The sequence below is a fragment of the Micromys minutus genome, assembly GCF_963924665.1.
Source record: "Micromys minutus genome assembly, chromosome: 6".
Taxonomy (NCBI): Eukaryota; Metazoa; Chordata; class Mammalia; order Rodentia; family Muridae; genus Micromys; species Micromys minutus.
Genome location: NC_137975.1, coordinates 34,186,694 through 34,311,400, shown reverse-complemented (window position 1 = coordinate 34,311,400; position 124,707 = coordinate 34,186,694). Strand labels below are relative to the sequence as shown.

The window sequence follows — 124,707 nt, the reverse complement described above, 5'->3', positions numbered from 1 at the left end:
CTGTCCTCTGGCACACTTACCTTCTTCTTGAAGGTGACAGACTATGGTGGAGATATTCCTCGTAATGATGTCATTGTATTGTGTACACCCCTAACCTGAAGGAGGTAATTGTAGCTAGGCTTGACCCAATCAACCAAACATACAAGAAAGGGTTAAGTTTTCCTTTTGCTCAGCAATGCTTTCCGGCTGGTCTTCTAGAAACAAATCAGTACAAGCCTACAGATACAGACAATAAATCCTGCTATCAACTCCATGATTCTAATCAATGTAATGGTGTAAAACCTAAGTAGATTTAGCTACACGATGCTTGAACCACTGACCCTTGCCAGCTAAACTGTAACACATAGGTTTATTTTAGGCCAGTAAGTCTATGAAGATTTGCTTCCACCACCCAGAAAATAAATACAGAGGTAGAAAAGCAAAGGAGTGACTGTTGGACAAACACTAATCATAACTGAAGATTACAGAAAGAGGCTGAGTAAAGGGGAGGTAGGACATGAAGAAGGTGGGGTACTGTGGGTGAATGGGTCAATATTTATCATTATTTAAAATGTGCTAGACTCCATGTGAGAGGTGGCTTCAAGGAAAACAGTATGTTCTCTGCTTTGTAGAGGAAGAATTGCCTTACCACAAAGTTGTGGTGACATGATCACCTCAGTGTGCTTTGGACGCCCAGAGAGGGAAGCAAGTGTCAGGCTACAGCACCATACAGAATGTCTTCAGGTGTGCTGTCCAGGCTGAAGGGCCCATCTCAATTCATAAATTCTTGAAAATGTTGAGCTATTCATTTGATGCTGGGTACCTTCCAACCACTTCATGTACGCATGGCAAAGACCTTGAAGCAGAGAGCATGTTTTCATGAAAACCTGCTTGGATGCAGACACCAGTGGAATGAGAGGAATTGTATGATGGTAGAAGAAGAACCAGGAGCTTACTGTGGACACTAAATTCAGAGAATCTCAGTTCAGACAGCCATGAGGACATAGCTCCAACACAGAGTAAGACACTGTAAAACTCACGTTCCAGAAGCCTTCATCAAAAGGCCAGGCTTCAAAGTCACTTTAGAATGACACCAATTCCTCAGAAATCCTCTCATTTTGAAATGAATTACCAGCACCATTGTGCATTTGTTTTTTCTTTTAGCTCAGCTATTCATTCCTTTGTCTAGTCTTACAATACTACATCTAGAACCAGGAACCTTCAGAATTGTGAGAAAGTTCAAAACAAAATGATATTTAATTCAAATAGTCAAACTCAGACATCACAGCCCTTTGCCACATGAGGTGCCACAGATGACCAAAAAGGACATCAAAGAGACAGATGCTGTTGTAACACCGAAAAGGTTAGAAATCACTTGCTCAAATCGTTAGTGAATAAATACATAATGGGGTTTCCGACCTTACGCAGCCCAGCCTTTTGTGTGCCAGCTTAGGAATTTATCATCAGCTCATTATAACGGAAGAGCTGACAGGCTCCTTCAGTAAACAGCATTTTCCTAAATGCATCAAAGCACCATTGTTCGTGAAGGCCTGGCTTTTGTCTTTCCAAAGCTGTTTTGTGCACTGGAGAATAGTCTACTTAGTACTTTTCCTGTTCTTTAGTTGGCCTCCACTGTCTACAGACTCATGACTATAAGGGAACATCCAGATACAAGAAATTCTAGAAGTAAGGCAAAGGTAACTAACTGGACTTTTGTGACTCTGGTCTGTATGAAAATATTGTTTCTAAACTATCAAAATTTAAATTAATTTGTCAATAATATGAAGTGCAACAGTAGCCATTGGGTTTCTGATGAGCCTCGACCTTTGGGTCAGCCTAGTGACTATAATCATCCACATATTGAAAGAGGTGTGTGATGAATGTGATCTCAACCTAATTCTCCAAACATGCATTGTCTTCAGATTTCGACCTCTGAGGTTTCCTTCCTTCTGCACCTTCCTGGCTTCTCCTTCTCAGCCTGACTCCCTACTATGCAAGGGTATATACTTGGTATGTGCATCATGCATGGGTAAGCTTCTAACACCCTGTGGCTTCAGTGCCAACATCATCTAAAAACTGCCTCATATCCAACCTCAACAATAATCCCAAATCCAAATTGTCAAGTGTGCATGCGTGAGTGAGTGTGTGCATGTGTGCATGTGTGTGATTGAATGAAAATGGCTCCCATAGACTCATAGAGAGTGGCACTATTAGGAGGTATGGCTTTGTTAGTGTAGGTATGGCTTTGTTGGAGGAAGTGTGCCAGTTGGGGGTAGGCTTTCAGGTTTCAGAAGATCAAGCAAGGCCTAGAAGCTCGCTCCTATGGATTCATAAGTAGAGCTCTCAGTTCCTTCTCTAGCACTATGTCTGCCTGCAAGCCACCACACTTCCCACCATGATGATAATGGACTAAACCTCTGAACTGTAAGCCACCCTCAATTAAATATTTTCCTTTATAAGAGTTGCTGTGGTCATGGTGTCTCTTCCCAGCAATAATAGCCTAAGACAGTATATATGTATTTTGATATATGTCTATATTGTAAAATGATGACCACAGTCAAGCTAACTAATGAATCTAGAGCTTCACATGACTATTGTTGTATATTGGTGAAACACTGAAGATCCACCTTCTTAGCATATTTCAAGGGTGCAGGTATGTAGTGATACTGTGGTTAGAATTATTCCTTAAATAACGATCTAGTTGAGTTGTTTCTCCGCTTGTCATTTTTAAAGCCTCCTGCTATATTTTATTTTTGTTTTGTTTTTTAATTGGATATTCTCTGTATTTACATTTCAGGTATTACTTTTCCCCTACTTTCATCTCCCTTCCTTCTCCCCTTGCCTCCATGAAGGTGCACCCTCTCCCAATCACCCTCTCTGCCTTGGCATTCCTCTACACTGGGGAAATGAGCCTTCACTGGACCAAAGGCTTCTTCCCCTGCTGATGCCAGATAATGCTATCCTCTGCTACATATGCAACTGGAGACATTGGTCTCTCCGTGTGTGCTCATTGGTTGGTATTTTAGTCCCTGGGAACTCTGGGAGTATTGGTTGGTTAAATGAAATCCAAATGCCTCAAACAGATGTTTTGGAAATCAGCTCCCTCATCTGCTGTACTCCAGGCACATTGGTACTTCTTGGCCATGTCCTGTCCTCCACATGATGTGTCCTCTCTGTGTGGAAGGAGCGTCCAGCTTATCTTCTGCCAGCTGCCTCTTCCTACATATATCTTCTCAAACCCTGCAGCTGGGTACCCTCCTCCTCTGTTGTGTATCTGTTCCTCATGCTCTCTGGTTACTGCATCTCCTTTACTTTGTGGCAAAATTCTATACTATTAAAAAATAGCCTTTTTTACTTTTTTTGTTTTCTCATATGCATTTCATAATAGCAAGGATATTTTTAAGTACTATAACTGCCTTCCAAAATTATTATCTGATACCATAGATATTCACTTTATACTATTATAGTATTTTAGACATTAGAATCTAAAGCTTCTGGTGTAATGGTTTCAGTTGGTGTTATTAGTAATAGCCATAAGCATAGCAGCTTAAAACATTTATTAGTAGAGATATGTTTCTGCTGGATTGTACCTGGAAAAAGGCATCCCTTTGACTGTTTCGGCTTCTTGAGATAACTGCATTTCTTGGCTTCTGGACCTTCCTTCATTCAAAGTGCACCACTCCACACCCTGGGTCCAGCATCCCATCTCCTGATTTGTATTTTTTCTGTCTTCTAAGGACCTTAGTCATGACATTGACCTGCCTGGCTGAATGACCCCAGGGTCTATCATCTCAGGGTCCTTAAGTTAGTCAACTTCACAATGCAAGGCTTCTTCTGTCACATAAGGCAGCATATTCACACATTCTGGGTTAAGACATGGGTGTCATGGCATAAGGGGAAGGGCCATTATACCACCTGTGATGGGAAATGTCATCAGCTAGTTCAACATAAATTAGTGAGTAAGTAGCAAGGATTGGCTTTAATGGTAGCCATTTCTTTGAGCTGTCGTACAAATGCTACTACTGATGACATCCTTTAGACGTAAGGTGTGCCACCACCCACCAAACTCGAGCAAGGCTAAAGGTACCACTGGGGACTGGAGCAGTGGCAGCTGTGGTTCTGCTTTATGAGCCCTTCTTCTCTGTGAGGTAATTTAACAGCCTATCACAGACAATCCTCCTTAGTCCAGAGGGGAGGTTAATGTACAGACTTGTTCTCTGTATGCAAATAATGTACTAATGAACACGTCCCTGGCTTTGCCGAAGGCAGTTGCTTATAGGACTATGAACTATGTGAAAGGAATGTTATGGGAGCTTCTGACATCTTCTAAATATTTGTTTTCCAAATTACTCCCATGTTTATCATCTCTGTCATTTTTTATAAAGATATTGGTGTAATGTATGTAGAGTGAATTATCTGTAAGTCCAAGTGAAGAAAAGGCCAAGACTGATCCAGGAACCTCTAAAGACCACACCCTTTCCTGTATTCTCAAATTCCTGCCAGAGCATAAGAGCAATTCCCTGCTGAATCTTTGTTCATTCATATATATATATATATATATAATGATGATGATGATGAGATGGGGTAGTGGGGAGAAAGCAGGAAACACTAGTGAATTGCTTTCTGGATTTTTCCATTGGGTATTTCAAAATCAAGACAGTGGTGTGGGCTGGTTTTGTAAATTAAGATCCTTGTGAGGGTTAGCTTAGTACCTAGAATGCTGTGAATAATAAATGCAATTAGAAACAAATCTGCAACCTTTTTCAGGGTATTACACATTGTTCATTTCTTCTATGAGATTACATGTTATTAAGTTGGGGGCAGAGAAGATAAGCCCAGGACAATACTAATAGCAGGATTCTGAAGGAGGCCGGGGAAGGGATACTGGTCATCAGAGTTCCACGCCCTGGTAGAAATGATGGCTTTTGATGAAGTAGTTACTGGGTGGAAATCTTTACTACAGTCATCTGCCAGGAACAGTTTAGAAGGCCTTTTACACCAATTTAATCTCTGATCTCACCACTCCACTCCCTTATCACCACCAATATACAAAATTTCTATTTACACTTAATATATATTGAATCTGTACAATCAAATAAACTGTTGAATTCTGAAAGTTTGATATTATTTTTTAAAAAACTAGTTTTTGGCCTAAAAAAAAATATAATTATGACAAAATATGTAAAAGTACTCAAGAAGGTTCTTTGCATATTTTTATCATTGTAACAGGACCATTATAATGGTCTTCAGGGCAGTAGAGATGAAGTCAGGAAAAGACTTGAGAGAAAGTGTGCCTTTAGGGAACATTTAGATTCTTTAAACATTGGCCTGTGGGAAGGTAGGAGGTGGGGAGAGACGCTTGGATGTTCCCAGATCTATCTTTGTTACTATCATGAAAAAAGGCACATGAAAAAAAAAAAAAAAAAGCCTGCACTGTTTCTCTTGAGTCACCTCCCTCACACCCTTCCCCATTCCATCACTCCCATGGACCCTTCTAAGGAGCCACTATGTGCCTAGCCGTCTTTTCTCATGTAAGCCAATCAGACCTAATCGAGGCGGTAGTGGAAAAATAAGCCGAGATCCCATCTATCGTTAAGTTAAAACAAAACAGTGTCTAATTCCATGTGGCTTTCCTATGTTCATAAACTGTAGGAATCAAAACGTGAGGTAAAAAATATTGATAAGTAAAATATGAATGCTCATACTTTCATTTCCCCCTCCTTTTAGATTAATTTATTTATCCATCAATTAATCTACAGTAAGAAAAAGTCCATAACTGGGGAATCCCTGAAAGATCACATCAACAGATGATTAAAAGTTAGACCTCTAAGACTGTTTTATCTGCAGTGCAAGCTTATCCAGGGATAAGTATCATGGAAATACAGTATTTCCAAGTCTAAATGTCAACGTGAGTACAAAAATAGCTCACTGGAGTGTTTCCCTCAAGCAAAACAAATCTTTCTCCAAGGTCAAAATATCAGGGACATTCAATGTTTTAAACAGGGACAGAAAACTCTGCAGTAAATCCCAATATTGGCAGACCTATGAAAGATTTAAGACTGGCCACCTAGCATGAGATTTTATCTTCAGTACATTCCTCCAAACAGCTGGAGTCTACATTAGCCATGAGCTCTCCTGGATAATCATCAAAAAGCAAATATCATGAGTAAAGTTTCCAACAATAGAAATATAGTTAAGACACTAACCTTTTTCTTTACGTTCTGGGTACTTGAATCCCACTTTCCACACTTACGATTTTCTCTCTCCAATTCAATTTTCAACCTTTACATGCTCCTAGAAGGCCAGTTTTCCTTCCGTTTAGACCTCTTTACTGTACCTTAGAATCTGAGGGACATTTGTGGTCATTTAATCTAAACCTTTAGTCTCACACAAGGCCAACTGCGTGGAGCACCTGAAGCAAACCAAGATGCCAGGGGCTTAGGAAGGGATAACCATGAAAATCATGGCCAAATTATTTTATTTCTGCCTCGGAGAAGTCTTAAACATTTCCTTGGAGACTGTTGATAATACATAGAGAATAAAGCCAAGAGAGACAAATGCAAAATTCGCTGTCCAGAGCAACTGCTTTAATGTGTAGATTGCAGGAAATCATTCTGACTCCTAAACTGTAGGAAGGCTATTTCAGATCATGGGATTTTAAACAGATTGAGAGAATGTATGCATTTCCACTGCAAAAAAAAAAAAAAATGTACAAAATAAAATTATGTTTGGTAGATAGTATTTGGGGTAGTGTTAGTAAAAACTTATAATGAGTAGTGAATATAAGGGTCCCTTGAAACTTGGTTTGGGAGAATGAAAAGGAAGAAGATCACTGGAGTTTCCTGACAGAGGGGCTAGCGGTACAAATATTCTGACTTTTAAAGGTGTTGAAACCTAAACTCAACAAAGAAGGCCATTTTAGTGTTCAGCAAACTCTCTAGGGAAATTTGGCTTCTCATTTTCCTGTGTTCTGCCATTCTTAACACTTTGGGTTAAATGTCTTCAAGGTCACAAAGTAACCTCAGTCTCCCCATCACATTGGGTGTTTCAGAATCCTGTGTATAATGCGGTGTTACACTGTTTCATTCCTGGGTGTCCTGTTGTCCAATTCTAAAAAGGCAAAAAGGTTTATCAAAGCTCACCAGGCTTTCAGTCTTGAGTCACAGCAGAAGTGAACATCCAAAGTTGGGGCTCACTGACTTTTGACTATGCCACTCAGTGCTAAGTACTGTAACAATTTCCTAAACCTTGCTGTGGGAGAAGGTAAAATAAAGACCCATTCTTCTGCTCCGAACAGTGGCTTAGCCACAAAGCCTGAAACAACCAGTAGTTGTCAGTTTCTCTAGACCAATGCAGGTCTACTATGATAGACAGAGACTTGGGAGAGGGGCCATAACTGCTCCATATTCTCCTGAGATCAGTTGGCTGTCAAGTGTATAAGGAGAAAGGCTGTGGGGTGGGTGGAGGTCTAGGTGGTCTCGGGAGAAGTTTGGAGGTAGCCTGCTCTGCTTTTCCTCTGGTGTTGGCAGGTGTGGCTCATAACCGCAGTAACCAGTCTAGAGCACTCTTAAGGCTTAAAGCTACCCCAGATGCAATTCTCTTGGCAGCCACTGAATGCTTCACCTCTGTGTTTAAAGAGTTTCCCAAAGCAATTTATTATTTTCTCAGTTACTTTGTTTCATAGCATGACGTCAGAATCTGAAAACCCCAGTGAAGGTAGTGTTTGTGTTGAGGTAACTGCTGTGTCCTGCGTCACAAGTCACAAGCATGCAATCTGGGTACCCTAAGCTGCTTTCATAATTATATGTTGTTACGGTGTCTCTTTAGTTAGGAAATGCTGATGATGCTTTGTAAAACCACATCTTCTTGTCTTTTTTATCCAGTCACTGTTTTTTACTTTATGATAAGAAAGAATCAAAGACAAAAACAAAATGAGTCACCCCATTGCTACTGCTCCCCTTTTGGGTCCCTTCCTGTTTTGCCCTTGGAAGTCGAAGGCTGAGGCCGCTAGATTCATTAGAGTCTCAAATCAGCCTTAGGTCAAAGCACTGAAGAGATAATTCACCCTCTCTTTCACAAATACTTATTACAGACACTGCACAGGGAAGAAAAACACAAATCAGATAGAGCTGTCCGGCCTTTCTAGGCAGCTATTAAGAATGATGAAATGAAGGCATGTTTATTGGCAGGAGAGATTCTCCTTAAAGGAAAATACATGTGTCTAATAACTATTTACTTTTCCGTGTGTGGAAATGTGGGGGATATGCAAGTATTGCTTTCTTTATTATTCATATAGATAGGTACATAGACAATGGGGATAGGATATATATATATATTTTTTTAATAAAAAAAAAAAAAAAAAAGACTAAGTGACCATGTTCTCTTCTAGGGGCTGGTGTGGAGAGAGCAGAGATTAGACAAGAAGGGGACTGGAACTAACAAAGAAATTCACATCAGTGGGTGGGTGGGGGGGAGATTGTGCATTGCGCCCTTTTGACAAACACTAAGAAGACTAACACTGGTGTTAGCCTTATTAGAAAAATGGCAATTTTGAAACTTAGGTGACCTTATTCCATTGATACACTTCATCTGCAGCAGTGTACATTTTTACACAGAGGCACATAATGTTCTTCTAGCAGAGAATATATAAATGAAATATTAATGTGCAGCATCATAGGGGGTGCTTGGAAGACACTTCTATACATATTCATGAGAGCACACAGAAACACGGTCCTTACCTGGAAGGCTCTCCAAGGGGCCTCTCCCCTGGGATTTGGTTTGGGGATTGGGTTTATAGGCAACAACACTGACAGGAAATCCTGTATGTCAAAGCACAAAGAAGCCCAACAACACAGGGGCCATCAAGAGAAGGTCCCCACACAGACTAGAGGGGAAATGGCTATTGTGGGTGGGGTCTGAAACAATAAAATAAACCAGACCTCATCCTAAATACAACCTCAATTTCTTTTAAATGTTTGCAGTTATAGAACAAAGGGTATAGAAAACTGTTTACATTGAAGCTAGATTGATTATTTCAGAGGTATATGAAAGTGACTCTCCAGGCTGGGATCCACCAGAAATAAAGTTTTCACCATCCTGGGAAGAAACACGAGAAATAATACAATGGACTGAATTTTGTATTTAATTATAGTCAGAGTTTTTATCTTTTCTGTCTGTAGTCAAGAAAACAAAAAGAAGTCGGTTATCTTATGTTGGCATGCTCTGGTTTATCTTCCTCTCTCAGCCAGGAAATCTTAAACCCAGGAGTCCACTGGACGGTAATTGTCTCCTTTCACCAGTTACTCAAAATAGCCAGAGAAAGGAAACTGCACAAAGGGAAAAGACAGGAAAAGTGGAGTCAAAGTCAGAGGAAATTCCAGTGGTCTGGAAGGTACAGACACACAAAAAAAGGCACTAACCTAATAACAAATAAAGCATTATTTCCCGTGAGGTTACAATAAATCTCTTTTATTTTATTTTTATTTTAAGAAGACCTGAGTACGTCTTTGCTTTTAATTTCCAGGGCTAATGTCTCCGTTGTGCCTTTGTGGCTTTAGTGAGACCTTAGAGACTCGAAGTGCCATGTGTGTGTACAAATCCCCTTTAGGAGCTACATGACTATAACTGAGCTAAAAGGGAGAGCTTTACTAGTAGATGTTGTTCAAAGTATGTTGAAAGTAATTGTAATTTTGAAAATTCTAAGAATTCCTGGGAATATTGAATTATAGTTCCCAAGTCTCAAAAAAATTAAGAGCAGGAATTTGAAAACACTGAGAAACCTGCCCCTTGCCCCATTGTGCATTATAATCCTAAAATGTATCATTGTTGCTAAATAAACAAGCTTTTTAATTTAAAAAAACACAAAAATGTTGATAGAAATAATTCATTTCCCCATTTTTAATGCTAAAAAACATCCCAGAGGAGCGCCCACTGAGAGCCTCAGTGGAAAGGGAGTGAAGTTCATGTGGAATATGAAGACCCTGCAGGGCATTGCTGGAATGCTAACATTGAAGTTCTCTATTCATTTACTTCATCCCTTTCCTTGCTCTCCCCTAGTTCCACCGGCACTTGCTCCCTGGTTGTTTTGAGTGATTAATTCAGTCCTGGGATTATGGACGCTATAAGGGTGGTTATGTAGACTTCTTGTGGTCTCCCTGCAGAGTAGGTGTCACAAGCTTGTGGAGTTCTTGAGGGCAGTTATCTAGCTTTCTCTTAGAATTCCATATGCCACCATGCCCTCCCCCACATGCTTCTCCTTCCTTCACAGAGCAATAAAGAAAATGAACTTTGCACCATAACCCTCCACCTCAATTTATAGAACAGGGCATCACATTAGTAGTTTTAATATTTATTGTGTCAATAGACTGTTTTGGCAGGATATCTCATATTAAACATCATAAATTAGATTTCATGCCAATTTATTGTTATCTACATAGAAATATCCTTTTCACATTCCACTTTCTGTTTGTATTATTCCACAATAAAAATTAGCCCCATCTGCTTCTAACATATGGTAAGACATATTTAGTTAGACACAAAAATAAAAACGTACATTAGGGGGAGTGACACACATGGATAATCCCCACTCAGAAGACTAAGGAAGCAGGATCACTTAATAATAATGAACTCTAAGCCAGAAAAGTACACAGTAAGGCCCTGTATTAAATTCAGACAAAACTAGAAGTCAGAATTTGGGGATGGGCAGACCTACACTTTTCTTTTTGCTCCTCCAGTTCCAATCTCCCCAGTCTCTGTAGCGGAAACCCTATTGTGGTCCCTTTTCCTCTCTGACCCCACTGGTAATAGATCACCAAGACCTTAACCTCCAACTTTCCTTCCCCCCAACACATACCAGTATCCCAGCCTCCAACATTAGCAGGTACCTCCTTTGAACACACCAGATGAGTATGCCAGGAACACAGGGAACACACAGCCAGCACAATCTCTGAAAAACCCAGAGAGGGAACAAAAACCAAGGAACAAAACGCATACCCAACAAAGACAAATCTGAAAATCAGTACCTAGACCTATAACTAAGCCAAACTTAGGTGCCTGGAAGACAACCTAAAAACATAATCAATAACAAACAGAGAAATATGTCTCCGCTAGAGCCCACGTGTCCTACCACGGCAGGCCCTGAGTGCTCCCACGTGGCTGAAGCACACAAAAGACCTTAAAACCAACTATATTAAGATGATAGAGGTCCTTAAAGAGGAAATAAATAAATTTTTTGAAGCAATCTAAGAAAACAAACAAACAATGAAAGAAAATAAATAAAACTTTTCAAGATATGAAAATAGAAATAGAACCAATAAAGAAAACACAAATTGAAGGAATTCCAGAAATAAAAATTTGGGAATTAAAACAGGAACTACAAAGGCAAGCGTCACAAACAGTGTACAAGAGGTAGAGGAAAGAATCTCAGGCACTGAAGATATGATAGAAGAAACAGATGCATAGGTCAAAGAAAATATTAAATCTAAAACATGGAGGGCACTCTAAGAAGACTAAATATAAAAATATTAAGAATAGAGTAAGAAGAAGAAACCCAGGTAAAACACATAGAACATGTTTTATTTTTAACAAAATCAAAAGAAAGAAATTAAAGACTTTCTAGAAATGATTGAAAATAAATACACAGCACATTCAAACTTAAAGGACACAATGAAAGTGGTTCTAAGAGTCAAGTTCATAGCACTGTGTACCTACACTTAAACAAACAAACAAACAAAAAAAAAAGCTTGAGTGACCTCATACTACAACTTAACAGCACATCTGAAAGGTCTAAAGCACAAAGTAATAACCATACCCAAACAAGTAAAAGGCAAGATATAACCAATATGAAAGCTGAAATCCATAACATAGAAACAAAAACAATAGTCCAAAAATACCAATAAAACAGTGACTTGGTTCTCTGAGGAAATCAATAAGCTAGAAAACAAACATATCCAAACCAACTAAACGGGTGAGAGAGAATATCCAAATGAACAAAGTCAGAAATGAAAAGGAGGACACAACAGCAACACCAAGTAAACGCAGAGAATCAGAAGGACCTGCTTTAAAAGTCTGCACTCCACAAAACTGAAAAATATAAAAGAAATGAATAATTTTCTTAATAGGTATCACTTATCTAAGCCAAATCAAAATCAAATAAACAATTTGAACAGACCTCTAACCCAGAAATGAAGTAGAAGCAGCCATTAAAAGTTTCCCACCCAGCTGTCTATGCCCCTCCCCAGCGGGAACACTCAGGAGAGCAGACTCAGCACCTTGCCTGGGTGGTAGAGTAAAGCTGACCCCAGTGATAAAGGCATGGGTGAGCGAGCCACAAGTACCTGAGAATAAGAGAGCTGAACACTGCCCCTTGCCAGCTGAAGCACTGGGTGAGCTAGCCAGGGCAGGACTGCAGAGTTCAGCCTATGGTACAGGTTGAGATAAGCTGGTGGACTAACCAACCCTATCTCCCAAACCTAAGCAACAGAAACCAAGGCCACATGGAATCATCAGAACCCAGTTTCCCTCATTAAATAAAGTTCTGGATACCCCAACACAACGGAAAAGCAAGATATTAAAATCACATATTCATGATGATATTAGAGGACTTTAAGAGGCTCATAAATAACTCTTAAAGAAATGCTGGACAACACAGGTAAACAGGTAGAAGCCCTTAAAGGGGAAACAACCAAAGTGGTGAAGAATTGAACAAAACCATCCAGGATCTAAAAATGGAAATAGAAACAATAAGAAGATTACAAAGGGAGACAAACTTGGAGATAGAGAACCTAGGAAAGAAATCAGGAGTCATAGATGCAAGTATCACCAACAGAATGCAAGAGATAAGAGAGAATCTCAGGGGCAGAAAATACCATAGAAAACATTGAAACAACAGTCAAAGAAAATGCAAAATGCAAAAACCTCCTCACCTAAAATATACAGGAAATCCAGGACACAATGAAAAGATCAAACCTGAGGATAATAGGTATAGAAGAGAACAAAGATTCCCAACTTAATGGTCCAGTAGATATCTTCAACTAAATTATAGAAGAAAACTTCCCTAACCTAAAGAAAGAGATGTCCATCAACATACAAGAAGCCTACAGAACTCCAAATAGACTGGACCAGAAGTAATTCCTCCAGATACATAATAGTCAAAACATTAAATGCACAAAATAAAGAAAGAATTAAAAGCAGTAAGGGGGAAAGGTCAAGTAACATATAAAGGCAGACCTATCAGAATCACACCAGACTTCTCAACAGAGACTATGAAAGCTAGAAGATCCTGGGCAGATGTCATACATATCCTAAGAGAACACAAATGCCAGCCCAGGCTACTATATCCAGCAAAACTGTCAATTAACATAGATGGAGAAACCAAGACATTCAATGACAAAACCAAATTTACACAACATCTTTCCACAAATTCAGCCCTACAAAGATGAAAAACGTTAACACAAGGAAGGAAACTACACTCAAGGAAAGCAAGAAAGTAATCTTTCAACTAACCAAAAAGAAGATAGCTGCACAAATATAACTCCACCTCTAGCAACAAAAATAACAGGAGACAACAATCATTGGTTGCTGATATCTCTCAACATCAATAGACTCAATTCCCCAATAAAAAGACATAAACTTACAGATGGGAAGCATAAAGATAACCCAGCATTTTGCTGCATACAAAAAATATACCCCAGTGACAAAGACAGACACTACCTTAAAGTAAAAGGTTGGAAAACAATTTTCCAAGCAAATGGTCCCAAAAAACAAGCTGGAGTAGACATTATAATATCTAATAAAAATTGACCTTCAACAGAAAGATATCAAAAAAGATAAGGAAGACACTTCATACACCTCAAAGGAAACATCCACCAAGATGAAATCACAATCCTGAATGTCTATGCTCCAAATGCAAGGACACCTACAGTCATAAAAGAAATCTTACAAAAGCTCAAAGCACACATGGCACTTCACACAATAATAGTTGGAGACTTCAACATTGTACTTTCATGGATAGATCACGGAAACAGAAACTAAACAGAGACAGTAAAAGTAACAGAAGTTATGAAGCAAACGGATTTAATAGATATCTATAGAACACTTCATCCTTAAACAAAAGAATATACCTTCTTCTCAGCACCTCACTGTAACGTCTCCAAAACTGACCATATAATTAGTCACAAAAAAAGCCACAACAGATACAGGAAATCTGAAATAATCCCATGCATCCCCATGGACTAAGACTAGTCTTCAATAACAAAAACAACAGAAAGCCCACATACACATGGAAGCTGAACAATTTTCTGCTCAATGACAACTTGGTCAAGGAGGAAACAAAGAAATTAAAGACTTTTTAGAATTTAATGAAAATGAAGGCACAACATACCCAACCTTGTGGGACAAAGTGAAAGCAATACTAAGAGGAAAACTCATATCTCTGAGTGCCTCCAAAAAGAAGCTAAAGAGAGCATACACTAGTAGGTTGACAGCACACCTAAAAGTGCTAAAAATATCTCCTATGCTCATGAATTGACCAATTACTATAGTAAAAAATGGCCATCTTGCCAAATGAAATGCAATCCTCATCAAAATTCCAACTCAATTCTTCAGAGTTAGAAAGTACAATTTGAAAATTCATTTGGAATAACAAAACAACAACAACAACCAAAAAAAAAAAAAAAACCATGATAGCAAAAACTATTCTCAAAAAAAAAAAAAAAAACTGCTGGGGGAATCATGATCCCCAACCTCAACCTGTATTACAGAGCCATCATGATTTAAAAAAAAAAAACAAAACAAACAAAAAACCTGTATGGTATGGGTACAGAGACAGGCAGGTAGATCAATAGAATAGAATAGAAGACCCAGAAATGAACCCACATATCTATGGTCTCTTGTTCTTTGACAAAAACGTTAAAACCATCTAGTAGAAAAAAGATAGAATTTTCAACAAATGGTGCTTGTTCTACTGGCAGTCAGCAAGTAGAGAATGCAAATTGATCCATTCTTATCACCCGGTCCAAAGCTCAAGTCCACATGGATCAAGGACCACCTCAGAAAACCAAATACTCTAAAAGTAGCAGGAGAGAAAGTAGGGAAGAGACTTGAACACATGAGCACTGGAGAAATTTTCCTGGACAGAACAACAATGGCTTCTGCTCTAAGATCAAGAATTGACAAATGGGACATCATAAAATTACAAAGCTCCAGAAAGGCAAAGGATGCTGTCATTAGGACAAGTGGCAGGCAAAAGATTGGAAAAAGATCTTTGCCAATCCTACATCCGATAAAGGACTAGTATCCAGTTTATACTAAGAACTCAAGAAGTTAGATTCCAGAGAATCAAATAACCCTAATAAAAATGGGGACAGATCTAAACAAAGAATTCACAATTGAGGAATATCGAATGGCTGAGAAGCATCTAAAGAAATGGTCAACATCCCTAATCATCAGGGAAATGCAAATCAAAACAACCTTCAGTTTCCACCTCACACCAGGCAGAATGGCTAAGATCAAAAACTCAGGTAACAGCAGATGCTGGTGAGGATGTGGAGAAAGTGGAACATCCTTCCACTGTTGGTGGGGCTGTAAGCTGGTACAACCACTCTGGAAATCAGTCTGGCAGCTCCTTAGAAAATTAGACATAATACTACCTGAGGACCCAGCTATACTACTCCTGGGCATATACCCAAAAGATATCCCAAAATTTAACAAGGACACATGCTCCACTATGTTCAATGCAGTCATATTTATAATAGCCAGAAGCTGGGAAGAACCCAGATAATCCTCAACAGAGGAATGGATACAGAAAATGTGGTACATTTACACAATGGAGTATTACTCAGCTATTAAAAACAATCACTTTCTGAAATTCTTAGGCAAATGGACAGAACTAGAAAATATCATCTTGTGTGAGGTAACCCAATCACAAAAAAAAAAAAAAAAAAAAAAAAAAAAAAAAAAAAAAAAAAAGACACATGGTATGTACTCACTGATAAGTGGATATTGGCCCAAAAGCTCAGATTACCCAAGATACAATTCACAGACCACATGAAGTTTAAGAAGAAGACCAAAGTGCAGATGCTTCAGTCTTTCTTAGAAGGGGGAACAAAAATATTCACAGGAAGGAATATGGAGACAAAGTTTGAAGCAGAGATTGAAGCAAAGGCCATCCAGAGACTGCCTCACCTGGAGATCCAGCCCATATACAGTCACTAAACCCAGACAATATTGCTGATGCCAAGAAGTGCATGCTGACAAGAGTCTGATATAACTGTCTCCTGAGAGTATCTGCCAGATCATGACAAATACAGAGGCTGATGCTCACAGTCAACCACTGGACTGGGAACAGGGTCCCCAATGGAAGAGTTAGAGAAAGGATTAAAGGAGCTGAAGGACTTTGCAACCCCATAAGAACAACAATATCAACTAACCAGAGCTCCCAGTGACTTAACCACTATCCAAAGAGTACACATGTATGGACCCATTGCTCCAGTTGCATATGTATCAAAGGATGACCTTGTTGGGCATCAGTGAGAGGAGAGGCCCTTGGCCCTGTCATGGCTTGATGCCCCAGTGTAGGGGAATGTCAGGGAAAGAAGGGAGGAGGGGGTGAGTAGTTGGGTGCGATAGAGTTTATGAAGAGAAAACCTGAAAAAATAACTTTTGAAATGTAAATAAAATATATCCAATTTTTTTAAATTAAGTAAAACTTTTAACTGGAGTGGACTAACAGTTTCAAAGATTTAGTCCCTTATTTTCATGGCCAGAAACATGGCAGAGTACATGGAAGCATAGTTCTGGAGAAGAAGCTGAACATTCTATATCTCAATCCAAAGGCAGCATAAGGAGATGGTGAGCACACTGGGCATATCTTGACAAATGGAGACATCAAAGACTGCCCCAATAGTGACGCACTTCTTCCAATATGGTTGCACCTACTCGAACAAGGCCATATCCCTAATACTACCACTCCCTGTAATCCAAGCATTAGAACACATGAGTGTATGGGGCCATAACTTTTCAAACTTCCATAACTAATAACTTCACTTTATGTTTTTCTCAAATTATTTCACAAAATAGAAACAAAAACTACATTACCAAATTCATTTCATGAAGTCACAGTCACCTTGGTACCTAAACTACACAAAGACTCAAAAAGAAAGAGAATTACAGATCAATTTCTTTTATGAACAGATGCAAAAAAAAAAATACTGATTAAAATACTTGCAAACCAATTCAGTGAACACATAAAATGGATTATCCACCATAATCAAGCAGGTTTCATCATTGAGATGCAGTGATGACTCAATACGCAAAAATAAATGAATGTAATCTACCATATAAATAAGCTAGATGAACAACAACAAAAACAAAAAAAAAAAAAACCCTTACGATCATCTCATTAGATGTAGCAAAGGCCTTTAACAAAATCCAACACCCCTTCATGATAAGAGTTTTTACAAAGATCAGGAATATAATGTACATACATAACAAAGGCAGGCTAAATCTATAGACAACATCAATTTAAATGGAGAAAAACCCAAACCAATTCCACTAAAATCAGAAACAAGACAATGTTGTCCACTCTTTATATATCTATCAATATAATACTTGAAGCCTTAGTTAGAGCAATAAGAGACAACTGGAGACCAAGGAGGTACAAATTGAAAAGGAAGAAGTCAAAGCATTGTTATTTACAGATGATGTGATAATATACTTAAGTGACCCTAAAAATTCCACTGGGGATCCCCTATAGCTGATAAACATCTTCAGTAAAGTAGCTGGATATAAAATTAACTCATAAAAATCAGTAGCCTTCCTATGTTTAAAAGACAGACTGAGAAAAAGTCAGAAAAACAACACCCTTCTCATTAGCCTCAAATAATGTAAAACATCAAGGGTAACTTTAACCAAACAAGTGAAAAACTTGTATGAATAAAACTTCATGTCTTTGAAGAAAGAAAGTGAAGAAGATATCAAAAGATGGCAAAATCTCCCATGCTCATGGATCAGTAGGCATAACACAGTAAAGGCATTTGACCAAAAGTAATCTACAGAATCAGTGCAATCTCCATCAGAATTCCAACACACGTCTTGACAGACCTTGAAAGGACAATGCTCAACTTTATACATAAAAACAAAAACCCCAAGATAAGAGAACTGTTGGTGATCAACATTCCTGATTTCAAGCTGTCCTACACACTACACAGCTATGGTAACAAAACCCACATGATATTGGCATAAACACAAACACATGATGAATGGAGTTGAATTAACAACACAAACATAAGTCCATACACATATGAACAGCTGATTTACTTTCTTTAAAAAGCCAAAAATGCACATTGGAAAAAAAGTGGGAAAAAAAGACACCACGTTCAACAAATGGTGCTGGTTAAATCAGATGTCTGCATATAGAAAAATGTAAATAAATACATACTCATCACCCTGCATAAAACTCTACTCCAAGTAGATCAAAGACCTCAACAACAACAAAAATAGAATAAAATAAAATGAAAGTGAAAGAAAGAAAGAGAGGGGGAGGGAGGGAGAGAGAGTGCGAGAGATACACTGAACCTGGTAGGGTAGAAAGTGGAGAATCGCTTTGAACTCACTGGCACTGGAGACAACTTTCTAAACAGAGAATACTGATAGCACAGGCACTAAGATCAACAATTAATAAATGGGAAACTGAAATGCTACAGTAAGACAAAGAACACTGTCAAAGTGACAGCCTACCAAATGGGTAAAGGTTTTTACCATATCCAAAATATATAAAGAACTCAAAAAAACTAGATATCAAGAAAAAAATTAATTCATTTAAAAGTGGGGTACAAATCTAAACAAAATTCTTTTATTGGATATTCTCTGTATTTACATATCAAATGTTAACCCTTCTCCCCCCACTCCCATTCTCCCTCCCCTTGCTTTCATAAATGTGCACCTTATCCTAACCACACTCTCCACCTCACTGCCTTGGCATTTCCCTACTGGGAAAATGTGTCTTCACTGAACCAAAGGCCTCTCCTCCCACTGATGCCAGACAATGCTATCATCTGCTACATATGCAACAGGAGCCATGGGCCTCTCCATGTGTACGGATTGGTTGGTGTTTTAGTCCCTGGGAGTTCTGGAGGGTCTGGTTGGTTAATAATGTTGTTCTTCCCATGAGGTTGCAAAACCTTTCAGCTCCTTCGGTCCTCTCTCTAGCTCCTTCATTAGGACCCCTGTGTTCAGTCCTATGGTTAGCTGCAAGCATCCTCATCTGTATTAGTATGGTTCTGGCAGAGCGTTTGAGGAGGCATCCGTATCAGGCTTCTCCCAATCAGCAATAGCGCATGGGTTTAGTGTTTGCATATGGGATGGATCCGCAGGTGAAGCAGTCTCTGAGTGCTCTTTTCTTCAATTTCTGCTCCACTATTTGTCCCTGTAATTCCTCACATGAGTGTTTTGTTCTAGACAGAAATTCATAATAGAGGAAATACAAAATGGCTGAGAAATACTTAAATAAGTATTCAACATTCTTATCCATCAGAGAAACACAATGTCAAAAAGGCTAGGATCAATAACACAAGAGGCAGCTCACACTGGTAAAGATGTTGAATATGGGGAGCACTCATCCATTGCTGATGGGTGTGCAAATTTTCACAGCCACTATAGAAACCAGTGTGGTATTTTATGAGAAGAATGGGAATTGATTTACCTCAAAATCCAGTTATATGACTTATGGTGGTTTGAATAAAAACAACCCTCAGAAGTCCACAGAAAGTAGCAGTAGGAGATATGGTTTTATTGGCGTCAGTGTGTTTTTGTTAGAAGAAGTGCATCACTAGGGAGTGGGCTTTGAGATGTGAGAAACTGAACCAAGGCTCAGAGGCTCTGTTACTTGCTGCTGCCTACAGATCACGATCTAGAACTCTCAGTTCCTTCTCCAGCACTATATCTTTCTACATGCCACCATGCTTCCTGCCATGAAAATAATGGACTAAACCTTTGAACCATGAGTCAGGCCCAATTAAATATTTTCCTTTATAAGAGTTGACATCATCATGGTATTTTTTCTCCAAACGATAGAAATGCTAACTAAAACATCACTTTTGAGCATATCCCCAGAGGATGCTCCATGTTCTACCACAAGAATATTTGTTCAGTCATGTTCATTATGGCTTTTATTAATAATAGCCAGAAACTGCAAACAACCTAGATATCCCTCAACAAAACTGTGGTATGTTTACACAATGGAGTATTAGTCAGCTGTGTGTGTGTGTGTGTGTGTTTTTTAATGGCATCATGAAATTTGCAGGCAGATGGGTGCAAATAGAAAAGAATCATTCTGAGTGAGGTAATTCAGACCCAGTAAGATAAATATGGTGTGTATTTGCTTATATGTGACTATTAGTCATTAAGTGCATAATGTAGCATAATCAAGCTACAATCCATAGATCCAGAGAGGTTAGGTATAGTAGACGGGCCTAAGGTGGACATAATGAAAAGACAAATAGAATAGATTTTATGTGTGGACTAGGGGCAGGTAAGGACAAAAATGGGGGAATCAGATGGGGAGGAAAGCAGACAGAAAGGGGGAGAGAGAGAGAGAGAGAGAGAGAGAGAGTGTTTGGGGAGACACAACTGGAACTGAGAGTTATTTGAGAGGAGATATGGGAACCTATGCAGGGGAATCTTCCTGGAATCACTGAAGGTAATTCTAGTGAGATCTCTTAATAATGGAGGATATGGAGTCTCAGTTGGCCATCTCTTGTCAGCAAATGAGGCTTCCAGTAGTAAGACTGGATTTCATTCAATTGAGTTGTTGTTGGCCAAGGAAGGTCACATGAAAATCCTTCAGCAATCCAGGCTAGACAATGGGTTGCTCTCTGAAAATTGACAGCTGAGTCCTATTGCTTAAGATAAAAACCTGTGAATCGATCCTCAACAACAAGAAAACATCTGCGGGAATCACCATCCCTGACCTCAACCTATATTACAAGGCAATTGTGTTAAAAACTGCAAGGTACTGATACGGTGATAGGCAAGTGGATCAATGGAATAGAATAGGAGATCCAGAAATGAGGCCTCACATATATGGTCACTTGATTTTTGACAAAGGAGCTGTAAACATTCAATGGAAAAAGGACAGCCTCTTCAACAAATGGTGTTGGTCCAACTGACACTCAACATGCAGAAGAATGAAAATAGACCCTTTCTTATCTCCTTGTACAAAGCTCAAGTGTAAGTGGATCAAAGATCTCCACATTAAACCAGATACACTGAAACTATTAGAAGATGTGGAAAACCGTGATAGCATTCCCATCACAAGATGGCGCTGACTTCTGTTGCGGCAGCCTGGCCCCTCCCTGTGAACAAACTGTGTGCGCATGTGCAAGAGTGTGTTCTCACCAAGTCTTTGCCCACCCCGGGGCGTGCCAGTGAGATCATGAGAAAGCAACCAATTAGACGTGGACGCGGAGCCTTGGGAACTATATAGGGGACAGCTTGCAGGGCCTCGTGGTCTTCCTCTTCAAGATGCAATAAACGCTTTGCTGCAGAAGGATCCTGGTGTCCGCGTGCATTCTTGCTGGCAAGACGATAGCGTGGGACAAGAAGAGAAAGTAGGAAAAACCTTAGAACACATAGGCACAGGAGAAATTTTCCTGAACAGAACACCAATGGCTCGTGCTCTAAGGACAAATATTGACAAATGGGACTTAATGAGACTGCAAAGTTTCTGTAAGGCCAAGGACACTGTCAAGAAAACAAAATGGCAGCCAACAGATTGGGGAAAGATCTTTACCAACCCCACATCTGATAGAGGCCTAATATCCAAGGTATACAAAGAACTCAAGAAGTTAGACACCAGAGAATCAAACAACCCTATTAAAAAATGGGGTACAGAGATAAACAAAAAGTTCTCAATTGAGAAATATCAAATGGCTGAGAAGCATCTAAGGAAGTGCTCGACATCGTTAACCATCAGGGAAATGCTAATCAAAACAACCCTGAGATTCCACCTCACACCAGTCAGAATGGCTAAGATCAAAAATTCAGATGACAGCAGATGCTGGTGAGGTTACAGAGAAAGAGGAACACTTCTCCACTGTTGGTGGGGTTGCAAGCTAATTCAACCACTCTGGAAATCAGTCTGGTGGTTCCTCAGAAAATTGGACATAATACTACCTGAAGACCCAGTTATTCCACTTCTAGACATATACCCCAGAGACTCTCCAACATACAACAAAGACACATGCACCACAATGTTCATAGCAGCCCTATTTATAATAGTCAGAAGCTGGAAAAAAACCCAGATGTCCTCCAGTAGATGAATGGATACAAAAATTGTGGTATATTTACACAATGGAGATACTATTCAGCTATCAGAAACAATGACTTTATGAAATTCTTAAGAAAATGGATGCATCTAGAGAGTATCATCCTGAGTGAGATAACCCAGTCACAAAAGAACAGACATAATATGCAGTCACTGATAATTGGATACTAACCCCAGAAAGCTCTGAATACCCCAAAAACAACTCACAGGCCATATGAAGTTCAAGGAAAACAAAGGCCAAAAAAAAAAAAAAAAAAAGAAGAAGAAGAAAAATCATTATGCTTAATCTTTACACACCAAGAAAGCTTTGACTATTTCCAGGTTACATCTTGTTATACATGCACTTTAGGCTCATTGTAACTAGTAAGATTTTAAGGCACACTATCAAACCTTTAAAAAAATCAAGTACTAACAAAAATGTATTCATATACTTTTATAAAAATGCTTAAAATCTGTACATTTATCTTTGTTTTTTTAAAGTAAAGTTGTTCAGTTAAAAAAAAAAAAGATAAAACTGGTGCAATTCCTTGAACATGGAGAAGTCGAGCCAGTGCATACATGGAGCTTTTCGTCTGCACGCAGACTCTTTGGTTCCAGAAAGTATTCCACAGAGAAAAATTTATATATCAACCTAACCACAAAGTTTTTGACCTACAATCTGCCCTGTCTGCAAGATGTGCCAGGACAGTGGTGGCACAGAACCTGTGGGAGTACCTAACCAATGTCTGATTTGACTTCAAGCCTACTCCTTGACAAAGAGCCTATACTTAACACTGGTCGGGTAACTAAAAATCAGACACTAGATAGCCCCGAGACATGGGGTAAAACCACACACTACTAGTCTTAAGAAATTATAAAGTGTCTCTTAATAATATTCTACTATATTCATAGGTTAGTGCTTTATTTACTCATCATTGAAGAAGCTTCCTCCAGAAGAAAATGGGAACAGATACAGAGACCTACAACCAGAAATTATGCTACTTGGAGAGTGAGTCTAAAAGGAATCTATCCATCAAATCCTTCCCCTCAGAACTCAGGAAATGCCACAGAAGAGAAGGCAGAAAAATGGAAGAACCATAAATGATGATGAGCCAGGAGAATAAGGCCCCCTGAATCTAAACAAGGCACATATGTACTCACAGAGACTCAAGCAGCAAGCACAGGGCCCACAGGGGTCTACACCAGGTCCTCTATTTACACACACACACACACACACAGAGAGAGAGAGAGAGAGAGAGAGAGAGAGAGAGAGAGAGAGAGAATATATATATAATAGATTGTAGTTTAGTATTTTTATGGAACTTCTGGGTGTGAGAATGAGTGAGTCTATGATTGTTGTGCCTGCTCTTATAACTCTTTTTCTTCTCTTAGGTTGCCTCGTCTAACTTAAATATAATGGGTTTTTGCTTCATCTTACTATATTTTATTTTGTCATATTTGATTGTTAGCTTCTAGAAGCCTGTTCTTTTCTGATGAGAAACAGAAGGAGAATTGATCCAGAGGGGAGGGAAAGTGGGAAGGAACTGGAAGAAGAAGAGGGGATAATATAATCAGGATATAATTATGAGAAAATAATCTATTTTCAATCAAAATAAAAAGCTGGAAAAGGGTTTATTTAAAAATGTAAAGCATATGCCAAATATACTTATAAGCTTTATATACTATCCCAATCTTGTATTTATTTAAGCAAACATCAAAAAATAATATAAAAATAGAAATCAGAAGGGTAATTTTGAAGGCAAATTTTAAAATTGCAAGCAAGCATATTCAAAATGTCTCTTAAAATCTAATGTATACTTTGAAAACCCTACTAGATTATTTGTTTCCTTACAAATAAGAAGAGAATAGAATGTAAACTGCATATCATACATTGTAGAAATTTAAAGTTTCATCAACTGAAAAAGTGTTTTGGATGAATGCCTGACTCTATTTTATTTTTTCCCCATAATCTTTTTAAAGTGCTTTACAGTACAAAGTCTATCTTCATCACCTGATTCCTTAGCTTTGAGTTTCCCATAGCGTCTGACCAGCACATAAAGGATCAGGTCCATGTTCCTCTCCTGTCTTCCACAGACCATAATACCCAGGTTTCTTTTCTTCATTAGCCTCTTATTGCTATTTCTCATGAACTCCTCTTTTTCTGATTATCCCTAACTATGAATATTTCTCAAGATTCTCCCTAGATTTCTTCTGTTCTCATTCTACTTCGCTTTTACAAATCATTTCTTTTAATTACATGCCTGCATTGATAGATGACTCAAAACCCATACCTCCAGTCCAAAGCCCTCTCTTTTACTCAGAAATCCTACAACCAATTACTTTCTAGGGACTTTTTAATTCTAACATGAACTAACTACTTTGAAATCAAAACCTTCCCTTATTTTCTAAATATTGTTTTATTTATGTATTTGTTTTCATGGTTGGGAATTGAACTAAAGGCCTTCCTTGTGCATGCTAACCCTTCAACACATCAGTATATCCCTAACCCTGATTCCCACCCTCTTGTCTAAGCCAAATGTTTATGCATTCTCTGGGGTCATAGCTCTCCACTTATATATATTATACAATCCCAACTTTTTAAAATATATATATTTTATTCTGTGTAAAATGACTTCACTTGATTAATTTCCATCCAACCCTACTACTTTAGCTACACAACAAACCTAATTTGTCTCTGTGCTTTGAGTGTTGTTTTCTAAGAGTCCTGCCTTGTGTCCACCCCCAAACCAGGTCCCTCCTTTCACATTCTTGTTCAGCACTATACTCCCGCATAGCACTCACTGTGCTTTACTAGAGATAAGTACAGAAACAAGAAGAATACACTTAGTAATAAAGAAAACAATTCAATAAAGCTCCAAGGCTGATTTTAAATAATCACTGTGTGTTACATAAATTATCTGGCCTGCTTCTTTGTTAAAAAAAAAAAAAGGCAGTAAAATAATCTGCTATGGTTGTATAACAGGATTACCTGCCTGAGAAGACTATTCATAGGGTCTGTTCGGCTTAAGCATCTGTTTATACCATCATGTGAAGATTTTGAGGGAAACAGAAGAATTTGTTGAAAAGAACTAAACAAACTTTAATAAACTCAAAATATAGAAAAATTTTACAGCTCGTCTAGAAATTGTAAGTGGTTATGTTCTTTCTCTAATTTCCTTAAAGGAACTCTAGAACAAATAATACAGTTCCTTTTTTAAAAGTAATTTCAAATTGTATTTTGTCATTAAGTAGATGCAGAAATTCCAGCTAAGGGAAATAACCAAGATTTCCTGTATTTTAGCTTCTTTCAAAGAGACCTGGATCTTCACAGTTCAAAACAGAAAGGCAAAACAATAGTATCTGGGATACTCTGAGAACATTGTTAGTTATACCCTTGTAAAAGAATCTGAATTATGGGACAATAAGGGAACATTTTCATTATTTCTTAAAAGTTTGTATGTCCTTAAAATGAGGTTTTTCTTGTTTTTTATGGGGGTTGAAGGGAGATATTAAATACTTACTTGTTAAGCAATTAAAAGAATAAAGAGAAGTCCATGGCTCACATTAAGTGGGAAGCCTTAAATGAAACTGATTTTTAGTTTCTGGTCTGGCTGCCAAGGCCCTGACCTTTTAGGAACTTAGGGTATTAACATCTTACAAAGATTCTTCTGCCTTCATCATATGAAATGATATTCTAAAAAGGTTAATGTATCAGAAGCTAGGGAGATTGCTCAGTAAGAGCACTTGCTATAAACGGAAGAGGACCCAAGCTTAAATCCCCAGCATCCATAGAAAAGCATATCTCACTTCCCCAGCTTTTCTAGGTGGAGATGGGTAGATTCTGGGGGACTCAATAACCAGTCTGCCTAGCAACATAGTGAGCCTCTGTTTAAATGAGAGACCCCTTTCCCAGTCATATTAATAATAATAACAGCAAAAATGTATAGATCCATGGAAGAACACATTGGACATCTTCCTCTGAACACTGTATGTCCCAATATGAGCACTGCCATCTGCCCATATGTGCAAATACACTGTCACACACACACACACACACACACACACACACACACACTGAGAGAGAGACAGAGACAGACAGACAGACAGACAGACAGAGACAGAGAGAGAGGAAAAGAGCGGAAACTTTTGAGAAGAGATAAGTGAATCTCAGAGGGAAAACTAGCACCCATGAGTAGATATTACAGAGAAAATAAGTACTTGAGGAACCATGGGAAATCATAGAAACAAGGCTATCATTAAGTAGCCCAGATCTGAAACAAGTGGAAAAAGCTAGTAACTGACCGCTGGCATGCTTCCGGTCTTATATGATTTTCCTATAAATTATGCATAAAAAGTCATCCTTAGGAGTAGTTTTCTTCTCCTTTGATATTGGAATTTCCACAAGTCACCACACCCAATCAGTTGTTAATGTATTAATATGTATAGAGTGTATAATATTTAATAGTTAATACTAACTTCAGCCTTTTGTGCAGAAATATAGAGGACAAAGCTGGGCAATGGTGCATCCCACCTGTTCCAGTTTGGGGTGGCCATAGAAACAGGGCTGTTATCTTGCAAGGGATCAGAGTTAGGACTTAGCAAAGAGCACATTTGGTTGGCAGTGGAGGGGATGATGGAAAGAGAACAGGGAATGGTGAGACAGAGGCCAGATGTTAGACAGAGAAACTAAGGGCAGCTATTGACAATCTTTTTTTAACCCTAACATACTAGCATAAAAAGATTTGCAGGGAGAAACAAAATACAGCATTTTGAGTAATAACAGTTACTTTAAATAAAGCATATGACATTCATCCCATTTTCTGCTCACTAAGGGTCTGTTGATGCCAATTAATTTGAAAAAGGGATGAACTCTGGGTATAGTGAGTTCTGTCTGTCCCCAACAGTTCTGTCAGATTTTCCCTGAGCTGAGATACCAAACTCTTTCTTCAAAATTCTGCACGATGACTTTTTGCTGGTTGACCCTGAGAGTGACAGTCAGTCTCTGTGTTCTTCCTCACAGGAATTATCTTAATCAGTCTGTGTTGTCTTGCATAGCTGCCTCCTCTCACCAAGATTAATATTCTCGGTCCAACCACTTCGTTCTCTTCTTTGTTCTTACAATAAAAACACTTTAGAGGTTCCCTGGCCAAAGAAACTGTCGCTGCCTACAAACCATAATGAAAGTTTTTGACAATTGTGCAGAGCCTTAAAGCTCTTTCAAGCGGTACATCTAGTGATTGCCACCGTGTGCCAACTGGATCACAGCAGTTCTGAGACCCTCATTCTCCTCACCACCCTGCCCACTTGCGGCAATCCTGTCTACCAAGGAGGTATAGCTGAGTCCCTCCTCAGGAGTTACCTGCAGCATATTTATATCCTTCTCCCCATGCCAACCAGCCTGCCTCTGTTTTGGATGACTCTACGATCCACTCTGTCTGTGAAGCTTATGAAGGATGGGCTGAGATCTCAGCTGCAATAACACAGTAGGCCAGTCTTTTCTCCTGATCTTCTACCTTCCCCCTTTCTAGTGGATCTGTACTTTGTCCATATCAGAGTCTCACAGAGAGGGTAATCATATCTATGAGTTCTTTTACTTCTACTCACATGTGGAAAGAGGAAGCAATAATTGAGAATGGATTATGTCCCTTATGAGAAAATTATCTAACTCAGGATTATCTAAGTTTTGATTTTAATTATCAGTCATGTTACATTTATGACTTTGCATTTAATAATGAGTTTACAGGGGAGATGTAAAGTCAATGCAAGGTTTTATCCAAGTTTATCCAAAGTGCAGGTTTTAGCCTGATTTGAGTTTTACCCAGTCTTGATTGGTTCACGTTTTCTAATTTTAGAGTAACAATTTTGAGTATTTTGATTTTAAAAATGTGTTGATAATCCACCTTTGTTTTTAGCCCCCTAATGAGATTTAATATGAAGACACTTCGTACATTTTCACAAAAAGATTAAACTAGACCTATGTTTTTGTCTGTCCAGACCTCCCTACTTTAGAAAACTCAGTGGCCCTGTAGCCACATGACCTGATGGCTGGTCAGTCATTAATGTTCTGACTCTAGTCAGAAACGGAGATTCAGGCTGGCCAATTAGGGCATACCATCTCCTTGGCATGGTGATTGGCCAGAGGGGAGCTAGTGACCTAAATAGCACCATTCCGACACCCCAACCCCCACCCCGGGATTTCTGCACATTTGCCAGGGAGGAAAGTGGTCGAACAACAGAGATACTTCTACTCTAGCAGGAGTTTCTAAACAGACTGAAGCCAACATCGAGAGAGACCCGGATGACACAGGAGAGATCACCAGGGTGCTTGGAGACAGCCTACTGCCTGTCAAAGGCCCAGCCTGCCTTTTGGATACCCTAAATTTGAACAGCAGTAAATTCTATCTTATTTAACCTGTGTCAGTTGAGTTCCAAGAGCATACAAAGAGGCCTAGGCCAGAAGTTTCCATCACCACCTAGGAGCTCATGACATTTCACTGAGAAAGCAGGTTCCAGCACCTTTTTTTAAAAGTAAAGGCAAAGACCACTCTATCCCATGCTCCAGTGAACTTTCTCCTACCATCTTCCTTTTCTATGTGGTCCATCAACTACTGCAATTTTCTCCTCAGCCAGTGCTTAAACTTGTTCACAAAGCACCACTGCCAATGTCCTTGCAAATGCCACCTCCTGCTTTCTGTCCTCAGCCACTCTTCCGTCCTGAGATTTGAGTCCTGCTGTGTTACATTGTCACTGACTTATCATTCGCCTGTGGGAAGCTGAATTTCCAACTTGAAACTTCAACCAAAGGAGATGCTTTTCCTTGATGGCTATTTTTCCAAACTGCTGACACAATGCTTGGGGGTGTGGGGGGAGGAATAGCCTGTATACTGCTAAATTTGCAGACCTAAATCTGTTAAGGCAGCAAATATCACACGCCTCACCAGAATAGTAAAGGAAAATCAGTACTGGGACAGTTAATTGTGGAATCCTGCCACTCAAGGGCAGGACAAATAAGCTTCACAAAGTCTTCAGCATGGTATCTGTGTGCCGTTTTAAATGAGTCCTAGGAGGGCTGCCTCAACGAGATCAACCTATCAACAAATGACTTATGCAGCTCTAGAGCAAAATTATTCTGCAATTGACAAGCTCATGGCTCTGATTCTAAAGCTAACTTAAGTTGATGTTCAAGCCATCAGTCATCACCTGCTGACATGTGTCAAGGTGCTCCTGGGGAATGAACCAAAGATCACACACAGTCATAGCTCTTTGGTAGTCTCTGGGGAAGCTTTGCAACTTATATAAGGCTTGATTTGTATCTGATCCGCATAGGCAGTTCTTGGTTACAGAATCAGGCAGAGAGCACGCACAGGATCTCTAGTGTAATTACTCTGAAATGGAGTGCAGGGAAATGCAGTGATTCACTCCAGACTCCTCAGGTAGTGAGTGTCAGAGCCACGTGCAGGCTCTGCTCTCTTCCTGCACGTGTTCTCCTCCACCTCAAAGATTTGTTATTTTTAATCATATGCACATGTGTGGGTATAGGCATGAGTCCTGACACCTGCAGAGGACTCAGTTTCCCTAGAGGTGGAGTTACAGGTGACAGCAACCTGATATGGGTACTGAGATTCAGACTTGGGTCCCCTGTAAGAACAGCCCTTATCCACTGAGCAACCTCTCCAGCCTCTCTCATTGCTTCTCTTATAAATGCCGCTTCACCATAAGCCTTAGGTTTGTCCAACATCTTACTATGATGAAATGGAAAGAACACTAAGTCTAAGGTCAGAGCACTTAGTTGTGGGCTGTAGATTGGATGCTCTCTCCATTTACATTCAAAGCATGTGAATGTTTCATTGTACTTTTGAGACAGAGTTCTGTAGCCAAGGCCAGCCTCAAATTCACTACAAAGGTGAAGCTGGCCTTCAATTCTTGATCATCCTGCCTACAACTTCAAAGTGCTGGGATTATGTGTGTGTGTCTACATTCTTCACTTAAAGATCCCTTTTCTTGCAGGAAGGGAGAATGAGACAAGGTCTCAGTATATAGCTCAAGTTGGCCCAGAAATTAGAGTCCTGTTGCTTCCATTTGCAAAGTACTAAGGTGGTAGGTATGCCACCATGATGCTCAGCCCACACCATGAAACCTTTTTGGCCCTGACTCATAGGATGCTAACAGATGCAAATGGAAAACTGTTTATTAATATATGCTCAGATTCTACCCAGCTTGTCAATTCTAAACCAGCAGGGAGTAACTCAAAATTAAATCCCTTTGAGTTTTATCAGAATTTTGTTTCCACTATTGTACTTGGCAGTTTTATGTCAACTTGACACATGCTAAAAGAATCTGAAAGAAGGGAATTCAAATAAGAAAATGCCTCCATAAGATCAGCCTATAGGCAAGCCTGTAGGTGGTTTCTTAATTACAAATTGATAGGGGAGGGCCCAGTCCATTGTGAGTGGTGCTATACCTGGGCTGGTGGTCCTGTGTTCTATAAGAAAGCAGGCTTAGCAATCCATGAGGAGCAAGTCAGTAAGCAGGAATCCATAGCCTCTGAGTCAGCTCCTGCTACTGGGTTTCACCCTGTTTGAGGTCTTGCTTTGATGATGAACAGTAATGTGAACGTGTAAGCTAAGGAGAATCTTTTTCCCTCCAACTTGCTTTCTGTCATGGTGTTTCATCACAGCCATATAGTAACCCTGATGAAGACAACTATACCGTGGGGTTGTGGTACCCATTCAAAAGGAAGGAAGAAAGGAAAGAAGGAAGAAAAGAAGAAAGGATACGTAATTATAAATTTAACAGAACTTTTATGAGACAGGGTCTCATCATGTATCTCTGGCTATCTTAGAAATCAGGGAGATCTCCCTGTCTCTGCTTCTCCACTGTTGAAATTCTCAAGTATGCACTACCATGCCTGGAAGAAAAATAATTTTTAATAATCTAGGAAAACAGTAAAAATCTATAAAATTGAGGACAACAGTGATCCTAGATAGAAAAACATGGCATCAGATAAATGTTGGAATGAGATAGAAAATGTGGTTGAAAACAGTAAAAACATCAAACTCAAAAAGTCAGAGAGGATGCTTGGTAAGAAAGACCAATTTCAGAATAAAGGAATTTAGGTTCAACGCAGTTTTACAGAAACTGTAAATAAACATACATATAAACATACATACATATATACATACATACATACATACATATATGAGATGCAGACTTGAGCCTTAGGCTGCCAACATGTGATTATCCATAGAGAGATGAAGGGAAAGAAATTGACTGTATCTGATTCCTAATATCCATTTGCAGAAATCCAAAGTTTAAGCACTAAAGTATTTCTATTCAATTCTAACAAAGAAAACAAATTTTCTACACATTCAAAGCCTATCCTGTTTAGCTTCGTTTTATTTTTGAAATTATTTTATTTAGGTCTATTATCCTCCCAAACTTTCATGTTTTCAAGACTAATTCTCAGCAGGAAGAAAGAACTCTAGTGGGACGGTTCCTTAAAATGCCCAGAAGATTCTATCATGTTTTTTATTTCTAACATGCATTTATCCTAGCCAATGTGTCAAAGACGGCTGTTTTTCATCTTGCTGTTAAGCATTCTGAATTGGGTATATCATCTAGAGTCAAACAAAGAGGCCTGGGTGATTTTCTGTGGTTAGTCATGGGGGATTTTATTTTAGAGCTAAGATGTTAACCATCATATGCTAACCTCAATATCAGCCTCATTTTATTATTTCTTTTCACCCGACTCCCACCTCCAGGAAGAAGTGAACAGTGGAAACAGTTCACATCACTGTTCCCACAAAGAAAACTAAAGTCACTTTCTCTATGTTGTCAAGTTAGAAAGCTGATTGTATAGCAGTTGAAATAATTAAACATACACAGATGCACCAAGACAGAACAAAAGTACCCGGATCTACTTTGAGCCAGGTACAGCTCTCAACCATTTTTGTTGGTGTGAATAGTGGGAGTGCATGAGGTCTCCACTCACTATAAGCAGAAGCAGTAGCTCTGGTTTATTTCTGTGGTTTCAAATCACTGCAGATGGCATCGTGCTGTGGCTCACCATAACACCTCCTGCTAGGATTCTGGTTGCAACACCCACCTCCATTCCTTAAGAGATGCTACCCCCAAATCTGCCCTTCTGAGTTTCTGAGCGCTGTCTTTGTTATTTATGTAACCACTGCTTTGAGAAGACAGCCCCAGTTACTGCTTGACATGCCTATATCACTGCCTAACAAAAATGTTGGCATTGGATTGACAAAATATCTCACTACCATGTAAGAAAAATGTAAATTTTCACTTTCAAGAATCAAGCATTAGGCTGATTCTTGACTCAGTACCACAGGTGTTTAGTGAGTTCACAGTGAGCCAGTTCCAATCTTTTATTAATATGATATTTTGCTACATAACCATTCACTTTATTCAGATAAATATTCAATGGAATATCCTATATGTTAAACTTGTACTGAAGGAGCCAGAACAAGGATTAGATAAGTTGATTCTGAATGTACACAGAAAAAAAAAAAAAAAAAAAAAAAAAAAAAAAGCTTCTGTATTCTGAACCTAGTCTTAATTCCACAATAGACTTGTAACAGGCATTACATGGCCTAGGAAATACATTGACCCCCTTGGTTCTTGAGACTTTACACTTGCCCTGAATAAGATCACTACCTTTCCTGAATCAACAGCCCACAGATGACATAACATGGGAGATGTCTAAGCCTCTTAACAATTGACTTTTGGAGGCCAAAAGAAGGAGGAAAAAGCAGTTGTTCTTGAAGAAAACCCTTGGATTCTTAGCATCCATGCTGCCTCCCAACCATCCAGTTCCAGGGGCTCAAACATCCTCTTCTAACCTCCTTAGGCACTGACACACACGTTAATGCACATATATACATACAGGCAAAACACGCATATGTACAATATGAGATAAGTTTAAAATATAACTTAAACAAACAAAACTGGATCTTATCCTTTAGCACTATGTGCAAAACCCAGGAAGGAACAACCTCAGTTTCAGAGCATGTGGAAGCTAAGTGTGAGTTAATACTTCAGGACACAGGACAGAATGTTTCCAGAGGAGGCCAAGACTAACACTCACAAGTTTAGCAGTAAATGAAGGGAGACAAGAAACTATCGATATGGCGGTTAGAAAGCCAATTAACCTAATACAAATAATTTTAGTTTCTGTCAAAACCTTAACACAGAAACCAACGTACTTCCAGGTACTAATGACAGGCTCCCGTGTCATGAAAGTCACAGGTCTTCTAGTGTCATATGGCCATTTACTGTGAATATGAAGAACTGATAACAGGAATTCACGGGTTGAAAACCCTAACTTTAACTGGGGCTACGAGTAAGGAGAATGTCATTAATCTAGGAGTTTAATCACACACGGTGAGGTTCCCTTCTTTCTTAATAAGAACATTGTGATTCTTTAATGATTTCCATGGTACTCGGACTTGTTCTTCATTGTGCTTTTCCTGGTTGTTGACTGCAGATGGCAACAGGCCACAGCCCATTGCTAGCATGGTTCCTGGGGTTATATCATAAAACAAACTCCTACTTCCTTGTGCTGGAAGCCTATGAGCTAGCACCCTCAACAATATTATATTTATGTTCGATGTGTACTAGTTCCTAGGAAGCATCTTTAAAGGCAAAAGACTTTTCCTAACCCTCACCCTTTTCTTGGAATGTGGTTGTTAGCAGTAGAGCTAGAACCTCAGGAAGTACTCCCATCAAGGTGACTTTAGGAGTTAACCAAACCGTGTCAGAACTGGACGGAACTTCAGATATTGGTTCTGTAAAACTGTTATATCTGCCACAGGCTACGCACCTCTAGATTTGTTTTTCCTGTTTATAAAGCGTTGTTATTTCAATGGATTCTTTATTATTGTGGTGGTGCAACTGTTCGGGAAGGATTAGGAGCTGTCAATTGGAGGAGGTATGTCACTGGGAGTGGGCTTTCAAAGAGCACACACCATTCCCAGCTCATTCCCCCTTCTGCCTAGTGTTTATGGATCATGTATCAGCTATCAACTACTGCCCCTCCCCTCTGTTTGCCAGACTGTTGCCATGCTCCCTGTGATGACAGTCATGGGCCCTAACCTTCAGCCTTCTGGTGAAATGCTTTGTTATATAAGCCGCTTTGGTCTTAGGGTTTTGTTGGGGCAATAGAAAAGTAATTAAGAAAGTTATTATAGACATTTACAAGGTTCAGTGCAGCATGTAAATATATGTATAAATTTGAAATGATCAGGTCACAGCAACTGGCATATATATATATATATATTATCTCAGACATTTTTCATTCCTGTGTGTTGGGAACACTCAAAATCCTGTGTCCTAGTTATTTGGGGATAGCCAGTTATTTGTTGGAAAGCAGTTAGGCTACCGTGCTCTACAATGTACAGAAGCTCTTCCTGGCAAACCTCATCCTCTTCCAGTTAACCACCTTTTCCCTTCTCCTTCTTTCCGGTGTCTTTCAGGCTTTAGTACTTACTATTTAATTCACCATTTCTGTAAGATCACCTCCTTAGCTTCCACGTGTAAGTTAGAATATGGGTCATTTGTCTGTCTGTCCATGACTTAATGTTAATGTTCTCTCATCTCATTCTTTGTTGCTGGAAATTACAGATTATTATTGGTGTGCCTAAATAATAATAGTCGCATGTGTGTGTGAATTTTATTTTCCTTTTTAAATGTTCTTATTTTATTTATGATTATTCTTCGGTAATAGTAGGGCACATGGCATAGCATGTGTGTGGTGGAGGTCAGAGGACAATGTTATGGAACTAGTTCTCTCTTTTAAAATTTGTTATTATTGTTATAATTGAAAATAGATTCTTCACTCATATGTTACATCCTGACCAGTTTTCTCTCCCTTCACTCCTCCCAGTCTCCCCCACCCCCCCCCCCCCCGTGGGCTACCTGCCCCTCTTCCCAGTATTTACTATTCCTTCAGCTCCCTTCAGAAAAGAGCAGGCCTCCAAGAGGCAACAACCAAATACAGCAAAACAAAATACAATAATACAAGGCAAAAGCCCTCACACTGGGGCTGGACAAGAAAGCCCAACAGGAGAAAAGAGTCCCAAGAACATGCAAAAGAATCAGAAATATGCCATTAAAATAAAAAAAAAACCCAAACAAACAAAGAAACCCCACTAGACTAACAGGTACAGTATACACTCAGAGGACCTGGTGCAGAGCTATGCAGGCCCCTGCTTGCCCCTTCAGCCACTGTGAGCTTGTGTGCGTTATGTTCTCCTGGGTCCCCCATCCTCTCTGACTCCCACAGTCTTTCTATTTCTTCTGTGTAAGCTCGGAGGAGAGGGCCCCGACCTCCAGCAGAGATGGTTCTCTTATCCCACTGTAACATAGGTTTTGGGGATCAAACTCACTTGGCTCCCGGTTTTTGGCAAGCACCTTTACTGGTGAACCGTCTGGCTGGGCTTCTGTTTCTCCTTTTTAAGCAACTATTCTCCATGTCTTGCTCCACTTAGCCTAGCCTTAGCTTTGTCAACAGCTATAGTGGTAGCTTATTCCTCTGACTGGAAATACAAATGAAATGACCTAATATTGCTTCCCATGGTTGACTTAATAAAAATAATCAATGTTATTAAATCTACCTGGTTAAAAAAAAAAAAAAAAAAGAAAAAAGAAAAAAAAACAATACCTGGGAACAAATGCTTGTTTAAGGCATGTATGTATCACTTAAAGAAATACTATTAGCTTCACAGTATCCATGAAAGATAGTTGACAATCATCACTATACTAAAGAACTTGACACTCAGGGTAAAAGCACAAGTGGTTTTGATAACATAACACCCAGTACTTATACGGCAGAATTGGACATTTGAATTTGATGACAGTCCTCATCAATACTGTCCTTTCTGTTCCTGTTACAGTTTCGATGTTAAGTGTTTCCTTGGCCTCCTGTGTTAAAGGCATGGTCCCAAGCGTGGTAGTAACAACGTTACCTTTAGAAGGCAGGACCTAAAGGGAGCTTTGTAGGTCTTTAAAACACCACCACAGGAGGACTGTAAGAAATCTGTCTCTCTCTATTTTCCTATCTATCCACTCCCTGCCCCCTGTTTGTGATATGAATTTCACTTAGAAATGCTCTCCTGGAGTCATATGACTTCATCCACCACCCTCACCAAAGGCCAACTCAGTGAGTTCCTACCTGGTCTTGAACTTTGAACCTTCAAATGTATGAGCTGAATAAACCTGTTGCTACTTCCTAAGTAGCCTAGGTAGGTGTTTTATTATAGTGATGGAAAGATGACTATTAGAAGCCTCTACCTTATTTTACCTCTGCAATGAAAAGAAGAAAAAAAAACACAAATCAACAGGAACACATTGCTTTTTCACAAATGCAAATAATTGGTATAATCAAAATATTTTCTTTTGGTGGGGGTCCAGCTTACATGGCAGAGCACTTACCTGTTGTGTATGAGGTCCTAGACACAATCTCTGGCAGCAGAAAAAACTTTTGATTTTATTCTAGAGTCATAGAACTAGTTTATGTTGTTTATATTTTTAACCCATACTTTTTAAAAAAGGGTTATTTTGTAACAAGTTAGGAGAGAATTTTGTAGTCTTCAAAGAATTTTTTAGAACAGGTTTTCTCCCCTGAATCAAGGTGAAGAAGACACAGCACACACACACACACACACACACACACACACACACACACACACACACACACACACACACACACACTGTTCCTTGCTTTCATCCAGGCACAACAGTGCCTTTCCGGGTCATGACAGTGAAAGTCTGGAGCAACTACCCGGGCGACTGTCACTGTTTCTGCTATGCCACGTCCCACCTGGGAGTTCGCATGTTTTTAATACTATGGAGGACCACAACTGTAATTCCCATTTAGGAAAGAACTAGAAGCAAACTCGGAAGTGTTATCTCTAAATTCCACATCTTCTCTGAATATTGAAACAGATTGAAAAATTATTTAATGGCCATAAAGTACATCCTAATTATAATTGTACATCCTACAAACTAGCACATGATTATTGTTTGTAATAAAAAGTCAGGGCCATAAATGAAGACTTGGGCATTAAAGACATCTAATAAACTGTCTTTTCCAATGGCAGTTAATCCCGTCATCCTTTAATCTTCCATCCATTCAGCATGTTTTATTGAGAATCTACCATAAGCCATAGGATAGCTTTTGGTCAAGAGCACAGAGTATATTCAAGTCATGGCTACTTTCTGTTGCTCATTTCAACTTGCGTAGGTCACTCAGCCTTTACAATCCTCCATTTTCTTATGGGTAAAAACAGGACAATTATCAAAGGGCTATTACAAATGCTCAATGCTTGATATAGAAATTAAATAGATGCACAATAGGTAGGTAGAATGTGTTTATAAAATGTCATGCCCACGTTCCTTGGTAAGTAGAGAATTCCAGAAATGCTTTGAAAAGCATCGCTATCACACTGGCTTATACAAATACATTTTTATCTCCATGTAACTCATGTCTTGCTTAGAAGAAGAAAATGACACTCATTAACCTCATAGATACTATTGATTCTGTTGATACTCTCAATAGATACTATTAATAGATACATTCTCTAGTCTTTTCTATATATTTGAACTTTTTGTTTTATTTTTTGTTTGTTTTTCAACACAGGGTTGTCTGTGGAGCCTTGGCTCTCCTGGGACTCACTCTGTAGACCAGGCTTGAACTCAAAGATCCACCTGCCTCTGCCTTCCAAGTGCACGATTAAAGGCATAAACCACCACTCCTCGGACTATATTTGAAAATTTCAAATACACAATTGTTTCTTTTTAAAATTGCTATGTACCAGCTCTTGAACTTAGTTTATATCACACAGACAAAGAGAAACAGTCTTGGTTCTCCTGTGGCTTGGCAGTATTTCTTGGTATGTTTATCAGAACATTAGGTTCAGGAATGCTAGCAGATGGTAATAATAGGTTTATGGTTAAATAAAATTGGGAACCCTCAGGAGCTAACATCTAGATTTATTCAAATTAAGAAACTGTGGTTGTTTGAAACTTCTTGGCGCTTTAGTAACTGGTTAATTTTGTAAAGTCTAAGAGGAAGATGAATGTCCAGTGTTTCCCATATTTTTCAAGTTTATCAAGTTTATTTCCTGAACATTTTTTCTCTCTGTTTTTTTTTTTTTTTTTTTTTCTTTTTGAGTCTACTCTCTTCCTCAGAACAATTTGGGCATGAATTAATGCCCTAGCTTCTGGCCTTCTGTCAGAGACTCATGCAAGAACTAGTCCATGTGTGATCGAAATCAAATTGAGATATCAAACAAGCATCATCTATAGACTAAATATGAACCTGTTACACAAAGCCATTTTCAACTGAATTGTTCTGCACTGAACTAGAAAACACAAAGCTTAGTGGGACAGGACAGCTTTGACAGCACACACGACATAAACCCTAGCTATGAGGATATCCACTATCATAATAATGGCTATGAATTTTTAAAGTCTATTGCTATTGAAAGGTAGTGGACAGTGTCTGAGGCAGAAACTGGGTGCTTGGTAAGACACAGGTTCTCAGCCTCCATGGCTGACCTACTGAATCAGAATGCAACCATATAAAGCAACCATAATGACAGCTCCCGTTCATTAAGCACACTCACTGTTTCCAGCCCTCTGCTAATTGCTTTACATGACATACTTCATTTCATCCATACAACAGCAACCCGGTGAGTCAGCTACTCTTATTATGATGTTTAAATAAGGACACTGACTCAAAGTTAAGACATTCTAAGGTTGCATACATAGTGTATAATAAATCCTTGTTTTTATTCATATACCTTTGCTTTTATCAAATTAGTAGCAGTAAAATCTTTACACTAATAAAAGACCATATGTAGACCTAGAAACTGCTTCCCAGTCCTTGAGAAAAGAAACCCAACAATGGTAAGTGAGAAAAAATTCAGCTGTGAGATGAACTGGAAAACAAATTGCAACCTTACTTGCCAATATTTGTTGCAAAAAAAAAAAAAAACTCAATAGTATGTATTCTACTGGCAAAAGGAAGTTATGCCACTGTGTGTGGTGAGAGAGGCCACTCATTAACAGAGAGCAAACAGAGAGCTATGCCTATCCTTGCACTGGTGTTACCAAAACCCTCTGTCCTACGCTAGGAGAGCACTTCTAAGATAAGTTGGGATGAAGAAAGACACTGACCAAAGAATCAAGAAATGTGGAAGGTCTCAGGAATCATCTGTTCAGATTCTACTCCACCTTCCTGTCCAGAAAATTCTTGAACAGGAAGAACTATAGCACCAAGAGCAAGGAAGCCATGTTTCCTGTAGCAACAAAACACACCCTTTCCATTTCTTGAAAGCTTAGCTCCAGTATATATTAATCCTCTTGTTTGGTCAAACTCACCCAGATCACTCAAGGAAAATAATTCTTTCCTTACATAAGACAAAGGAAACTAGATTAGACTTTCCTTAGTGTTACCTTTTTGTATAAATTGGCTTCCTTAAGAATTCTATAGATGTTAATTGAAGTAATGCAAAGCAAACTATTACAAGAGTAATTAGCTTGCATGTGAAGACCACAATTGTAACAAAGCACTTGAGCTTCCTAAGCAGAGAAAGTGAATCAAACAGTCCTTCTCTCAGGCAAAATAAATCCTACTTTTGTCATTCATATGACAAGAGATAGCACTGTTATCTCTGAAGTTTTCCTTAAGTTTTTGAATTTTTGAAATAATAAAAATGATATAATGGTCTTTAGAAGCTGGGAAAATACTTTTAATTGCTCCCCAATTTTAAATGTTTCTAAAATTGACAAATGTTGGTTTTTAACATAAGGAAATCTATCGTTAGGTAGACTGACAGTAGTGTTTTCATTACTAGAAAATTTTAGCCTATTCAATGGTGAGATTTCTATAACAGGTCCACAGACCTTAGTAGGCCCCATCAATATTCCAAACCAATTCTTCATACAGTTGGAAAGAGCAATGTGCAATTTCATCTGGAATAACAAAAGACCTAGAATATCGAAAACCATCCTCAACAACAAAACATCTGCGGGAATCACCATCCCTGACCTCAACCTATACAAGGTAATTGTGTTAAAAAATGCATGGTACTGATATAGAGATAGGCATGTGGATCAATGGAATAGAATAGAAGATCCAGAAATGAGCCCTCTCATATATGGTCACCTGATTTTTGACAAAGGAGCTGTAAACATTCAATGGAAAAAGGACAGCCTCTTCAACAAATGGTGTTGGTCCAACTGGCACTCAGCATGCAGAAGAATGAAATTAGACCCTTTCTTATCTCCTTGTACAAAGCTCAAGTGCACGTGGATCAAAGATCTCCACATTAAATCAGGTACACTGAGACTATTAGTAGAGAAAATAGGGAAAACCTTAGAACACATAGGCACAGGGGAAATTTTCCTGAACAGAACACCATTGGCTCGTGCTCTAAGGACAAATATTGACAAAAGGGACTTAATGAGACTGCAAAATTTCTGTAAGGCTAAGGACATTGTCAAGAAAACAAAATGGCAGCCAACAGATTGGGAAAAGATCTTTACCAACCCCACATCTGATAGAGGCCTAATATCCAAGGTATACAAAGAACTCAAGAAGCTAGACACCAGATAATCAAACAACCTTATTAAAAAATGGGGTACAAGGTTAAACAAAATATTCTCAATTGAGGAATATGGAATGGCTAAGAAGCATCTAAGGAAGTGCTCGACACCCTTAGCCATCAGGGAAATGCAAATCAAAACAACCCTGAGATTCCACCTCACACCAGTCAGAATGGCTAAGATCAAAATTTCAGATGACAGCAGATGCTGGCGAGGATGTGGAGAAAGAGGAACACTTCTCCACTGTTGGTGGGGTCGTAAACTGGTACAACCACTCTGGAAATCAGTCTGGCAGTTCCTCAGAAAATTGGACATAGTACTACCTAAAGACCCAGTTATTCCACTTCTGGGCATATACCCCAGAAACTCTCCAACATACAACAGAGACACCTGCACCACAATGTTCATAGCAGCCCTATTTATAATAGTCAGATGCTGGAAAGAACCCAGATGTCCTTCAGTAGATGAATGGATACAAAAATTATGGTATATTTACACAATGGAGTACTACTCAGCTATCAGAAACAATGACTTTATGAAATTCTTACGAAAATGGATGCATCTAGAGAATATCATTCTGAGTGAGGTAACCCAGTCACAAAAGAACAGACATACTATGCAGTCACTGATAATTGGATACTAACCCCAGAAAGCTCTGAACACCCCAGAAACATCTCACAGACTATATGAAGTTCAAGAAAAACAAAGGCCAAAAAAAGAAAAAAGAAAAAAAGAAAAATCGCTATGCTTAATCTTTACACACCAAGAAAACTTTGACTATTTCCAGGTTATATCTTGTTTTACATGTACTTTATGCTCATTGTAAGTAGTAAGATTTTAATGCATACTATCAAATCTTTCAACAAATCAAGTACTTGCAAAAATGTATTCATATACTTTCATGCAAAAATGTTTTTAAAATATGTACATTTATCTCAGTTTCTTAAAATAAAGTTGTTCAATTAAAATAAAAAAACAAAGAAACTTCAACCTCACTGGAAAATAAATAAATAAATAAATAAGTTGCTTTGGTACCACTGGAATAAAGTATTTTGTGAAGTTAAAAAAAGAAAAAGAAAGAAAAAAAAATTTACCCTATTGAATGGTGACATCTCTGTAACAGGTCCACAGACCTTAGTAGGCCCCAAAACAACTGAGTCCATGACAGAAGTACCTCAGGCTGTAAAGCTCAGTAGACAGCACCACCTGCCAATACTAAAGCAAAGGCTGAATCCACCAAAGTCCACAGTTAGGCAAAGTCGCTAAATATGCTAACCTTGCTTGTTGGCTTTGGCAGTTCTGCTTCGGGCTAACTGTTCAAGTTGACTGAAGTGTGCCAAGCCAGGACATGGTTTTTGTGCTTAAAAGCTCATTCTGAGAAAGGCTCAGGACTACACTGGAATCCTGAACACTCAATATAGACACCAACCAGCCAATAAACTTCCTATTGGCTTAAACCCATTTCTGAGTAGTCTTTTCAGGAGAATATCCCACAACAATTTTGACATCACTGATTATTTTACAAAGAAAAGATTCCAAAAATATTTACACAAGTACTAAAACTGCAGTTAGTGCTAGACTAGGTAAAATTTTTATTTTCTCACTTGGTAGCTGCGTGACTCAGCTAAATCCACTTAACCAAGTTTAATTTTATTTCTTTCTGTGTAGATTAAGAATTGTAATGCTAAATAACCTCATATACTTTCCTAAGTAAAAAAAAAAAAAGTAAACAAATAATCTACACTGTATATCTAAAATGTATTTCTCTTCTAATAAATCTCTGCATTCCTCTTCCTAACACACAGAAAGCGCTAGCTCAAGCTGTACCTTAAAGATGCCAAACTCAGGTGAAAAGTAGCAAGCTCTCACAACTGTTCAAGGTGTGTGTGTGTGTGTGTGTGTGTGTGTGTGATCCCCAGAGTATAAGCATAGTCTATTCTGAGGACTCAAATTTTATGCCCTACAGTAGCAGTTGCAAGTTATTCGCCCTCTTGAGAACCATAAAATCCAAAGCAGCTTTTTATGATTGCAGGATGTGTCTGTTGCATCAACACTCACCTGCATAAGATTTGGGAAACTGACACAAATTTGTCTTTCTTTGACTTCTTTATTCAAAAAGCTTATTCAATAAATGAATTAGTCCTCCTCAAAATTGGAGACTTAAAATATTTTAAATGGTAAAAATCATGTAACCATGAAGCAAAAGACTATTATGAAAAAACCCAAAAAACAAAAAACAAACAAAAAAAAAACCATAGTACAATGTTGTTAATTACCAGGAGATGTTGTTTGAAAGTAACTGGTTTGCTACTGACACACCACTATTCTCAAAAAAAAAAAAAAAAAAAAAAACACAGCTATTTCTTTTTTTCTCTTCAGCACAGATGGAAATAGATTTCAAGAAGACAGACTACATAGGAAAAGGCTGGAGACTGACTCTGTATAAACAGCAAGGCCTCTGAGGAATGCATTGTGTAGATTTGACCACAGAAGAGTAAAATGAATTAGGAGTCTGGCCTGTGCCTTTGAAAACAGTCATATGTGAATCTTGATAAGATACCAAATATGCCAACTGCCATAAAGAAGCTGAAGAACTGTAAGACCTGAGGAAACGATAGTTCCTCCAGTTGTCTTTGTTTGCTTGTTTATGAGGTGACAGGAAGCAGATAAGAAAGAAAATATTTGAAATGGCTCCTGAGGTATAATACAGGTTTGCAGAAAGATTTGAGGGAATGTGGAAAGAAGAATTGGGGGATGGTTCTTCTCCTCAGAGGACTGCAGCATAGAACAAGCTTAGAAGGAAAATAATGAGTTCCTCTGGGAGCTAACCCAATACACAAGACAAAGAGGGGCAGCAAATAGCTCGAAGGGGGAGCTGTATCTAAGTGGTAGAGATGCTGTTGCCATGTACACTGCATGAGGCTTATTTGGTGTGTTCAAGAGCATCCCAAATGTCAAATGGACATGAAGAGAAGTTCTGTGACTAGGGAAGCCAGTCAAATAGAATAAAATAAGCCACAGGGAACAAGTGCAAGAAGAGAGAGAATTAAAAACTTTTAGTTGGACTAAGAGTAAACCATTTCCACTTATTCCACTTCCTTAAGAAACAGTAAATCAGAAACATAAAGAACATTGTTTTAAATCACTTTCAGCAAATGCATTCGGTACAGATTTGGCTTGATGAATGCCTGTGGGAGATGGCAACCTTACAGTGTTACTATGGCTCTACCAGTTTAGGGTGGTGGCCGTGGAAATGCAAAGAAGGTGGCCGATGAGTCATTACATAGGGGAACTCACTCCACAGGGCAGCCACAGAGTGGAGGAGGAGAACGTAAAGGACTACTCAAAGATGACTACATTTCATCTGAGGTGACTACTTGCCAGGAACGGAACACGTATGTCAGTAGGAAAGATGTGCAAGCGTATTTTGGGCCATGACACACTTGAGATTACAGAAGAATATCTAGATGAAGTTCAGTAGGTAGTCAGACAGGAACTTAGGAGAGAAACTAGACCTTGGGAATCATCTAACTAGATGAGTGAGTTAAACCTCTGAGAACAGAGAAGATTAACGAACACAACAGAGCATCAGTTGAGAAGAAGCAATAGTATTTTCTTTTAAAGATGCAGAATTTCCTCTATCTTACCCTAACAGAAGTACACATCTTGCTCTGCTAGTGCTGTGTGTGGGAGAGAGCTGCATGTAGGTGATCATTTAGTATGGATGTGTGGATGGAGCTTGGGAAAACAGATGACAAGTGAAACAAAGCATTTCATTCATCATTTGCTCCCTGGCTTGCACAGGAACTGTATTCTTCCTGGGCACAGTTTGGAGCAGTGTATTTACTGATAGGAAGTTGTGCTTCCATGCTCAATGGGAAATAGGCTACTATGACTCTCAAAATGTCTCACCCTATGTGTGGGCAGATTGTGAGAGGATAACAGAATGGTCCTAAGGACACTGTGGGAAGGACAGGTAAAGCTGAGATGCATGAGTCACAGAACAATTCAGTCATCTTTCAACTATTTGGAAGAACGTCACCAAGCTGAAACAGATGAAGACATCAATGGACCAGTCACCAAGGTGGGGAGAAGAAAATGGGCAAAGGAGATGGGAACATATACGTAGTTATGTTACACATTTTTCAATCTTGCTCTATGACTTTATGCAAAAACATGTTTGTAAATAGCTTTGAGGATCCACAAGAGAGGCTATTAGCCTCTTGACCAAGGTGTCTTGTGGTCCTCTGTAAATATATCACATATTTGGAGGATTTGATTCTTATCATACATAAGTCTAAACAGAAACCAGCCTTAACTCTTTTTTTTTTCAGCCTTAACTCTTGATAACCCTGATCATTCACTTAAACAGAGATGACCTAAAATTAAAAAACAACAAAAACCAAGACAAACAAAACCAAGACAAACAAGAGAAATGCTCATTTTCCCCCAACTGTATTATTCTTGATACCTAGGTTCAGCATCCCCAAAAATAGCCAAAGTCCTAATCTACCACTTTGGGATGGATCTGGAGCCCATGAGGTCAACCACTAATTTCAGTATTTGCTTTCCCCTACTTCCTTCCCAACACACTAGCCAGCTGTTTCTTCATTACTCCATCTTTTTGTAACCAAGCAACCCATAAATTAATTTGACAGAGTAGTGGAAAATCATTATTTACAGGCAGAGTATGTTTGAAAAGGTGAAGCCCTACAAACTGATGTCATTGCTAAGGTGAATGCACTACCCTGGTGTAGAATGCCTTGAAAAGTGTAGGCTTTCTATCTCAGAAAACTAAGTAAGCAGACAAAGTACTGAAATGAGAGTTGGATACAAATGAACGTGGGGGTAGAATCCTGGTAGAACCTGGTTCCTGACTGCTAAGGTTCTCCATTTCTCTACTTTAGACACAACTGTAGGCAAAATCTAGGAATGTAAGCAATCCATTCCTTTAGCAGAATGAGAGAAAGAAATTAACACAAAATGGCTATTTCAGCCAAAGAATTATTTTAATCACAGGGATGAAGAACTATCTCAAAGTTCCAAGCACATACTTCCCTACAGAGGACCTTAATTTGGTTCCCAGCATTCACATAGTAACTCACAACCAACAATCCAGCTCCAGAGAAACCATCATCTCTAACCTACAGACGCACTGGCACTCACATGCATGCAACCACACACACACATATACACAATTTAAAAATAAAAAACCTAAACAAATTTTGGTTATAAAAGGACTGCTAGGATTAAAATAGATGTTCCTCCAAAGATCTATGTGTTCTAGGCTTATTGCCCAGAGTGAGGTTATTGATAGATAGAAATGAAAGGGAGATTTTTAGATAATTGGGGTCATACTCTCCAAGGGGATAAAGGGATTCCAAACGCTTCCTATTTCTGTTTGTCTGATCATGCACTGAGTTTTTTAACCTGACAGTCCACAATGATATGCTGCCTCACCATGGTCCCTAAGGGCACAAAGAGTCATAGACTTAAATGTCTAAAATTCTAGCGTAAAACAAACGGTTTCTTCTTTGCAAGTTGATTATTTCAAGAATTTGTTACAGCTGGGCTTGATGGCATATGCCTCTGATCCCAGCAGTTGAGAGGTAGGGAAAGGCAGATCTCTATGAGTTCAAGGCCAGCCTCATCTACAGAGAGTTCCATGCTAGCCAGAGGTATATAATGAGGCCCTGTCTCAAGAAAAAAAAAATTGTTATAGTTATAGACCTTAGACAGTCATAGGGTCTTTTAATTGGCAGCATATAAACAACTGCAGCAAAAGCAGATCAGGGTGTATTGTCCCTGAAGCTGTTTGTATTTTAATGTTAATTCCACCTCCCCAAGAAGGGCTGCCCAGTCACTACTCCAGAGGTGACTTCATCTCAACCTTCCCATTTTCATTAGTAAAATAAAGGAAAGCCAGTGACTGGGTGGGCTGGGGGAGGAGGACAGGGGAGAGGTCTGAGGAGGTCAGAGGACAAAGGGTGAAGGTCACAACAAGGAGGTTCCCAAGGACCAGCTGGACGCAGGTGGGATTGATTGGTGTTAAAAAGCTATGAACATTAAGGATTTTATAGGTCTAATACGTCATATAGAAGGGCAGTTTGTATCTTTTTCTATTAGATGCAATCTTGTTCTGTAGAGACGGTTTTTGCATTGAGAGTTGAATATATAAACCTGTATAAAAAAAAAGCTATTGAGCTGTAGAGTTGTATTTATGTTGGATTTTGGGGTAGAGAAACACCCCAGGATGGAGACAGAACAGGTGGTAGAAAACCACCAAGGAAGGAAGTTGTATGAACGGAGTGAGATCCAGGTGGCAGCCCGGACTCGGTGACAGAGGTGTGCACAGCTCCGAACTAAAACCAGGCCTGAGGAGTGAGACCTTGGGACTGATAAAGAGATAAACCATTTTATATTTTTTAATATTTACTACAACATTAGGGTTTTTCAGAGGTAGACCATTCCAGGGTTGAGAGAGCAACTAGTTCTTTCTAACTTCTAGCCCTGCATTCTTAGCCTTCAGATCAACAACCAACCCACAATGCCATAACAACATTCCAGGAACATGGAGGGAATTCTGAACAAACACAAAACACAAATTGGATAAAGATCAAGTTCAATTTTTTTTCTTATAATGATCTAAGGAAAATAAATAAATATGAAATACAGATGCCTAATTAAATTAAATTAAAAGGGAATTATTAAATAGCTTTTAATCAGAAAATTAATCAATACATATAAAAAATCAAAAAGCATATTACATACAAAAATATATAAGATGGAGCTAAGATCATACTTAATATGAAATCCTAAATCTTAAATATATTAGTAATTATATTACTAATAAATACTAAATTTTTAAAAATTGAAATAGTTAATATTTTAAATGATAAAATCAATAAATTAGAAAATGTAAAATTATAACTGATAAAAATCACATTAAAATGTGGAATAAGCAAATAATTAAATAACTAAGAGGTGAGTAAAAATTATAAAGAAGAAAAATAATTATAGCAATGTGTCTATTCCTCTATTTAAAGATATAAAATATTAATAAAATGGCAGAATTTTTAAAACTATGTTTTATCAAATATGACCTAAAATAAAAAAAACTAAACAGATCCATATGTAAAAGAAATGAAAAAAACTGTCAAATTATTCCTTAGAAAAAAATATTGTATTATTATATACAAGCCTATTTATGCCAATGTTGATCAAAACAAACTGACAAGAACTTGTTATTGTTCTACTTAAACTGTTTTAAAAGTCTTAAAACATAATTTCTCAAGTGATTTTACAGAGAAATGAGTATTTCTGAGGCTGGTGCAGACAGAGATATTCTGTTCACTCATAGCTTTGTCTAGAAAATGTCTCTCCCTGTAAACCTGTGGCTATGTCTACACAACACCTGTATTTTTCAGACCTCAGCTCAGATTCTCCCTTAGGTAGATCATGTCCCCTCTTCCAGGGTTTCCTTGAATTCTTCAATAGACTCAATGCCTTCTTACTAAGCCCTCTGTGCTCATGTGAACGTGTGTGGTGCAAGCACTGCACTTCTTGTTCTGCCATATGATGCTTCAGCTTTTGAGACAGGGTCTTTCATTGAACCTGCAGCCCACTGATGGGTTAGACTGGCTGTGCAGTGAGCTCTGGGGATCCACTTGTCTCTGACACATACGAGCCTTTTATACTCATGCTGGAGATCCAAACTGAGGTCCTACAGCCTGCCCAGCAAGCACTTAACTCACTGAGCCATCTCCCTAGGGACAGTTCGTCATTTATGTATTTGAGTATCTTCTGGTTTACTAGACAGCAAAAGGCATGACCATAAAGATGGTATCTATTATTTGTACCACTGTATAGGCAGAAACTAAGTCCCTGGTAATTACAATACATTAGTCAGGAACTGATCCAGGGAACAGCAGCCCAGAGCTACAACCAGGTAGCTCCCATTAGGCTCATACTGACCATGTAAGAGTTCAGAAGCACGCTAATAAACATAAGCTCACGATAGACACTTACCTAATGAAGAACACAAACATCCTTTAAATATACAAGAAACCAGGTGTGGTGCCACTAGCCTAAAAAGCCTATATAATCCCAGCATTTGTGAAGCCGAGTCAGGAAGGTCACCACTTTGAGGCCTATTGGAGTTGCATAGTAAGTCTCTCTCAAAATAACTTCTAGATGTTTAAAACTGTCCACATATATGAATATATTTGATTAGGTTAAGCCAGTGTTGCTCAGTGGAGACTAAGCAAATTAATTCTACACATGGACACATAATTTAGTTGGGACTCTAATTTTTAAGAAGAAATTTAAGCTTATATTTACAAACTTGGAAACCTGAATAGAGCTTGGGTTTTGTCCTCTCTTGGCCATCAGCCATAGAAGAGAAATGACTGACCTCCTTAAATGGGTGTCACATTGCTGTTAGTCTGGGTAAGTGATCCTTACTAGATCAGGGGTGAATTAGGAGGAATATATATACTTGAAGAAAACTCAGTTTGAGTCCATATGGATGCCACACTAAGCAGTCCTCCTTTCCACAGAAGTTTTCCATTCTGGGTTATGGTCCTGTCCAAACTGCCTACGAGTCATACAATTCTCTATACTCCTTTCTATATTTATACTCTGTCTTCATATGTTGACTTTTCTTTAGTCTCATCCCCCTTCCCCCTCCCATTGCCTTCATGAAGGTGCTCCCTCTCCCAGCCACCCTCTCCCACCTCAGCACCTTGGTGTTCCCCTACACTGGGAAAGGCCTGGACCAAAGGCCTCCCCCACATTGATGCCAGAGAATGCCATCCTTGATGCATGTGCACCTGGAGCCGTGGGTCTCTTCATGTGAACTCATTGGTTGGTGTTTTAGTCCCTGGGAGCTGTGGTGGGTTTGGTTAGTTGATAATTTTGTTTTTCCCATGGGGTTGCAGGCCCTTTCAGCTCCTTCAGTACTTTCTCTGGCTCCCTCATTGGGGTTCCTTTATTCAGTCTGATGGTTAGCTTGCAAGCATCCTCCTCTGTATCAGGATGGCCCCTGGCAGAGCCGCTGAGGAGGCATCCATATCAGATTCCTGCCAATAAGCACTAGGTGGCATCTGCAATAGTGCTTGGGTTTAGTGGCTGCATATGGGGTGGATCCCCAGGTGAGACAGTCTCTGGATGATCTTTTCTCCAATCCCTGCTCCTCTATTTGTCCCATTATTTCCTCCCATGGATGTTTTGTTCTCCCTTCTAAAAAGGACCGAAGCACCCACCTTCTGTCCTTCCCTCTCTTTGAGCTTCATAATTTCTGTGAATTGTTTCTTGGGTATTCCGAGCTTTTGGGGCTAGTACCTGCTTACCAGTGAGTACATAAACATATGTTGACTTTTCATTTCACCTTTCACAATGCAATCTTATTTAATTTTCAAGTTGATGAGACACCCATCACTAGCTTTGAATGTTAATAAAACTTAGAAGACATGATTTTACTTAATGCCTATCTTGAGTCCAAACTGAAATGTAGAAAATGTCCCTGTCACTTCTCTCTTCCCTCCTTTATCAGATAAGCCGTTTATACACACTCAAAAAAGAAAGAAAGAAAAAAAACCTTCATAGTAATGTTTACAGTGTGGTCACAAAATATCGCTATAAATGGTGCTTTGAGTAGAACTGATTCTCATAAACATTTGTTCAAACTACAGGAACATTATCTGTGCTTACTAGGGAAAGCGCCTCTTGTGTGCTGGTCTGTCCCAGGCATAGGAAAGCTATTTATACTGGACGCTGTCCCTCTAGAAGTCACACTGTATTGAGTATTGCAATGCCACAGGTTCCACATATAGGCTCCAAAGGGAGTTTAGGAACACAGTCTTCACGCTGGGTAGCTAAGACAACCGACGGGATGAAAGAAATGAAGGAGAAATTGCTGCACCGCAGCTTCATGTCTTTTTCTGCTGTGAGGATAGCCTTGTGACTTCCTCTACCTTAACATCTATTGAGTCTCACATGCTATGTTAATTCAAAAAACTAGTGTTAACTCTAACGACAGCCCTTAGAATTGTCTACACGTATTTAACGACATATCCAGAAAGGATTTGATTTCCTTTTTTTAGTGAGAAAATTTTGAAAGAAGCTTTTAAGGTTATATGTAAAAGCTTGGCATGGTGACTCATGACTATAGTGATCCCAGCAACTGGGACTCTGAGGCAGGAGAATTGCTGGGAGGTCAAAGCCAGCCTGGGCTATACAGTGAGCCCAGGTCTGTATGAGCTACAAAGAGTAAGACTCTGTCTCAAAAAAAAAAAAAAAGGTCCGGCTGTCTCCTGGTGTGGGCAGGCTGCCATGCGACCTACCGACAGTGGGTGGGCACCTCTACTATAAGCAAGGTTGTGATACAGAGACAAGAAAGAGAAGATGAAGGGTTTGTGCACTGTGAAAAGAGGCAGAACTGGAGAGATGAGGGTGACAAGGAACAGCCTGATAATGAGTGACCTGAGATGTCACCTGAAGCCATGGTGATATCCCAGCCTGTACTGCCACTGAAAGCCATGTCTGTTCTGTAGCCATGCAGCACCAGGGGCCTGTGTTTTCACCAAAGCCATGTAGAAGTCCCTGCTGCCAGAGGACATGTTAATGTCCTAGGGCTGTACAGAGCTGGCCCATCTTTCTTTGGCTGCAGCACTTGAGAGCGCTCCCCCTGGTGGTGCAGGTGCAGAACTGATACGCTGCATAACTTGGGGCTTTGCATTGATTCACTCACCCCAACACCTATCCCATCCACCGACTGCTGGAGCACAGGAAGGGTGTGGTGCTATAGATGGCAGCTGCAGGATCCCCATGACACAAGCAGTAACAGGCTATGTGAGGATCCAGTACTGAGAGTGTAGTACAAGCCCTGAGCACACCGTGATTCATCACCATGAGTATTTGTAAGTGAAGTTGTTTAGGCGAACAGGTACAGCTTGTGACACACAGTGACATACCACAGCTCCCAGGGAACATGATTGGGGTGTTTCGTTTGTTTTCTTTGGGGTAGAAGGCTGCAAGATCGAAGGGACAGGAAGATGAGTGAGATTAGGGTGCATGATGTGAAATTCAAAAAGAACCAATAAAAAGTGAAGAAAACAGAAAAGGAAAAGAGAGACAAAAGTAGATGAATGGTTCTGTATAGAAATTACTATATACCATTTGGGACATGTTTGTTCCAATGATGCTTTTGTGCATCTGTGATGGTGCTAGGGGCACATGCATGCCAGACAAGCTCTCTAACTCTGAGCTATGTCCCCAACCTCTTTATATCACTCTGAAAGTTAAAAACCATAAAGAAAACCAACTTCTTCAAGACAACTGTTACATTTATAAGCATATGTTGTTATTAACAGAGAGAAAATAGAAATTCTCAAATACAGAGATAATCTCTTGCAAAAGGTGATGCCCTACATTCATATCTGTTGCTGTGATAAAACACCCTGGCAAAAAGTAACTGAGTGGAGGAAGAGCTTATTTGGCATACAATTCTAGGTCACCATGAATCATTTGGGGAAAATTAAGGCAAGAGACTGAGACAGCTGATCATACCACATCAACAGCCAAGAATAGAGAGATTAAGAAAAAAAAAAAAAAACTAATACTGCCTGCTTGCTCACTAGCTTTCTTCACTCTTACACAGATCAAGGTCTAGCCTAAGAAATGGTGCCACCCACAGTGGGCTGGATCTTCTCATACAAATTAACAATCAAGACAATTTCCCAAAGATATATTCATAAGCCAACCTGATTAAAGTAATTCCTTGTTTGAGGATCTCTTCCTAGGTGATTTTAGGTTGTATTAAGTTGACAATTAAAATTAACCAGGAACTAGTTTTTTCCACGTTTTATTAAGTCTCCACTCTTATATTTAGACGCAATTATAAGGAAACAAGGCACAGAAACACAGAACACCTTTAAATACATTGCCTTGATTGGAATAGCCTGTTAATATGTTTGACCTCTAGTTGATGGTGAAAGACCCAGCCCACTGTGGGAGGTTAGAGCACAGAAGGAATTGGGAGGGGGCAGAGTGTGACAGAAATATTGTAAATATAGTACTCATTGATGATATCTCAAAAAATTTCAAATAAATGTAAGAAATATTTCTAAGGCCCCCACCTAAAGATTACATAAAACAAATTGCTGCTAAGGTAATATAGACTAGCAGAGATGACTGCAAGTTGTTCAGGGAGCTCCAAGAACAGAGTTTTCATAAGTTCGTGAGAGGGGTGAAGCTTTCAGTGTCGTGGCTACCTGATCACTAATTCTCCTGTAACCTCCCACATCAAAATAAACCTTGCAGGCTAGCTAAGCTGGGCTAGAGTAGAGTCATTTCACCGTCTGTTACTGATCCCCTATTTGGGGCAACCTGACACTTGTTCACATCTGTCCAGGAAAGCCAGGAAGTAAACTCAATTTATACCTGAAGAGGCTAATTTCTTACACTTAAAAGTTACACTGGGTACAGGTTAGTACTCCGAACTAGAGTTAATTTTAAAAGAAAAAAAGAAAGAAAAACTAGCTCAAGGCCTCTCCTGATGACACAAAATACCAGATGAAAGTAGTTTTAAACACTGTGTATTTTTTTAAACTACATCATTTGAGAAAATATCAGTCATGAAAGTAGAAATTATGAAAATTTAAAAAACAGTCACCTCCCTGGGCTGGAGCGATGGCTCAGCGGTTAAGAGCACTGACTGCTCTGAGTTCAATTCCTAGAGACCACATGGTGGCTCACAACTATTTGCAACGGAGATCCAAGGCCCTCTTCTGGTGTGTCTGAAGACAGCGACAGTGTACTCACATACACTAAATAAATAAATAAATAAATAAATAAATAAATAGAACAGTCACCTCCTTTTTGGATGTGCACTTGAAGGACACCAAGACATTTCAATAAAGGCATGTATAGGAGAGCAGGAGTGGGAGGCATTGGTTAGTGTCCATTATGAGACAACATGGAATGAGGTATCTATCACAGGCAGCCTCTGTTAAAGCCAAATCATTTCCATTGGGGAAGTGTAGACTCACCCAACCTTCTGCTCTTAGTCTGGTTTCACTGGTAAGTTTATCTCCCAGGGAAAGAATACTGATAAGCTGACAGGAATGTTTGGCTGGCTGGCAGTTGCAATTGTAAACTAAATCAAAAGCTGAAAGGTCAGTTCTCAGTCCTTGGTAACCTTACTAGGAGACACTACCTAGGAAGCCCATCCTGGAGAGCTTATTACCTGCTAATCATTACAATCATCAGTCTTCAAGGAGCTACTGGATCCCAGAGCTCACATGGTTACCACCTCTATTCCATAAGCCGTAGTTAACTCAGTCAAGGTCATCCAGCGTTCTCTCAGGAGTACTTCACTATACGATATGTCTCTAAAGCATCTTCAGTTAGGCGCAGATTGGGCTACAGAGCAACAAACCCTTCTAAGACAGGAGTGACTGGGGTATGTGCAGGAGGGAGGCACACACGAGTGTCAAGAGATCAAGCGTGAAACTGCAGGAGGAACAGGGAATAGGAGGAGAGAACGCAGGCAGGAAATGCATTTCTTTAAATGCTTCTATTTTCTCTGTGACTGTGCATGTTAACAACCACTTGAATTGCCCTGCAAATTGTTTGCTCTTATCTTTTGCCAATTAAAAAAAAATTTCCCTATTTGCTGTGTGTTTTCTATACATTTCACATCAATATTTTCCACATTATGTATTAAACATGTGGCAAAATTCAATTGACTTGATTCTTAGGTTATTTGGCATATGCTAATGTAAACAATTACTTTTATATTTTTAAGTATTTCTGTTTTGAGAAGCTCCAACATACAACAAAGATACATGCACCACAATGTTCATAGCAGCCCTATTTATAATAGCCAGAACCTGGAAAGAACACAGATGTCCTTCAGTAGATGAATGGATACAAAAATTGTGGTATGTTTACACAATGGAGTACTACTCAGCTATCAAAAACAATGACTTTATGAAATTCTTAAGAAAATGAATGCATCTAGAGAATATCATCCTGAGTGAAGTAACCCAGTCACAAAAGAACAGAAATAATATGTAGTCACTGATAATGAGATACTAACCCCAGAAAACCCAAGAAACAACTCACAGACTGAGTGAAGTTCAAGAAAGGGAAAAAAAAAAAAAAGAAAGAAAATGAAAAATCATTATGCTTAATCTTTACACACCAAGAAAACTTTGACTAATTCCAGGTTACATCTTGTACATATACTTTATGCTCATTTTAACTAGTAAGATCTTAATGCACACCATCAAACCTTTAAAAAAAACCAAGCACTGACAAAAATGTATCCATATACTTTTATGCAAAAATGCTTAAAATCTGTACATTTATCTTTGTTTTTTAAAATAAAGTTGTTCAATAAAAAAAAGTATTTCTGTTTTATTTCTTGGGAAGTCTTCGTCTCTATTCTCAAGTAATTCTATCAGATTTTTTCTAGTAATTGCATTTTTTTCAGTGTTCTATTTCTGCCTCTAATAATGACAAGTTCAAATTATTTGTAAAAACCACACCTGTATCAGATTTTCTTCTATGACTACTACTACTGAGACAGGCATTGTGAGGTGTGTCCCTAATCCCACATTTGGGAGGTAGAAGCAGAAAGACCAAATTCAAAGCTAGCCTTGGCTACAAAGTCAGTTCAAGGCCAGCCTGGGATCCACAGGACTGTCTCACAAATGAGAAGGAATAGCTTGAGAAATCTATTATAAAAGGCACAGTGCCTAGAGATGCATCTTTTCCTGCTTATTTAACTGATTTTGATACTAACAACTCAGATCTACCTTCATATACCTTTTAACTATCAAACATCATTATATATTAGAAATCTGAATCATAACAAACTAGCTGTGTATAGGAGGTACACAGGCTATGCCTATATACAATTCATTTCCACAGTGCTGTTTAAGTAGAAAGAGAAGAAAATCTCATTTATGTCTCCGCTTAAATGACCACTTCTTCGAGGGCCTCTCACACTCACAGTGGTCTGCACTGCTGTCTCAAATGCATTTCTTTCAATTATTTGACACATATATGCCATCTCAGTTATTTATCCTGAAACAATGGCAACTTTTCCTTGTTTACTTCCATGTATCTCCAACATTTATGAATATATGCATGATTTCTAACAGGCTGAATAAATTACAATTGAGAATATATCAGGAAAGAACAAAAGTACTAGGCAAAAATGAAACAGAAACTGCCCCATTACCTAGCTGTTCTTGGGTGGTGTCACTTTTTCTTGCTTAAGATTCCAGTTGTGTATCAGCAGATTCCTTGTTCTTAGAATACAAGAGCATGTTCTGACTTCACTATCTCCAATGATACTATCATTGATGCTGAAGGAAAACATCCTGTGAGGCCACTGCGCTTTGCTGAGAGTCAATTCTGGAGACAGAGTTGAGTTTACTCCTCCGAGCCTCTCAATAGTTGTATAAGGAAAGAATGGGAGCTTCCAAACTCTCATTCATATTCGTCACTCCCTCTATAACAGCTAGCATGGCCTGAGTCCTACAAGTTATTAAAAATATAAAATGAGAAATTGTATACTATCAATTTCAAAAGTAATATGTATTATAACTCTATAATGCAGAGAGAGCATACAACAAATAGCTCTTAACTATATCCCTTAATGACAAAATTTTACTTAGTAAACTCTAATTTTATCTTGTTATGGTTATTGCTTTTTCGGTGACTTAAGAAACCTGTGACAATTTCCAACTCACAAAGATATTCACATATGAGTTTGCAAAAACAAAAAATCATTTGTGCTTTTTAGTTATTATGTGGGCCTATGACTAAGCTCAATTTCATTTCTGGGAGCTATAGTAGGGTCACAGATCATTTTCTTTAATATGAAAGTTCAGTTACTCTGTCCATCCCCTGAAAATCCTTCCGTTTGCTTTGCCACTTTTGTCAAAAACCAAGGGATAAGTATGAATCTATTTTATCATCTCTTGTATTCTATTCATTTACTTGATTAGTGGCTACTCCTTTCCATAGTAAGCAATGTACAACTTTATAAAAGCTAGGCACAGTACAGTACTCAGCCATAAATGGGACATTGCATTGTAGTTTCTCCCACAATGCTCAGAGAATGCAAAGGATGATGGTACAGCAACAGTGAAGAGCCAAAGGTCAGAGAAGGCAGCTGTGTAAGTGTCTTCTGGACAGAATGGTTGTACTCACCTGGTAAGATCAAGCCTGGCAAAACTCCAGAACGGGGTGGGAGGGGCACAAGAGGCCCACTCCCAGCTGAGGAATTACTGGCAGTCCGTGGTTGCTGGGAGAAAGGGTAGTCAATTTTCTCCAAGGGCTCTTGGTGTGCTCACAGGTTCAGTGGGTTATTAAAAAGAACGGAGGGGCAGGGAATGGAGAGATGGATAGAGAGAAAGACAATTTAGGAGGGAACTGGAGTGTGGAGGGGTAGGTATGATGAAAAATACTTTGCAATCATGTGTAAAATTTCCAAAGGATAAAAATATATTTAAAAAATTAGCTCAAACAAGTTAAACCAACATGAACCTAATACAACACACAGAAAACTATTTTAAATAATATCACAGCTTTGAAACACTCCATAATTGTAAGGGTGAAGCCCACTTCCTCACAAAACAAACAAAACAAAAAAACAAACAAAAAAAAACTGAAAGGCTATGTGATACTATCTTTGAAAATAATATATCAATTTTGCACCAAAACTTTGTTAGCTCTTAATCATTGAATACCACTATCTGATGATTTAAAATAATTCTTAAAAATTAATTTGTAAATGAATCAATGTTTTAAAAAAATGAAAATGACTAACAGGTATTTTTAGAAGTACTCAACATCTTTAGCCACCAGGAAACTGCAAATGCAAACTACTTTGAGATTCCATCTCACTCCAATGCAAATGTCCCCACAGAGAGAACAGAGGCAGGCAGTGCTACTGGTCTGCATGTGGACTGCTGCTGCTCTCTGCTGACGCCTAGAAGTACTTACTGGCAGGAATCACATATGAATGAATGTCTCCTCAGAGGCTCTCCCAGAGTCACACAGATACAGAGGAGGATGCTGCAGCTAAACATTAGACTGAACACGGGGACCCCAATGAAAGAGCTAGAGAAGAGACTGAAATAGCTGAAAGGGTTTGCAACCTTATGGGAAGAACATCATCAACCAGCCAAGGCACTGAAGTGGAGAGGGTGATTGGGAGAGGGAGCACCTTCATGGAAGCAAGTTGAGGGGGAGGAAGGAGGGCTGGGGGGGGGGTAGGGGTATAATATCTGAAATGTAAATACACAGAATATTCAATAAAATTGAAAAAAAAAGAGTAAATCATGAAATTAGAAAGAGACCACAAAACAGAACTGGTTTTGAGGAAGTTCGGTGATCAAATATGTTTTATGAGAAATATGAGAAAGTACAAGAATGAACAGAAAGGAAGAGGGTCAAAAACAAATTATGTATGAAAATACCAAAAATATAAACTACCACTTTGTACGTTAATTTAAATGAATTAAATCTGGGTCAAACTGAAGCTAGAAAATAGTATGCAAGTTACCTTATAAAAGAAATTACATTGTTTCACATAAAATGTTAAAAAAAAAAAACAGCCATGTATCAATTTTTAAAAATGTGCTTGGATGACATGTTTTTTAATAATAAGTTTCAAATTTTTTCCTTTCAAGTTTAATTTGGAAGAAGTTAGAAACAACTTTTGAAAGACAAAGATCCTGGAAACTGTGGATCTGGGATATATGTTCAAATGGACATGGGATAAACATCTATCTCCACTGCTTTTTTTAAGGTAACAAACTGTTAAGCCCTTAATTTCCAATGAATACACAGAGCAGTATTTTGGAAACCAGAAAAACTCTCAAGATTTATGTATTTAACTTCCAATTTTGTTTTGAAGCAAAAATTTCCAGACCTTTCTAGAATAATTCTACAATATATAAACAAATAATCCCAACTGAAGAAAGTTTGCTAAAATATAATCAGGCTGTTGTCTTACAGATAGCAATGTAAACCATCAGAAATTGTATCAGTCTTTCTAAATGACTGGCCTTTAAAAATCATATCAGTGTAAGATAAAATTCAGTTTTAAGATCTACAAAACACACAATGACAAAAATACTAACTACTTCACCACAGTTAGAAACAGACGACCCAGCTTAAGATCTGCCATCTACAAAATGAATATATCAAGTTAACAGATAAAAGTATTACTCAGACCAGCTACAGACGAAGCATATTATTTGTGTACCTTCCAGGTTCATTACTATAGCTGCATTTCTAAAGTACCAAGAACTCTCAGATTCAGACCGAATAACAGCATTTGGCCAGCACATTTTATGTCACTTTTATTTAATATGTATGACATACACAGGATGCAGGAAGGGAGAGAGTTTAACTCCATGCATAAAGGACAAGACAGACTGGTACTATGCCAAACGTGCACTGAGTCAATTAGGATGTTGTTCAAAATTCCTTTTATTTAATGGTGTCCATGAAATTAAGTGCAGCACAGTGTACACAGGTCCAAATATCCTCTTCACTTAGTTTCCTGAGCTTTCTTTGCATTCTGTTTTTCTTTTGCCTAAAATTAAAGATAGCATATTACTCCTCAAAGATTGTTTTACATCATACTAAAATAAAATGGACCCAATGGCATTCGCAAGGGTAAGGCTTGTGCATCATTCACACTAGAGCCTGTGTGGGACTGTAGTCCTAGTGACTGGGCATGGTGACGTAAGAGAGCGGCCCGCCTGGCAACATAGAAAGGAAAGGGATTAATGAATAAGCAAATGAACAAGTACTGAGACACCCAAGTGTGTGGAGATACTGAGGGCATGGCAGTCTACAACTTGAGACTTGCAACTTTTGTTGAATCCTAAAGTTGTTAACCCTCAATAGAGGTGGTCATTTTTGGTATACAGAAGATCAAATGTACTGATTATAATAATTAAAATATACTTATTCTATAAAGCCAAACAACTATAAGAATTCTAAAAGTATACATTATTTGTCCATTTCTTACTCAAACTATTTCTAAGAAATTCTTTATATTGTCATTGAAAATATATTATAATTCTTTATATTATATTGAAGTAAATGAATTTAGCATAGTTTTGATGAGCTTAATATCACTAAATTTATTAGACCTAAATGTTCTTCCACATGATGTCATCTGATCTCATAATTATAGTATTAAGTGCAGTAATTCTATTTGTTAGTAAAGTAAGCGAAGTAAAGATGTAAAAGCTCACAGACATCATCAAAGTTGACCAAAGCCACCCCATTAACATATAGTGACGGATCAGTAGCTGTAAGACACTTGTTCTCAAGCAGTACTTTTCAATGCATATGCCAACTGGGGTCCCTAATTAAATGTAAGATGATGGTTCAGTGAAAAAACAAATTCTCAGGTGACACCAATTCTGCTGGTCTTTAAAAACGAGCCATAAATAAGAATTCTATATTATACAATCAAAATATAGAATAATTAGAACTATTATAAGGTTCTATAAGTTTTTATGGTGCATTAGGTACTATTATGCAGCAGTATGATAGAACCGAGAAATGTGCATTAAGCCTAATGGGTGTGGTGAACCAGGCCTATAATCTAGTTACTTGGGAGTCTGAGATAGAATGGCTAGCTCAAGGCCAGCTGGATAAAAAGGCTAAAAATAGCTGGATACAGCTCAGTGGTAGCCTGAGAAAAACCCTTGAGGTGGGGGGGGGGGGGGGGGAGACAAACCACAGAAAATCAAGAGCAAATTATCATAAAAACATGTATACATAAAATACAGACATTATCTAAAGTCTAATTACTGCACAAGGGTAGCAAAATGAGTTGCCTATATAAACATTTGAAGCCTGTAGAGTAATTTGGAACTTAGCTTGTGTGCCCTATCCTATTCAGTTTCCTTTCTTTTTCCTTCTCTGTTTTTGAGACAGTTTTATCTTCTTCTACTCTCACAGCCCTCCTACCTAGGCTTCCTAAATGCCAAGATTACAGACGTGCAATACCACCTCTAGCAAAGTTTCTTATATAACAGAATTTCAGGTATAAAGTAAAAAAAAAGAGAGAGAGAGAAAAGTATTTAGTATTTTGCTATTGGTCTCTGAATATAGTTTACAAAATGCTTACTAAAATTAACAAAAAAAAAAAAAAAAAAAAAAAAAGAGTGATCCTTTCCTACTTCTTTAAGAGACAGAATTTTAAGGACTAGCTACTTACTATCAACTGAGTCAAAATTCAATTAATTTGGATCCCTTTATCAACTATTCATAATTCTACATAATAGGTACCAGAAGTTTAAAGAGGTGAAATAGACTATGATTTAGAATTATGCATACACATGTATATGTGCATATGCTGAAACAGAATTTCTTACAGTATCCTAAGTATAGAAGACTCACAAATAGAACCTTAATCTAGCTAATTTTATGCTTCAGCAAAGAGATTTGGTATATGGTACAATAAGTTTTACAACTGTTTTTAGGTTACCTCCTGAGTAATTTATATGCAATGTGTATAACTCTCATATAACAAAACCATGAAATTTTACTGTGTCATTCCAGTCACAAGACCAAGAGAAAATTAGTTCTCTTTTGCTTTTTATTCAAAAATAATTTTTTTTGTCCCAACTACTATACAGACAGCTGTCTCTGCCAAAGTCCAACCTTAGACAGACTTGGCATCTAACAGCACTAAGTGGCACATCGTCTCTGTACTGTTCCATGTGTCCCCTTTCACACCGTAATAGCCAGTGTCCTTACAGGGAGGCTCGGGGAGCCACCAACAAACTAGATTCCAAATATTCCAAATCCGGACCCATGTCTACATTTTATACATAATTTTTCTTGAAAGTATTATGATTAATGAACACTGTGATAGATTTTTATTATTTATAATTTTAAAATGTAATCTATTTTACCTGCTTTGCTTATTAGCAGCTTTAAAGTAGTATAATAACTTCAGTTTTTTTTTCCCACAAAAGGATGACAAAAATACATTTGCTCTAAGAAAATTAAGTTACTGTGTTTGTCCAAAAATTTTCACAAGGCTTTGTACTGACACTAATGTCCAGATACTACGCAGCAGGCTCTAACTGTTCCATTCTTTCCCAAACCATGCCACAATGTGGTTGAGTAAACTTATGGATCGTAACAAAATGTCCAGAATACTATAGCAGTTAGACAAATGAGATGAGCAATTTAAAACAGTTCAATCAAATGTTGTATCCAAATATGCTCAAAACCTACAAGTTAGCACTGTACAGGTAGAAAGAATAAATATACACATTGCTTGTATAGTAGTATAGATTAAAAATCTTTAAGAAACAGGTAGACTAGATAGTCAATAACTTCCTTAAAAATTTGCAAACAGCACAACAGAGCCAGTGTTACACTAACATTACATGTTCATATACTGCCACCTTGTGTTCAAAACAGTCTTTACTCTAAGCTCTTAAAACCATCATCATCGGGGATACACTGTCATGGACAATTTTTTTTTTAATCACACAAATTTCTTTTTCTAATCTTAAACAAAAGTACTGTATTTTAAAAAAAAACTTTAAAGAACAGTTTGCATTAAAAAAAGTGATAATTTGTCCATAGGTTTCCAATCAGATTTTGCTCAGGATGACTCTGAATTCTGAATCCATTTGCCTCGACTTCCAAGTACTAGGATTATAGGTATGCACCACCACAGCCATCACTGCTTCATAGTTTTAGAACAGAAATAGTTCATGGTGTTTCAAAGATTATTGTCTCTAGATATCCTGATAGCAAAAATTTGAGGACACTGAAACTAAGTTTCCCATCCTGGATACCCCGATGACATGAACCGAAGAGTCACCAGTCTTCTACAGTAAGCTTAAATTTAATACTAAAAAGTGAGTCCTATGTTTCAGGTAATAAGGTAAACACAAATGTATTATAAATTCAAACCTCAATATTATTTTATATTTATAGTAGGAAATATCTGGGACAAAATGTATGTTTGCTTTGTACACTTTAAAATCAATAAGAAAAATATACCTACCATGTATTCTTGTCTTTAAATTAATGGTCCAAATTTTTATTTGCCTAGTAGGGTCTTCTCAAAGTGTTTCTCAAAATGTGGTGCACAGATCAGTTGCATTAGAAGCACTTGGGAAACTTATTAAAGATTCCTTCCCCTATATGAGAATATCTGGGGAGGGGCCAGGTAACATGTAATTTAAAGAGCATCCAGAGATGGTCATTTTCAGAAAAGCTGATTCACAATATAAACGTATAAACAATTCAACTGTAATTCATTTATTCCTTGAATATTTGATTAAGTGATCAACACCGAAGACTAAATCTTAGAAATCAGAAATCCCCACTTATTTGTTAGTTATCCCTCAGTGGGAAGGGTTCTAGATTAGGAATAAGAAACCTATTTGCTCGCCAAACTATCCTCTTATCCCCATCAATGTCCATTCTAGCTCGAAACCCTGTTATCAATGCAAAACTTGACAAAATTAGCTAAGGAAAAAAACTATTATTTCAGTTAACACCAAAACTTTGTTTTTGTTTAAAGAAAGGAATAGAGTTTTAATACAAAACCACCTGTGTTCTAAACATTAATAGTTGCAGGCTGACAAAGTAGACGGGCAATACCTATTTTTGTTTTAAAGTACTAGGCTAGGTTACTTCTCTTAGAATGCAAAACACAGGCAAAAGAAAACTACAAAAGCCCCAGGAACGTTACCTCCATTCATGCTCAAAACAACGGACTGGGGGAGAACCTAATCTAGCTTGAGAAGTCAGCAGTGAAATACTTACCTTCTCCACAAGTGGAATTAACTGCTGGTGTTCTGCTAAGGTCTTTAACAACTCCATAATGAAAGGTAGGTAGTTATGCTTCCTTCTGATATTTTCAATCTGAAAATGAAACACATTTTCTGACTGTATTATCTTTTTGCATCCAACGTAAAATCTTTCGTTCTCATAAATATTAGAAATAAGATTGATCCCTCCTGATAATAAAGATGTAAAACAAAACAAGTAACAAGTATTTCCTAGATACAAACTCTTTCCCCTAAGCTTAGCAAATAGTTATTTTAAAGTCCATTCTGAATAATCTACTTCTGTGGGGGGGGAGCCAATTTCAAGGACATTCATAAAAACAGAAGCTGTGAAAACAAAGTTGCCGAGGTCAGCAAGATAAACACCCTGCTACTGTAAGCACACCACTAGTAAAGACAAGACTAAGAGAACAGCTCCAATTTTTGAAGTTTAATAAGTTTTCTTGACCAGTCTCCCAAAGGGCATGCTTCTAACCTTTCACGATCACTGGGTGATTCCACGTCCCATCTAGGAGATCGCCATGACTGCTCCTTTCCCAGTTAAAGATTCTATCATGTAGAGTCACTTCAACATTTCCTCAAATGAATCTGAATTTATAATTTCTTTTAAACGAGGTGTGATCTGTTACATGTTCTGACAATTAAGTCATGGGTCGTTTGTGTATTATGACAAGAAAAATAATAGCTGAAGCCTTCATCTCATACTTCCCTGTTGCCAAAATCTTGGCCCTTTCTTTTTCTGCTTTTAAATTACTCTAACGAGCATGAGCACATCTTACCTGATAAAAATCCTACTATAGATTCAATTATGGTCCATTTATTTCCTTTCATCCTTAATAGTCACTTGTTGGTTGTTAAGTACAATGAGACCTTGTGCTGACACAAGTACGCAAAAGCATCACAATCACAGTCCTTGCCTTGAGTTTCCCATGAAAAAGGAATCTGTACTACCATTTCCACATGACAGACAGCCTAAGGTGCATAACCTTAGGCCTCCAATATCTAAGTCCTCCTTCCATGCTCAGCTCACTGAACAGACTGTAACTGAAGAAGTCAGCAGTTACATAAATGTTTGTTATAACTAAAGAAAATTAAATAAGGATTCTTACAAACCTTAGAATTTTAAAAGAAAAATCAAGAGACAAAATTTCACCTGTTAATAGTGCCAGGTAGATGATAGATAGCTAGAGATAACGAGATCCATTACTTGTTTACTAACTTACGAAATTTTAAAATTTCAAAGTATTATTATTATTACTCATGAAGCAAATGAGTAACATTCAGAGGAACCAAAATTTTCATATTAATATAATTTCTACTTTAAGTAGAAAGCCTTTTTAAGACTAAGAAGTATTATATGAATTCACCTAGCATGAGAAACAAAAATGTACTTAACCTGAAAAAGGCCGACAACAATCAGCCAGACAAGCACCGAGTGCCTCGGAAGCAGTCTCAGCCAGTGTAGTGCAGTGGTGTGTATCTGTCCTCCCAACAGGAGGGGAGCCCTCGCTCAGGCTCTATACATAGTTCCTCATACATAATCTCTATACATAGTTCATGACAGGCCAGCCTACACAGCCAGGGCTACATTTGAGACTCTCAAACACACAAACAAAAAGTAAAACCAGAATTCATTCATTTTCTAGTACAGAAAGTTGGAAATGTTGCAAAAACTGCAGGTTTGATCAAGCGCTGTGCAAGAGGCGCTGGAAGCACATCACACTACACAGCACAGACACTGCCAAAGCCTGGGTGTCCCCACAGTCACAGGTCGGACACCCTGGACAGCAGGGAGAATAGTAGGTACAGTGAACTGAGACATCTGACAGTTCAAAATAGCACTTAAAGAGAGAAACCGTGAAGTGCCTGATAATACATTGTTCTGAAAGCTCACCAATGACGGGAAGGAAAGCAATCAATCAGCACCACACTTTCATCTAAAATTTTACTAAAATATTATAGCCTATTTAAAAAAAAAAAACATACCTTATATCTCTTTAACTTTTGTACCTCTTCTTCAATAAGCATCTGGTTTCTGGCAACTTCTGACTGAATAGCACTTAATACAGTACTACCCTGATCTGTATCCATCGGTTCCTCCTTAGGGGAAAGAAAAAGAAACAGTACCCTAATGACTGTGTCTTAAGTCTGCCAACAATGAAATGATTCATATAATTATCTTCAGATCAGCCCAATAAAAAAAAATATTAAAGGATAAAAGCCTTAAATATACTTCGGTATTTCTGTTCTAGAATTCTTTCACCTATACTAATACTGTAACATACTACAGTACTAGAATCTATTGAATTACAAAATAAATTTGCTTAAAGTATCTTTAAGATATGATCAAAGGATTTTTTTAAAAACTTTTTCAGTAGCTCTGTTCCATTCATATTTATAGCAGTAAAAAGGTAATCATTAAGGTTGGTAAGATTATATGTACATTTACATATACCAAATTAACTCCTACAGAAATAGTATTGCTTAACTGTAAGAGAACATAGCTAAAATAATTCATTACTAACATTTGGCACCTGTCACATTACTCTTTAAGTGATACGTAAATTTAATTTTCATGAGAATATTTTATGGTGAACATTGTAATATTCATGCTTCATTAAGAAACTGAGAAAAATTATCAATTGTAAAGTATAAAACTAAGCAACATAAATTCCAACTATTACCCCTTAATTAAACCTATAATCAATAGGAAAATCAATTTTTTCCCCTGAAAGAATACAGTACTTATGCTAAAATTCTATACTCAAAGGCCAATGGGAATGCAAAGAAGGCTCAATTGGCAAGGGTGTTTCCTGTTCAAGCATGACGACATGAATTCAGATACCTCTCCTCCACCCCACCCCCCAAACAGGAATGGACACACACATGCCAGGTGCTGTAGGAATCAAAGACAGGAAAATTGTTGGGACTTGCTGGCTACTAGTCTATCTTCAATTTTAGTTAAAGACCCTCCCTCAAAAACAAAACAAAACAGCCCCTTCCCCGAGATGTGATAGAACAAGATACCCTTTTTGAGCTTCTACACACATCTGCTCTTACCAGGTGCTCCCACCCTATATACACAACCAAGGGTGTGTGCGTGTTTGTGTTCACAAACCTCTGCAAGCTGTCTCTGTAACTCTGCTATCTTCTGTTCATATATCATTTTTCTGTCAGATACAATGGCCATTAAATTAAATCGAATTTCTCCTTCACTATACCTGCAAAGAGGTTTTAAAATGTAATAAAAAATATAAATCATTATTATGATAATTCATTGTGATTACTACATAATGGAATAGGAAAAATTAAAGTAGGCTAATAATATAAACTGACATTTTAATAAGGTTTTGAATATGAAAGAGTATAATGTGGTAAAAGATTATCTAAATTTTATCAACTGCAAATTGATAAAATACTTTAAATATAAATGTTCCATATTACTATGAATTTTACTTAAGACACATGTTTTCATCACTCCTCCTTATAAAAAATAGGATAATTATTACTTAAGTTCTCAGAGAAAAGAATTAAACCAAGACTTTACATTTGTTAGATTCTTCTGATGATACTAAACATATTTTCCCAGGTCATGATGGTAAATGCATTTTAAACTTTGTAACTCACAAGTAAATATAAAATATTAATTTTAATGTATAATTATATCAAGTAGTAAAATTACTACCCAGATACCAAAAAAAAAAAAAAAAAAAAAACAAAAAACAAAAAACAAAAAAACAAAAAAAACCCTCGTAACAGTATGAACTGTGTTAATGATATGTTTGGAATTTCCTGTAATAAACAGGAGACAATCTAGATGAGAGCATACAATAGACATCGGTCTATAGCTGTATCAGTTCAAGACTACAAGATATTTCAAAAGGGTCTTACAATTCTAGTTATCAGAAAAACCATATATATATGGTCAAATATAACTAATGTTTTGAATTATGTGAAACTTTTTAAAATTTTCTGGGTCTTTTTTAAATTGAAGGAGTTCTACATTTCTAATCCTATCAAGTGTAACTGGAGTTTGTGGAAATAATACATTAAAAGGAGAAAGAAAAAGTGGATGTCAGGGGAGGAATCCCACTGGATGAGTCATGGACTGTGATAGCAGTGTACTGTTTAAGACAAGGCAAACAGCACACATAGCCTAGCACTTCCTGTAACCGAACATGTTTATATGATTTCAAAAGAACTTTATCTTGAAAATCCTCAAAACCAAAAACAACAGTCCAAAACTATCTGTATAAGTATTTAGCAACAGTAAGCAGCTCATTTAGGGCTGGTACTATAGTTCAGTGATATACCTGAGGTCCTAAGTTCAAAGCCCTGCACTGCCAAAAAGTAAAATGAAATGAAGCAAACAAAAATCCCTACTTAATAGATATCAATGCATTTGTTTGTCATATCACTAAATAAAATTCCTAAACTACATTTTCTCAACACATTAATTCAATCAAGAGTAGGTCAGAATTTTAACATAGAACATTAAAAAACTAAGACATTTCTGAATTAAAACAAATAAAACCGCTAGAAACCAGATTTACACATGAATGATTTTAGTGGAGCATTACTTTTGAATCCTCTTCTCTATTACTGGTCTCACCGCAGTAATCCAGTCATCTTGATTACATGCACCTAGAAGGAATGTTAAACAGGTAAAACACCAGAAAAGCCAGTATTTGCTAACATTCTCTCAGTTTTAATCAATAACACTGAAGTTAATTGAGGACTTAGACAATCATTTTAAAGGTCTCAGGATGTAGCCTACTGAACATAAGCAACACTGATGCAGCCTGAGCAATGCTCCAATTTTAGGTGTGATCCAACGTAAGTCTTGTGGATTCTTTTTAGTGTAATTACGTTAAGCTTCATTTTACTTTCTGATAACAGAAGAACACAATCATTTGTATTGACATACGATAGTTTAACATCATGTCATGTTGTCATGCAACAGACATGTTGGTAGACACTAAAATATTTGAGAAAGCAAGAAATAGATTAGGAAATGAACTCATTTACAAGTACAACCTGGAGACAGAGAAGTAGACTTGGTGACAGAGTGCTTGCCTAACACAGTGACCCTGGGTCTCTTCATTCTCTCAGGATCTCTCTCCCTGCCTCCTCCCCTCCTGTCTCACAAATTCCTTAAGAAATGTTTTAGGTTATCATTTTATACTTGACAAAACTAAAAGATAGGGGAAAAAAGAAACCAATACACACGTAAGTGATAAAAAAAGGATTCAATCCTTACTGTTTGACTCTCCAAAAATGTAAAATAAAAAATTGGTAAGGAGTAATAGAAAGAGATCAAAATATATCATATGCATGAATAAAAACTACTCTTTATAATTCCTACATGTTAGGAAAAATTTAAATAAAATTGAAAACCATTTATAATTTAAGGTCATTTAGCAAAACGCTTTAATCCTTTTTCCTAGAAGTCACATAATAACTACACAATAAATGTGGCAATTCTGCATTGTTCACCACTTTGTTTATATTTAATAATTATGATTGCTGGTCAACAGAAGACATAAGAGATAAAATTATCAATAAAGGAAAACCAGCCTCTCAAAAATTGTGGTACATTTACACAATGGAGTACTACTCAGCTTTCAGAAACAATGACTTTATGGAATTCTTAAGAAAATGGATGCATCTAGAGAATATCATCTGAGTGAGATAACCCAGTCACAAAAGAACAGACATAATATGCATTCACTGATAGTGGGATGCTAACCCCAGAGGCTCGGACTGCCCCAGAAACAACTCACAGACTGTATGAAGTCCAAGAAAAAAACAAAAACCAAAAAAAAAAAGAAAAAAGAAAAATCATTATGCTTAATCTTCACACACCAAGAAAACTTTGACTATTTCCAGGTTACATCTTGTTTTACATGTACTTTATGCTCTTTGTAACTAGTAAGATTTTAATGCACACTATCAAACCTTTAAAAAAAAATCAAGTACTGACAAAAATGTATTCATATACTTTTATGCAAAAATGCTTTTAAAATCTGTACATTTATCTGTTTTTTTTTTAAAAAAAGTTGTTCAATTAAAAAAATATTTTAACAAAGAATAAATATTTTAAATACAAACCTTCACTAGATAAATTATAAATGTGGGAAATGATCAAAAATTATGAAATTATAAACAAAATAAATCTACTTATTTGTGTAGTGATGGGGAACAAGCCTAGATCATCACACATGCATGATAGGAGAGAGCTCTACCACCAAGATGCATTTCTAGGCCTAATTTTATGTATAAAAGTATAAAATTTAATTAAAAGCGCGTATATTAGATTAAAACAAAGCAACGGTTTGCTGGATTGCAACCTAATACAACAAAAGAAGAAAATTAATGAAGTCACAAGAAAGAATTACAATTGTTTTGTGAAAAGCTGGAGTGTAGTTCAGTGATGGAGTCCTAGACAACCACATATTATAGGACTGTATGTGCATATGGTGTGTCTGCCTGATGTGTGCATGCTGTCTCTCCCTGTCTGTCTGTCTCTCCCCCTACCTCGGAGGTGTGCATGCTGTCTCTGTCTGTCTGTCTGTCTCTCTCTCTCTCTGACACAAATTTTTAAGCAACTTTTTACATTATCATAAAAAGTATGTTTTTTTCTACCATGGTGTTTTCACACATACACATCACTATGCTTTCTGTTCTTGCTTTTCCACATGGCCCTACCCTATGCCTCCTGCCCACTCTGGCTGATTCTCATTCCCTCATTCAGGCTTTCTTGTCACAGGTGCTCCATGATCAACTTAAGAGCTTTTCCTCCGGTCTCATGCTTTCCAAAGCTGAGCATGATAAAATCTCCTGCTGTAGTCCCAACAGGAGCCTGACACAAGAGGATCACAAATTCAAGGCCAGTTTACTTAGACAGAAAGCCATTATCTCAAAATAAGTAAATTTACTTATTTGGATTAAAAATAAATTATGTGAGCTATGTGTTAAAAACAAACTCATAGGCCCCAAATAGTGTCTTTGCTATATAATCACATCATTTAATTTCATCAAGCAATCAAGACCACATCATACTACCTCAAAGTAGCTTTCATCCTCAAAATTTAAGCAGACCTGCAGCTAACATAAAGTGGAATATAAAATCTTTTTTTCCTTACCCAAAGTAAATACCAGAACAGAAAACAAATTACCTAAATCAATTGGGCCTTCTCTTAATCCATCTAATTCATACAGCCTTCCGTTAACTGGAACATAACTGACAAAGTGAAAAGCATCTTCTTCTTTGGCTGCTGTCTTGGTATCAAATTCAAACATCTGCTGTCTATATTAAAGAGAAGAGTGAGAGCCAATGAAAAAGCAATACAACAAAAAACAAGAGATAGAAAATGATAAGAAAGATAGGGACAGATAGATGATAGACAGACAGACAGACACACATCCAGTTCTTTACCTGGCAAAACTGTTGTGCACTTGTCGAATCACATCTGAGTTACTCAATGCCAACCCCTTCATCTAAAACAATTTTGAAAAGTAGCCTATTATAACAAGAACAATCCCAAATAGGTCATTTTAAGACTAAGAAGACTACTCACAGCTGCATCAAAACTTTGGGAGAACTCTTTAAATTCTGACAGGGTCTCTCCTAAGTGGACGTCCTGATGGGTACAGTTCAGCAGTACGCTCACGATAGCCTGAGTGGCACAGGCATTGTTGATCACCTATGAACAGAAAAAGGAAGAGCATTATCGTCTGTTTTCATTAGTTATTTCTAGTTGAGCATACACCCTCCAAACAGAAGTAGTCTTCAAATTCTGTTTCATATGCATTGGCATAAACTTTTAATTCCCACTCTGGTCTACCTTCAGGAACTTGATAAATTTCTTAAGTGGAAGATTCTAGACAGTCAGGGAAATTTAGTAACCATTCAGACTGCAAACAAGTCCAGGTAAAGCATCATGACCAATCAGTCTAACCTAAAACAGCTAACTAAAACAAAATAATCCGTCCCCCCTCCTAACTCCTTCCTAAACGTACTCTTATCCACTTCAACATTATTTAAGTATTCAGCTCTAACTCTACCAAGTGGTTTTTCAACAGAATGTTTGCAACAACTCACCCCATTCTCATCTGAATCTCCAGTACAAGTATATATTGTCTACACATATTTTACTCAACGCCACAGTGTCATCATACTGTATGTTCAACAGATTACACGGGCTTTATATATATATACACAACCCCCCCCAAAGTACCTCCCTCTGTAGCAGATAAGTTTTCTGGGTACTTCACACATATCAATTATTTTAATCTTCTCAACTAACTATAAAATATATTCTTATTTTACTTTACATTTACTGAAGCTGAAACACAACGAATTAAGTGGCTTCCCAAGGGCACACAGCTAACCAAGAAACAGTCTGATTCTACAATTTGTGTTGCAGACATCACACCAAGCTGATTCTATATTATGTATGTGGGCTTCTCCAATAAGATCATAAACTATTTTGTAAAATCTTATCTTCCACACAGCTTACAACATCTAAAATGTTAAGATCATAGAACTGAAAAACAGAAAAAAAAAAAGCTGGAGAAATGACTAGGCCATTTCAAGTATCTGCTGTTCTTCCAGTGGACCTGGATTTGGTTCAAAGCACCCACATCAGACAAATCACAACTAGAAATAATTCCAGCTGCAGGGGATCAAATGACCCTGGCTTCTGGGAGCACCTGCACTCATGTTTACAAACTTACACATTTAAATATACATGATTAAGAACAAAATAAAAAAAAAAAAAAAGGAAGGAAAAGTTCTGTGAGTTCAAGGCAGGTATGGGTATGGTTTACACAGCAAGTTCAAGACCAGTCAGGGCCCCCCAATAAAAACAAACTAAAAGCCAAAACCCAAAACACACACCCAACACAAAACATGAATCAGGTTAACTCTGGCTTCTATGAAGAAAATAATATTTTTCAAAGAGATGCTCACTGTATGTGAACACATACAGACATACACACTGGAGAACTACAGTCAAAATCACAAGAATCCATATAAAAAACTACGCATGCCTGTCACTAATGTATCAGGGGTATGGATGGGCAGCAGATCCCAGAAGTTTTGCCTAGCTAAAAAGGTGGGTTTCAGATTCAAAGACCTCATCTGACGGCAGTATGGCAGAGAGCAATAGAGAAAGATGACTGGTGCTCTGCTTTGGCCTCTGGATGTATGTAAGTGGGGATACATGCCTATAGACTTACATACATTTAACACACACAAACACAGAGACAGCACTAAATTTTAAAATAAAGGTAAACCCAGGAGACTGAGGTAGTAGGATTCCTTAAGCTTTGAGACCCTATCTCAAAAACAGAGAATCTAACTAAGTACTGAACGGATGTTGCTCATGGAGAACCTTCAAGGAAAAGCCACAAAAATACATGAAACCAAACTAATATAGAAGAAATAATTTTAACTCATAGGTCCTTTCTAAATATAAAATTTTTATATAGCTTTAAAAATTTTGACAGACTACATAAAGCAAACAATGAAATTCTAGAAAGACATGTAAAGAGTTTATATAAAGAAACACATTGCAATGGTGTATTTAAGAACTAAGGAGCACTTTTGGTTGTATTAGTATGGGTCTAGCCATAGGGGTCATTTACTATTTAAAAATCAATGATCTTACAGATTTCCTAATATAGTTTTCATAGAGAAACTAAATAATAACAACTGAGAAAGATTCCGTTGAAATTAAAGAAAGGATTGGAGAGAATAGAAAATAAAAAACAAGACTAGGCTATTATCTTAACTCTAACAAAAGTGTTAAATACTAAAGGTAGATATTAAGCCCATTTTTATGTAAATATACAAGTAAGAAATCTAGAACTCCACTTAATAGTCAAATAAAAGAAAATCAGGACAGACCCAATCATAAACTTGTTATAAATCAATATATCATAGATATATTCTATTATAAATAAGAGAATAATTATAATGGTGTGCCTTCAGCAAATTAAGAATACAGGCATCATCAATGTCTTTCTCTCCATTGTCACAATCTACCGATACACAGTAAAGGTGCTGACTCTATTCAAATGTGCCTCCCCTGCTACTTTCCATCCTACTCACTCGCCCTGCTCTGTATGCTTATATTCTATACCATGGTGGAGATGCATTCTTAGAGCATAACCAAGGTAATGTTCCAAATGAAAATCTAATCATCATGCCATCGCCTTGGGACTTACTATTACTCACAGAATACAGAGATAAATCTTAATCACATAAATTGCTACACACATAAACTCCGTTGCCCTGACTGCATGATTACGACCTGGGCAGATCAAGCCATCCAGCACTACAGCATGGATGGGGAGGGATTCATGAAGTCCTACACATATCTAAGCAGCTACTGCAATTGATGGCTGTTGAGGAGAGAAGGGTTGGTTTTCTTTAGGAATTCGGTCCTTCACAGAGTACCCGTATTCTGGCAGATGGTGCTATACCCTTGCATATATATAGATGCACATATAGGTGAGTAAACTCCGTGGGCTTAAAAGCAGAGTATATGATGCTTGAAAAGAAAAGTGACTGTAAGAGACAAGGAGGAAGTGAACTGAACAAGCACATTATATGCTTATATAAAACTCTCAAGCAGTGAGTCTCCAAAATAATACAGTTAAGATTTTTAGATGTTCGAAGTTCCTAGGAATATTATTTATTTTCCCTGAATCTCTAAGAATAACAATGCAGGAATTTGAAAACCTTGAGAAACTTTTTCTCCACTATATAATTCTAAAATATATGACTGTTGCTGAACTGACTAAAAGAAAGAAAGTCTCAGTCTGTGCCTTTCCTCCGGTTATAATCTGACAGTTGTTCACCAGTATCTACTGTTCTCTTCTTATCTAAGAGCTGAGACCCAAACTTCAGCCTGACCTGTGGACATGTGGAATAAAGACAATCCTCCTAGTTTCCCTTGCTAACTCAGGTGACAAAGTTTTGAGTGGTTTGTTTTTAAAGTAAGCATAAGACACTCCAAATTGTATAAATGTCCATAAAAGCAACAGAGAGTGCTGTCCACTTCTGAATGTCTGACATCTGGAACTATGGTAGAATGATTGAAGCTCTGGCGACAATTTTGGACCATAAGGAAACCTCTCCGCAATGGGAGGTGGAGGAGGGACGGATGGGATTAGCGGAAAGGAGATAACACCTGAAATGTAAATACAAAGAATATCCAATAAGGGGGGAGGGGGAGAGGGGAGAGGGGGGAGGGAGAGAGGGGAAGAGAGAGAGAGAGACAGAGAGAGAGAGAGAGAGAAAAATCAAACTTTAAAATGAAACCTCTCAAAAATAGGAGAAAGAAAAAAACAAAACTGTTGCCTATAACCCTGACATTTTGTAGAAATTAAAAAAGAAAAGAAGGAGGAAGGAAGAAATACTTACTGTAAGACCACTATTTCTCTAAACCTGTATCTAACCTCACCTGGTTCTATCTAATATGCTGCCCACTCACCTTCATATCCTATGACATCTTCCCATTGTTCTCCACAGTTGGCTACACTGGCCTTCTTTCTTTTAGTATGTTTTACTAGTCACAACTCCCTTTACATGAAGCTGCTGTTAATCTAGGATGACCCTCAGCCTTTTCCTTTAGTTAATATTAATACCTCCTTAACCTACAGTTTCAGCTGCTCCCAACTTACTCAGAGGAGCCTGATCAGACCTCCTCAATACGGTCAGATCCTTTATTTGCCTTTTTAGCAAATAACTTCACCCTCAAACATTTGACTCCTTGGTCTGTCTCTACCTAGGGGTCTGAAAAGTGAGGACTGAGAAAGCTGTCTTTCTAGAGTCTTTGTGCCATACTCATATTCTAAAACGTACCTTAGAGTAGGGCTTTGGGTCAACTTTACCAGCTGTCTGCTGTAGGGCAGAAGACTGCACTAATCTACATGAATAACCAATCAGATCTATAAAAGCAATCGCTACTACAGATCAGCTGGAATATCCCGGAAGGCAACAGCACACGTACAGTCAGAAGCACTGTGTGGAAGTCAGTACCATCTATGATACCACTGGCAGAAGACAATTGGAAGTTCCACAGCCAGAGGTTCTACCATGGAACTTTTCTGGGTTTTGCTTCACACAACCCTTTCCTTAATTGATTTTGATCTAGTAAACCACAGCTGATAAGCGTAACACCTTTTGGTGAAGTCCATGAATCTTTCTACTACTCAATCACCTCTCCCTAAAAGGCAGAAGGGATGGAGTCAGACGAATAGAAAGGAAGTTAGTAGACCATGCCTTAGCTGTCAGTAACGTGGCAAGAGTGGTTTGTATAAAAGCATTACTGCAATGTCATGTTCCAGCCTTCAAAGTAGGCTCACGTCCAATTCAAATGTATTGTTTAGATTTCTGAAAATACTTCTAAAGTCTAGACACTCTTCCCTGAACGCCTTTAAGTCCTTGAAACATAAGATTAAGGATGTTGTATTTATGTAAGAATTCTCTTAAGTTTCATGTGAAATATAAAATTAGCAAATTAGCAAATTTTAAAGTGAAAATGACCTGATATACAGAATAAAATATTATTGGGAAAAAATTAATTTGACATCTTAACAGTATAATAATAGTACAATACAAACAAACTATATAATACAGTAAGACAGAAATGCAACCAGAGGGAGAGGCTGGATAGATGGCTCAGTGGTTAAGAGCATGAACTGCTCTTCCAGGGGATCTGGGTTTAATTCCCAGAACTCACACAATAATTAACTACAGTAACTCCAGTTCCAGGAGATCCACTGCCCTCTTCTGGCCTCTGCAGGCAATGCATGTATGTATTGCAAAGGTTACATGCACTCGCATAGCCCACTTCATTATACAACTAACATTTCTGTTTTGTTTCATGTTTGTTTTCCGATTTTGAGACAAGGTCTTACTGTATAGTCCTGTACGAGACTGCACTCACTATATCGATCATTCTGACCTCCAATTCACAGAAGTTCCGCTTGCCTGCACCTTTGAGTTCTGAGATTAAAGGCCTGCATCACTAACTACCCTCTGGTCCAGCATAACTTATTTAAAATAACACTTCTGAAGTTTCCACACATTGCTAAAGAATATTACAGTTACCTAAAAAGTTTTCTTTACTCCTCTCCTAATTCCAAACATACTGGAGTACAGATTTTCTTAATTTATTTCAACCAAAAGCTAACTAAACACAAAGACAGATGAAATGGAGAGACAATCTTTGTGAGTGCCATTAACCTGGTAATATAAACATTTGAGAGGATTTAAAATAATGGATGCCTTTTAGTACTCGTTAATTTTGGTTTGATAAAGTTTTGATTTAAAATATTTTATTTGAGGTTTAGAACTTTACCTTGTTACAGAGTGGTAGCTTGTTATACTAGAAACCCTGAGTTTGTCTACAAGCTACTTATATTAACATGAAACAATCTTGTTAATTTTCCATCAACTGATCACTGATCACTTTTTAAATGTCTCAGTTTTATCGTTTATACATTAAATACTAGAAGATAATCACATAAACAAAACTTGTTTCCGGCAATAAATTTTAAATGTGTAAAGGGACCCCACAATAAAACAAAGGACTAATCTAAATGCACACACCCAGATTAGTGGGTCCTGCAGTTTTTCAGAGAATCTACAGACCATACCTGCTTGGCAAAAAATATTGTTTCAAGTCTGGAGTCCTGAACCACGGAGCCAGCAGGTTCTTCTCCTGGCTGCCACTTGAAAAGAAATATTAACCCATGAACTGGCCTACAAAATAAAAAACTAAATTAGCAACAACAAAACCAGATTCTCATATATATATATATATATATTATCCATATATTAAGTCATAGCTATTTAACAAACAATACAAATTAACTAAACTAAGTGAACATGGAAATTTAACTAAGACAGGCATTTATAGTCATTAGAAATCAGAACAGAATAAAGTTTATTCTCAAATCTGTAGACAATTCATCAACTCATTTTTATCTTTTGTCTAGTCACTTTAAAGACTGGGAAGATGAGTGAGTGAGCATGGTAGTGCGGCCTGCAAACCCAGCACGTGGGAGGAAGATGCAACCTGGGCTCTGGAGTTTGAGGCCAGTCTGGACTACATGTGGTAAGGAAATTTCTTTCTTGGTTTTTCAAGACAGGGTCTCGACTAGTCTTGGCCATCCTAGAACTTGCTCTGTAGATCAGGCTGGCCTCAAACTCAGACAGCTGCCTGCCTCTGGCTCTGAAGTGCAAGGATTAAAGAAATATATCACTACCACACAGTTTTGGGTTTTTTAGACAGGATTTCTCTATATAGCCACAGCTCTCCTGTCACTACCACACAGCTTTTTTTGTTTTTGCTTTCGTTTAAAATTGGGTTTCCCTGTATAGCCCCAGCTCTTCTGGAAGTGGCTTCAAACTCAAAAGATCTGCCTGTCACTGCTTCCTGAGCACTAGAATTAAAACATGCACCACCATGCCCAGCTAGTGACCCTGCCTTAAAACAAAGAAAACCAAAGATACAGTATATAATAAAACTGGAGGCTATTTGCTTACATCAAATCCCAGTATTTAGAGTGTTTATATAAAAGCAACTGACTGCATACACATTATTATTACTAAGAAGTCACTTTTGCATAATTACTGAATTTATGTATAATCGTCAACCTACATACAGTATGAATGGTTACTGCCATCTTATACATAATGAAATAACTCATTCTTAATGGAATTATAAGACACATTAAGTCATTATTTAAGATTTCTTATTTTGATAGCTTTCTTCAACCAGAATTTGTCTCTTATTTTGTCTGCAACCACTGCCCTTTTTATTGGGAAGATGAAAGTAAGAAAAAGAAACCATTTTCCTCACTACTAAAAACAGTAAGTACCCATTTCCTCTTTATTTATTCTGTAGGATTTTTGTAACAAAATCTTACTCTGTAGCCCATCAAGACTCACTATATAGCTAAGTTGCCCTCAAACTTATGAAAGTCCTTCTGCCTCAGCCTTCTTAACTCTGAGTACAAATAATCAGGCATCAGGCCTGGCTGCCATTTTCCCCTTGAAAAGCCTATTTCTTGTCCCCATTATAATATTATAAATGCTCTCAAAATGAGAACTCATCTGGTCCTCCATCCACAGTTAGGAAACGTGTTTTTGTCTGTCTGTGGAAACAGAATCTCACTACATACTGCAGGCTGGCCTGACCAGGAACTATCTATCTACACACTCATCATTCCCCAGTTCCCCTCCTCCCGCCTCAGTCTTCACCACACTTCAGCTGAGGCCGTTCTTATCAGAAAGTCGGTAAGAGAGTCTTTCTAACATCAGCATTTGGAATTTGAACTTTTAACCTTCTCAGGAAACATTACAATGGTTTATGACCTATCCGTGCTTTTCTGGCCTATTATTATTTTAATAATAAAATAAATGTTAGGGTTTAATGCTATTGAACTGTAAGTGAAGTTTGTGAATTTATAGTTAAGAAAATGTACTTTTAATTTCTTGCATATAACTTACCCATGAATCTTAGATTCTTGGTTATAAACTCAGGATAATACTTATCACACAGGACTGAAAACAACAAAACTAAAACCTAAATGTACTCAGCCTAAGGCAATTCAAGTAAAGAGAAGACAACTTCAAGTATATTTAAAAGGTATGCTGAAATGTAGATAAATACAATTAAAACTTCACTTACTTTAGCTTTTCAAAATTCTCAGGCTCTAAGCTCCATATTTCTTCTACTTGAGCTCCTCGGCAACCTGAAACAAGAAATTATTGTTTTCAGAAAACAAAAAACTTATTTTCTCCTTTACCAAGAAATAAAATACTAACTAAAAGAAAGGCACACACCAGAGCAACAAGACATGACAAACTGGAATGGTCAAAGTGCTCACGCCCCCAGCCAAGTCCACTGCTGCCTTTGCTGTTTCTCACCGCCTTATTGTGAGATCCTAACAGTGAGTTTCAAGACTTTATCTGCATCAAATAGAAATCTGTAATCTCCACTCAATGTATCCTTGGCTCTTTGTTTCTTACTCTGTCCTTAACTCTTTTAAATTGTTATACACTTTTCTCTTATTTGAAAGAACAGCACTTACCAATGACTTTAATCTTTGGTTTTGATACATTCCAAGTATACTTTCTACTAACCTCTTTCCTTAACCCAAGCACACTCTTCTGGACCACTGTTTTCCAACCATGCTTATTATGATTACTTTGCTCTCCTGGGAATATGCAGCAATATCTATAACCTTCTTCTTTCTTTTTTTGGTCAACAGTATGAAGAGTACAGTTGACTTACCACTGGCATCAAGTAGAAAGAAACAATGACAAACATCCTACATTACACAGGAGACAAATTATCTGGCTAGACCAAACACCCATATTCCAGGTACTAGGAAAGCTAAGAAACATGGATGATTTAAATAGAGGAGTTCAGGGCCTCCAGGATTAGCTAAAAAAGAAAAAATAGTGTTAGCCCCAGCCAAGAAACTTAGTTCTAGAAGTACCATAGTAGTCATGGAGTAAGCATTCAGCTTCTTAACTGCTAAATTTGAATCATGGCTCAACCATGACTACATATGACCATTCTGCCTCTGTATCGTCTTCATACAGTTGTGAAGGCAAACATGAGACTGTAAGACATTTAATATAGTGCCCAACACTAAGAGCCACTGAATGATAACTAGTGTTAGTGTTATCACAAGACAGAAAAATAACTATCTAGCAGTATCTCTTGTGTGTAAAGAGTTTTGAATAGTGTTTCTCTAATACCTACACAATGTGACTTCAACATAAGAATTCAGGATATTAAGCTGTCTACCTGAATTCACTATAGCTACTACTAAAGTCTACATTTGCTTGCAGTTGTCTGGAAACTGAACATTCCAGATTTTTGGGTGAGTACTCAAGAAGCCTTGAGATCTCCTATAAAAATGTTTCTTTTAATGGTTCTCTGTTAAAGTTAGCATACCTAGAGTCAACCTGCAGCACAAAAGTTCAAGTTCGCATCATCCCATGTCTCTTGCTTCACTCTCTCAAACACTGAATTTATGGGTATATATTTATGAGCCTAGCTGTCTTGAAGAAAGGAGACAACAAATCTGAACTTTGCTTTCCTCGTGAACACACAAATCAAAGTTAGTATCTATTTTGTTTAAAGGAGGCGGGGGGGGGGATTTAGAAGTTTTCCTGTTAAACACAGAGTGGTGATGGAGAAAATACCAAACACAAAGAACTTAATGCAAAGTGTCCTAACATTAAATAAGAAGCTGAGGAGACTCGGGGAATAAAGTGCCTGTGCATGAGCATGAGAACCTAACCATGTTCCTCAGCTCCCCTATGAACAGGCCCCCTATGAACAGGCCCCCTATGAACAGGCTCCCCTATGAACGGGCTCCCCTAAGAACAGGCTCCCCTATGAACAGGCTCCCCTATGAACGGGCTCCCCTATGAACAGCTCCCCTATGAACAGGCCCCCTATGAACCGGCTCCCCTATGAACGGGCTCCCCTAAGAACAGGCTCCCCTATGAACAGGCTCCCCTATGAACCGGCCACCTATGAACAGGCTCTCCTATGAACAGGCTCCCTATGAACGGGCTCCCCTATGAACGGGCTCCCCTATGAACAGGCCCCCTATGAACAGACCCCCTATGAACGGGCTCCCCTATGAACAGGCCCCCTATGAACAGGCCCCCTATGAACAGGCCCCCCCTATGAACGGGCTCCCCTATGAACAGGCCCCCTATGAACAGGCCCCCTATGAACAGGCTCCCCTATGAACAGGCCCCCCTATGAACAGGCAGGCTCCCCTATGAACAGACTCCCTGGGCCCTAGCCCTTGGGAGGTGGGGCAGTAGTCAGGCAGATCTTACTGGCTCACTGAGAGACCCTGTCTCAAAAAACAAAGCAGAGAATAACTGAAGAATATACATCATCTACCTCTAGCCACTATAAAGATGAACACACACACACACACACACACACACACACACCAAGTTGAGGAGTGAGTTTCCAAAGTTAATGAACTACTAGCATTTATCAAGTACTTTTTGTATGCCATGTGCAAGCAGCAGGCCCGGATGAGGACAAACATTAATAAATGATTTTAAAACTTATAAGTCCTGTGACCCAATACATTCAAATCAAAGACAGTACAGGATGCATAAACTATATAAGGATACATCAGATATATTCTACAAGTTCAGGGCCCACAGATCATTCATGGGGTTACGAGAACATTTTTATGTGTAATTGAACTAAATTCTATTATCATATGATCATATAATCTGTCATCCAAACCAGAACACTCTTCTAAGGAGATTCTAAAATTTAAATAACAGACTTTTAAAAATATTTATACACTAAAATATTATACTGATACTAGTGATCTTTCTTATAGAATTATATATAAAACTCCAAATTTCAAAAATATTTTCATTGTCTTTTTCACCCCCTTGGTTTCACTAATCAACTGAAGTTGACTGTGAACTTGTGATTCTTCTGCATCAGCCTCCCATGCCTGACCAAAAATGGTAATAATAGTTTTGTATGGTCTGAAGAATGATTTAAGATAGCCATACCTTTGGTTTTGAATGAGTGATTTTATTAAATATAGCAAGTCAAAGTAAATGAACAATCAGCAAACTACAGGTAGACAGCAAAACATCATTAAATTGGCCTCAACTTGTCCAGTTAGTTTCTGCTGGGTTCTGTGCATGTTGTGATTTGTTCCTATACCTAGAAGGCTTACTGGAGGGGACATTCTGCTCTGTCCAAAATTCTCTGGGGAACTCCAGCCAACAACCTCAAAGGGACTTCCCCAGTGGATTTCTGTTAGATGTTTTAAGTACCTAATTTGATGTTTTGGTTTGGGTTTTAAGATTTAATTACTGATGTGTACAAGTGCTTTGTCAACATGTATGTATGTATGTATGTATGTATGTGCACCACAAGGAAACCTGGTGCTTACAGAGGTCAAAATAGAACACTGATCTCTGGGGACTGGAGTTAAGAGACAGTTGTGAGCTGCCATGTGAGTGCTAGGAGTGGAAACCATATCCTCTGGAAGAGTAATCCGTGCTCTTACCTCTTCAGTCAATGCGGCCTATGGTGATGCTCATTTTTAAGTGTTTATTCTGAATATTAAGTTGTGTGTGTACACATAGGTAAGTTCAGGTGTCCTTGGGACCCAGAGGATCCCATGAGCCATAGTTTCGTGTAGTTAGACACATAGATGTTCTTATCCACTAAGCCATCTCCCCAGTCCCAATTTGATGTTCTGTTTACCTCTTCACCTTTTTCTATGTATCCTTTTATTGCTGTTTACTTAATAAACTCACTTATTCCAAGCCAAGAGGATAGCTAATCAGGATGATTTTCCTAACCATAAAGAATGATGACTTTCTTTAAAATGTACCTGGAGCCCCCTTCCCTATGAAAAATACTTTGGTGTTCCCCTAAAATGTTGCTAGTACCTTAAACGACTGCTAGAGTCTCTATCTTCCAACAACTGGCGACGCAACAATTTTTCCATCACCAACTCTACCAAGAGCAGTAAGGAGGACTCCAGCTTCTGCATCTCCCCACACCCCTCCCAACAAAGAACACTTGAAAAGTTTTCCTCAACCCTATTCTCAGTTATCCCATGGTATACATAAAAATCATGGTGTACATATATGACATGTGGCTGGTAATGTAAGCAAACAGCTAACCTCTCAAAGGGAAAAAAAAAAAAAAAGACTGCACAGTTGGAACTTGACTGAGAGCCCTAAATTAGAGACTAAGACCCTTTAAATAACTCAGTGCTGTTTTAGCGAATACAAGTATAAACAATACGTATGTATCTCCCAACGGTACAGATCTTGTGTGAAGTTTTAAGTTATCTCTTTCCTCAGAATAAAGTAAAATACATCTTAGATGGGATCGTAAGAGACCTAACTTCAAGGACCCAAGTGACCTACATCTGTATTAAAGCTTGGATCAGTAGCTACAGATGAAGAATTACTCCAGACTTCTTCTCTTGTTCTCTGTATCTTGCTATACCCACGTCAATATAGGGAAGGCTACATTATGTAGTGAATTTGTCTCAAAAACACTGCAATAGTATTCATAATACAAACAGATGTTTCACTTTCAAACAAATAAACTTCCAAACCCTATTGTAAATATAAGAATTGGACAAGGAAAAAAATGAAAATAATTAGAATAAAGCATTTTTTCCTTTGAAGCAGCTGATGTTATAAACTACCTTCATTTAACGTTGTACAAAACTCTTCTACATAGGAGCCAATCCACTAATAACTACTGCTTTATTTTTAATATGTGCAGATGCACTTATTCAAATGTCTAACTATCTAAATTACTTTCAAATTCCATGTTTTTTTTGTACGTGTGAAACTGAAAACTGCAGCGAGTTTATAGACTACACTAATTTCTTTTTATTGTGTATGTGAGAGAACACTAAGATGCGTTTGTCACAACTGAGTGGTGGCTTTCAGGAGGGTGAGCTCTTCCAAGGGTTCTGGTGAAAGAACCTGGGTCAGCAGGGTTGCTACACCACCAGTCCTAGACTGCACTTCTTTCAAAATAAACTTCTGTGGGCCACTATCTCTGAATGTCAAGTTTTCAAATGACAGTTAAGATTTGGAAAGTAAAACTTATCACTTAACCTGTCAGCACTTCACATTCAGTAGCTGTCCAAAACTGATCTAATTTTCTTCAGCCTATCAGACCTATTCTTCAAATTACACTTTATTAGCCACCCAAGCTAACTTCCTTCTTTTTCTGTAGGAGAAATATACTACCACCCAACCTCTACTGTAAGGCTGGCAGCCCTGAGAACTCCTTTAGTGTAGCATGTTCTGGATGCATTCCTGCTCCAAGGACAATGAGGAGAAGGTATTTCCACATGCAACCTGAGACTGTAATACTACATAAATGCTGACTCTTTCTCTATACCCCAAGATTTAATGTCAAGCCAATCACCCACAAACTTACCATTTCCAAAGAGATTCTCACATCTCATCTAACTTTAAACACTGAGTTCATAACCAAGGTTAATCACAAACTAAGTTTAATTATATTTGAACCTCACATGTTTTTCAGAGTAAGTCCCAGTGAGACGACAGGACAATCCAATCTATACAATATGGTATACAATTTGGCATGACTTTACCATTTGACCTAAGATCTATACACTGCCTACCCATTCATTACACCGTCTTTTAGTTACTTTGCTAGTTGCTCCATAAGCTACCTTCAGGTACAGATTATGCTTCTTTTTGCCCAGCTCCTCTGTGATCTATATGGTTAAAACACGTTCTTCAAACTAAGAACAACATATTATTATTAAGTTTGACTCTCAGTTCTTCAGATCAGCAGTCCGATTATTCACATTAAAATTTCCAAATTCGTAAATGTATGCCCGAAGTACTGTTGAACATATGCTACGGAATAGGCAGTAGTGTACAATACACAAAAATCTACATTAATGTTTGTTATATTTTGAGTACAAATTTTAACAAAAAGGTCAAAAAGCAGTATCTGAGGGAAAATTAAAATGAAAATGGAGGGGAAAAAAAAAAAAAAAACGCTCCCCCAAAAGGTTGGGAACACGGCGGAGGGGCGGGGGGAGGAATAAACTGTCCTATTGGTTGACTAGTACAGAAGGAAATAAAGTCAGAGAGAAATTCAAAGGTAAGCATGTGGCCTCTGAGCGAAAACTACCTCAAGAAGACTCAACTTCACCGGAAGTCAAAAAGAAGGGAGTAAAAGAACTGCGGGAGGTAGCGTGCAGGCCCGAGTAGACGATTATCTGTGGAGGTCCGGAAGAGGTGCCCACATACGAAAGGTGTTAAGTTCTGCTTTGGGAAACTAGAATCTCGAGTTTCTGGGCGTCTGGAGCCTCAAACACCACCCTGGGAAACACACGCCCTAGACCGGCTGCTCCGCAGGACCGACGGCCTGAGCGATGCACCTGACCACACTGGAGACAGGGAGGCTCCGCAGGGAAGGGACAGTGGAAAGGACAAGATAAGCGCGTAGGAGATGATGAGGGAGGGAGACAGGGAAGGAAGACGCTCGAGTCAATTCAAGTATCCGAGTCCCAAGTCCGGAGAATACAGCAGTGCAAAAGGCAGAGGAGCTCCTTGCCCTCGTGGTGTGGCTCCCAAGATCACTGCGGAGACGCGGCTGCCCCGGGCCGAAGATGCCACTGAAGCCCTACTTTCCACACACGCCGACTCCAGTCCCTTAAGTCACTTCTCCGACGCCGGGCGTCGGTGGCGGCAGGTGACCACCTGGCCCAACGCGGGCCTCCTCCCGGAACCCCCGGCCCAGGACAGTCCCCCTGGTGCTCACCGAATCCTTTAATGAGCTCGGTGAAGACCCCGGGGTCGCTCTCCATGAGACACCACTCCCCGGCATTGCTCGACATGGCCCGGACCACACACCGCCCCGCTCCACCTCGCGCTCGCCGAAGCCCGCAGCACGAGCTGCCACCACCGGCCGCAGACCTCAGCAAAACCCGCCGCGAAGCGTCAACCCCACGTCACCCCGCCTACTTCCCGACAGCCTCCGGGCGCCGTCACCTGCCGCGCGACGAAGCACAGAAGGACGCTCTAGCCACCCAGGAGACGTCGAAACTCCTCTCCAGCCTCTCAGGATCCGTAGCGCCCTCCGACGGGCCGGAGAAGGGGCGGGGCCTCGGAGTGCGGGAGGGAGGCACATCCGGGACCCTTGGCATCCCAGAGTTGGGGCGGAGCGATAGAAGGGGCGGGGCTCGGAACGGGGCGGGGCTCGCTCCGACCCGAATCTGGAGCTGTCCTCCCCGTTTCGGGCCGCCGCCTATTCCCGGTGCTACGCAGGGTTTCTAGGCGCCGTGAGTCCTGAGCATCGCCTTCCAGGTACAGGTGGGTCGCCGCTGGCCTGCTGAGGGGCGGGGAACCGGCTTTTGTGCAGTCCCAGCGGTCCTGGGCACTCGAGGTCTGGCCGGTGCGCACTCTCTTCCACCCGCATCCCAGCCGGCGTCAGAGGCCGGGCAAAGCCCGCGCCCGCAGGGGAGCAGGATCGACTTCGCATCCGATGCTTTCGAACCTAGCCCAGTTGTTCCGAAAGGTGGAGTCTTGGGGAACTCAGGTCAACTCTGCCTCTTGCAAAGCTCCTTCCGAGCAGGCGAGCCAAGGCCCCCTTTTCACTCTTTCTCTCCCTCCTCCTGCGCCTTTGGATTAGAGGCGTTGTCTTGGTTTGGGAAGGAGCTTTGTGGGATGACCGAGAACGAAATTATCTTACAAGAATAATAAACAAGGAAGGGAGAAGGATTTCTCGTAAAAGTCTAAGGGATGAGAGACTCTTGTATCGGGATACAGTGCGTTTCGGAGAAATGCGCACCATCCCCCGCCACCCCACCCCACCCCCGCCCTCTTAAGAGTGCATTACTTTAAAAACACTTGAAATGGTTCTGGTGAATTAAACCCCAAAAATAGTAATTTGCAATTAATACTTAACATGCTTCGGAGGTGGTTTTATTAAAAGTATGTTCCAAGGAAGGCGTTTGGCTTCCACGGGGAAAATTACTGCTCACAGCATCTACAGTGGTGACGTCTTGCCACAGTTTCTCAACGCTTTTAATCGTATCGCACTAATGCAGTTGTTATTTTCGTTACCTTTGTGTATGGCATATCCATTCGAACCTGTAATCCTGGTTTTTGGAAAGTATTATAACTATGTAGCTGTAAATTAGCCTTGGCTTCCGTTTTTTAACGAAACTGCATCTTTGCTTGACTTACCAGAGTTAAAAAAAAAAGTTAGCCTTTCCAAATTAAATGATTCAGAAATATTGGCTTAATATTTGTGTAAATTGAAGGAAAACACAAGAATCTTTATTTAGTAGTGATAAATATATAAATTGTAGTCTGGAAGAATTTGAAACAGAAGTGTTATTCCACCAGTGTTTTAATTCTACATTAAGAGAATGTACAACATACAGAACAGCACATCCCTGGTTGACCTTATGCCTAAGAACAAGTGTAAAATGCTCAAAATACTGTCGTAGTTTTAACAGTTAAAGTCTCCCAAAGTTTTATAGAGATGTAAGAAAACGTCAGGTGGTATAAATTTGTGAAATTGTTGTTTTTAAAGAGGTCAGAACAACTCAAAACAGAACCACCTCTATTGTTTTTTTTAACCTAGGTTTACAGCACTTGATTGCATAGGACTAGGATACCAGAAAGCCAGACTTTGATTTGCCTCACTGCCCAGCCTTCTAAACCACCGGACTGGGGCTAAGGCTTTTGAGAAAGGGAACACTGGCAGCTGAAGAAGAAAAAGAAGTTAAGCTACTGTTAGTTGATGGGCATCTTGAAGCTGTCTTGGGACTCAAGTTAAGCCACTTCATTAGCATTACTAAGAAATTCCTAGCACTTGGTACCTTCCAAGAGATTTCAAAACTAGCAGGAACCATTGTATCTCCTTTGTCATATAATCTTGCCAATTTTAAAGTGATTTGTATTTAAGCCCTTAGTACTAAAATGGAGAATAAATAGCTTTGAAGTAAGCTGCCATTCATTTCTCTATATTTAAATGTTTTATATTGAGACATATGTGTGTGTATACATATATATATATATATATATATATATATATATATATATATATATATAAATGTTTTGTAGGTGACAGTCACTACTAGCGGGGCAGGATGCAATTGCAAGATGCCCACTCTGCAGCCTGAAGGAGTTCTCTCTAGGGACTTCTACACTCAGGTGTAGCTGGGACCCTGACTTACACTGCAGAAGACAATTTCCACATAAGTCAGTCTGAAGGCATGCTGGTCACTGTCGTTCATAGGTATCATAGCTGAGTAGGACCGTTAGTGGCTTCCTTTGATTGGAAGCTTGCATGAAGTCGTCTGGTATCATGGAAGCTCGTCCTCAAAGAGGAGGCTTTCCAGTTTGAAACCTCTTGACCAGGTGTCAGAAATACATAGTGTCTTCAGAATCAGCACTTAACCTTTCATGACGGGGACGCAGCTGCAAGCACTAGTAATAGCCTATGATTTTCTGGGGAGTCTCTTAGACAACCCTAACCAACAACCCAACCAAATAACATCTTATACCTAGTGTTAGGGTTTTTTGTTAAATGGTCTCTGGATTTTGGGGATGTCAGATCAGGTGAATAAATTTCACTTACACTGTATATGTATACACAGACTTACATGTAATCTGTGTAATTTTAGGTAAATATGATTCCTATGACTTTTTTAGACCCCTAAACTGTTGTTTCACCTCCCCCCTGCCTCTAATTAGAGTCCCCACCACCATCACTGTTTTTCCCAATGTCTGCTTCAGTCCCTGTTATCCCCTCGCTATTGCTCCCTCCCTTCCCTACTCACCCCTGCTGTGGTCCGTTTGCACTTTGCTGTTTTCAGCTGTGTCTGCAAACTTTGTACTCACATCTGAAGATTTAGAGCCAGGAGATTTAGATGAGAAAAAAATAGGACATTTATCTTCCTCAGTCTGGATTACCTCATTCAGTAGAATTATTTTTTTTGCCAGTTCTGGACTTCAGAATTCACGGTTTCATCTTTCTTTACAGTGAATAATTCCCTAATGTGCCACATTTTCAATATCCATTCATAAACTTGAGGCCGTTTAGGTTGTTTCCTTTTTTCTAGCTCTTTCAAACTGAGGAGCAGGGAACATGGCGGAGCAGATACATGTGGGGCAGGGGTGTCGAGTTCTTTGGGCATCTGCTGTGGAATGAGAAGGCTGGGCAGCTGAGTCTATGAAAGATTTATTTATAGGCTTCTGAGGATCCTCCTCGCTGATCTCAAGAGGGGCTGAGCCCGTTTGCAGTGCCACCGAGAGTGAAGGAGGAATCCCTCTTCCCCACATCCCCTCGAACATCAAGCATTGGTGTCAGTTGTTTGTCGATCTTCACCGTTCTGAACCCGGGTAAGATGAAATCTCAAAATTATCCCATTCTCCTAGTTGCTAGGGACCATGACTGTTTCGAAATACTTCTTAGCCATTTCTTATTTCTTCTTTTTAGAACTCTGTTAGGATTCCTAGCACATTTCTGAGTGTGTCTTTTTGCCAGGGAGAATCTCTTTTACTTTATATCCTAAATATGCATAAAGATATCCAATGTATCTCGGTCGAAGATTCTCTATTCTGTGGGCTTCCTTATCGCTCAGTTGAATGTTTCTTTAGATAGGCAGAAGCTTTTAGGTTTCATAAGGTCCCACGTGTCAACGGCTCGACTTAATTTCTGGGCAAATGAGGGTTCTATTCATAAAGACCTTTCCTATACCTATATCCCATAGAGTGGTGTCTACGTTTTCTCCTAAGTTTCCATGTTTTACACTTCACACTTAGATCTTCAGTTTGTTTGGATTTAGTTGTGTTAATTGTGCAAGGTGATAGAGGTCTAATTTCATTCTTCTGCGTGTGAACATCTAGTTTTCACAGTACTGTTTGTTGAAGATGCTGTCTTCTCTCCAATGCATGTTCCTGAGGAATTCCCACTGAAGAGCACAGGGCTATTGAAAGGGCCAGGCATGAGAAATAAATCCCACTACAATAGCAGAAGTGAGTTTCCTAACAGACTCCTGTAGTCTCAGTACACGGGAAGCGAAAGCAACAAGATGCTGTGTACCAGGCCAGCCTGGTCAATGAGACACAGGAAAAGTTAACAGGGAAATACTGCACTGTGTAGACATTTTTGTGGAGCTCTTACTTTACCTTCTTCTTGATTGTATTTTTACATTTAATCCATTTATTATTTGGTTCGCAGAATTTATCATAAAGAATTGTTTGTAGTAAATTTTTTTTTAATTTTTTTCACATTTATTGGATATTCTCTGTATTTACATTTCAAATTTTATATCCTGCCCCCCCCACTCCCCTCTCTCCTTTCCTTCAACTTGCTTCCATGAAGGTGCTCCCTCTCCTAATCAACCTCTTCACCTCAGTGCCTTGGTTGATGATAATGTTGTTCTTCTCATGAGGGTGCAAATCTTTCAGCTATTTCAGTCCTTTCTCCAGTTTTTTTCATTGGGGTCCCCGTGTTCAGTCTGATGTTTAGCTGCAAGCATCCTCGTCTGTATCTGTATGACTTTGGGAGAGCCTCTGTGGAGACATCCATATCTGGTTCCTGCCAGTAAACACTTCTTTGGCATCGAGAATAGTGCTTGGGTGTGGTGGCCGCATATGCAGTGGTTCTCCAGGTGAGGCAGTCTCTGTAGATCTTTTCTTCAACCCCTGCTCCTCTATTTGACTTTGTATTTCCTCCCCTGCTTTGTTCTCCTTTCTAAGAAGGACTGAGGCATCCACATCTGGTCTTCCTTCTTTTTGACCTTCATAAGTTCTGTGGATGGTTTCTTGGGTATTCCAAGCTCTTTTGAGTGGGGGGGGGTGGACTCTTTTTGGGGGTAAGTTTTTCCATCATGTATTTTGAGGCTTTTTCAAAAGAATACATTTTTTAAATTTTTGTTGTGCGTAATTCTTAAGCAGATAATTCAGAAAACAAATTTTGATGCTCTACTGGCTGATTTTGTGTCAACTTGACACAAGCTGGAGTTATCACAGAGAAAGGAGCCTCAGTTGGGGAAAGGCCTTCATGAGATCCAGCTGTAAAGCATTTTCTCAACTAGTGATCAAGGGGGGAGGGTCCAGCCCACTGTGGGTGATGCCATCCCTGGGCTGGTAGACCTGGGTTCTGTAAGAAAGCAGGCTGAACAAGTCAGGGGAAGCAAGCCAGTAAGTAACATCCCTCCATGGCCTCTGCATCATCTCCTGTTTCCTGACCTGCTTGAGTTCCAGTCCTGACTTCCTCTGGTGATGAACAGTGATATGGAAGTGTAAACTGAATAAACCCTTTCCTCCCCAGCTTGCTTCTTGGTCATGATATATTGTGCAGGAATAGAAACCCTGACTAAGACAAATTTGTACCAGGATAGTGGGGTATTCCTGTGACAACCTGACCATGTTTTGGGGAGGACTGTGGAAGGACTTTGGAACTTTGAGCTAGAAGAGCCATTGGCATATTAAGAGCTCTTTGGGATGTTCTGTATAAGCTAGGAAGATAATGTTGAGAACAGTGCAGAAGATGGAGGCCTGGCTTGTAAAATTTCAGAGGGAAAATTAAAGACTCTTTGATCAGGGCTGTTGCTGTTTTGGTTGTGAAGATTCTGTGGTTTTGGTTAGCTGGGGCTGAAGAATCAGCTGTGATTAACAAGATACTGTAACTACTAAAGCAAAATCTTTGCATTACTGGGACTATTGATGCTGGTCAGCTGGAGCTAAGAAATTAGTGGTGATTAAGAAGAGACCAGCATCACTGAGGTGAAATCTTTTGGGAACTGTTTTCTGAGAGCACAAAGAGGCTGTGTTCCAGAGATAGCCAAGGTTGTACCTCGTGCTGTGGCTGGACTTGATAATGTGTAAGAGTCACCCAGGTGGTACTGGTTTTGAAGGAATGAAGGGCTCATGGAGAACAACTGAGGCTCGGCACTGTGAGAGGCCATGGAAAGCCATTGGTGAAGGTGCAGCCTCAGTGGCAATTAGTGCCCCAGGACTGACAGTAGTGTTTTGGAGATGCCAGTACCCTGAGATGACCAGCATGAACAACAGCGGCAGTGGAGAACAGGCAGCTGGAGCTTAGAGGACAAAGTGTGTGCTACAAAGGGCAGAGCTGGAGAAGTGACTCAAGCCCTTGGAGGAGCCCAGAAGTTTGTAAGTGGATTCCCAGACACTGGATAGTTAGAGATTGATTTTTGCTTTGACTGACTGTGCCCTAATATCTTTCCCTCCTGAAGGAAGAAGAGGAGCCCACAGTTTAGAGACTTTGAATTGTAGCAATTTTAAAATGTAAGAATTGGTAAAGACTATTGGACTCTTAGAGATCTTGGGGATGAACAAGAAAGTAAAGGTTGAAGCTTAATATTGATTTGTTTGCATGTCAAGTTGACAAGGGGTCAATTATCCTGGCTGGTTTTGTGTCTACTTGACGCAAGCCGGAGTTGTCACAGAGAAAGGAGCCTCAGTTGGGGAAATGCCTACATGAGATCCAGCTGTAAGGCATTTTCTCAACTAGTGATCAAGGGGAAGGCCCAGCCCACTGTGGATGGTGCCATCCCTGGGCTGGTAGACCTGGGTTCTATAAGAAAGCAAGCTGAGCAAGCCAGGGGAAGCAAGCCAGTAAGTGACATTCCTCCATGGCCTCTGCATCAGCTCCTGCTTCTTGACCTGCTTGAGTTCCAGTCCTGACTTCCTTTGCTGATGAACAACGATATGGACGTGTGAGCTGATGATGTTTTGTGCAGGAATAGAAACCCTGACTAAGACAGCCGCTCTTTAATTTTGCTTTAATATGTACTAGCTATGAGGTTCTAGTTGCAGAAGAAAGATTTCAACATGATAAAACCCAATTCTTACTGCCGTATGAACCCGTGATTTATAGATAGATGTGCTTGGGATGAATAACCCAAGGGAAAAAAAAATGAGAAAGATCTGTTTTAGTATTTGGACTTTGATCTTTTTATTTTTCTAAAGGTTTATTTATTATATATAAATACACTGTAGCTGTCTTCAGACACACCAGAAGAGGACATCAGATCTCATTACAGATGGTTGTGAGCCACCATGTGGTTGCTAGGATTTGAACTCAGGACCTCTGGAAGAGCAGTCAGTGATCTTAACCACTGAGCCATCTCTCCAGCCGTACTTAGATGTTCATAGCCCACCATTTTCACTTTCGGGAGGAAAGCAGAAAATAAAATAATATTAGTATCATTTCCATGTTACTTCACTAACAGTTGCGCAGCTTACTCACACTTATGGCTGAAAACCCATCACATCACATTCTTTTTGTGAAAGCTAAGATGGGGATAGTAATGGCCAGGTAGTTGTGAGCTGCAAAGGCAAGTGGATCTCTTAAGAGTTCCAGGACAGCCAGGGCTCCGCAGAGAATCTTAGTCTGGGCTGGGTGGGGTAATAATGGTAAATATATTGTAAAGATCAAATGGGAAGAATTTCTATCTGGCGTTGTGAATTAAGGTTGTGAATCACTAAAAATGTTGTCCAGGCTTTTAACACTTGTGTGTGTGAACTGAACAGGGTACAAGTAGTAGAGGCTTTGAGCACCACAAATGTCACTGTATCTTCTCCAACTATAGACCCTTCCCTAATCGGTTATGTGGTCACTTCCTGAGACTACATGAGGCCTACCCTGCCCTTGCCCTTACATGGCTTATAAGTTGTATTTGTAAGGTTGGCTCTGGTATTTCAAACATAAATTTGACCCCTTGGTCACAATTGGAACGTCAGACTCTCGTTGTCTCGTGCACTTAACGCTGCACCTTTGTTTGCCCTGTGATAGTCCAGTTCCCCTAAATGCCTGGCTTCCCTGCCTACCCTTTGGAACTCTTCATTTTCTGCCATGTGGGAACTTCCTCATTCCTCATCTCTGAGATCTCTTCCTTAGGATATCTCTCACCGTCGCAGAGGGGTCGATTTCTCACTTCTGCCCTCCGTGGGCCACTGTCAAACTCGGTGCAGACCCCTTTTCCGTGCTGTTTCTTTTCAGAGTCTCACTTGGTCAGTTATCCCCTTTCCCCGTTGCCATCCAGCTTGACTCTTTGAACACCAACCTCAGCATCACACCCCCGAATGCAACAGGAAAGCTTTCTTCTAAGGTCTCAGCTTTATCTCACCTTCCTCCTTAGCTGCACTTCCGTGAAGGGAGCAGATCCGTGGGTCGCCTTTGCCACACAGCACAGCCTCCTGTCCTCACTGTCCCGTTTCCCCGGCCACTGCCATAGTCATTTCCACCGTTCTTTGACTGGCATGGAGATGGCTATGCATTGACATCACCAACCATTATGTCTCTGAAAGCCCCTTCCCTCCGGTCCCTGTTGAGGGCAAATGTTGGAATGGTGACCAGAAATGCACAGTTGGTTGGGGAGCTGACCTTTCTTGCTCTGTATAGTTGTTCTTTTTCTGTCCCTGTCCTGACCTCAGATCTCACACGGCCCTAGCTGATTAATTGGACATAATATACTGGACGTTAAAATTGTTATTGTAATCATTATACCACTTGCTAGTTCTTTTGAAGAATTGGGATTTCTCTAGATGTGTGTGTGTGTGTGTGTGTGTGTGTGTGTGTGTGTGTGTAATAAAAGTTTTAAATTATAAGCTAGTGACTTCCTCTAAGTCCCTATTGGATGGTCATATGTGATGTATGTGTGTGTGTGTGTGTGTGTGTGTGTGTGTGTTTCTAATTTCTGCCTTAGGATACTTATAACATGTTACTGAGAAAAGCTTCCTGGGTTCAAAGATGCTTTTAAATTAAACAGATTCATAGCATTTCAATAAGCAAGAGGTTTTTTTATTGGTATTGCCTTCACCTAATTATAATAACATTTTGCCTCTTTTGATAGGTTCCCCCAAGAAACGAGGAACATGGAAGAATCTGCGAACCAGTTGCAGCCACTGAGTGAGAATCAAGTAGCCAACTCTGAGGGCGGATATGTATGGCAGGTCACCGACATGACCCGGCTGCACCGCTTCTTGTGTTTCGGTTCTGAAGGTGGCACCTACTACATCAGAGAGCAGAAGCTGGGCCTTGAGAACGCCGAAGCCTTAATCAGACTGATTGAAGATGGCAGAGGATGTGAGGTGGTCCAGGAAATCAAGTCCTTTAGTCAGGAAGGCAGGACGGCCAAACAGGAGCCACTGCTGTTCGCACTGGCCATTTGTTCCCAGTGTGCGGACATAAACACAAAGCAGGCTGCACTTAAAGCTGTCCCCGAAGTGTGTCGCATCCCGACCCACCTCTTCACTTTCATACAGTTTAAGAAAGACCTGAAGGAGAGCATGAAGTGTGGGATGTGGGGCCGCGCGCTCCGGAAGGCTGTGGCCGACTGGTATAATGAGAAAGGTGGCATGGCCGTAGCCTTGGCGGTCACCAAGTACAAACAGCGGAACGGCTGGTCTCACAAAGACCTCCTGCGATTGTCCCACCTTAAACCCTCCACTGAAGGTGAGCCTCGGAAGACGCAGATGGTAGATAAGGATCGAGTTTGCACTTGATTTTTAGAAGTAGCTTTTACTCCCAAAGCTCAGTGTTGTTTAATTAGTCGTGACCTATTTAAAGCCAGCCTGAAACTAAACATCTGCCTCGGGTAATCCAGACATCGCTCATCGAACTTTGAACATGCTGCTTTTATACTTTGAGTTATTAATGCTTATGTTTTAATCTCCCTTCTAAGAAAGATTAGTAATTACCGAATCTTACAACTGACTTCTCATATCCTTTTCTTCAGACGCTTTGATACATTCATGTCCCAAATGTCTAGTTTAGCATAGCCTTCAAGATTCCTAACAGGCAGATTCTAGCAAGAGAGGAAGCGGCAGTCCTAAGCACCATCAAGAAGCAATATGCTAAAACCTGTCTATGCTGTACTCGGACCATCATCGCTTGGTGAGCACTCTGGACAACTCGGTCACAGCTTAGGATACAAACTAGTCACCTATCTATCAATGGGTCATGATTCTTGATCATTAATGGCTGGATCGCCTGTAGAAGTTTTGGGTTTTCTGCTGGCTTTACCTATATCTGATTAATGAATCAACAATATGTCTTGTAAGTGAACGTGGCTGCTGACATGATGCTGGTATTGGTACCAGAACCCAGACTCAGGTCCCCCGTAAGAGTACCAAGTGCTAACCACTGAGCCATCTCTTCATCTACTCCCTCTTTTTTTCTAGGTTAAAAAAAAATTCCATCCTAAAATCAGAAAAAGTATGTGGGTTTTTTTTTTCCCTTAAACATACCATGTTTTACTTTTAAATCTGATAAAATATACACTGGGTGTTCTCTGACTTTGTGCTTTGGCACTGGGAACACAGAGCTGGTCCTCCGGTATAAAGACCCCAGATTCTGACTGATGGTGAGCAGACTGGTCTCTAAGGTACTGTGTGGGCGTTCCCACCATGTCAAAGCGAGGATGAGACTGTGCTGCCTAAACTTACATCTGCAGGAAATGTTCACTCTGAGGGCGGAGCTCATACTGACGTGCTGTGGATAACAGCACAGCACAGATGACCCCAGGCTCCTCCTGTGAAAAGAAATTTAAACCAGTCCTAAACAACTAAGTAAATAGTATGTTAATTAAAACGTTTAGAACAGATATTAAGCCAAAATGTAATTCTTTTAATCTGGTATTATGTACCTGTAGAATTAAGGAACTTTTATTTTTATTGGAAAAACAATATAGAAGATGTTTTATGTGAAGCGTGTAATTAAGACAGCTTTGTCTTAAACCTGTAAGATAGCATGAGATACAATACTGTAGAAATTCCTGCATGTCAGTATTGATTTCTGGTTGAGTTATCTAAATTATAGTTCAAAAATAGCACATAGACTAGTTCAGTTTTACTTAAAGATATGTTTTATTTAGCCTATAAAAATATTTTAAGGAAAAAATGAAGTTTTTGTCAGGATATTAAAAAAAATCAGACTTCATTAAAAAAAAATCTACGCTCTGACCTGCCTTTAGATCAGCTGATCATGGGTCTAGGGTTGACCCTCAGACCTTGTACATGCTATGAACGTACTCTATAAAGCACTGCGCTATATCTCCAACCATTTTTTTGTCATTCATTCATTTTAAGCTTTCAAGATTAGACCGAAAGTATGCACATGTGATGATTTCTCTATAACTGTATCTCTTACCTTCTCAACTTTTTATTCTGAAGCAAGGTCTCACTAAATTAACCAGGCTGGCCTTGAACTCTAGATACCCCTACCCAAACCTCTAAGCAGTGGGAGTTAGAAGCCTGTGCCCCAGACCTGGTTTAAGATTTGTCTTGAAAGTTTTTTTTCTTTCTGGTTTTTTTTTTTTTTTGGGGGGGGGGGGTGGTCCAGCACTAAACCACACTCTGACGATCACAATGCTGGTGATTTTTTTTTTCTATCACCATGGCCTGTTTCTGTATTTTACCTGCTGCTCTCTTAAAGAACCTGCTTTGTTAATCTCTACATGGTTTACAGATTAGGAGATTAAAAGGTAGAAAGATAATGGTTTATCAGAAAACGTGCATTAAGGAAAGAAAAGAGATGCTCCTCCTTACAGTAGTCTAGACTGAGGGAGCCCAAATTTGCATTCTGTGCTTAAATTGCAAAAACTGACTACATGGTAAATCTAAAGGCATTGAAGGTTGGCTACATTGTTTTCTTAAGGCAGGTTGAATTTAAAGCTAAATACACAGTAGGATGGCAGGATGAATGCATAGTTTTAAATAACTGTTTAAAGATCTGACAGGTTTATCTCTTCAAAAGCAAGAAGTACTTTCAGCAAAAGGTCTGCCTTCAAAGTATAGGCTTCAGCATAGATTCCTCACTCCAAACCACTTTTTACCATTAAAAAAATGTAAATGGAATGCACAAGTTATTTTCCTTCTTTAAAGTATTGGGCTTCTCATGGTTTCTGTTGCTGAACAATTTAATAGCCTGTCTCCACATAATTACTAGTGTCATAAGTCCGTATTTATTCAAAAGCACAGGATAAATCAGTGTGATAATCATTGGAGTAGATGAATACTCTGAGTAAGGTTATGCATGTGAAATAGGCACTGTCTACAAAGTGTGTAGTCTCAGTATCTCAGAAGTGCCCCTGTAATACAGTTAGTTTAAACTACAGATGGATTTCCCACCAGCATATCTGTACACTGTAATGGTGTGTTCAAAAACAAAACAAAAAACCCTCAGTTTTATTGGCGAAATGTGTTAATGGAGTCAGCTCCTGTCTGTTTAGTTAAGCTGATCATGGTGCAGTCACAGGAACCCTGTTCTATTTTCACTAATCCTGCTTGCCTTTCCTATTCTTTATCTTGTTAAAGGACTTGCTATTGTGACCAAATATATCACAAAGGGCTGGAAAGAAGTTCATGAACAGTATAAAGAAAAAGCACTTTCTGTGGAGACTGAGAACCTACTAAAGTACCTGGAGGCTGTGGAGAAAGTAAAGCGTACAAAAGACGACCTCGAAGTCATTCATCTAATTGAAGAACATCAGTTGGTTAGGGAACACCTGCTGACAAACCACTTAAAATCTAAAGAGGTGAGTACAACATCTTTTTAAAAGGAGCAACTTAACATTACAAGCCCCAGATTCAGTCCCAAACCCTACCAAAATCAGAGAAGGGACCAGGGAGATGGCTCTTGATAAACAGGCAAGATTGCTAACCAGTGTTGAGATGTGGGACTAGAAGAGAGAGATGGATCCCCAGAGCAGGTGACTAGCAAGACTAGCCAAATCACATCTCAGAGAGCTTTGAGTTTGACTGACTCTGCCTCAAAAGAAAAGTAAAAGGCTAGTAAGAAAGATGCCCAGCTTCAACCTCAAGCCTTCACACACACACACACACACACAATTGTCTTGGAAAATTTAGAAAGCCTTCTCTGCAGAAATCTTTTTTATTTGATAACCTTTGATGAACTGATTTTCATTCTGGAAGTCCTTCAAACCCCAAACAAACGCTTCACAGGATCCATTGCTAATGCGGCCACCTTAACTGTGTAACACTGAGTCGTTTCCCATAACTCTTTGTGATCCTCACTAGCTATCCCTCTGCTGCTGTTTGTTTTTCCCCTGTAGGTATGGAAGGCTTTGTTACAAGAAATGCCCCTTACTGCGCTACTGAGGAACCTGGGAAAGATGACTGCTAACTCAGTGCTCGAACCAGGAAATTCTGAAGTATCTTTAGTCTGTGAAAAGCTGAGCAACGAAAAACTGCTCAAAAAGGTATGCGTGTGCCATGGCTAGCTTAGCTCATGACGAAAGCTAGTTCTTCGGGGACCTAGGACTTCTCTCATGGAAAGCTGTATCTTAATTCTTGGAGCTAAGTGTACTAATGTTGTTCCTTTCTTGTGTTTTTTAACCTCTTGCAATATAAACCTCTGACAACTCATAATTGTTTCTTTTACTTGAACTTGGCAACTACCTTCTGTCTGTCTTGTTTCTAGGCTCGTATACATCCGTTTCACGTTTTGACTGCATTGGAGACCTACAGAGTGGGCCACGGGCTCAGAGGAAAGCTGAAGTGGATCCCAGATAACGAAATCTTGCAAGCCCTGGATGCTGCTTTTTACAAAACGTTTAAGGTAATAGTTTTATTTTGTTTACTTAAAGACTTGGGGATCAATGTATTTTGTAAAAACACATTTAGTGGTTTTATATTTTTTTAATATCTTAGCCATTTTAAAGCACATACCCATTGTTTTTCTATAATTGGTATGAGGGTGATTACAAAATTGACATTATAAATTTATGAGTAATTCTTTTAATGCTTAGTTACGGCTACTTATCCCAAGATCATTTTAATGTTTACAGTCATATAAATTACTGAATTTGAATATGTGCGTCTCAGTGAATTACTTCGACCTAGTACTCTTTTTTTAGTTTCATTCTTAATTGGGAACTGGGTCTTGACAGTGAGTTTTTCAGAATGGAGACCTTGCTGTAAGTTAAAATTTTTCATTTCAAATTTTTCTGGACACACCACAAAATCTAACATCCATATTGTGTAGCAAATTAAAACAGTTATACATCACCAAGTGATATTTATCCCTGATGTACAAAGACATTTGAACACTAGGGCACCCATGAGTGTAACCTCATCAGAAGGGACATAATATCAGTCAATGCATAAAAACCATTTGGCAAAATGTAACATTAAAATTCTAAATAAAAACCAAGAAATCACTTAATAGTAAAACTTCCTCACTATGATGAAGCTTATAGATAAAAAAAAAAAAAAAAAAAAAAAAAAAAAAAAAAAAAAAGTTCGTAGGTGGGGCTGGGAAGTTAAGAGCACAGAAATCTTGAGTTCAGTTCCCACAGTGGCTCAGAAACATCTATCCTGGAATCTGATGCCCTTTTCTGGGGTGCAGATGTACATGCAGATAGAGCACTCATATGCATAAATAATTTTTTTAAAGATGCATAACATCATACTTGGATAAAGCAACAAAAGCTCTTTTTTCTTAAGATCAAAATAAGGCTACCTACTTTCCCCACTTTGGTGCCACAGAGAACAAAGGGTTGTGATAATTTGTTAGAAAAAAAGCCCACTATTCTATTCAAGAAATCCTAAGGCACTCACACATAAACCATGTTAGAGTGAAATAAATTCAACAGACTTTTAGGTTATAAAGCAATGCATTAAAAAAAGCAACAACACACAAAAAAAATCATTCATTGGGTTGGGTGTGCTTGCACAGATTTGTAATCTTAACACTTGGGAAGTGAAAGTAGCAGTCAGAAGCCAGAGCCACCTTCAACAGCACAGCAAGTTCAAGGCCTTTCTGGACTACCTGAGACTTGGTCTCAAAAACTAGGGATGAAAAAATAAATAAGTCAGTTGTCTACTGTAACAATAAATGAATTGATAAGAAAATATTAGTATTTCAAATAGCACTAAAAGAAATTTAAAAAAAAATAAATGTACTGAGTTGCAAGGGTTATACATTATAAACTAAACTGTAAACATCGCCAAAAGAAGAAAGATAAATGGCAGACACCCACGCCTCTGTGTTAGAGTATAGGGCCATTCCAAATCAGCTACAGATTTCAGAGTCCCAGTGGCACGTTTTGCAGAAAATTAACAATCCATACAGTATTCCAGTGTCTAAATAACCAAAACAATGCGAAGAGCAAATTTGCAGGATACATGTCTGGATTTCAAAACTCAGCAGTAACCAAAGCACCATGCTGCTGTTACAAGGACAGACATGGTGACCAGAGGAAGAAAACAGAGTCTGGAAACGAACTGACACTTACAGCATTTGATATTTAAGGATCCCAGAATGAGTTCATTCAGAAAGGGCAGTTTTCAACAACCTGTGCTGAAACAAGAGCACATTCCCATGCAGGAGGAAGAAGGTGGGGCATTGTCTAAAGCGTGTGCAAAGCCATTTCAGGAGCGCTCAGGCACCTACATTTAGGAACTAAACGTAAAAAGAATAATGACAACAACTGAATAAGCTGGACAACAGGATTTGAAACGCAGCGTAACTGGGCAGTGGTGGTGCAGGCCTTTAATGTTAGCTCTCAGGAGGCACAGGCAAGCAGGTCCACAGAGTGAGTTCCAGGACAGCCAGGGTTACAGAGAGATCCTGTCTTGAAAAAGAGAAACGGAAATGTGTGCAGCATGCAGTGTTAGAAGAAAGTAGGCAAAGCTTACAGAGTGGGAGAAAATACCTGCAGATATATAATGAAAAGTGTTTAATATCCATAATATAAACAGTCCTGAGGTTCAGTAGTACAATGATGTCAGTTTCAAAATGGACAAAGTATCTGAATAGACAGTTTTTCAGAATTGTGTATATGAACGATGCTCAGTATGATTGGTCAGATCAAAACCACAAACAAAATGTCACTTTGTACCTAATTGATTCAGCGTTAGCAAAGAAAGGAACAAGTATTAGGAAGGTGGAGAGACTGGAACCCTTGTATATTGTCAGTAATAAAATAAAATGTCGCACCTGTGACCATCAGCGTCAGAATGTTAACCATGGCTGGGAATGCTACACCTGTCTACAGATCTCCGCTTTGGGCATGATGGGAGAGACCGAGGCTGGTGGGTTACTGTGAGTTCAGAGTACACCTTTGGGCTCCACAAGAACACTCTGTCTCAAAAACAAACATCCACAACAAACAAACAAAAAACAAAAATAAAATACCAGCCTGGTGAGCGTGCTGACCTTTAATCCCAGCACACAGTAGGCATCTCTGAGATCAAGGCCAGCCTGGACTATATAGAGAAACCCTGCCTCAGGAAAAGGGGGAAAAGGCTAAAAGAACCACGATGCCATCAAGAATTCAGCCTCTAGATGCCCCAGAGGGCTGAAAGGAGGGACTTGACCTTGTTTTTGTACACCGGTCTATCCCAGCTCTGACAGCAGCCAGTTGGTTCCCAGCGGTGTTCTAGGACTGCATCCTGTAAAGTACACACTGGAGTGCCAGAAAACAGCCTAGGAGGTGCCAAGACTGTTCAAGGTCAATATGTAAGTGTGAGGCCCCTGCTCAGGCGGCTGCAGAGTCTGTTGTGACAGTGACAGTCTAGATCTAAGATCATGTTCTCACCGTGAAGATAGTCACTGCTGCCCTGCTTTACTCTGCAAAATGGCTACCGAGAAAAGGTTCCCTTTCACCACAGTAAAATTAGACGGATTACCTGTTTCTACCAGTTAAGTAGAATGTTGAAGATAATAGTCACTTAACTTACATACCAACAGAACAGGCCTTTCTTCTAGGAGCCTCTTGAGTGAAAAATAAATACGATTTTTTTTTCAGTCTAACCTACTTAGGACCTCTCTGACTTTTTCAGGACACTTCTTTCATTTTCTGTTTCAGACGGTTGAGCCAACTGGGAAGCGCTTCTTGCTCGCGGTTGACGTCAGTGCTTCTATGAACCAGAGAGTCTTGGGTAGTGTACTCAATGCTAGTACTGTTGCCGCAGCAATGTGCATGGTGAGATCCCTAAGACGACAGATCCCCACATCCTACAGCGCGCTCCGAGTAAAACTGCCAAGGCCAGCGTCACCCAGAATCAGCCTTTCACCTACGTTGTCATGTCATTTAGATTGCATTATCAACTTGTCTTTAGATATAAAATGATAAGTTTTACTCGTGCCGAGAAGGAAGATCTGCCAGATGTTCTAGCAAGATGAAGTATTCCTAGTATATGCAGAAGTTCGTGATGGTTAGGAAAACAAAACAAAGCCTGGTTAAAAGCTCAAGAAATGAGTAATGAACATTCCTGGGGTTCACTTCTCACCCATGGTTCCCCCACCACACAGCAAGGGGGTGCTTTTCCACTTCTCTGCCCCCATTCCTTATCTAGAAGAATGAGAAATGTGTGTTTATTAACCTAAGCGAATGCTATAGATACCAGTTTCTCAGGATTATTTTTTTTTTTTTTTTGAGTTATGGTTTCTATTCGTTTTCTTGTATGAATTGCATCGGCCCCTGGGGAAGGGGGCCCTCAGAAGATGGACAACGTACAGGTGTCATTCTGTCCTTCCACCCTGTGGATTCCTGGGGTTGAATTCAGAGCGGCTGGCAGCAAGGACCTTTCCCACTGAGCCATCGCCCCAGCCTGTGCTCCCCAGTGCTGTGGCTCTGTATTCTGAAACACAGAAACTACACGTTTAGGAAGAACAAGCATCGTAGTGTTTCTTTCCAAGTCACGTTAGACAAGCCTTTAAGAGACTGATTATTTCAGGATGCTGAAAACTGCCACCATTGTGCTTTTACAGGTGGTTACACGGACAGAAAGAGAGTCTTCGGTAGTCGCTTTTGCGTGCGATATGGTACCATTTCCAGTGACGGCAGACATGACGTTACAGGAGGTTTTAACGGCTATGGATAGAGTAAGACACTGTTTTATTGACATGTCCTGTAAGTTTGTACTTGGGGCATTGTTCTAACTTCTCTAGCACAATCAAAAATAGATATGTGCAGACATGGTTTATTGGTTTTACATAAAATGGTGCTCTAAGGATGAGAGCTTTTCAGACATCTAATGGGTTTTATTTTACTGCTGTTCCTTCTCTTTTTTCCTGAGATAGGTTCCAGCAGGCAACACGGATTGCTCTCTTCCAATGATCTGGGCCCAGAGAACAGGCACAGCAGCAGACGTCTTCATTGTGTTCACTGATAATGAGACCTTTGCAGGGCAGGTGCACCCTGCTGTCGCCCTGAGGGAGTACCGGAAGGTAAACAGCAACCCTCTGTCAGTTACTCCTCTTTAAACACACTCCATTAGTGAGCGTGTCCCTTCATTTGTGTGGGAAACCCAGTATCTGGTGGGCTCAGCAGCACTTGAAATAAAGTAGGGTCTACACATACATCATCCAGTTCCAGTGCTAAATGCTAAGAATGCCCTTCACCAGTGCTTTTGATAATGACCAAATATAGATTTGACCTCAGCTATAATTTATATGATATGTTGCATTTCTTGGAAAATTAAGTTGTCATTTGTAAGTTTAACTAAAAACTACATGAAGTTACAGCAAGTGTTTGAGTCTGTATATTCTGATCATTCTCTTCTCCTGCCTTGGCCTTTCTCAGATGACAGAATGTTTTGTTACTGTTCTTTCTGTCCAGTGTGGTAGACACTGGTCACTAGGCTGCTGAATGTTAACATTCGGCTCATGCGACTAAAATGTAAGAAGAATGTGCTATGAAGAACAATAGTTCTCACAACATGAATCTCCTACCAACTGTAGCATCATTTGGTGGTCAGGTCAGAAGTGTACTTGGCAGATCCCACCAGACATTCATCAGACTCTGTGGATAGGCTTCAGGTTTTCCATGAATGCTCACTTTTGGGCGCCAAAAAGGAGAGATTAGAATTTGAACTAAAAACAGTCTAGATGTTAGTCCTGAGTCTCTTCTGCTAAATGTGGGTCTGACCATGTTAGTTAACTGACAGATGTCACAGTAGGTAATGATGCATACCTTTTATGGTTGATGCAACAGTTATACCTGTCTCAAACAAATTGTTTATTAGAACTGGTCATGGTAGGGACTGGAGATATGGATCAGTGATAAAGAGCACCGACTGCTCTTCCAGAGGTTCTGTATTCTAATCCCAGCACCACATGGTAGCTCACAACCATCTGTAATGGGATCTGATGCCTTCTTCTGGTGTGTCTGAAGACAGCTACAGTGTATTTATATATAATAAAAAATCTTAAAAAAAAAAAAAAAGAACTGCCCATGTTAGCTTAGCATGTAATCCAGCATTCAAGGCAGGGGCTAGAGAGATAGCTCAATGGCTAAGAGCACACACTGCACTTGCAGAGGACCTGCTGAGTTATTTTTTAGCATCTATGTTGGGTGTTTCACAACTGCCTATAATTCTTGGTCCAGGAGGTCTGATGCATCTAGCCTCTGCAATAACATGCATTCATGTGCATTCAAGCATGCATATGCACATATGTGCACACACATGCCTATTAAAAATAAAATCTTTGAACCAAAGAGTCCAAAGCAAGAGAATCATTGCTCAGCTACATAAGCAGTCTAAGAGTAGTGATGCCTCGTCACAATTAATGAACAAATGAGGGCTGGAAGTGTATCTGCGTTGGCGGAGTATCTACCATACATGAAGCCCTAGGCTCAGTCCCCAACACATGTGGTACATGCCTACTAGCTTAATATTTGGAAGGTGGGGCAAAAGGATCAGAAGTTCAGATCATTTTCAGCTACATTCCAAGTTTGGGTTCATCTTGAGCTACGTGAAATCCTGTCCCAAGGAAAGTTTATCCAAACAAAAGCCTTAATTTTTTAATTATTGAAAACATTTTTAATTGGTTTACTATAGTGACTGACAAAACTATACTTTCATCGACTGTTTCTTCCTTAATATTTAGTGATCTTAAATACATACAGAGAGACTGGGAATATAGCTCAGAAATTCAGTGGTAGGGATCTTATCTAGTATTCTCAAGGTCTTGGCTTGGTCCATAGCACAACAGATAGCTAAGAAGAATAGAGAGAAACAGATGGGAGGTGGACCAGGAAATCAGGGAGAGAACGGGGTCAGAATCATAGTTCTGAAGAGCATAATCTATTTATTGTATATATTAAAATTGTAAGCTGGACTTGGTGCAACCCCAGCCTTTGGTAGGAGGAACCATGGTTGTGAGTTCTAGCCTTAATTTTTAAGGATTTATTTTGTTTGTTTTTCTTAATATAATTTCATATATAGTAAAACTTTCTCCTATATTTTCCCTACAGAAAATGGATATTCCTGCTAAACTGATTGTTTGTGGGATGACATCAAATGGCTTTACAATTGCAGACCCTGACGACAGAGGCATGCTGGATATGTGTGGCTTTGATACTGGGGCTCTGGATGTAATTCGGAATTTCACATTAGATGTCATTTAACCCTAAGTACCAGACTGATCTGTAGTGTGCACTGCTATAGTGGATTTCATTGGAAGTACACAGCTACTTCTCAGCTAGAGCAGTAGTGAGAAATATCATCAGTCTGTGCATGTTAGAAATGTACTTTGGCAAGAACAGGGTAAGAGGGAAGGAAGGAAACACATGTTGAGCCCCAAGGAGCATGTACTCAGCTAGTTCTTGAAGTCTTTAGGATGCTGTAGCTTTCTCCATAGAGAACTGTTTAATAGACGCTGTAAAATCCTGGATCACACCTTTGTACTGAGAGATACCAAGATAAGTAGCCTCACATGCCACTTGTTAGAGAAGTACTTTTCTTAAATGTCTTCATTTGAAAAGGACGGTTTTGATAATGTCCAAATACTCTGAGGTGCACTAGACCATGTGACTGTGATGGAAATTGAACCTCACCAGGTAATTTTTATACCAAGGGGTTTAAATAAAAAGACATTTGGTTAAACTAAATTATGAATGAATTTTACAAATTCAGAGTTTTCTAACATCATGTGAACAACAGCTTTCTTATTCAATGGAAAAGATGTTTTCTTTCGGGTGTTTAATTTGTACTTGTTAGGATTTGTTACTGTTTGTCCAAACCGTGATATAAGTAAGTCCCTAAGGGACTTACTGAGTTTCTATAGGCTAAGGAATTTGCTTTATAGCCTTGGATTAGCTGAACAAGAACCATGCCTCGTGCACTTAGGCTTTCCTGGGTGTTTCATGTCTTTAAGTTGCTGTCATAATCCTGACAGTATGACAGAAATGTACTGTAAAGACACAGCTTTCCTGTACCGCGAAAATACCTTTAATTCATTTTCATATTTTTCTAATATTAAGTCTGTCTGAAGTCTTTTATATTTTTGTCCACTATTCATTTTGTGTCTGATTTCTGTTTTGATGGAGTATAAACATAAGAAAGCACGCTAGATCCTTCGAGTTCAAAGGGAGTTTCGAAGTAGCTCATACCAACTAATCAGTATATGTAGGACATATTAAAATTTACTTTGTACAAATTAAACTTCTTTTCACCACACTAAAATGCATCTTTAAGCAATTACATGTTTTCACTGGGAAACTTAGCATGAGAATGGCCTTTTGAAACACTAGTAGTTTTTCTCTTGATTCAGTAATGATATCTAAGGTAGTTTATACTAAAACTCTAATTTTCATGTATTGTTCTTTAAATATTAAAGGTTTACTGGGGGCTTATAAAGCCCTTCCAAAACTAGTATGTGTAGATTACATAACCTTATATGTGTTTTGGGGGTAAAGTTTTTTTATTTAGGCAAGAACGGGCTTTGCTAGTGTGAGGATTTGTATACATATTTTCTTCTCTTTCCTAAGAAGTTTAGTCTCAGAGAATAAAAAATGTTCCATTTAGATGATTTGACATTAATGAAGTTTCATATGTAGCCATTCCTCCAAGACAGTAACAAATTTTCAGTGTTATTAGCAAAGATAGTATCAGCTCTCATTCTGAACACCATTGCTTCTGATGCTGTTCTGGCTGAACCACTGTCACTTGAGGAATTTCACATCTTAACTAAATCTGATACATAAAGTCTCATATTCAAACTGAATTTAAGGTTAAAAACCCTGGTAATTAAATGAGAGCTATTGAATTCTTTAAACCCAGGATCTAAGTTTTAATATGATCTTATTATGAAATTTACATGGAATATTATATAAAAGATTATTTCTTTTTTTCTGTGCTACTTAGGTAGTGCTTTTTGGCAAGCAGAGTATATATAGAGCTAATATTTAACCCATCAGGAAAGTAAGGGTCACCTAATTAAATTAAGATTGAGGACAGAAGCCAAGTGTGGTGATGCATGCCTTTAATCCTGGGGAAACAGAGGCAGGCAGATCTCTTAAGTTAGAAGCCAACCTGCTCTACATAATGAATTCCAGACTTAGGGCTACGTAGTAAGACCCTGTCTCCAAAAAGAAAAATGGTTTAAGAAAAAAAAGTCCTCACAGAAAGAAATCTTATCTTTACATCACAAAACTTCAGAGTAGAAAGAAAACTTAGAACATATTTTTTTTATTTGGCTAATATCCAGAAACCAGTCTGGATCTTCTGGGTGTTTGTGTGTTGGTTATTTTGTTTAGTGACAAGGTCTCTGTATAGACATAGTCACGGCTGTTCTAGAGCTCACTGTGTAGACCAGGCTGGCCTTGAGCAGAGATCCTCCTGCCTCTGCCTCCCAAGTGCTGGGTTAAAGGTGTGCGCCCCTATGCCCAGCATAAGGCTGCATGGCTTCAGCGAGAGGTCTGCCTCTCCACTCAGCAGTCTGGCTTTCACTCTTTCATCCACAGGGCACATGGATTGATTAAAAGATGAGTAGAGCCTTTTACCTGATTTAGATGTTAGTAATTGATGATACGCATGATTACTTTAGGAACTTGTGAATATGCGTGATTTTTTTTTTTTTTTTGATTTGGAGTAATTTTCAAACACAATTATGTCTCGGCAGCCTGTGTTGCTATGGAAACCAGCCACATAGAAAAGCATTATTACCTCACTAAGCATAGGATCCCCTCGAGTGGTAAACAGGTTTTATTTTTTAAATTACCACTAGGGTTACTCTTAAGTAAATAGTATGGGAAAATACTGCTTTAAAAAAGCAGTCTTAAGAAAAATAAATGTTATTTCCTAGATATTGTGTAAATATTTCCAGACTTAGTTACTAATAACGCAGAAACACTAATCTTTCCATCTCACTGTTTTCTGACTAGTGGACAGTCCACTGTCTAAAACCGTTACTTAGTAACTGTTTTCAGGCTGTGTTAGGAAGGGAAATGCTAATAAGTAGAAGGCACTTCATCCTTTGGAGCCTCTTGTTTCATGTGCTGTGTCTTACGGACAACCAGTTCAACATGTGGGAAAAGTCCTGCTCTACAAATTAATGCATCTTCTCAGATCGTAGAGAAACAAGCAGCTTAATATTTACCTAACACCGAAACTGGGAAGGAGGCCTTTCATTACTAGTTCAAACCTCAGTTCTTAATTATAAACACTAACATGTCATTATTCCCTGAAAAATAGGAAAAATACATTCCAATACATATTTTTTTTTCCAAGAAAAAAAAATGAAAGCAAAGCTCATGGTCAAAATAGGACCATGCTGTCACTAATTATCACTTGCTTATACTGATTTTTTTTTTTTGAATAACAGTTAAGTATGAAGCTGACAAAATGGCACTTTGTTTTTCACTTTTCTAGACTTTAAAACAAATCATGCCAATGTAAATTTGAAAATATCATGATTTTTAGAAGCACAGTGGGAGTACATCTACGCAGGAAATGAAAGCTAAATGGATGTAAATTATTGGAGTTATTCTGTCACCTAAAAATTTTGTCCCAGGGCAAGCAAGATGTCATTGTGAGTAAAGACTCACCATCAAGCCTAATGACTTGTTCTCAGTCCCTGGGCCCCACAGGGGAGAAGAGAATCAGTTCCTACAGGTTGTCCTCTGATCTCCACGTACATGCATGCCAGCATGTGCATGGGTGTGTGTGGGTGTGTGTGGAAAAGTGGGAAAAAGGTACTTTAACAGATTTGGTGGCTGTGTAGTGTACTTGTGGTAAAAGTAACTCAAAATGCAAAATCTAGTCTTGGATTACAGTGGTTTTGTTAGGGTCCACATTGTCCGCTTAGAGAAGCAGAAGCGTCTCACAGTCAGAAGGAAGGACAAAAGATGTTTCCTTTGTGAAACAAGCCGGTGTAAGCTCAGGAGTCAAGTTCTCTTGACACTTGCTCTGCCATCTCTAATTCCGTGGTAGATTACTTCTCGCCCGTTTTTCTACTTTGCAAAGATTTCGCCCATTTTTGTCGTTTTACATAAATTTAAGAGTATATTTTTCATGGTTGGAGAGATCACTGGTTAAAAGCACTGGCTGCTATTCCAGAGGACTCAGGTTCAATTCCCAGGAGCCACATGGCAGCTCACAACTGTCTGTAACTCCAGTTCTTGGAATCCTACACCATCACACATATATACATGCAAGCAAATTACCAATGCACCTTTTTAAAAAGTAATTCATTTAAAAACATTTTATCCAAATTTCTGAATACCTGGGTTGATATATTCTCTCCCCAAATCAAGTCATAATGTAGATATTCCAGAAATGTTATGGCCATTCAGTAAGATCAGTTATTCAGAATCTGTAATTATTGAAAAACGTTGAGAGGAAGTATTATGCTATATCTATATAAGCAATCTAATAATTGACATCAATTTAAGAAAGCGAAACATATCCTCTCCATTTACAAAACCTTTCAACTCAGTGTCCATACATACATACATACATATATAATGAACTTACAAAAAGCCTTATAATGACTTATGTTGACATTCCGTATCTTACTAGTAACTATTAGCATTTTTGAAAAAAATCACTATGAACTTTAAAGTTAATTCTAAAATATTTCTCATAGAGAAAACTAAGTGTGCTATTTGAATAAAATGATAACAAATGACACATTTTTCCTAAACCCTAAAACAATAAGATATATTGGAAAAGATGGAAAGGAAGATCAACAATACTCTATTCCTGAAATTGTGATTTCCATTCAGCACTTGTAAATATAATGAAGATGTACAAAAGCTGTTTCTGATCCTTCAGACATATGTCTGCCTTTCTGTTTTATTTATCCCTGCCTTTAATCATCTTTATGAACACAAGTGAACTTTAATTTTGTATGTTAGCGGAATCTGGATTTGGAAAAAGAAACTAAATTATTTTCTTCATTTCTACTGGTTTCACTTTACTGTATATTTATATTAAAAGTATCAAAAATGAATGGGTTAACATTCTGTTGACTATGTGTAATTGCTAAATTATATCAGTGAAATCATTACATTGAAACTTGTGTCTAAATGATGTCTTAGGCTTTGTTTGAAAATGACCAAATTAGATTTAAAGATAGTGAATGAATACTAATGAAGAAAACTGTTCTTGTTGCACTGTTCTAAAGATAGAATGCATGTTTGGTATGGTTGGTGATAGCTTTTGTTATTATTTAACTTACAATTTCTTATTACAAATTTAACAATGAAATCTCCAGAGGGATGGGATGTGTTGAGTTATATTTGAAAGAATTGGAAGAAAAGTGTTACAATCTGCTTATATAAAGTATCTATTTGTTTTATTACAATTATATTTATTTCCATAATTGGCCAACTAATGGCTCTTTCAGGTATCCAGAATTATGTCTACATGGAATAAATTATAGTTCTATTAAGAGCCTTAAAGTGGAATAAAGGACTCTTTTGACTGCCTTAACATATGACAAGCTCTCCTTTCCAGACATACTAATCTCTTTAGGGTCTGTTAAATGAGTAATGCCTTAATAATGTGCTAATGTTCTTGAAGAGCAGAGCTTACAGGGTCTTCTAGAGCTTTTAATTTTACATAATGAATGGAAATTTAACTGTTAGGTATTAAGCCTGATTGCACATTAATAATTTAAAACAAAAGAATGATCTGGCTATGCTGATGTGTTATAAATACACGATTGTACATCAGTATATTTTCTGGTTGCTTAAGATTTTTTATTGTTTTGTATAACCAGTTATCCAGAAGCTGGACTTCCTGGCCATAACATGACCTCCAAGGACCATGTTGCATATTTAACACTGGATGAAAAAAATACAGTTGCATAGTTCCAAAAAGAACTGCTTTTTAAGGAGGCAAAACACAAATGTTTCGGTTCAAGCCTATGACCAAAGTCATTTAGAGAATTGAAGGTCGTATTAAAACTTCGAGACTCTTGCAATAAAAATATCAGGCCCGTGACTTGTTTCACTGCATTCACATTTTGCATCTGCTTTGCCTTCCAAAGCAGAAAAATCTTGCGAAACTGAAAGAATGCTTTAAACTGTCACGCCGGTGCTTGAAGACCTGTACGCTCAATGGATTACTAGGTCGTTTGCAGCAAAGGGGCCCCGGGAGGGCACACAGGCCTTTCCCAGGACTCGTCATCTGTTGGTATTGTCAAGTCTTCCAAGTTTGCAATGTACATAATGTGTAGCCATGTGACATTGATATTTTCTAGTGAGGAGTGGGTGAATGCTTCAGTTTGTTGCCTGTACTTCCTGATAAAAGTTTTCACCAATACTGGGAAATCTTGATTTTTTTTTTTGTAACCTTGCAAAACAACCTATTACATCCAAGTTGTGAAATGCTTGAGGCCACAAGTGTTTGTAGATTCCTTTCCCCCATTTTGGAATCATTTGCAGATGGATATTGGAATACTTGGGATTGGCTGTATGAGCCTCGTATGTGGGAGGAATAAAAACGTATTTAATGGACTTGCTTTGGACCGTGACTTGGCAATTGGTCTGCTATGGAACTTTCCACGTGCATTATGTTAACACATGTCCAGTTCTAGAGCTTTCTAGAACTTTCTATTTTCACATTAGGGATGCTTAACCTGTAAGTCATAGATTTGGAGTGAGCAGTACATGAACTGTTTGTCACCGGTTTATTGTAGAAATTAATAGGTGTACTAAATAAATTGTATGGATATCAAATAACTGTCTTTTAATTCTTTTAAAAAAAACATAAATTTTAAGGTCATAATATGCCTTATATGTAAAACCTTGAAGCACGTTACAGTTCAAAAGATAAAAAAAAATTAACTTTCTGTAATATTGTCTATTTAATGTCTATTTGTGTGTTAATGGTATGTGTAGTTGGGGACTCTTATTTTAATCAAAATACAAATGTTTTTATCTTTGGCTTATGTTTGAATATATTTGGGGGCTAGGGGAGTACACATGATACTGGTTCTTTCCTTTCTCCTTTATATGGGTTTAAGGCATCAGATGCAGGTCTTTAAGCTTGGCATAAATGCCTTTACCTTCTGGAACTAGGTTTTGCTTTAGGTTCATATTACCCTTTTCATGGCCATATGGTATGGGAAAGAAAATAGGAGAGCCAGTGCTGTAGATGTCAAAAGCCTGCGATGTTACACCCCTGTAATTTCAATATTCAGGAACCCACGGCGGGGGGGGGGGGGGGAATCAAGTTTAAGGTCAGACTGGTCAACAAAGCAAGACTCTGAAAATAAAATACTTTGTAGTCTGGAGTCTTCCCATTTTCCCCTCACGTCATGGCTAGGCGAATGGACAACTTAGACCCTAAGGGATCCAGACAGAACCACACAGATTTCCGGCAGCCTTTGCATGTGGTCTCGGTGCTGAGCTGCATCTGTCGGTGCCTTCTGGAGACTGAGAGGCTGCATTTGCTTGTCACCTGCCTACATCGCAGGGATGTGAACACTGCTTTCCCTTGCCCTAAAAATGTACCAGTTAAGTTCACTTAAGTCTCACCAATGAGACTTGTGGTCCTGCCCTGGTCTCCTCCCCACAAGAAAGCAGCACAGAGTTCAAAATAAAATTCTATGTTGACCCAGATGGTGGCTGCTGACTTCAGTGCTGGCTTTACATCTCTGGAAATCAACCCTGCTCCCAGATTCATATTTCTTCAGTAGCCACTTTAAAACCAAATTAGCTATGTGTCCAAGAAAGATATGTGCATGTTGGTATTAAGAGATCAAACCAGGGACCATGCATATTCTAGGTGCTGTTCCTCAAAGTACTATAAAAAAAAAAAAAAAAAAAGTGTATCCTTTAGGCTGAGCAATAGGGCAGTATCTGGTAAAGGATACTTGTTGCACAAGCCTATTAACTGAAGGTCTATCCCCAAAATGAGTCCATATTAAGGTGGAAAAACCTGAACAAAGCTGTTCTGACCTCCACATGCATGCATGCAAGCATGCATGCCACGTGCAGCCCTCCTCCCAACACAAACACATATGTATCTTGTGTATGTGTTTGTTCCTAAACTGCATTTAGCATTTTAAGTGCTTACTTCCTCTTCCTGTAAAATTCTTAACTTCTTAATAAGCATTCTTTACTTTTGATGTAACTCCATCCCCTTTGGTTTTTTTTACCATCTTGTGCTCAAAAACTGGCCAGTCGGAAGGTGAGGGGTCCATGACAATTTATTGCTCATTATTATTTTGAATCATCTTTATGAATGCAATCCACATGAAAACATGCTCAAGTCAAAGATAGGACTGCACTAACTATCATTTACAGGTATGGCAGCTATCCACATCAATCAACGTCTTTCCTCTTGCTTTTTTTTAAATAACACTGATGAACCAGAGGCAGCAGCTTCCCTTCTTTGTGAAGCCTGTGAGTGTCAGCTGCACCGCCGATAAATGTTCCATTGACAAATATCCTGGGAACCTGTTGAATAAGCAGAAGATAAGTAAGGTCTGACCACAGGTGTCAGAACCTGCCCAGTTTTGGAGGGAAATGAGGAAAAGTAACTTGCCCAAGACAGCAAAGGGGAAAGAGGTAGGAAGCAAATCCACACAATCTGACCGTACAGTCCTCCTACAGACCACACTGATTTTAAAAGACAAAATGAGGCAAGCCCTACCAGCTACCAGGAGGTTCCTCAGGGTCCGCCTGCCCTTCAGAGGCCTGAGTCAGCAGGCTCACCTTTGCCTGTTACCTGTCTTTCTTTGGGATGCTACCCAGAACCTAAGTACAATTCTCCTACTTTGAGCTTCCCTACTTTCTCTGAAGCCTCCTTCCCCGCCAAATGGCTGCTTGTCTCCCTTGTGTCTGACCTTTGTGCTGCCTTAACCAGATGGCCTTCTTTTCTCCTCCACCCTCCTCCCTCAGGCAACCACTGAGATTTTCAGCTTGCCTGACCCAGCAGGTTTTCTTCTCACCTCTAAAAAAAACTGTCCTAGAGCAGGAAGAAAGGAAGGGAAAGGTAGGGAAGGATTAATGTTTGTTTTCTACAAGTTTACAGATTCTCTTCTACAAACCTTTAAACAAGAAGGAAAAAGGCAACAATGACTGTTCCTATCATGAAAAAAAATATACGAATCACCAGAGGCTAAAACAATAAGCAGAAAATGCAGATAAGCCAGGGACTGGAGGGCCCATTCTGATCTACGCTGTCCAAGACTAGAAGGATAATTGTACCTCACAAAGACCTCCAAGAGGATCTTAACATTCCACAGGCACTGATGACATCATCCGCTGCCTCATGCCAATCTGTCTCTGTCCCCCTCTCTCTCTCTCACACACACATATCTGTCTCTCTGTCTCTGTCTGTCTGTCTCTCTCTCTCCATCACATTCACTGTTTCCTATTCCATGCTGTTTCCTATTCCATGAGGCCAGTTTCTCTGCTATTTATTTATCGTGTGTAAGCCACTGAAATATCAGGCTTGCTTTTTCTACCAGGAAAGTCCACTGCCTGGAGACTGACATGCTGCTAGTTCATCACCAGGGGCAGCAGAGCTAAGGGCCGACTCACGGTTCTTTCTCCAGTCATCTTGTGAAGAGCATCCTGAAACTGGCTACCATATTCCAGCATATCCAACTCCACAACTTTATAGTTGACGTTCATGTCATGGAAAATCTTCTTTGCCATTGAACAGTAAGAACAGGATGTTTTCGAGAAAATCACCACACAATTGTTAGAAATTGTTTCCTAAAATAAAAACAAACAAACAAATAAATAAATGCAAGCAAAGCCTTTTCATTCCAGACACTGCCTTTTGGAATGAACCCAAAAGTTGTGGAAGGAATATGATTCTGCAGGGTAGAGCACAACTCTGTGCTCCAGTAAAGTTTCAATCATCTGCTTGTGGTGTCTGTAGACTGAGGATAGTATTCTTTTCAAACAACCACCACTACAAACAAACAAAAAGTATAGAAGCACTGCCCTTCTTAGAATAGTATCAATAATGAAACCAATGACAGCCAATTCTTTGGCTTTTTTTTCTTTCATATATTAAAACAACTAATTCTTATACTACAAATACTCCTGTATATTCTTTTTCTTTAAGGTTTATTTATTATGTATATAGTGCCCTACCTGCATGTATACCTGCAGGCCACAAGAAGGCATCAGTTCTCATTACAAATGGTTGTGAGCCACCATGTGGTTGCTGGGAATTGAACTCAGGACCTCTGGAAGAGCAGACAGTGCTCTTAATCTCTGAGCCATCTCTACAGCCCCAACTCCTGTATATTCTTGATGTCATGAAGTCATTTTAACTTCACTGTAATCAATATAGGTCCATCCTGTATTATTTAAACTGGGCAGATCGTGAAACTGTGGTACATAGGAAGATAAGTAACTGTCCTAGTTAGGGTTTTACTGCTGTGAACAGACACCATGACCAAGGCAACACTTATAAGAACAACATTTAATTGGGGCTGGCTTATAGGTTCAGAGGTTCAGTCCATTATCATCAGGGCAAGAACATGGCAGCATCCAGGCAGGCATGGTGCAGGAGGAGCTGAGACTCCTACATCTTTATTTGAAGGCTGCTAGCAGAATACTAACTTCCAGACAGCTAGGATGGGGGTCTTAACGACCACACCCAGTGCCACGCCTACTCCAACAAGACTACACCTTCTAATAATTCCACTCCCTGGACGGAGCACACAAACCATCACAGTAACTTACCTGCTGTCCTTGGTTAATAACTGTGTTAACTGTGAGTTCAGGTGAACCCAGCACTATAGTCCAGACACTTAATCTCTATGGTACTTGTCAAGTGTTTTAAGAGGTGCTCAGGAGGCCTCCAAGCCCCAAGGAAACAAGGTGTCATTTCTCCTTAAAATTCTCAGTGTTCACCAAGCCTCCTGAAAGCTATTGTGATAACCTGTACTTTCCAGGTAACCCTGCAAAGGTCACTTCCGGAAAACCTCGCTCAATCATCTGAAGCACAAACCATAAGCAATTTTCCAAAATGACTCGGTGACCACTGCCTGGGTTGCACTGTTCTCCGGGTCTTTACCACAGTCCCTCCCAGCTTTGTATGTCTTTGCAGCCTGTGGTGCTCTCTTGTAATTTTGTTGTGTTTGTTTAGTCTTGGTTTGATTTGGTTTTTCAAGACAGTGTTTCTCTGTAGAACCCTGGCTGTCCTAGAACTCACTCGATGGACCAGGAGGGTCTCAAACTCAGAGATCTGCCAGCCTCTGCCTCCCGAGTACTGGGGTCCACCACTGCCTGGCCTGTTCTTATTTCTAAGCACGTGGATGTCCAAGTTCTTTAAATCCACACAGGTTTTCAACAGACAAGGCTGACATCTGAGCACCTACCTAGGTAGTCCTTATGTGACACAGCATAAACAGTGACTTCAAGATGCAGACAGAAACCCTAAGTGACATACCCAAGGAGCTTCAGAACACAGACTCACCTTGAGGGGTCAGAAGTGTCCTGAGTCATACACTAGATGTATGTATGTGATCTATTTTATGTTCTTTCTCCTGCATTCTCGGAATATTTAAAATTCTATCACAGGCTAGAGAGATGACTCAGTGGTTAAGAGCACTGTCTGCTCTTCCAGAGGTCCTGAGTTCAATTTCTAGCAACTACATGGTGGCTCACAACCATCTGTAATTGGGATCCACTGCAGTCAGTGTGTGTGTGTGTGTGCATAATTTCTTTTAAAAGTAAGATGAAATTCTGTCACAGCAAGGCCAGCCATACAAGTTAATATACTACATTACAGATTCAGTTTTATAGACAATAAAACTGCGGCTGAGACATCACTGTCTCATTTCCTCCAACTCTACACTACTACCCCTGAAGCCAGTAATCTTCTACCATGCTACTGAGGCTAGAGGCCCTCAGGCCTATTATTCAGACTCAAAGGAATGCACACTCTGAATGCTTGCACGGCACAGAAGCACTGACAGGACCCAAAGAGAGGGACCTCCAGAAGACAGCGCTGAGGTCTCATAAACACCTTTCTCTCGGGCCTCATCTTTGCTACGTGTTTCATGATACTGTTCTGTATTTTAAAATGGAGAATGCCCTGTACAAGAAGCTTCTTGAATTGCTACTGTACTCAGAAGGCAGTAAGGTAGCTAAAACAAACTCAGATTCCCTACGTGCGTTACTGGAAAGCAAAGCTCAGGGCCACGATTATGTGAGGCTTATTATGGTCTACCACCAAGCTGCACCCTCAGTCCATAGCAGAAATAAAACATATGCAGAAGACAGTAAGGAAGACAAAGATAGGCTTCATGAGCTGGAAGAGAAGAAAAATACATGTATAAGAGAAATTTTGAGGATTTTGGTTTTGTTTTATTTTGTTTGGAAAAACAGATCTCCGAAGAATGGTCGGAAGAAGCTTTGAATGTTCTCTCTTGCTTCAGTTTCCAAACTGCTAGGAAGACAGGCAAATGAAGCCAGGTCCAGCTTAACACAAAACTTCTGAGGCAGAAGTAATTAAGATGGACAGTGAAAGAGAGAAGAAAAGACGAGAAGAGAGCCATATGCAGTCCCCCTAAGAGAATAATTTACAGAGTAATTACTGCTCAGTCTGTGTTAGGGGGGAAAGCTGCTAAACAGCTGCTCATGCCAAAACCACACAATAACCCTGGCTCTGGGAAGCCTCACTCTGAGGTCACCAGTAGACATGGGGTGGGCATGATGAAAAACTAAACAGTTCAACCTCATAGATGGATTTCATTAGGAATAAATTTCAGCCAGGCCTGATAGGACAGGCCTGTGATCCCAGCTACGGAGAGAGCTGAGGGCAACAGGGTAAGTTCAAGCGGAGCCAGCATTAGAGCAGTTCACAGTTAGCCCAAGGAGACTCTACCTATAACCCCAGACAGGGAGATGGGGGCAACAGGGAATGCGGACACAGCACTGCTATAGTACTATCTCAAAGGAATAAAGCAGATACTGACAGAACAGGACACTGGCCATACCTCCTCTGGCCTCCACACAGGCATGCAGTGATGTGTATAGCACACACACATAAACCACACACACACACACACACACACACACACACATATACACACACACACACACAATAAAGAATAAATCTCAGAAATTTTTACTAATGAAACAATATAGGGATTGTCACAAGGAAAACTTTGGTAGCAACTTTTAAAATAGATATTAATCTAGTCATATATTTCCCAGACTATGTCAAGTCTGGACACAGCATCAGTGTGTTGAATGCGTGAGAGATTTCTTCTTCCTCTGTCTTCCCCCATCACTTACTTGGATCTGGTTCACAGGAGTAGTTGCTGAGTTCCCCCAAAATGATGTGCTATTTCCCATTCTAAAACAAATGAAAAAGCTCAGCACAGTTAATGAGCTCTAGCAGAGAAGACAACCTTAAATGTGACTATGTACACAAAGCAGGAAAAAGCTCTATTCGTACTAGACGCTAGTTCACAAAGCCCTTGTCTTCCAGCACCAACAGGACCCACCATGTGCTTCTCTAAGCCTTTCAATAAATTTTACCAGATAAAAACCAATCTCTGGGTCAAACATTCAGCACGCTCTTATTCCTAAGTAAATTCATAATCACCAAATATCAAATATTCTGCCCTCATCAAGGCCTGACCACTGGCAATAAAATGTGCTTTGCATTTCCTCTGAAAACAGACAGAAGTGGGGTGTGGTGAGCCGGAGATGACTCAGCAATTACGAGCACTAGCCCCTTTTGCAGAAGACTCAGGTTCAGCTCCCAGACTCCACATCCAGCCAACGCAGAAACAACTACCTGTATATTAGCTCTAGGAGGTCTGAAACACTAGTCTTTCTCCACACTGTGAAGCAAAAAATCCTACAGAGACTTTAAGGGAACAAAGGGTTTTTCAACCACCATATCTACACCTCCCATTTTCTCAATCCACCAAGTAGGAAAAATAATCACTCCCACTCAAAGGGCCTGTGAAAGATATCTATACATATATTTCCTGACATATATATAGAAAGCAAAACTGTACCTTACACAGTAAATGCCACTAACACTTGACAGGACTCCTAATTACAGGAGCCTCATTACCTCACTGGTTATAGAAAACCTGAGAGCTCTCAGGAAGAGGCATAGTTAGCCAGGTGTGGCTATGCATACCTTTAGTCCCAGCACTTAAAAAGCAGAGACAGGTAGGACTCTGTGAGTTGGAACTAACAGTGAAGTGAGTTCCAGACAGCCAGCTCGATAGAAAGAGACTGTCACAAAAATAACAAAATTCCAAACGTATCCATTAAACAGGGACATCTACTAAAACAAAAACCAAAACAAAAACTGACCCATTAATCATCAAGTCTTTCCATTAATCCTAGAATATTTTGCCCTCATTCATTCTTCTTGATCAGCTAGCAATGCCTGAGGACATTCTTGGAGCAAATTAGACTTGGTGCAAGCTACTATCTCAAAACTATCAAAAAGGATTGGTGCTACCAAAGAGCACTGCTCAAATAAATAAAGGTAAGATAAAGAATTTAAAGTTCAAATGGTTTTTTTAATATATTTTATTGTTATTTTGGGTTGTTTTTTGAGACAGGGATTCTGTACACCAAGCTGACTTGGAACTCAGAGATCCCCCCTCCCTATCTTCCAAAGCTGGCTTAAAAGATACAGGCCACCATGTCCAGCTTAAAGATATAGTTAACGACTAAAGAAATAAAGAAATGTGTCCTTCCACAAAAGCAACTCTTCCTTATGGGTATATTTATAGAAACTTTAGGGGGGTTGTTTATTTCTCTATTTGTTTGGAGACAGGGTTTCTCTGTGTAGCCTTAGCGGACTTAGAATTGATTCTGCAGATCAGGCTGGTCCAGAACTCACCTACTTCTCACTGCAGAGTGCTGTGATTAAAGCCGTGTGCCACCACACCGGGCTACTTATATTAAGTATAAAGGTAAGCTATTTTAAGTTTAAGAATTAAAGGCCCCAATCAAAACATGTCTTAAATCACAGTGTGGCGTTTCAGTCCTGTCTCTGAATGGGTCCACATGAAATGGCCTTGTCCTTAGGCCTGGATGGCAAATGCCTGCCCTCCGTGGTCACTCTGGAACAAGCGAGCTGCAACAAGCATCGCCTTCCGCCTTCCGTAACAACAAAGATGAGTTAGAGACAGGAATCACAGCAACTAGATGCGCATTGCCAGTATCATTCCTCGTTCCCCAACAGATTAACAAGGAAACCACGAACACAAAAGCACTGTTTGCTTATTCCACGTAGGGAGAGGGTAGGAGGGAGCGAGAAGCTTGGAAGATTGTGCCCTACTTTGCAGAAGCTTTGAGGGGAAAAAAGCTGGCTGAGTTTGTGGAGTTCAAAGCAGTAGGAAAGAGCCAGATAGCCTTGGCCTGGAAGAGCGCTGGGTGGCATCAGTCCAACCTATTTTGTTTTCAAAAACAAAATCTCGAATGTAGCTCTTACCTCCTCCTCAAACCGATGTAGCATTTACAACGGATGAGCTCTGCTAAGAAATTAAAGAGGGCCAAGAAAGCATATTCCCTGCCAACGAAAAAACTCCAAAAAGGCACCCTTACCTTTTATGAGGAAGTCCCTTCAATGTCTAGTTTAGCTTTCCTATTAAGGGGCAGGCACAGCATAAATGCCCAGTAAAATACTTCAACATTGGTAAAGCACCAACTCGTCACGCTCCATCAATGGAGCGCCTACTAAGAGGTGGTAGGTGGACAAAGCAGGATGTACCCCAGATATATCCAATAGGAAACAGTTCTACTGATCCGTCAACTAGTTAACATCACGTGATCACCGCTCTAGAAGATAAGTCTCCCTGGAGAATAGGATGCAGAGACAGATACCTTGACAGCTCCCTAGGCCAGACCTTGTCGGCCAGAGCTGGTGTGCCAGCTTAGGGTTATGCCAAGGAGGAAAGCCAAGGAAAGCAACGCTCCCATCAAGCCAGAAACCACATCTATAGGATAACAAGAGTTACTAGCTGCAAAGCCCCGGGCACTGAAACGCATTAGTCAAGTTCACTTCCTGCGACAAGATAGACAAGGCTTAACATCAACATAAGAACGCCTAAATAAGTTCCCACAACCAGTGAATCCTTTTTTAGGAGTCGCCCAGGTCTACGCTGCGTTGAAAACCACACGCTGTGTTGGTAAAGCCGCGACTGTGGTGTCGGTTGTTTGTCCCCTAAGCGGCCTGGAACCACGGGCGAAGGTCCCACGAACACTACCGCAGGGAACCACGCGCCCCGCAGGCCCGCCCCGCCGCGTACCCAGAACCCGCAGCTCCAGCCGCCCCGCGCCGCCCCTCCGAGGTCCTCCCGCTCGCCACCAGCCGCCTCCCCACCAAAGCTGCGCGGCGCCAGGACATAGCCAAGGGTCCTGGTAGCCCGCAGGAAAGGCAGCGGGCGAGCGCGACCTCGATGTCGAGAGCCCGCCCCTCGGGCTGCCTCGCTCCGCCCCTCGGGCTGCCTCGCTCCGCCCCTCCGGCTGCCTCGCTCCGCCCCACCGGGCTGCCCGCGCTGCCGCCGGGCTCGCCGCGCTTTCTGCCGACCCCCGCACCCCCTACCCTCCCCCCCATCTCCGCCCGCCCACGAGCCTGCAAGTTCCCATCCTCTGCCGTAGAGCGAGGCACTCACCTGCCGCCGAGTTCTTCCGATCTCTACCGAGTTCTCCCGAGCGCTGCACAACCGCCTTCAGGGTGAGGAAAGGCTTAGGGAGAGCCACAAGAAAAATTACGGGAGGCTGGGTAGTGGCCCGGTGTTTACCTGAGGATGGTAGGTTAGTTCAGTCACTGCCTCCGGTCGGACAGGTTTAGGATGTGAAAGACGGACCGGATCGGAATGTCATTTTAAGATTAATTTATCGATCAGGAGTCCATAGGCAGGTAGAATTTTACACTCAAAGTGAAAGACAAAGGCGGCCCAATGCTTAGCGCTCTTTCCGAAGAAAACAGAGTGGTGTTTTTAAGATAAACTGAAATTAGGAGACGAATTAGCCCAGAGATAGTTCATCATGGCTTTAACAGCCATGGCTGCCACAGCTCCTAAAGACAAACCTACCCAAGCCACTTAGTGATGATAATAATAGCCCTTTGTACGTCTTTTCATAAGTTCAGGGGGATCCGCCCTTAGTTTTATATACTGAAACTATGAAAACCAAAGGTCTAATGGTCTATCTCACACTATGCATGATCCATACCTTTCGTGAGCCTTCATGCTAAACCCGAACTTAAGATTCATGTTGCCAAGGTACAAAATTAGAACTTCTGTTTATGGTTGTTCTTTTTTTACTTCCCTTGGTCTGTATATCATCAAATCACAGAAGGTTGAAAGTTAGTTTAAAAAAAAAAAAAAAAAAAAACAGATCTCCCAGGGGCATAACATGTTTTTTTATAAATCCAAATTTACTTTTAAATTTAAAGTTTGCTATTTATATATAATTTTAGAGTACTTTATGAAGTGATAGCGACTTAGTAAAGTTTCTATGGCTTTTGGTGGTTTGTTTTGAAGTAGAAACTTTGAAGTACAATTTAAGTCTTGGCTTGGTTACAGTGTAACCCCTCCCTCTTTCTAGAGATATATTGTTTACCCCCTGGGTGGTCTCCATTTTACGGTTCTCCAGCACTCTTGAAAGCTGGGATACCCTGAAGACAGCTACAGTGTACTCATACATTAAATAAATAAATATTTTTTAAAAAATTCGAATACCATGTACCTCCATGTCTCCTGCACAATTAAATTTTAATATACTGTAAATGAGATTTTTAGTAGGCAATTGCTCTTTAAAAAAAAAGTCAGAATGCAAGGACTAACAGCTTTATGCCCGACTAAAGCATAATGCATTGAGCCAGACTGATACGTTCCGACTTCCGGTGTTTCCTGAGATAGCTATAAAAGTACTTTTTGTCCACACGGTACTGTAAGCCAGAGGGCGCAGTAAAGCTACCAACTTAACTACTCCATGGCTCTGTGTGTGTGTGTGTGTGTGTGTGTGTGTGTGTGTGTGTGTGTGTGTGTGTGTGTGTTCCCACACACACCCATGCCTGCCTGTCCGAGGTAATTGACCTTTGAGAGCAGAGTAAGGGAGGTCCCTGGTAACCAGAGGCTGAAGCTAGGCTTCTGTTTACCCACCAGG

General features: G+C 39.3%; 3 protein-coding genes across 7 annotated transcripts; 1 reads left to right on the top strand and 2 right to left on the bottom strand.

Moving 5' to 3' along the window:
• Positions 1–59,275: 59,275 nt before the first annotated feature.
• UCHL5 (ubiquitin C-terminal hydrolase L5) lies at positions 59,276–86,345 on the bottom strand. Of its 2 annotated transcripts, none has more exons than XM_080918189.1 (11): positions 86,154–86,345; positions 79,488–79,551; positions 77,449–77,554; positions 71,355–71,480; positions 71,213–71,274; positions 70,953–71,083; positions 68,355–68,418; positions 66,893–66,995; positions 65,761–65,874; positions 63,752–63,850; positions 59,276–59,528 (listed from the first exon to the last, which is right to left on the bottom strand). In XM_080918189.1, exons 1-11 carry the CDS (start codon positions 86,227–86,229, stop codon positions 59,484–59,486), a joined length of 990 nt encoding a protein of 329 aa, XP_080774315.1. In that variant the 5' UTR covers positions 86,230–86,345; the 3' UTR covers positions 59,276–59,483. The 2 variants fall into 2 exon arrangements, with proteins under 2 accessions (XP_080774315.1, XP_080774314.1); XM_080918188.1 differs by having other exon boundaries at positions 65,761–65,871; positions 86,154–86,343.
• Positions 86,346–86,589: 244 nt separating this feature from the next.
• On the top strand, positions 86,590–106,758 carry RO60 (Ro60, Y RNA binding protein; the record flags this gene model as incomplete). Of its 2 annotated transcripts, none has more annotated exons than XM_080917772.1 (10): positions 86,590–86,698; positions 89,596–89,746; positions 95,233–95,834; positions 98,696–98,916; positions 99,454–99,600; positions 99,822–99,959; positions 103,213–103,329; positions 104,118–104,231; positions 104,430–104,576; positions 106,606–106,758. In XM_080917772.1, exons 3-10 carry the CDS (start codon positions 95,255–95,257, stop codon positions 106,756–106,758), a joined length of 1,617 nt encoding a protein of 538 aa, XP_080773898.1. In that variant the 5' UTR covers positions 86,590–86,698; positions 89,596–89,746; positions 95,233–95,254. The 2 variants fall into 2 exon arrangements, with proteins under 2 accessions (XP_080773898.1, XP_080773897.1); XM_080917771.1 differs by having other exon boundaries at positions 86,612–86,704.
• Positions 106,759–114,773: 8,015 nt separating this feature from the next.
• On the bottom strand, positions 114,774–123,000 carry GLRX2 (glutaredoxin 2). 3 transcript variants are annotated; one of them, XM_080918318.1, is made up of 4 exons: positions 122,844–123,000; positions 119,854–119,914; positions 116,131–116,307; positions 114,774–115,041 (listed from the first exon to the last, which is right to left on the bottom strand). In XM_080918318.1, exons 1-4 carry the CDS (start codon positions 122,939–122,941, stop codon positions 114,907–114,909), a joined length of 471 nt encoding a protein of 156 aa, XP_080774444.1. In that variant the 5' UTR covers positions 122,942–123,000; the 3' UTR covers positions 114,774–114,906. The 3 variants fall into 3 exon arrangements, with proteins under 3 accessions (XP_080774444.1, XP_080774446.1, XP_080774445.1); XM_080918320.1 differs by having other exon boundaries at positions 122,918–122,937; XM_080918319.1 differs by lacking the exon at positions 122,844–123,000 and adding an exon at positions 122,140–122,347.
• Positions 123,001–124,707: the final 1,707 nt, after the last annotated feature.

Excerpts from the sequence above, each read along its gene's own strand:
- GLRX2 (XM_080918318.1), bottom strand. The coding sequence starts at position 122,941 with ATGTCCTGGCGCCGCGCAGCTTTGGTGGGGAGGCGGCTGGTGGCGAGC. Across the intron at positions 116,308-119,853 it reads CTCCTGTGAACCAGATCCAA|GAAACAATTTCTAACAATTG; the intron begins GTAAGTGATGGG and ends TTTTTATTTTAG. Across the intron at positions 115,042-116,130 it reads AGATGACTGGAGAAAGAACC|GTTCCCAGGATATTTGTCAA; the intron begins GTGAGTCGGCCC and ends CTTATTCAACAG.
- UCHL5 (XM_080918189.1), bottom strand. The coding sequence starts at position 86,229 with ATGTCGAGCAATGCCGGGGAGTGGTGTCTCATGGAGAGCGACCCCGGG. Across the intron at positions 71,084-71,212 it reads GTGCACAACAGTTTTGCCAG|ACAGCAGATGTTTGAATTTG; the intron begins GTAAAGAACTGG and ends TCTTTAATATAG. Across the intron at positions 63,851-65,760 it reads AAAAGTTAAAGAGATATAAG|ATTGAAAATATCAGAAGGAA; the intron begins GTATGTTTTTTT and ends TTTCATTTTCAG.